At 47.2% G+C, this 140,936-nt stretch overlaps 5 protein-coding genes and 6 long non-coding RNA genes across 13 annotated transcripts; all 11 read right to left on the bottom strand.

Annotated features, from left to right (window-relative positions):
• Positions 1-26,100: 26,100 nt before the first annotated feature.
• Positions 26,101-34,544, bottom strand: LOC311428865 (ubiquitin carboxyl-terminal hydrolase 42-like; the record flags this gene model as incomplete). Its single annotated transcript, XM_084540107.1, has 13 exons — positions 34,317-34,544; positions 32,478-32,715; positions 31,532-31,732; positions 30,825-30,935; positions 30,563-30,665; positions 30,291-30,358; positions 30,064-30,134; positions 29,450-29,532; positions 28,442-28,553; positions 27,925-28,065; positions 27,630-27,730; positions 27,025-27,166; positions 26,101-26,817 (listed from the first exon to the last, which is right to left on the bottom strand). The coding sequence occupies exons 2-13, from the start codon at positions 32,704-32,706 to the stop codon at positions 26,101-26,103; spliced, it is 2,079 nt and encodes a 692-aa protein (XP_084396233.1). The 5' UTR covers positions 32,707-32,715; positions 34,317-34,544.
• An 8,692-nt stretch (positions 34,545-43,236) lies between these two features.
• Positions 43,237-47,094, bottom strand: LOC311428859. Of its 2 annotated transcripts, XR_014687927.1 has the most exons (6): positions 46,915-47,094; positions 45,563-45,693; positions 45,206-45,448; positions 43,900-44,059; positions 43,450-43,563; positions 43,237-43,353 (listed from the first exon to the last, which is right to left on the bottom strand). It is a non-coding gene; the product is annotated as an uncharacterized lncRNA (long non-coding RNA). The 2 variants fall into 2 exon arrangements; XR_014687926.1 differs by having other exon boundaries at positions 45,206-45,693.
• A 14,810-nt stretch (positions 47,095-61,904) lies between these two features.
• LOC311428858 lies at positions 61,905-63,682 on the bottom strand. Its single transcript, XR_014687925.1, has 3 exons — positions 63,462-63,682; positions 62,860-63,107; positions 61,905-62,003 (listed from the first exon to the last, which is right to left on the bottom strand). It is a non-coding gene; the product is annotated as an uncharacterized lncRNA (long non-coding RNA).
• Positions 63,683-64,303: 621 nt separating this feature from the next.
• On the bottom strand, positions 64,304-66,341 carry LOC311428864 (uncharacterized protein; the record flags this gene model as incomplete). Its single annotated transcript, XM_084540106.1, has 3 exons — positions 64,304-65,151; positions 65,224-65,329; positions 66,306-66,341. 3 exons carry the CDS (start codon positions 66,339-66,341, stop codon positions 64,304-64,306), a joined length of 990 nt encoding a protein of 329 aa, XP_084396232.1.
• Positions 66,342-66,371: 30 nt separating this feature from the next.
• Positions 66,372-75,292, bottom strand: LOC311428863 (ubiquitin carboxyl-terminal hydrolase 42-like; the record flags this gene model as incomplete). The annotated part of the gene is made up of 13 exons (XM_084540105.1): positions 75,081-75,292; positions 73,242-73,479; positions 72,281-72,481; positions 71,570-71,680; positions 71,308-71,410; positions 71,036-71,103; positions 70,809-70,879; positions 70,195-70,277; positions 69,187-69,298; positions 68,669-68,809; positions 68,374-68,474; positions 67,769-67,910; positions 66,372-67,088 (listed from the first exon to the last, which is right to left on the bottom strand). The coding sequence occupies exons 2-13, from the start codon at positions 73,468-73,470 to the stop codon at positions 66,372-66,374; spliced, it is 2,079 nt and encodes a 692-aa protein (XP_084396231.1). The 5' UTR covers positions 73,471-73,479; positions 75,081-75,292.
• An 8,688-nt stretch (positions 75,293-83,980) lies between these two features.
• Positions 83,981-86,439, bottom strand: LOC311428868. Of its 2 annotated transcripts, XR_014687930.1 has the most exons (5): positions 86,307-86,439; positions 85,950-86,192; positions 84,644-84,803; positions 84,194-84,307; positions 83,981-84,097 (listed from the first exon to the last, which is right to left on the bottom strand). It is a non-coding gene; the product is annotated as an uncharacterized lncRNA (long non-coding RNA). The 2 variants fall into 2 exon arrangements; XR_014687931.1 differs by having other exon boundaries at positions 85,950-86,433.
• Positions 86,440-92,772: 6,333 nt separating this feature from the next.
• Positions 92,773-136,055, bottom strand: LOC311428861. Its single transcript, XR_014687929.1, has 3 exons — positions 135,640-136,055; positions 134,962-135,116; positions 92,773-92,905 (listed from the first exon to the last, which is right to left on the bottom strand). It is a non-coding gene; the product is annotated as an uncharacterized lncRNA (long non-coding RNA).
• LOC311428857 lies at positions 102,649-104,943 on the bottom strand. Its single transcript, XR_014687924.1, has 3 exons — positions 104,733-104,943; positions 103,604-104,066; positions 102,649-102,747 (listed from the first exon to the last, which is right to left on the bottom strand). It is a non-coding gene; the product is annotated as an uncharacterized lncRNA (long non-coding RNA).
• Positions 105,575-107,613, bottom strand: LOC311428862 (uncharacterized protein; the record flags this gene model as incomplete). Its single annotated transcript, XM_084540104.1, has 3 exons — positions 105,575-106,423; positions 106,496-106,601; positions 107,578-107,613. 3 exons carry the CDS (start codon positions 107,611-107,613, stop codon positions 105,576-105,578), a joined length of 990 nt encoding a protein of 329 aa, XP_084396230.1. The 3' UTR covers position 105,575.
• LOC311428856 (ubiquitin carboxyl-terminal hydrolase 42-like) lies at positions 107,644-116,371 on the bottom strand (the record flags this gene model as incomplete). The annotated part of the gene is made up of 13 exons (XM_084540103.1): positions 116,332-116,371; positions 114,493-114,730; positions 113,545-113,745; positions 112,842-112,952; positions 112,580-112,682; positions 112,308-112,375; positions 112,081-112,151; positions 111,467-111,549; positions 110,459-110,570; positions 109,941-110,081; positions 109,646-109,746; positions 109,041-109,182; positions 107,644-108,360 (listed from the first exon to the last, which is right to left on the bottom strand). The coding sequence occupies exons 2-13, from the start codon at positions 114,719-114,721 to the stop codon at positions 107,644-107,646; spliced, it is 2,079 nt and encodes a 692-aa protein (XP_084396229.1). The 5' UTR covers positions 114,722-114,730; positions 116,332-116,371.
• On the bottom strand, positions 123,121-124,351 carry LOC311428869. Its single transcript, XR_014687932.1, has 2 exons — positions 124,214-124,351; positions 123,121-123,158 (listed from the first exon to the last, which is right to left on the bottom strand). It is a non-coding gene; the product is annotated as an uncharacterized lncRNA (long non-coding RNA).
• Positions 136,056-140,936: the final 4,881 nt, after the last annotated feature.

Genomic DNA, 140,936 nt, shown 5'->3' with positions numbered 1-140,936 from the left:
CATAGGAAGGGGAGAGTACTAATGAACAGGAGCATGCTCAGCTCAGCCACCACGAAGGAGGCTGCCCGCTCCTCAGCACCTCTAAGCAGCAGCACCTTCAAGTCTCCTCCTGCAGCAGCAGCACATCAGTGTCTCTTGTCCCACCAGCAGGACAGTGGCGTCTCCCATTGCACCATGCCGACCTCCACGCCTCGAGTGCCAGCACCAGTCCTCAATGCGAGCTGGACGCTCAGGGCACTTGCGGCCACCCACCTTTGTGAGCTCCAAGCTGACAGTGACTCTCTGCTGAGCTCCCATGGCTCTCAGGCGTCCCGCTGACAGAGCATTCGGCGCTAAGCTGACTGCCAGGAGAAAAGGCTGCCGTGAAATGGCTGCTCCACAATGCCAGGAGCAAGGTCTGCTGGGCTGGGGGTTCGCAGGGGAGCTCGGCCTTGGGCCTGGCAACCGTGCCTGGAAGCCAGGGACGGCCTTGGTGTGCAGCTGGACACCTGGGCCTGAGAAAGCAAGGGCTCTTTCCAGACACTTGGCACCATCGTCACCCAGTGGCTGTCTCAGGGGGACGAGAGAAATGCACAGCATCTCTTGCTGCCCTGCAGTGCTGCTGTCCTACGCCCTTGGGGGTCTGCGGGATAGAAAAAGGGATGGATTTTGACCCAAAACCCAGCTCCTTTATATCAAAAGGATCACGTCCTCCTGTCTTTCTTGTATTTGGCTATGACTTTAGGAATCCCTGCATTCCCTGCAGCTGTGTCCCCTGCCAGCTTCTTGTGTGCCCCAAGCATCCTCGCTTGCAGGGCAGTAGAAGATGCAGAAAAGGCCTTGCCTTAGTGGAAGCACTGCCCTGCAGGAGCTCCAACATCCCTCTCAGCAGCACGCTGTAGCCCCCAGACTCCCAAGAAACGGCACATTTCAGCTACTGGGAAGGAAATGAGCTCGCTCAAGGTGAGCTACCTGCTCAAGGCCCAGGTGTCTGTGAGGCGGTGTTGGCAAGGAGTCCTGTTGTGTGAGTCCGTTCTTTGTGGGTGCTCCGTCCCCACAAGGCTTGCTTTTCAAGGCCCAGGAGAGTCTTGTGGGCACTGGCCTGGGGTCCCAGGCTGAGCCAGCTGCTGGCTGGCAATCAGGGAGGCTCGCTCGGTGTCTTGGCTTGGGTTTGCGTGGCCAGGCTGTGGGAGCGGGGGGCTGCAGGGGTGTCCTCTGTGAGGAGAATGCAGCAGCTGCCCCATGGGAGCTCAGGGCCGCTTCCAGGAGGCTCCTTCCAGGAGGGACCCACCCGCTGCTGCCCAGAACGCAGAGCAAAAGGATGATGTTTGCGCCTGGGGGAGAGCCCATCTAAGAAAGGGAACAAAAGCTGCTGCCCAGCAGCGTCTGGCTCAGGGAGGAGTGAGAAAGCTCTGTGCAGCCCCCAAGGTCCGTGCAGCAGGAGGCAGGAGGTGCTCCAGGCTCCCAGCAGCAGTTCCCCTGCGGCCTGTGCAGGGAGAGGCCCCTGGTGGAGCAGGCTGTCCCCCTGCAGCCCATGGGTCCCCCGTGGAGCAGATCTCCACGCTGCAGCCCCCCTGTGGCTGGAGGAGCCCCCGGTGGAGCAGGTGGCTGTGGCCTGGAGGAGGCCGCGGCCTGTGGAGAGCCCCCGCAGGAGCAGGCCCCGGGCTGGACTGGAACAGGCTGTGCTGAGCCTGCTTTGCCCGTGACGCTCCTTGTGGAGTGATCTCCCTGTCCTTCTGGCAGCCCTTGAGCCCTTGCCAGCCTCTTTTCTCCCCTTGGCGTTGGAGGAGGGGCAGGGAGAGAGCGCTTGTGCTGGAGCTCAGCTGCCCAGCTGAGGAAAACCACCACGGCTCTGTCTTGCCGCTGCTGCAGCACGCTGGTAGCAGCCAGCACCGTCTGTTCTTCGAGCCTCAGCAAGCCCACAGCATCTTCCCAGAAGGGATCCCTTTCCTTCACGCCTCCAGAGGCTGAGGGCTTGTGCCCTGTTTTCAAGCGCTTTCTCAGTGCCCCCTTCCCCAGAGAAGGATCCCAGCTGCTTGGCTTCCCTGGCCTCTGCTGCCAGGCTCCCACAGCTGCTATCCCAGCAGCGCAGCAGCCAGCTGACAATGTGCTCGCCTGGAGGACAGCTGCAATCTTGTCCCATGGCTCGCAGCTCGCCCAGGGATGGGGATCACCTGCTTCCTGCTGCTTTTCTATCTAATCTCCTTTCCAACAGCCTCCTGTGCCCTGGGATGGCCCTACCTTGGGGTAGGCTGCCTCGCCTTCCTCTTGCTCCTTCCTCTTCTTGGGAGGACTTTCTGCCCTTCCGAAACGAGATGACTTCTGCATGCATTCCTTCCCCTTGTGTGTATTGGTGCCTGAGACAGCAGCGGTGTCGTCCCCGGAGCCAGCTGTAGGGCCTGTGCCAGGCTTGGAGGGGCTGCAGGGAACATGCCAGGGGCTGGAGGGGCTGCAGGGAACATGCCAGGGGCTCGAGGGGCCGCAGGGTGTGTGACAAGGCTTTGAGGGGCCTCAGGTCCTGCCGCAGTGGTTGAAGTCGATGCAGGGAACATCAGAGTTGTTGGAGGGGCTGCAGGTAAAATGCCAGGGCTTGCAGCAGCTGCAGGCTGCGTCACAGCTTTGCATCAGGTCAAGACGCATTTTCCTAGAACCATACATTTCCTCCTGAAGGGGCTGAAGAGCATGGAATGGTCTTCAAAATGCACAGAGCAGACCCCAGCAAATGTAGAGCTGCTGCTAGCAAGTAGGTAACTTTATTGTTCCTGTTGTTAATTTTGTTTCACAACAACAGATGCAAATATGTATCTTGAATGAGGGCAAAGGTGACCTTGGATCTGAAGCACACAGGCGTTCGCTAGTGTCCCCCCATCCGGAGTGAATCCAGAACGACTCGGAAGGAAAAATAAAATCCAAACCAGTGCGTTGTGATAAAGAGAGTTTAATAGGGTAGAAAAGGAATAAAAACCAACAAAATAATAAATAATGATACTTACAGTTTATAAGATATTAATATATAAAAATATTTAATGCTATTAAATACTTATAATTTTATAATAATAAAACAATGCCATACTGTACAACACAGTCAATAAAGTGGATTTAATTAAATAAATAAGAAAACCAATAAATTAAATGAAAATTTAAAAATTTAAATTTAATACAAATAAAACCCATTTGTCCCATTCCAATGAATTGCTATCCCCATCATCACTTCCCATCCCACTGATCATTTGCTATCCCAAAGACCTCCCAGTTCTTATCCCCTTGGCATGCCAGTGCAAGAAGAAGTGCTCTGCAGGCAGAGGCCTTGCTGAGTGACCACCTAAGGAGAGGAATTTAATCCAGAAGGCAGGAAAGAAGAGCAATGCCCCGAAAGAAGAAGCAAGTCTTGTCTCTCAGCCCTTTGGTGTCCCAAGCAGCAGTTGCCATGGCCAAGCTTTCCCAGCCCAGCTGCTGCCAGCATCTCCCCAGCTTGCCATTGCCACCTTCCTGGGTGAGGCGCGCGCGCATTTGCCATTGGCGCTGTTGCCATCCCTGTGAGTGGCAAGCCCATCCCCTAGCTCCAGCACGAGAGAGGGGAGAGGGCAAGCGAGAGGGGCAAGGGCTGAGGAGCGTGGCTGAAGCTGGAGCAGGTGCCTGCAGAGGTCTCTGTGCCTGCCTGGGTGCTGCGGGGGCCGTCGAGGAGAAGCCCGAGGTCGGTCACGGGTGGCTGTAATAGTAGGCTATGGCGTGGTCCTTCTGCCGCTGCACGAAGAATTGCACGGGGCCGATCTTGGTCTGGTGGGCCGCCCGCTGCCGCTCCTCCTGGGCCAGCTTCTTCAGGCGCTCCCGCTCGGGACGCTGCTGCGGCATGATGGGCACCGACTCCTCCTGCTCCTCCAGCGGCGTGGGCGCTGCGTCGCGGCCCGCCCAGGGCCCCACGCAGGGCACGTAGTCCACGCGGGGCTGCGCCGGACGCTGCAGCGTGCGCGGCTGCGTGGGCAGAGCCGGACGCTGCGCTTGGCCCCCTGCGGCTGGCAGGCCCCACACTCTGGGCGCCTGCTCTGGGGGAGCTCTCTGTGCTCCTGTGCTGCCTGGTGGTGCCAGCAGCGCCTGGGCCTTGTGGCCAGCTGGGGGCCGGGGGGCAGCGGGCACAGCGCTGGAGCCTGGCAGCGTCGGCCGGGCCCTGGGCATGCCGCTGGAGGTGGGCTGCGGCTGCACACAGGGCGGCTGGCGCACTGGCCCCAGCGCCTTGGCCCTGGCCCCCAGCGGCTGCAAAGTCTCGCTGGGGGTCTTTGTCCCCGGCTGCTGGCGCTGCAGCGTCTTGGCCCTGCTGGCTTGGGGCCGGAGCCTGTCCTGGGGCCGCACGGCACGGGCACGGGCACGGGCACGGGCACGGGCATGGGCACGGGGCTTCATGGGGAGGGGCTCCGGCAGCAGCCGCGCTCTGCAGAGAGGCGGCGCCGCTGCTCCTTGCCCCCCAGCAGCCCCCGGGCTTCGCGCTCTCTTGCTGGGCGCCCTGGTGCTGTCGCTCGCTGGCTGCTGCCTGCCGCTGCCCGCTTGGCTGCTGCTGCCAGGCAGCGCGCTGTGGCCAGCCGTCTTGCCCTGGCGCAGCGTCTTGGGGCCTTGGCCAGCCTGGCCCAGCAGCAGCGTCTTCTCCTTGCCGGGGGTCTTGTCCGTCGTGGGCCTCCTGTGCTGGGAGCTCTGCGCTGTGCTGGGGGTGCTGGTGGGCGCGGGGCGCTTGGCCCCCCACTTGGTGCCGGTGGGCGCAGGGGCAGGCGGGGGGCTCTGGAGGGGACTGCGAGGGGGACTGGGCAGGGCTCTCCTCAGGGCTGGGAGAAGTTGAGGCCTCTTGAGGGGAGCCAAGGGAGGCTGGGGCAGGGTTCTCTTGCGGGCAGGGATGAATTCCTGCTGGGGGGGCCTTTTGGGGAGAGGCTTGGGCAGGGGTCTCCTGCGGGCAGGGTCGGGGGGGCTCTGGAGGGGACTCAGGTGAGGCTTGGGCAGGGCTCTCCTGAGGGCAGTGAGGAAGTCAGGGTCAGGGGGGCTCTGGACAGGAGCCGAGGGAGGCTTGGGCAGGGGTCTCCTGCGGGCAGGGTCAGGGGGGCTCTGGAGGGGACTCAGGCGAGGCTTGGGCAAGGCTCTCCTGAGGGCAGTGAGGAAGTCAGGGTCGGGGGGGCTCTGGACGGGAGCCGAGGGAGGCTGGGGCAGGGTTCTCCTGCGGGCAGGGATGAATTCCTGCTGGGGGGGCCTTTTGGGCAGGGCTCTCCTGAGCTGGGGCCGGGCTGCAGGCTTGAGGGGGGAGCTGAGTGGCGGCACAGCAGCTGCAGGGGGCTGCAGCGCCCGCCCAGCCTGCACCTTGTCGGGGCGCAGCCCAGGGGTTGAGGGGACCTCACCCAGCGCTCTGGTGGCTGCCAGTCCCTGTGTGCTCAGCTCCTCGATGTCCTCGCAGAGGTCGGGCAGCTGCGAGAGGAAGCGGCTGAGGGCAGGACTGCTGGGCAAATCGGGGAAGGCGTCCTGGGGCTCCACGGCATCCAGGCAGCTGAGCTGCGCCTCCAAGCCGGAGCTGTCCAGATCGGCCGGGAGCTGGTCCTGCACGTGCTGCAGCTGCTGGCTGTCCCCTGCCAGCTGGGGAAAGGCCTCAGTGAAGGCATCGGGTCCCAGCTCCAGCAGCTCCAGGGGCTCCTCAGGCACCTCTGCAAGTGTCGCCGCTGAGGAAAAAGCAAGCCAATGCAATCCCCCAGGCATCCCCCGATGCCAGCTTTGCCATGGCTCCTGGGTGTGGGGCGCCCAGCGGCCGGCTGGGCCAGCCCCAAACTCACCGTCGGGCGTCGCCGTCTGGGTGCTGGCGGTCCTTGGAGCCTGGGCAGACTCGGGGGCAGTGGGGCCAAGCAGCGGGGGCCCCTGGTCCTCGCTGAGCCCCACGGCGTGCAAGCAGGGCTCCGGCAGCTGCCCCCGGCTGCTGCTCAGGGTGCGGGGCGCGGGGAGCGCCTGCGCCCACAGCGGAGGCCCCGGCACGAGGAGTGGGGGGGGGCCGGGGTGGGCAGGAGCCTGCAGCAGGCAGGTGCCTGCGGGGTGCAGGAGCTCCCCTTGGAGCACGGCCCTGGGCCCCAAGCAGAGGGGATCCTGGGGCACCAGCGTCTCCGTCAGCAGGGGCTGTCCCCACTGGGAGACACTGGGGGCACAGGGAGGAGCGGTGTGGGGGAGCTGCCCCACAGCAGGGAGCTGCCCCCCGGCGGGGAGCTGCCCAAGCTGCAGGTGGTGCCCCTGGGCTGGGAGGTGCCCCCCAGGTGGCAGCTGCACCCCGGCGGGGAGCTGCAGCACCTGCCCCTGGACCCCCGGCACCACGTGCCAGACGGTGGCCTGGGGCAGCGCGGAGGGGAGGGTGGGTACCTGCGGGGGCTGCAAGGGCAGCGCCGTCGCTCCGGGGAGGGAGGGCAGCAGCCAGGCAGCCACCGTTGGCGGCACGGCTGGGACGACGAAGGGGGAGTTTTGCGTCTGCGCAAGCCGCGGAAGCCGTCTGGGGAAACCCTCTGTGGGAAAAAGGCCGCTGGGCTGAGCTCTGGGGCGCTGGGCTCGCCAGCAGGGCCGCAGCCCCGGGAGGAGCGGGAGCCGGCTGCTGGACCTGCCATGGTGGCTGGAGAGTGGGGCGGTTGCTTGGGGAACCCGGGCAACGGGGGTTCCGTCCCAACGGCTCACCAGCCCCTCGCCGACATCTTGGGGAGGACTGCAGGCTTTGGACCCAAGCAGGCTGCCCAGCGCAAGACTTGGCCATCCCCAGCAGGCTTGCCCTCCCACGCAGCACTTGCCATGCCCACCACGCTTCCACACCGCCTCTTTTCCCTGGCATTTCCCATGCCAGGACCAGCTTTCATCCTCATGGTCATTTCCCATCCTGACAAGTTCACATGAGAACAGATTCCCAGACAAAAGATTTCCCATCAACACGAAGCGTTTCTTCATCCAAAGAGATCTCGTCCCAAAGAATTTCCCTCTCTTGGATGACTTTTCCAAGTATTTCCTTCCTCAGCGAATGTTACCCACCCCTTTCAAGACTTCCCATCCCAATGTTTTCCCATCCCAGGAGCGATTGCTCATCCCAATGCTTTTGCTTCCCAGTGCTTTCAAAGCCCGGGAACATTTCCCACCTCTCTCATTTCCTAGCCCAATGCCTTTCCACGCCAAGGAAACCTTCCCATCCCAGCAAGGATTTCTCGGCCCACTCAGCCTTCCCCATCCCAAGCGTTTCCCAGCTTCACCATCCAACACACAGCTTGGCCAGCCTACAGCTCTAGAGAGGGATTTGGACGATGCTGATAGACACAAGGTCACGGGGATTTGCTGTGCTGATGATTGCTCTTTATTACAGATCAACACAGATCCCCAGTCCCAAGGGTGCTAGGATGAATCTGGCAAATATGTAGATACGAGGCTCTTCCATTTCTTACCGGGAAAGAAAGAGATCTGTGCGTTTCTCTCTCTCCACCTTAGGAAAAACATAGGAAGGGGAGAGTACTAATGAACAGGAGCATGCTCAGCTCAGCCACCACGAAGGAGGCTGCCCGCTCCTCAGCACCTCTAAGCAGCAGCACCTTCAAGTCTCCTCCTGCAGCAGCAGCACATCAGTGTCTCTTGTCCCACCAGCAGGACAGTGGCGTCTCCCATTGCACCATGCCGACCTCCACGCCTCGAGTGCCAGCACCAGTCCTCAATGCGAGCTGGACGCTCAGGGCACTTGCGGCCACCCACCTTTGTGAGCTCCAAGCTGACAGTGACTCTCTGCTGAGCTCCCATGGCTCTCAGGCGTCCCGGTGACAGAGCATTCGGCGCTAAGCTGACTGCCAGGAGAAAAGGCTGCCGTGAAATGGCTGCTCCACAATGCCAGGAGCAAGGTCTGCTGGGCTGGGGGTTCGCAGGGGAGCTCGGCCTTGGGCCTGGCAACCGCGCCTGGAAGCCAGGGACGGCCTTGGTGTGCAGCTGGACACCTGGGCCTGAGAAAGCAAGGGCTCTTTCCAGACACTTGGCACCATCGTCACCCAGTGGCTGTCTCAGGGGGACGAGAGAAATGCACAGCATCTCTTGCTGCCCTGCAGTGCTGCTGTCCTACGCCCTTGGGGGTCTGCGGGATAGAAAAAGGGATGGATTTTGACCCAAAACCCAGCTCCTTTATATCAAAAGGATCACGTCCTCCTGTCTTTCTTGTATTTGGCTATGACTTTAGGAATCCCTGCATTCCCTGCAGCTGTGTCCCCTGCCAGCTTCTTGTGTGCCCCAAGCATCCTCGCTTGCAGGGCAGTAGAAGATGCAGAAAAGGCCTTGCCTTAGTGGAAGCACTGCCCTGCAGGAGCTCCAACATCCCTCTCAGCAGCACGCTGTAGCCCCCAGACTCCCAAGAAACGGCACATTTCAGCTACTGGGAAGGAAATGAGCTCGCTCAAGGTGAGCTACCTGCTCAAGGCCCAGGTGTCTGTGAGGCGGTGTTGGCAAGGAGTCCTGTTGTGTGAGTCCGTTCTTTGTGGGTGCTCCGTCCCCACAAGGCTTGCTTTTCAAGGCCCAGGAGAGTCTTGTGGGCACTGGCCTGGGGTCCCAGGCTGAGCCAGCTGCTGGCTGGCAATCAGGGAGGCTCGCTCGGTGTCTTGGCTTGGGTTTGCGTGGCCAGGCTGTGGGAGCGGGGGGCTGCAGGGGTGTCCTCTGTGAGGAGAATGCAGCAGCTGCCCCATGGGAGCTCAGGGCCGCTTCCAGGAGGCTCCTTCCAGGAGCGACCCACCCGCTGCTGCCCAGAACGCAGAGCAAAAGGATGATGTTTGCGCCTGGGGGAGAGCCCATCTAAGAAAGGGAACAAAAGCTGCTGCCCAGCAGCGTCTGGCTCAGGGAGGAGTGAGAAAGCTCTGTGCAGCCCCCAAGGTCCGTGCAGCAGGAGGCAGGAGGTGCTCCAGGCTCCCAGCAGCAGTTCCCCTGCGGCCTGTGCAGGGAGAGGCCCCTGGTGGAGCAGGCTGTCCCCCTGCAGCCCATGGGTCCCCCGTGGAGCAGATCTCCACGCTGCAGCCCCCCTGTGGCTGGAGGAGCCCCCGGTGGAGCAGGTGGCTGTGGCCTGGAGGAGGCCGCGGCCTGTGGAGAGCCCCCGCAGGAGCAGGCCCCGGGCTGGACTGGAACAGGCTGTGCTGAGCCTGCTTTGCCCGTGACGCTCCTTGTGGAGTGATCTCCCTGTCCTTCTGGCAGCCCTTGAGCCCTTGCCAGCCTCTTTTCTCCCCTTGGCGTTGGAGGAGGGGCAGGGAGAGAGTGCTTGTGCTGGAGCTCAGCTGCCCAGCTGAGGAAAACCACCACGGCTCTGTCTTGCCGCTGCTGCAGCACGCTGGTAGCAGCCAGCACCGTCTGTTCTTCGAGCCTCAGCAAGCCCACAGCATCTTCCCAGAAGGGATCCCTTTCCTTCACGCCTCACAGGCGCCGCCTCCAGAGGCTGAGGGCTTGTGCCCTGTTTGCAAGCGCTTTCTCAGTGCCCCCTTCCCCAGAGAAGGATCCCAGCTGCTTGGCTTCCCTGCCCTCTGCTGCCAGGCTCCCGCAGCTGCTATCCCAGCAGCGCAGCAGCCAGCTGACAATGTGCTCGCCTGGAGGACAGCTGCAATCTTGTCCCATGGCTTGCAGCTCGCCCAGGGATGGGGATCACCTGCTTCCTGCTGCTTTTCTATCTAATCTCCTTTCCAACAGCCTCCTGTGCCCTGGGATGGCCCTACCTTGGGGTAGGCTGCCTCGCCTTCCTCTTGCTCCTTCCTCTTCTTGGGAGGACTTTCTGCCCTTCCGAAACGAGATGACTTCTGCATGCATTCCTTCCCCTTGTGTGTATTGGTGCCTGAGACAGCAACGGGGTCGTCCCCGGAGCCAGCTGTAGGGCCTGTGCCAGGCTTGGAGGGTCTGCAGGGAACATGCCAGGGGCTGGAGGGGCTGCAGGGTGTGTGACAAGTCTTTGAGGGGCCTCAGGTCCTGCCGCAGTGGTTGAAGTCGATGCAGGGAACATCAGAGTTGTTGGAGGGGCTGCAGGTAAAATGCCAGGGCTTGCAGCAGCTGCAGGCTGCGTCACAGCTTTGCATCAGGTCAAGACGCATTTTCCTAGAACCATACATTTCCTCCTGAAGGGGCTGAAGAGCATGGAATGGTCTTCAAAATGCACAGAGCAGACCCCAGCAAATGTAGAGCTGCTGCTAGCAAGTAGGTAACTTTATTGTTCCTGTTGTTAATTTTGTTTCACAACAACAGATGCAAATATGTATCTTGAATGAGGGCAAAGGTGACCTTGGATCTGAAGCACACAGGCGTTCGCTAGTGTCCCCCCATCCGGAGTGAATCCAGAACGACTCGGAAGGAAAAATAAAGTCCAAACCAGTGCGTTGTGATAAAGAGAGTTTAATAGGGTAGAAAAGGAATAAAAACCAACAAAATAATAAATAATGATACTTACAGTTTATAAGATATTAATATATAAAAATATTTAATACTATTAAATACTTATAATTTTATAATAATAAAACAATGCCATACCGTACAACACAGTCAATAAAGTGGATTTAATTAAATAAATAAGAAAACCAATAAATTAAATGAAAATTAAAAAATTTAAATTTAATACAAATAAAACCCATTTGTCCCATTCCAATGAATTGCTATCCCCATCATCACTTCCCATCCCACTGATCATTTGCTATCCCAAAGACCTCCCAGTTCTTATCCCCTTGGCATGCCAGTGCAAGAAGAAGTGCTCTGCAGGCAGAGGCCTTGCTGAGTGACCACCTAAGGAGAGGAATTTAATCCAGAAGGCAGGAAAGAAGAGCAATGCCCCGAAAGAAGAAGCAAGTCTTGTCTCTCAGCCCTTTGGTGTCCCAAGCAGCAGTTGCCATGGCCAAGCTTTCCCAGCCCAGCTGCTGCCAGCATCTCCCCAGCTTGCCATTGCCACCTTCCTGGGTGAGGCGCGCGCGCATTTGCCATTGGCGCTGTTGCCATCCCTGTGAGTGGCAAGCCCATCCCCTAGCTCCAGCACGAGAGAGGGGAGAGGGCAAGCGAGAGGGGCAAGGGCTGAGGAGCGTGGCTGAAGCTGGAGCAGGTGCCTGCAGAGGTCTCTGTGCCTGCCTGGGTGCTGCGGGGGCCGTCGAGGAGAAGCCCGAGGTCGGTCACGGGTAGCTGGAGCCTGGCACTGTCGGCGGGGCGCTGGGCATGCTGCTGGGGCTGCTGGAGGTGGGCTGCGGCTGCACACAGGCCAGCTGGCACGCTGGCCCCAGCGCCTTGGCCCTGGCCCCCAGCGGCTGCAAAGTCTCGCTGGGGGTCTTTGTCCCCGGCTGCTGGCGCTGCAGCGTCCTGGCCCCGCTGGCCTGGGGACAGAGCCTGTCCTGGGGCCGCACGGCACGGGGCTCCCCACTCGGAGTCTCCGGCAGCAGCCGCGCTCTGCGGGGAGGTGGCGCCGCTGCTCCTTGCCCCCCTGCAGCCCCCGGGCTTCGCGCTCTCTTGCTGGGTGCCGTGGTGCTGTTGATCGCCAGCTGCTGCCCGCTGCTGCCTGCTTCCCTGCTGCTGCCAGCCACCGTGCTGCTGCCACCCGTCTTCCCCTGGCACGGTCTCTTGCGGCCTTGGCCAGCCTGGCCCAGCAGCGTCTTCCTCTCCTTGCCGGGGGGGTTCTCTGTCGTCGGCCTCCTGTGCTGGCAGCTCTGCGCTGTCCCGGGGGTGCTGCTGGGCGCAGGGCGCTTGGCCCCCCGCTTGGTGCCGGTGGACGCAGGGGCAGGCGGGGGGCTCTTGAGGGGACCCAGGGGGCGTTTGGGCAGGGGTCTCCTATGGTCAGTGCGGCCCTTGGGGTTGGGGCGTTTCTTGGGGGAACTCGGGGGGGATTTGGGCTGGGGTCTACTAAGGGCACTGGGGACCTTGGGGTTGGGGCGGGTCTTGAGGGAACGCTGGGGGGGTTGGGGCAGGGGTCTACTAAGGGCACTGAGGAGCTGGGTGTCAGGGAGGCTCCTGGGGGGACTCAGGGGTGGACTGGGTAGGGGGCTCCTAAGCGCACTGGGCAGGGGACTGGCTGCAGGGCTGAGCGGGGGGCTCACTGCTGGCACGACGGGGGACTGCAGCGACAGCCCACCCTCAAGCTTCTCGGGGCGCAGCCCAGGGGTTGAGGGGACCTCACCGAGGGCTCCTGTGGCTTCCAGTCCGTGCGTGCTCGGCTCCTCGATGTCCTCGCAGAGGTCGGGCAGCTGCGAGAGGAAGCGGCTGAGGGCAGGACTGCTGGGCAAATCGGGGAAGGCGTCCTGGGGCTCCACGGCATCGAGCCAGCTGAGCAGCTCCTCCATGCCGGGGATGGGGATGTCCAGGTCGGCCAGGAGCTCGTCCTGCATGTGCTGCAGCTGCTGGCTGTCCCCTGCCAGCTCTGGAAAGGCCTCGGCAAAGGCATCAGGGCCCAGCTCGGGCAGCTGCGGGGGCTCCTCAGGCACCTGCGGGGCTGTCGCCGCTGAGGACGAAGCAAGAAAATCCCCCAAGACGGGCGATGTCAGCTTTCCCATGGCCCCTGGGTGTGGGGCGCCCAGCGGCCGGCTGTGCCAGCCCCAAACTCACCGTCAGGCGTCGCCGTCTGGGTGCTGGCGGTCCTTGGAGCCTGGGCAGGCTTGGGGGCAGTGGGGCCGGGCAGCGGGGGCCCCTGGTCCTCGCTGAGCCCCACGGCGTGCAAGCAGGGCTCCGGCAGCTGCCCCCGGCTGCTGCTCAGGGTGCGGGGCGTGGGGAGCGCCTGCCCCCGCAGCGGAGGCCCCGGGACGAGGGGTGGCGGGGGGTTGCGCTGGGCGGGGGCCTGCAACAGGCAGGTGCCTGCGGGGTGCAGGAGCTCCCCATGGAGCACGGCCCTGGGCCCCAGCCCCAGCGCATGGTGGGGTACCAGTGTCCCCGTCACCATGGGCTGTCCCCACTGATGGACGGGGGCACAGGGAGGAGCGGTGTGGGGGAGCTGCCCCCCGGCGGGGAGCTGCACCAGCTGCAGCTGGTGCCCCATGGTTGGGAGCTGCACCAGCTGCAGGTTTTGCCCCACAGCGGGGAGCTGCACCAGCTGCAGCTGGTGCCCCACGGCGGGGAGCTGCCCCACAGCAGGGAGCTGCCCCCCGGCGGGGAGCTGCCCAAGCTGCAGGTGGTGCCCCTGGGCTGGGAGGTGCCCCCCAGGTGGCAGCTGCACCCCGGCGGGGAGCTGCAGCACCTGCCCCTGGACCCCCGGCACCACGTGCCAGACGGTGGCCTGGGGCAGCGCGGAGGGGAGGGTGGGTACCTGCGGGGGCTGCAAGGGCAGCGCCGTCGCTCCGGGGAGGGAGGGCAGCAGCCAGGCAGCCACCGTTGGCGGCACGGCTGGGACGACGAAGGGGGAGTTTTGCGTCTGCGCAAGCCGCGGAAGCCGTCTGGGGAAACCCTCTGTGGGAAAAAGGCCGCTGGGCTGAGCTCTGGGGCGCTGGGCTCGCCAGCAGGGCCGCAGCCCCGGGAGGAGCGGGAGCCGGCTGCTGGACCTGCCATGGTGGCTGGAGAGTGGGGCGGTTGCTTGGGGAACCCGGGCAACGGGGGTTCCGTCCCAGCGGCTCACCAGCCCCTCGCCGACATCTTGGGGAGGACTGCAGGCTTTGGACCCAAGCAGGCTGCCCAGCGCAAGACTTGGCCATGTTCATTAGAACATTACTAGCCTCTAAGCCTCATGGCATCACCTTCCATCTTGACTGCTGAACCTCCTTGCTCCCTACTATCTTCTTTGCCAAGATACAGCTGTCCACATTTACTTTTCCTACTTGGCTGGACTGAATTTAAGAAGATCTTGCATCTAAGAAAGGGAACAAAAGCTGCTGCCCAGCAGCGTCTGGCTCAGGGAGGAGTGAGAAAGCTCTGTGCAGCCCCCAAGGTCCGTGCAGCAGGAGGCAGGAGGTGCTCCAGGCTCCCAGCAGCAGTTCCCCTGCGGCCTGTGCAGGGAGAGGCCCCTGGTGGAGCAGGCTGTCCCCGTGCAGCCCATGGGTCCCCCGTGGAGCAGATCTCCACGCTGCAGCCCCCCTGTGGCTGGAGGAGCCCCCGGTGGAGCAGGTGGATCTGCCCTAGAGGAGGCTGCGACCTGTGGAGGACGCCCCAGAGGAGCAGGGTGTTCAAGGACAGGTTGGAGCTGGTGCTTAGGAACATGGTTTATTGGGTGACATTGGTAGTACAGTGATGACTAGACCGGACAAATGTGAAGGTCTCCTCTAACAATTGTGATTCTATGATACCTCCAGCACGTCCTCCTCCACCACTTCCTCCTCATCATCCACGGCCTTTTTCTTGTCCACTGCCTCCTCCTCATTCGCTGCCTCCTCCTTGTCTACCGCATCCTCCTCGTCCCCCGCCTGCTAATCCTATTTCTCATTTTCCTCCTCCTTCTCCTCCTTCCCTGCCTCTTGCACCTCCAACACCTCCTCCACCTCCACTGCCTCTTCCTCCTTCTCCTTCTCCAGCCCTACGGACTATTCCTCGTCCACAGCCTCCTCCACCTCGGCAGAAACTTCCTGGCCAACTTCCTCTGCATGCTCCTTGCTAAGGCATGCTGGTAGCAATGATGGTGAGCCCAGAGATGTCAGGAAAAGTTGCCACGAACCAGGTGTGCCAAGGCGGCTTCTCTGGGAGGCTCTGGTTGTGAGCGCTGCCCACCGCTCCTAATTCTAGTTCCATTTGTCACCCCACAGGACCGTGGCACCGTGGCCCTGTAAGGTAGCAGCTGGCGGCTCCTATCATCTTGATGACGCTCTGTGATGCGTTGCTTGTTGCCTGGGTAGCGATTGTTAGCTATTATGCAAATGGCTTGTCATCAATCAGGGGTGTGGCTGCTCCTCCCTATAAAAGGGCCAAAGGGGGGCAGTGGGAGCCAGAGTGCTGGAGAGGGGAGATGGGAGAAGATGGAAACAGAAAAGGAGGACGATGAGGAAGAGGCATAGGTGGAAAAGGGGGGGGGGGTAAGAGGGGAAGGGGGCAGTGGAGGAGGTGGCGGAGAAGATTGAGGAGGTGGCGGAGAAGATTGAGGAGGTGGCGGCATTTCTGGAAAAGGAGACGGATGAGTACGAAGCGGTGACAAAAGAGGAGGTGAGCAAGGACTAGGCAGAGGGACACGATGGAGGTGGAAGAGGAGAGAAGAAGGTGGAGGAGAAATAGTAGAATGTGAGAGAAGGAAGTGGCAGCAAAAAAAAAAAAACAAAAAGGAGGAGGTGGAGGAGGACTAGGAGGTGGTGGAGGAGGAGGCCAAAAAAAAACAAAAAACAAAAGAGAAGGAGTAGAAGGTGGAGGAGGAGAAGGAGGTGGAGGAGGAGGTGGTTGAGGAGGAGGAGGCGGAGGACTCCAAAACAAAACACCCTCTCTGGCGCTGAGCGTTGACCACCGCTCCTAATTCTAGTTCTGTTTGTAATCCCACAGGACCATGGCACCGTAGCCCTGTAAGGTAGCAGCTGGTGGCTCCTAGCAACTTGATGACGCTCTGTGATGCATTGCTTGTGGCCTGGTTGCCTGGGTAGCGATTGTTAGCTATTATGCAAATAGCCTGTCATCAACCGGGGATGTGGCTGCTCCTCCCTATAAATGGAGAGGAGGAGGAGGTAGTGGAGGAGGTGGTGGTGGAGGAGGAGGAGGAGGAGGAGGAGGAGGCGGTGGAGGAGGAGGAGGAGGAGGCGGTGGAGGAGGAGGAGGAGGAGGAGGCGGTGGAGGAGGAGGAGGAGGCGGTGGAGGAGGAGGAGGAGGAGGAGGCGGTGGAGGAGGAGGAGGAGGAGGCGGCGGAGGAGGAGGAGGAGGAGGAGGCGGCGGTGGAGGAGGAGGAGGAGGCGGCGGTGGAGGAGGAGGAGGAGGCGGCGGTGGAGGAGGAGGAGGAGGAGGCGGCGGTGGAGGAGGAGGAGGAGGAGGCGGTGGAGGAGGAGGAGGAGGAGGCGGTGGAGGAGGAGGAGGAGGCGGTGGAGGAGGAGGAGGAGGCGGTGGAGGAGGCGGTGGAGGAGGAGGAGGAGGCGGTGGAGGAGGAGGAGGAGGCGGTGGAGGAGGAGGAGGAGGCGGTGGAGGAGGAGGAGGAGGCGGTGGAGGAGGAGGAGGAGGCGGTGGAGGAGGAGGAGGAGGCGGTGGAGGAGGAGGAGGAGGCGGTGGAGGAGGAGGAGGAGGCGGTGGAGGAGGAGGAGGAGGCGGTGGAGGAGGAGGAGGAGGCGGTGGAGGAGGAGGAGGAGGCGGTGGAGGAGGAGGAGGAGGCGGTGGAGGAGGAGGAGGAGGCGGTGGAGGAGGAGGAGGAGGCGGTGGAGGAGGAGGAGGAGGCGGTGGAGGAGGAGGAGGAGGCGGTGGAGGAGGAGGAGGAGGCGGTGGAGGAGGAGGAGGAGGCGGTGGAGGAGGAGGAGGAGGCGGTGGAGGAGGAGGAGGCGGTGGAGGAGGAGGAGGAGGCGGTGGAGGAGGAGGAGGAGGCGGTGGAGGAGGAGGAGGAGGCGGTGGAGGAGGAGGAGGAGGCGGTGGAGGAGGAGGAGGAGGCGGTGGAGGAGGAGGAGGAGGCGGTGGAGGAGGAGGAGGAGGCGGTGGAGGAGGAGGAGGAGGCGGTGGAGGAGGAGGAGGAGGCGGTGGAGGAGGAGGAGGAGGCGGTGGAGGAGGAGGAGGAGGCGGTGGAGGAGGAGGAGGAGGCGGTGGAGGAGGAGGAGGAGGCGGTGGAGGAGGAGGAGGAGGCGGTGGAGGAGGCGGAGGACTCCAAAACAAAACACCCTCTCTGGTGCTGAGCGTTGACCACCGCTCCTAATTCTAGTTCTGTTTGTAATCCCACAGGACCATGGCACCGTAGCCCTGTAAGGTAGCAGCTGGCGGCTCCTAGCAACTTGATGACGCTCTCTGATGCATTGCTTGTGGCCTGGTTGCCTAGGTAGCGATTGTTAGCTATGATGCAAATAGCTTGTCATCAACCGGGGGTGTGGCTGCTCCTCCCTATAAATGGGGGGGAGGAGGAGGAGGAGGCGGCGGCGGTGGAGGAGGCGGCGGCGGTGGAGGAGGCGGCGGCGGTGGAGGAGGCGGCGGCGGTGGAGGAGGCGGCGGCGGTGGAGGAGGCGGCGGCGGTGGAGGAGGCGGCGGCGGTGGAGGAGGAGGAGGCGGTGGAGGAGGAGGAGGCGGTGGAGGAGGAGGAGGCGGTGGAGGAGGAGGAGGCGGTGGAGGAGGAGGAGGCGGTGGAGGAGGAGGAGGCGGTGGAGGAGGAGGAGGCGGTGGAGGAGGAGGAGGCGGTGGAGGAGGAGGAGGCGGTGGAGGAGGAGGAGGCGGTGGAGGAGGAGGAGGCGGTGGAGGAGGAGGAGGCGGTGGAGGAGGAGGAGGCGGTGGAGGAGGAGGAGGCGGTGGAGGAGGCGGTGGACGAGGAGGCAAAAAAAATCGAAAAAATAACAAAATAATAGTAGGAGGACGTTGCGGAAGGAAAGGTGTTTGAGGTTGAGGCCAAAAAAAAAGAATCCAAACAAAAGAAGCATAGGTGGAGGAGGTGGCGGAGGAGAAGGTTCTGGAGGAGGAGTCCAAAATAATAATAAATAAAAAAAATATATATATATATAGTAGTATGTGGTGGAGGAGGAGGAGGAAGTGGTGGAGGAGGAGTTGAAAAGGAGGAAGAGGCCAAAATGTAAAAGACAAAAAAAGAGGAGGAGGAGGACGTGGAGGAGGAGGAGGAGGTTGTGGAGAAGGAGGCCAAAAAAATCACAAATACAAAAAAAGTGTGTGAGGAGAAGGAGGTGGGAGAGGAGGAGGCCAAAAAATAAAAAACAGAAAAATCCTAGAAAATGAGGAGGAGGAGGATGTGTTGGAGGAAGTGATGGTGGAGGAGGAGGCCCCAAATAAAATATATGAAAATATTTTAATTTGAAAAATGGATGGATTTGGACCCCAAAGCAAGCTCCTTTCTCTCGGAAGCATCACGTCCTCCTGTCTTTCTTGTATTTGGCTATGACTTTAGGAATCCCTGCAATCCCTGCAGATGTGTCCCCTGCCAGCTTCTTGTGTGCCCCAAGCATCCTCGCTTGCAGGGCAGTAGAAGATGCAGAAAAGGCCTTGCCTTAGTGGAAGCACTGCCCTGAAGGAGCTCCAACATCCCTCTCAGCAGCACGCTGTAGTCCCCAAATGCCCCCGAAAGGGCACATTTCAGCTACTGGGAAGGAAATGAGCTCGCTATAGGTGAGCTACCCGCTCAAGGCCCAGGTGTCTGTGAGGCGGTGTTGGCAAGGAGTCCTGTTGTGTGAGTCCGTTCTTTGTGGGTGCTCCGTCCCCACAAGGCTTGCTTTTCAAGGCCCAGGAGAGTCTTGTGGGCACTGGCCTGGGGTCCCAGGCTGAGCCAGCTGCTGCCTGGCAATCAGGGAGGCTCGCTCGTCTTGGCTTGGGTTTGCGTGGCCAGGCTGTGGGAGCGGGGGGCTGCAGGGGTGTCCTCTGTGAGGAGAATGCAGCAGCTGCCCCATGGGAGCTCAGGGCCGCTGCCAGGAGGCTCCTTCCAGGAGGGACCCACCCGCTGCTGCCCAGAACGCAGAGCAAAAGGATGATGTTTGCGCCTGGGGGAGAGCCCATCTAAGAAAGGGAACAAAAGCTGCTGCCCAGCAGCGTCTGGCTCAGGGAGGAGTGAGAAAGCTCTGTGCAGCCCCCAAGGTCCGTGCAGCAGGAGGCAGGAGGTGCTCCAGGCTCCCAGCAGCAGTTCCCCTGCGGCCTGTGCAGGGAGAGGCCCCTGGTGGAGCAGGCTGTCCCCCTGCAGCCCATGGGTCCCCCGTGGAGCAGATCTCCACGCTGCAGCCCCCCTGTGGCTGGAGGAGCCCCCGGTGGAGCAGGCCCCGGGCTGGACTGGAACAGGCTGTGCTGAGCCTGCTTTGCCCGTGACGCTCCTTGTGGAGTGATCTCCCTGTCCTTCTGGCAGCCCTTGAGCCCTTGCCAGCCTCTTTTCTCCCCTTGGCGTTGGAGGAGGGGCAGGGAGAGAGCGCTTGTGCTGGAGCTCAGCTGGCCGGCTGAGGAAAACCACCACGGCTCTGTCTTGCCGCTGCTGCAGCACGCTGGTAGCAGCCAGCACCGTCTGTTCTTCGAGCCTCAGCAAGCCCACAGCATCTTCCCAGAAGGGATCCCTTTCCTTCACGCCTCCAGAGGCTGAGGGCTTGTGCCCTGTTTTCAAGCGCTTTCTCAGTGCCCCCTTCCCCAGAGAAGGATCCCAGCTGCTTGGCTTCCCTGGCCTCTGCTGCCAGGCTCCCACAGCTGCTATCCCAGCAGCGCAGCAGCCAGCTGACAATGTGCTCGCCTGGAGGACAGCTGCAATCTTGTCCCATGGCTCGCAGCTCGCCCAGGGATGGGGATCACCTGCTTCCTGCTGCTTTTCTCTCTGCTCTCCTTTCCAACAGCCTCCTGTGCCCTGGGATGGCCCTACCTTGGGGTAGGCTGCCTCGCCTTCCTCTTGCTCCTTCCTCTTCTTGGGAGGACTTTCTGCCCTTCCGAAACGAGATGACTTCTGCATGCATTCCTTCCCCTTGTGTGTATTGGTGCGTGAGACAGCAACGGGGTCGTCCCCGGAGCCAGCTGTAGGGCCTGTGCCAGGCTTGGAGGGGCTGCAGGGAACATGCCAGGGGCTGGAGGGGCTGCAGGGAACATGCCAGGGGCTCGAGGGGCCGCAGGGTGTGTGACAAGGCTTTGAGGGGCCTCAGGTCCTGCCGCAGTGGTTGAAGTCGATGCAGGGAACATCAGAGTTGTTGGAGGGGCTGCAGGTAAAATGCCAGGGCTTGCAGCAGCTGCAGGCTGCGTCACAGCTTTGCATCAGGTCAAGACGCATTTTCCTAGAACCATACATTTCCTCCTGAAGGGGCTGAAGAGCATGGAATGGTCTTCAAAATGCACAGAGCAGACCCCAGCAAATGTAGAGCTGCTGCTAGCAAGTAGGTAACTTTATTGTTCCTGTTGTTAATTTTGTTTCACAACAACAGATGCAAATATGTATCTTGAATGAGGGCAAAGGTGACCTTGGATCTGAAGCACACAGGCGTTCGCTAGTGTCCCCCCATCCGGAGTGAATCCAGAACGACTCGGAAGGAAAAATAAAGTCCAAACCAGTGCGTTGTGATAAAGAGAGTTTAATAGGGTAGAAAAGGAATAAAAACCAACAAAATAATAAATAATGATACTTACAGTTTATAAGATATTAATATATAAAAATATTTAATACTATTAAATACTTATAATTTTATAATAATAAAACAATGCCATACCGTACAACACAGTCAATAAAGTGGATTTAATTAAATAAATAAGAAAACCAATAAATTAAATGAAAATTAAAAAATTTAAATTTAATACAAATAAAACCCATTTGTCCCATTCCAATGAATTGCTATCCCCATCATCACTTCCCATCCCACTGATCATTTGCTATCCCAAAGACCTCCCAGTTCTTATCCCCTTGGCATGCCAGTGCAAGAAGAAGTGCTCTGCAGGCAGAGGCCTTGCTGAGTGACCACCTAAGGAGAGGAATTTAATCCAGAAGGCAGGAAAGAAGAGCAATGCCCCGAAAGAAGAAGCAAGTCTTGTCTCTCAGCCCTTTGGTGTCCCAAGCAGCAGTTGCCATGGCCAAGCTTTCCCAGCCCAGCTGCTGCCAGCATCTCCCCAGCTTGCCATTGCCACCTTCCTGGGTGAGGCGCGCGCGCATTTGCCATTGGCGCTGTTGCCATCCCTGTGAGTGGCAAGCCCATCCCCTAGCTCCAGCACGAGAGAGGGGAGAGGGCAAGCGAGAGGGGCAAGGGCTGAGGAGCGTGGCTGAAGCTGGAGCAGGTGCCTGCAGAGGTCTCTGTGCCTGCCTGGGTGCTGCGGGGGCCGTCGAGGAGAAGCCCGAGGTCGGTCACGGGTAGCTGGAGCCTGGCACTGTCGGCGGGGCGCTGGGCATGCTGCTGGGGCTGCTGGAGGTGGGCTGCGGCTGCACACAGGCCAGCTGGCACGCTGGCCCCAGCGCCTTGGCCCTGGCCCCCAGCGGCTGCAAAGTCTCGCTGGGGGTCTTTGTCCCCGGCTGCTGGCGCTGCAGCGTCCTGGCCCCGCTGGCCTGGGGACAGAGCCTGTCCTGGGGCCGCACGGCACGGGGCTCCCCACTCGGAGTCTCCGGCAGCAGCCGCGCTCTGCGGGGAGGTGGCGCCGCTGCTCCTTGCCCCCCTGCAGCCCCCGGGCTTCGCGCTCTCTTGCTGGGTGCCGTGGTGCTGTTGATCGCCAGCTGCTGCCCGCTGCTGCCTGCTTCCCTGCTGCTGCCAGCCACCGTGCTGCTGCCACCCGTCTTCCCCTGGCACGGTCTCTTGCGGCCTTGGCCAGCCTGGCCCAGCAGCGTCTTCCTCTCCTTGCCGGGGGGGTTCTCTGTCGTCGGCCTCCTGTGCTGGCAGCTCTGCGCTGTCCCGGGGGTGCTGCTGGGCGCAGGGCGCTTGGCCCCCCGCTTGGTGCCGGTGGACGCAGGGGCAGGCGGGGGGCTCTTGAGGGGACCCAGGGGGCGTTTGGGCAGGGGTCTCCTATGGTCAGTGCGGCCCTTGGGGTTGGGGCGTTTCTTGGGGGAACTCGGGGGGGATTTGGGCTGGGGTCTACTAAGGGCACTGGGGACCTTGGGGTTGGGGCGGGTCTTGAGGGAACGCTGGGGGGGTTGGGGCAGGGGTCTACTAAGGGCACTGAGGAGCTGGGTGTCAGGGAGGCTCCTGGGGGGACTCAGGGGTGGACTGGGTAGGGGGCTCCTAAGCGCACTGGGCAGGGGACTGGCTGCAGGGCTGAGCGGGGGGCTCACTGCTGGCACGACGGGGGACTGCAGCGACAGCCCACCCTCAAGCTTCTCGGGGCGCAGCCCAGGGGTTGAGGGGACCTCACCGAGGGCTCCTGTGGCTTCCAGTCCGTGCGTGCTCGGCTCCTCGATGTCCTCGCAGAGGTCGGGCAGCTGCGAGAGGAAGCGGCTGAGGGCAGGACTGCTGGGCAAATCGGGGAAGGCGTCCTGGGGCTCCACGGCATCGAGCCAGCTGAGCAGCTCCTCCATGCCGGGGATGGGGATGTCCAGGTCGGCCAGGAGCTCGTCCTGCATGTGCTGCAGCTGCTGGCTGTCCCCTGCCAGCTCTGGAAAGGCCTCGGCAAAGGCATCAGGGCCCAGCTCGGGCAGCTGCGGGGGCTCCTCAGGCACCTGCGGGGCTGTCGCCGCTGAGGACGAAGCAAGAAAATCCCCCAAGACGGGCGATGTCAGCTTTCCCATGGCCCCTGGGTGTGGGGCGCCCAGCGGCCGGCTGTGCCAGCCCCAAACTCACCGTCAGGCGTCGCCGTCTGGGTGCTGGCGGTCCTTGGAGCCTGGGCAGGCTTGGGGGCAGTGGGGCCGGGCAGCGGGGGCCCCTGGTCCTCGCTGAGCCCCACGGCGTGCAAGCAGGGCTCCGGCAGCTGCCCCCGGCTGCTGCTCAGGGTGCGGGGCGTGGGGAGCGCCTGCCCCCGCAGCGGAGGCCCCGGGACGAGGGGTGGCGGGGGGTTGCGCTGGGCGGGGGCCTGCAACAGGCAGGTGCCTGCGGGGTGCAGGAGCTCCCCATGGAGCACGGCCCTGGGCCCCAGCCCCAGCGCATGGTGGGGTACCAGTGTCCCCGTCACCATGGGCTGTCCCCACTGATGGACGGGGGCACAGGGAGGAGCGGTGTGGGGGAGCTGCCCCCCGGCGGGGAGCTGCACCAGCTGCAGCTGGTGCCCCATGCTTGGGAGCTGCACCAGCTGCAGGTTTTGCCCCACAGCGGGGAGCTGCACCAGCTGCAGCTGGTGCCCCACGGCGGGGAGCTGCCCCACAGCAGGGAGCTGCCCCCCGGCGGGGAGCTGCCCAAGCTGCAGGTGGTGCCCCTGGGCTGGGAGGTGCCCCCCAGGTGGCAGCTGCACCCCGGCGGGGAGCTGCAGCACCTGCCCCTGGACCCCCGGCACCACGTGCCAGACGGTGGCCTGGGGCAGCGTGGAGGGGAGGGTGGGTACCTGCGGGGGCTGCAAGGGCAGCGCCGTCGCTCCGGGGAGGGAGGGCAGCAGCCAGGCAGCCACCGTTGGCGGCACGGCTGGGACGACGAAGGGGGAGTTTTGCGTCTGCGCAAGCCGCGGAAGCCGTCTGGGGAAACCCTCTGTGGGAAAAAGGCTGCTGGGCTGAGCTCTGGGGCGCTGGGCTCGCCAGCAGGGCCGCAGCCCCGGGAGGAGCGGGAGCCGGCTGCTGGACCTGCCATGGTGGCTGGAGAGTGGGGCGGTTGCTTGGGGAACCCGGGCAACGGGGGTTCCGTCCCAACGGCTCACCAGCCCCTCGCCGACATCTTGGGGAGGACTGCCGGCTTTGGACCCAAGCAGGCTGCCCAGCGCAAGACTTGGCCATGTTCATTAGAACATTACTAGCCTCTAAGCCTCATGGCATCACCTTCCATCTTGACTGCTGAACCTCCTTGCTCCCTACTATCTTCTTTGCCAAGATACAGCTGTCCGTCCACATTTACTTTTCCTACTTGGCTGGACTGAATTTAAGAAGGGAGCTTGCAACTCTTCCTCTTGTTTGCCACTTCATCATCAAACCAAATGAAAACCATTTGCCTTTAACCTCTTTATTTCAGGCCTTCTTTCCTAGTGGCCATTCAAAACTGGGAAAAAAATAGTCTACCAAGTGGGGTTTTTTTTTGATTTGATAATAAATCTGCAGACTGTTAAGTCATCAAGCACTTCAAGACTGTTTGAAATAATCTCGAGATTAATATAAAAGGAATTCCTCACACACGCTGCGGCCGCTTACCTTTAGTATAGTCGTTGGATGCGATGGAGCAGTATTTCTTGCTTTCGCCTGCACTGGAAGTCTTCCCTTCCTTGTAAGGTTGTTTACTGCTCTCACTTCTGCATTATTCACATGAAGAGCCATCTGGAGGATGGGATTCTTCCTTCTCTTCACTGATCAACCTAACAATATGATCCCCAGCCAGCTGGTGCTATCTAAATAATTTGAAAACTACCAGAAAAAAAAAAAAAAAAAAAAAAAATAAGGAAGACATGAGAAGCACCCAGAAAAGAATTAGGATAAAAAATGCGGAGTATGCTGGAATCCTTGCTTACTTGGAATCCTTCTCTCCATCTTTATCCTTAGACTTCTTTTTCTTCCAGAACTTGTGATATTTTTGCATTTTTTTCACCACCTACAAGCTCCTTTTCTATCTTTCTGTCTTTCCTTTCTATTTCACTTTCACTACCTTCTGCACGGGTATATTTTCTTTTTCTGTTTCAGTTTTCTGGCGACAGTTCTCCAAATGAGCTGACACAGGTGGAAGCGCATGTCTTTCACGAGAATGTCTTCTGGAATGTTGCTGAGGTACCGAGCAACGATGCAAGTCTGCTCGGGGTGTGCTAAAGCGACGTACATCTTCCTCTCTCAAGAGGGAACCGTGAGGCCATCCGCTTTTGTAATGATAATGCTTATGTGACCTGCTGTAGTAAGTTGCAGTCAATCTGTCAAAGGCTGAATCGCCGTGAGAGAACTTTCTCTCTCTACTGTCTCCTGTCGCATGAGGTGAATAGTAATCCTTGTAATAGCCACATCTTTCCCATCTCCGTGCTTCGTCTCGATAGTATCTTTCTCTGCTCCAACTTCTTTCCCCTTTGGATCGGTAGTACCTATTGCTACCTTGTTCTGATCTTCCTCCGCTGCCAGATCTGTACTTTGAATATTTGACTGCTCTTCTGCCATTCTCAGGGCTGTTTCTTTCACGAGGGAAAGATCTGTACCTGCTTCCCTCCCAGTACTCCTGCTTGTGACTCTTTTGCTCAACAAATTCCACGCTCTGAGAACACCTCCTCTTGCTGGAAGGACCTTCTTTTTGACTCTCCTTCTCTTCACTAGGAGCATGTTCCCTCTTTCTTTGGTAATGCTCTTTCTCAGTGGTTTTAGTCTTGTCCTTTGTATCTTGGCGTCTATCTGCAATAGCTAAGGAAGAAAGATTGTTAGAGCTACATTCAGTGTCAGACTTGAGAGAGGAAGTTTGCCGCAATTTCTCACCAGGCTCACAAGACTCTTTGCCGGACAAAACATTTTCTTTTGAAATGAGGTCACGTTCTTTTGATCTTCTTGCTTTCTCCTTGTCTCCACCGTCATCACATTGGTACTGGGCGAGGTATTCATCATTCCCAGGAGATTTCGGAGGTTCCGCAACACTGCATAAAATAAAAACCCATTTCTCACTTCTGCTGAAGGACGTGAATATTAAGAGTAAAACCTTCCAACGTCGAGCAAACAAACAAAAACCTCCGGACTACAGGAACCCTCGCAAAGATATGCCATTTAGAAACCTCTCCTGTGATTAAGACACCTTCTTCAGCTCCCAGAGAAAGTGCTTTTTCCCCTCTTGCTTCTGAAGCCATTGCACTAAAAAAGCAAACGCATCTGTCTCCTTCCACCTGCTGCTCTGAGAAAAAAGGCATAGGGGCGAGCGGGGAACAGCCAGTGTTTCTCCAGACAGTGGAGAAAAATGGAAAAACATTCTATAAAGGAACACAAGTTCTCCTTGAGGCACCAACCTGCATCAGAGTGATATGCTCAGTGCTGATCATTAGTTCTGTTCGTGACACTGGACACACAGTATGGAATTGTACTAATTTAAATCCTTCCATTAAATACTATTAGTAGACAGATAAAACTGTAACGAACTTCCATAAAGTCTTGTCTTAATCAGACTGTGCTCATTTTACCTCATTTCCTCTGACAAGCTGTTCAGCTGGCTGGCTCTGAAGGACTCCGTGATGACTTCTCGATTGACTGAAGGCATAGCTCCAGGCATCTGCAATTAAAACGCACAAGTCAGCAGACAAAAAAATACTATTTGTAGTAGTACTGAGGACTAGTCTTGTCAGAATGTCTCCATTAAATGGTAAGCAAGACCGCTGTCAGTTGTATGCATTATCTACACTTCAAAGATAACCCCAACTCACCCCCCAAAATCTACTTTATGAAACTTAGGAATTTTTATCTCAGCTGAGCTTAAGTTGACAAGTTCTAATGTAAGCTCAGGTCTGCAAATTCTAAGGGGATAATACCACAAAGCCTTACGATCACATGTGTGCTGTGTTTTCTCAGTATTTCACCTGAATTAGGAACACAATAAACACTCCCGAATACATCGTAGGTGAGAAATTCTTGATGGAGCAAATCTATGTTTCAAGCGATCCATTTGTTTTAGAAAAGAACATCTCAGAAGGTTTAACAGGTTCAACTCGGCAAGTGGAATCATCAAGTTTCAGTCCGTTTTCTTTAGATTCATTAACTAACCTAATAGCACCATTTAGTGAATCTGTTTTTGGCAGCTCATGCTGGGATCTTCCTTTGTCAGCATTCTGACAGGAAGAATTGGAATGCTGCAATGTACGGACTACCTTTCCAACCAAAATTCCATTAGAGGACATTGCATTGCATTTCAAATTCCTTTGAAATAAGCCCTTTGACTCCTCCTCAGATTTTCCTGAAGATTCTGCACCATAAGGGACTGTGTTATCAGAGCTGAGTTTAGGATTTTCATTCACTGTTGGCTCCACAAAAATTTCATCAGAAACTTTTTTGTTTGTTTGCATTTGCTTCATTTGCATTACCGAATTTGTAATTGTGGATGAAGGAACAGCCTGGTAGAGATCTTCATCCTCCACAGCACTGCTAAGACAGTCAGGCTGTGACACAGTCTGACGAGCAGGCAATTTATTGTGAATACTGATGGTGATCTTCTGTTTTCTTGACGTATCAGTCATTGAAGGCCTGGTAATTGCCTGGTTTTGAACACAGGCCATTGGTGGTGCTGAAGATGGCCTTTTTAGGGTGACACCAGTGGTCTTTGTGTCCTCTTTTATGGATCCATTTCCATTTAAACGGCTTGAATTCTGTATTTAAAAAGAAGAAATTGCAAGATGGATTAACGCAAACACTGCATGTAACATTTTGAAACACAAAACTCTCCTACTGAGTGTTTCTACAAATGGTCTTAACACCTAAAAAGATGCTTAAAACCAAACAAAAAACCCCACACCAAACCCCAAACCCACTAGCAGTTTGGTGCCGTTATCTGCCCTCCCGCTTCCCTGAATTACCTTAATCATATGAGGAAGAAGTCGTGGTCCCAGAAATCCAGCCTGCTTACTATTAGCCCCCTGCTGACCAGGAGGGAATGAACAGGGATAAGATGGTGCTGGCAAGTAAAACGCACGTTCTCCAAGTGTCAAATCATAGCGCCTTCAGAAAAGAGCAGTGATCGTAGTTTAGTTTTTCTTTCAGCCTACTCTTGGATTAAATCCCATCCTATCATTTTAGAGGAACAGCTCATACGATATGGAAGCCTTCTCTACAGAAGGCTTCGCCAAGACTACAGACTGAAAAGTAGAGAACAGTCTTCCTACTAAGACTATCACTTGCAGAGCAATAATTCATTCTTACACCACAGATGACCTTCATTTCTCTCCTTCTCTAAAGTAGCCAGCTACAGATAACACATAGATAGCAATTTACACAAGTGCTGCAGTTTAAGGCCAAGCAACAAAAGATAATAAACGACACAGAGAATTTCAGGTTAGACAGAACTGAATTAGACAAATAATAATCTTCTCCCGGGATAGCAAGAAAAACACTTGCAAAACAGAAAAATATCAATAACAGGAAAGGAAATCTCTTCTGAACACATTTTAAGATTTGTTATTACCTGATATAAAAAAGTATGTAAGCTTGCTGACCAAGAACTCTTTTAATGTCAGTACGCACTACTTTAGCATCATTCATCTGATACCAAAGTCCATTACCAGCCTGCAAATAAAGACAACGATTTCTTTAGGTGAATTGCACGTTTTCCACTTGAAATCACGGGTAGGAACAAAATACACACATGTCAAATAAAAATATAATGAAATCTTTTTCCCTAGAAACAGTAGCTGCTAGTCATGCTTTAATTGGTTTGCCAGCACAACCTTTACCCTGTTAGAAATGCTGTTGACTTCTACCTTTACATAGCATATATAGTGTCCTGAGTGACAGCTGACACCGTGATGTACCAGCACCGCGTATAAGGCATAGAGCAGTGGTTCTCCCATTGACTGCGACATGTAGGCTCTCAGGTCCAAATACTCCGGATATTTCACCTCCTAAAGAGACATCAAGAAGATAGAAAAATTATCCCAGAGTACTTCATGGACTAGCCAGAGAAAAACACTTCCAAAAAACACAGACTAGAATTGATTTCTAGAATATATTTCTAGAATATATTTCTGATTCACTACAAATAAGTCTTCCCATAAACAACGGTTAAGACTAGAAGTTGCAGAGAACTGTTTCCTGATGAATCAGCCTTCTCAGAGGAAAGCATATGCTTCTTGTCAAGCGGGAACTTTATTGATATTAAGAGAAAGAATAAGCCATAGTCGTTAGTCTACAATTATTGTCTGAAAATATTAACAACTTTCAGCTTTGGGGGATGTCCCATTACACAATGATATAGTTGCATTACAGTGGTAAATATACCTTGTTGATCTTTCCACCTGTGAAATCTGCAAATCTTTTCAGTGATATTGTGAGAACCTTGGAAGAACGGTGTATGGTAAATCTCTTGGATGCAGGAACCATCTTTTTACACCTTAAAACCAAGCAGAGATAAGTGTTTGAAGGCATCTTCTTTTTTCGCCCCCAAAACAAACTCCTTTTAATGTCTCACGCATGCCTATGCTATTTGAATGATATTTACTTGCATAATAGGTTGGTCTTTTTTCTTTTCATAAACCCATGCACTGCGTGTCAGGTTTGTTAATACACAGAAGAAGGTCAATTTTCCCAACAACTCAGAGCATAGCGGGAACAGGAATCTCTCACAAAAGGGTATGACCAGGTTGGATGGCAAGGTACCATTTCTTGGTCTACAAAAGTGGCTATTTGAACTCCAATCCTGGAAACATTCTTTCAGCTTTCAAGGGGAATACAAATACTGAAAGCGGAACGAGAGAGCCTTGGTCCCCAGGGCTAGAAATTGCAAATAATCTCCAACATAGGTCGACTATCAACATCAAAAATACAACAGAAGCACATGGTCATTCTACAGGAGGGAGACATTTAACAGTAGGAAGTCTTCATGTACTGAGCTTGTCTGGAAAGACACTGAAACCATCTGCCATCCTTTGAAACAAAATAGTTCAGTTTGACACATTGCCCGCTCCAAGGTAGGACCTACGGTGTAAGCAGTGAAAATTAGCCACTAGCCCAGAGAACAACGGAAACTGGGCAGTTTACATCAAGAAAAGTACTGTCGAGAGCTAATAAATAGAAAGAACAAAAGTAGCTCTTTTTGAATTCTGATGGCAAAATACAAGCCAGAGAATTGCAAACCCATAGGGAATGCCTATGAACAAGACTTCCCCCCTCCAAGGAAACAAAAATCCAAGTCTTTTATAAACTTCCACAAAACTTGTAAGTAGATCCAAAGTTTAGAGGTAGTCCAACAGAGTCATGCAACATAGAAAACTGACGTCAAAATCTTACTCGCTACATTTATAGCAATTCTCTCCATCCAGCTCTTCAGGTTTCACAAAGAGTTCCAGAGCTCTGCTAACAGACGAAACCGCCTAGAGCAGCGAGAAAGAAGAGCGCAAAGTCACCGTAATTCAGAATTCCAGAGACATACTAGTAGTTTATAAGAGAATCTTACTAACATACTCAAGCGATCTACTAGGAGCACTGTGAAGAAGGAGGCAGAAAGAGCATGCTCAGCATTGACCTCACCTGGAAGGCATTTGACTTTGGAACAAATACTTTTCCAGTAGCCTAGACAGCATCTACAGTGTGCTTTGTCATCAATACTGGGGACAAATTCATCAGTCTAACAATTAGATGTATATTGAGGTAGAACAACAAAGAAGTATGACAGCATTATAATTTTTGCAGAAAGAGAATTCTTTCCCCTTAAACCCAATGCAAATGTGGAGACTATTTACATGGGTTCCACGGAAGGACAAAGTCCAATCCACTTCCTTAGCACCACCAAGCTCTTACGTTTTAACATTATATGTGGTTTGGTTTTTTAAGTTAAACAAGTTTAATTTAGAAAGTTATGCATGTACTTAAACATCATGAATTATATTTAGAAAACATCTTACCTTTATATCCAAAGTGATATCAAGAAATGCCTCATACGTATCCGAAACTGCTTTGCAATTCAAGCACTTCACTGGAAACAAAATATAAATGCTTAACATTATGTGAAGGAGACTAACTGTCCAAATTCAAGTTGTTGACAGATACTACTTTAGACAAACTACAGACTGCTTTACTACCGACAAAAGTCACAGATCAGTTCTAAGGACAGGAATATTTTTTCAAGTACCTCTCGATCTTAGAAATCCTCCAAATATTTGATGAATGATGGTGGTAGCTTGAGAAGATCTGTCCAATCTGGAAATAAATTATAATCAGACCTCAGAAGATTTAAGGCACAGAATTAACTCTTCAAAGAGTTTGATGAAAAACAAGGATGATGTAGACTTGCGTTGCTGATAGTAAATAAGGCACTAAAAGGTGCTAGAGATCATTTTTGAGAGTAAATAAAGGACTAGAAGGTGCTAGAGAATGTATGAAAGTGAACTTGTTTATGCTTACTCGGTGCTTCCGTTCAAGCACGCTTCCTGCATAGCATCAACAGTATAGCGCAAGAACTCGTGTGCGTCTTCTTGACTGCCAAAACGGAAATGTTGTCCTATTCCTAAATAAGAAGATGATAGTATTGACCTCATTTAAAAATGAAATCATTCTTGTATTTCTAAAATCTCTCTTCATTGGAGTGTTAAAACCACTTAGACACATCAAATAATTATTTGAAGATTACAAGCTATCGAAAAGAAACACATCTGAAGCCACTTACGACTGAGATTACTGATAACATGCGTAGGCTCGATGGCATCAACAGTGCAACGCAGGGCCTGGTTAATGTGAGTCTCCATCGTGCACATCATGCAAAAATCTTGTTCACGACCTGAAGAGTGAAAGAGCAAAGCATCCCAGTCCAGCGAAATATCCAGAACTACAAACATCTAAGTACAATTTAAACTATAGATACAATATCCACTCTCCTTGCTACATTCTATTCTCCCAAGATGCCAATGTCCCAACAGTCTTGTAACATTTCATTTCACACAACTTGACAGAAGAAAAATATCCACTAAGCCTGTATTCAAATGCATTTTGTGATGAGAAATCTAAAAGACTACTGCAAAGTCGCAGTTGTAAAGGCTGACAGGAATGTGAACTCCACAGGCTGCAAAATGTATTACTCTCTAAAATTACTACCAAATGCATTACTGTCCAATGCACTTCATTATTCCCATGAAGCAATAAATAATCCTTTAATAAACAAACAAACAAACAAACAAACAAACAAATAACTAAATAAATAAAACATGGTGCATTAATTGCACTCCATATGCTATTCGGAGCCCACTGCTAATACAGTGCTCAAAGCCAGCTGCTACAGGTAAAATCAGGCAAATAAGCTTATCTCACAGAATCACTGCTGTTCTTTCACCTTCAGAGCTATCCAACAGATTCAAAATACTGTTAGAAAGTACTCACATGACTGGCTGTGCTCAAGAGAAAGCATGTAATTGGCAAGTGGGGGTGTGTAGGTCAAACACTGTAGAGTAGCATTAAGAAAACATGTGTTGCCAAGATTGTACAGGCCAACTCCAACACTTTGTGTTTCTCGCCAATCCATACAAATCTTCTCAGGTGGAAAAAGAATGCTCTGTGGCGGAGCAATTCCATCATTAACGACTGCAAGAAAGTTAAATTTAAAAAGAGATCTTGTTTGTTTGTTTCGAAGAAAGGTATTTAAAAAAATACTATTCTGCAGGAGCACCTAGAGGAGCTAGCTACAATCCAAACCAGAAAAACTTATTGCAGACAGCTTTAATACCACCAAATTCAAATTGGCTGGTCAACACAATGTTTTGGGGAAAAAAAAAAAAAACAAAAACAACTTTAGTCAACCATTTTAATTTTTCTAAGGCAAGGCTAACTGCCATTCTGTTTGTAGCACCTAATGCCAAGTTCCTCTCCATCTATAATCTTTAACCTGATTAACTCAACTACTGTTTTTTTCCTTATTATAACTTAAACCACAAACTTAGACTTGAAATTATACGGTAAAAACGTAAAAACTAGGAACTAGGAATGACGGTACCCCTACAGATACCAGATCTTTTCCTGAGCAATGTTATCCTTCAAAAAACCTGTGAAAAATGGAAGCTGTGAATAGCAACAATCAAACACTTTTCTCTGCAAAACAGAAAAGACATGGAGGAATCTGTGCATTACAAAAAGCTCCCCGTATTTCTCTGTTGACTGTAAATATATCAAAATTAATTTCTGTAACATCAGTCACTTCAGTTGCCTTAGGGGATTCGCTTTTCAAGTCTTTCTTCACAGTAGTCCCCTTCTCTATCAGTGCAACAAGTAAGAACTGCATTTTCTACTTTTGCTTTGAAGACAATGGAGGCAGGATAGAACGCACACTTACTTAGATCTCTTGGGGCAAAAGCCTTAGATTTTTCAGATGATCTACAGTAAATAGCACCTCCACGTCCTTGGGCCACAGAGACTTGGCTTGAATCTTCTGCAGGCACTATCCGGCCCCAGTTGGCGGTGCGTGACATCAGTATTTTAGGACTTGGTTTCTTGGATTTGCCAGACCGCCTTGAAGAGGGCTTTTTAGGCTTTGAAGATTTGGGCTTCTTAGCTACGGTCATTGTTCACATCTGCGACAGAGACAGAAGTTCTGGTTGACGTAAGACTATCAAGAAGCACTCCAAGAAGAAAAGAGTAACAGAAGTCCTGTCACTTAATCTCAAAGAAACAGCCTTAAGAACTAAATCGCTGGTATGAATGATTTAAAAAGAATCCCCAAACTAAACACACAAAGTGAAAATTTCCATCTAAACTCTATCAGTATTACTTTTCGCTTCTGCAGAACTAGTGGCTGATGCCATTTCTTTCCCTTCCGTAGGATTTTAATCCATTACAACTCTGGAGTCTTTTTAATATAAAAATGTAGAAGACATTCTCTGAGGGGAATCAGTTATTTATTGATTTCCGGAGTTGCGCAATTATCTGTTAATTAGTACCTATGATCTAATAGATAATTGTTGCAATTATCTATTGCTGGCATTAGTAACGGAACACTATTACTTCACTGCCTGCGTTTTTCTGTTTCGTCTGCACAAAGGTACCCAGAACTCACTGCTACTTTTCTTCTGTCTTTCCAGGGCTCGCCCTCTACCTCACTGTCTACTGCACCAGTCATGAGGGGTTTGTTGTGATTCTATAATGAGCCTAGCTTTTAAATACACCTTTCATGGGCGTCACTTGGTGACGGCAAGTTAATCTGTGAGGGCTCCTCAGTCTACATCATGCGGTCGCTTTTTCCAGGTGAAAAAGCGGAGCTGTAAGTGGCAGTACACCAAAGCCCTGGCATGCTGAGATCCAAGAGGAGAGATGTTTGGCCCTCCTTTTCACTCCTGGGAACCATATACCTCAAAACCCACAGAGGATGGGCTATATCTCAGAGAAATCTTCGGAAAGGAGAGCATGAAGAGCATGTTTGCAAATTTATTTCTCCCTGGGCTTCTTCTGCTTCTCCAAGAAAGACGAGTTTGAATATAACTTTGGCAGCAGTACTTCTGGTGTTTTACTCCTACCACATTTAAAACTCCTACGACAAACTGAAAAGTTAGACTAAAAAGCAGCTCTTTCCGTTCTCCTTTCTAAAGTTGCACGCTTTCCTCATGCAAAACAACAGGGGAATGTAAGCTAGAAACGGAAATGCTGAATGTAAAACAAAACAAAACAAACCTCAGCCCTCCAGGACAAAAGCCAATAACTGCTACAAAGTCCTTTTTAAAATGCTGATTAGGTTTCAAGGTGATACCGCTTTAAATAAGCGTAGTTGTGTGTCCATAGGCAGAAGCTGAATAATGACAGGATGAACTTCTATACTTCATGTTTTGTTACTGTCTTACTGTAGCACACAGGGACTTGTTACCTTTAGGGAAACCACTAACCTCATGGAGGGTTTAAAACATAAGCTAGTTTGTTATACCAAAATGACGGAGAGAACAAAGCATAAAGTGCTTTCAGATTTCTAGCACGCCTTGATTGCTGTCCATTAAACTTCAGACACGTTAAACAAAACACAGTAAATAAGAAAACTCCTAGTCCCACAGCTGGCAAATTGTGTGCAGAGGTTGTAATTAGAACTTTTTTGCCTTGACGTTTTACATTTAAAATTGATTTTAAATCCATTCTATACACACTTTCCATTCCTGAAAAAACAATACGCAAACCTGACAAATGCATTTACATGAGAAATGAAGTCGTCCTTGTCCGATTGGAAGACTAAGGTGACAGCTCCTGGGCTCAGGGATAAGCTCCGATCTTCACCAGTGACAGCTCCTTTTTTAGGATTGAAAGGGAAAATGTTTCAGCAACACATTGGAAACATACTTAAGGGACAAGAAACAAAATCAAGACTGCAGTGAGAAGGAGAACAGAAAAACAATACTGGGGAAAATGGGAAGGGAAGGGAAGGGAAGGGAAGGGAAGGGAAGGGAAGGGAAGGGAAGGGAAGGGAAGGGAAGGGAAGGGAAGGGAAGGGAAGGGAAGGGAAGGGAAGGGAAGGGAAGGGAAGGGAAGGGAAGGGAAGGGAAGGGAAGGGAAGGGAAGGGAAGGGAAGGGAAGGGAAGGGAAGGGAAGGGAAGGGAAGGGAAGGGAAGGGAAGGGAAGACCTTGATCTTTATACTGACCAATGAGATAAGCCTTACACATTTTTAAGTTTATTTTTGACAACTGATTGAGGTGTTACCAGCTATTAAGTACGATTCAAGAGCAAATATTAACACTAGAAAGAAGAAATCCGATCCACCACCACTGTTTCAAAATACATCCATTTCTCATTTGGAGATGACGTCTCTCTGGCAAGGTAGTAGAAAAACTGTAAATACCGATAGAGCTTCCTCTCCCGATGTTCCATATACATACCGATGCTGTTCCTACACCTACGCTCTGAGCATAAATTTATGTTGACATGAGTGACAAGAGAGGGTGTTACTCCTCTCTTTGTTTGCCTTGAGAGACACACCTCTTGTCCATTGAAAAGTAAATTCAAGATTCCAGATCACTTAAGACAGTTGCTATCCCCCCATTCAGAGTTCTGCAGCAGCACTCTTCAGATGTGTTTAGCAGTCTCTTTAGAAAATGTTATCACTTAGGACCTGCTTCTCAGTAGGTCCACGTTTGGCCTCCGCTTAGCAGAGAGTCAATCCCAGCTTAAGCTTTCGTACAAGAGCCCCTTCACGAAACGGAGTTGAACCCTGACATAACTGAGTTGAACCTTTAACCTTGAAGCTTCCTTAAAGAAGAAAGCAGCACCCAGGCCAGGAAATAGAAATTAATCGTCACTTTACCCTGAAACGCAGTGGGCTATTCTGTGCTGGCAGGATTGCTGCCGGGCTGGCCGACGAGGCGGCGGGCAGCTCCCCGGGGCCACAGGGCCTGGCACAGGGAGCCGCCGGGGGTCTCCAAGGTCCGGGAACAGCGGCAACAGCGGCAACAGCAGGGACAGAGGGGACAGCAGCGACAGCAGCAGCCACCTCAGCCGGGGCCGTCTCCACAACCGCCACAACGGCCTCGGAACGCCGCCGAACTCGGAGCTCCAGCGTGACGCCTTGTGAACCTGGCCGCGCTGCTCATGGCTAAAACCAGAGCGTTTCCTCCGGCGTGTGTTTACTGTCGGTGCCGGATCGGCCCTCACCCCGAGCTCTCCCTGCCGGGAGGGCTTTGGGGTTGGGGTTTCCCTCCCGCCGCCGCCGCGGGCAGGCCCCGCGCGCAAGGGGTCCGCGCTGGGGAGCAGCATCTCACCCACGGCGAGAGACCGAGGGCAGGACATGAAAAAGCCCCGACACGAAAAAGCCACGACATGCGGCCGAGGCGGCGGGGAGACGGCTCTGAGGGAGCTGCCACTTCGCCCCGCCGTCCTCCCCTCCCGGGCCGCCCCGCCGAGCCCCGTGCGCCTCAGGCGCTGCGCTGAGGGGGTGGCTGGCTACTGAGACAGCTGCCCAGGGCACTGCTCATGGCACCGAGCCTGACGGAGGTCAACAAGTGTTGAACAATGCTCTCAGACATCGGGTCTCACTTTGGGGTGGTCCTGTGTGGAGCCACGAGTTGGACTTGGTGATTATTGGGAGTCCTTTCCACCTTGGGATGTTCTCTGATTCTAGGTCAGCAATCCAGTAGCTGATGAGAAGTGTGGAGTCATTCAAAGGGAAGAGAGAGCACAACACTTCTCGTTTGCAGAAGCGGCTATTTGGTAACCAAACCGATGATTCCTTTGCTTCTAGAGCAACTAACAGCAGGGATCCGCTTTACAATGGAGGGAAAAGAGTCGTTGGCATGTCATGTGAAGTAACCTTCAAATCCCAGAGGATGATTTTGTTGGAACTTTATTCAGCTGAAAACACGGAAGCCTTGCTTCTGCTTGTGTTAGTTACAGCTCCAGTTTACTTTGGTTGGGAGGGAAGGCATTCCAGGCTAATGTGCTGCACCTGTTCCTTCAGCTCATTGTCCATAAACGGAGGAGCAAATGAAATCAGTTTAATCTCCATTAAATGCAGCAGACAAAGCGGAGTAGAGGGCGATCTAGCACTTAATTTTTCCTGTAAACAGGAAACCCAGAACTCAACAACACTTTTCAAATCTTGTCCTGCAGTAAATGACCAGCTGAGTGAAGCTTGCATTTAGAGGATGTGCTCCTCCAGTAGACGGAAATAGCTTTTCCTCTTCACAAGTGCAACTGAGTGGTGGACTGGCAGCTACGTGGTTAACTAGTTGTGCCAAAGGGGTTGTGTTGAATGCACAGAAAAATATGCAGGTCCCAACAGTAAAGGGTTGTCTGTAGTCATGACACCGAGTACAGATGTTGTCTGCAGGTTCGTGCAGAGTGCACCGCGCCAATAAGCACCCAGAGTCGGAATGCACACGAAGGTCTTTTAATTATATAATTACTTATAGAACTCTGCAGAGTCAGGCACTTGGCCATCTTTCGCAAAGCAAGCAAACCTCTGACTCGAATCACCGTCATTTATACACAGGAAACTTGTGAAAACTCTCTCTTTGGCTCCTTTGGATTGGTTATTACAGCTCACCTAACTTATCTCCACTGAGCTTGTGCATTACAGAGGAATACCGGGGGGGAGGGGGAACAGGAGAGGGGGGACACACACCGAATCCCACATTAGCATAGATTAGCATTTTGACAGGTGTGATTTTTAATGTGCTAATGACCCTTAATGAGAAAAAGGTTACTATAGGTCAGTCTGGAGCTGGTGTTCTCCTTCCTGTTTTTTCCCTTTTAGCCCTTCTCTTCCTTGCTTCTGCTAGCTCAAGGCTACCTGTCTCTCTCCTTCTTTATTTTCTCAGCTAAAAGACTGCACAAGCTACACGCCTCCCTATTTGCTTCAACATTTCCTTGGTTTTGTTTTTGTTTTTTTCCCAGCTTTGGGACGACACAGGTGTGGTTTGATATTTGCCAGTATAGCTAAAACTCACGCCAGTCTGCTCACGCACAGTAAGTAGTAAGATTTAAGGACTGGTTTCATCGGCTTCTTCCATACTAACATCCTTCTTATGTTTTAGATATGCTGGAGTTAAATCAACACTAAGTTACTACTTGTGGAGTAATCGCCTTAAGCGACTAGGCATCATAAGCACACCTCCATCCCAAAAGCTACCCGCCTCCAAGGTGCAACCACCCCTCACTGAGCACGCCCTCGGAATTTCTCAGAGCCTGTACCTTTAAACGCAAGTGAGATCATTTCTACCAAGCACAACCAAGATATGCATGACTAGAGTCACTCAAGCTCCACCTTAAAGATAGAAAATAATACCAATTGCTTTAAGAGAAAGGGGATGTTAGGGAAGATACTATCAGGAAGGATTCCTTCTGACATCACTCGACAGGCTGAGCCTCTCACTCCCCCACCCCCACTCCATTGGGACGCCGTGGGGTAAGATCTGAACGCTTGCTTATACCAGGCGTCTCTGTGGAATCTTAGAAATCTCTAGAGTTTTGATGCTTTTTAATGTCTTAATACCTAGGCTGTGTACCTGTGCATTTCATGCATGCTAGCTTGCTTTTGCAGACAGTGAATTTATCACTGACAATCCAAAGAACCTGTGTACCTGTCGCCGTAACAAATTGCACTTAATTGCATTCTTCCTAGCTGTGAGAGTTCTCCTTGAATGCGACTAGAGCGAGGCCGTACTGCGTTGTTGGTGAATCCGTGACCGTGATAGTTCAGCACCCTGAATCCGACGGGACCCATGACGGTCAATCGGCTACACCCCTTAACGCGACACTACTAGACGAAGAAGATGACAGGGCTTGCATGCACTGCATTAGGCTTTGCATGTGAAAACACCCCCAAATAATTTCACGTACACTTAATGTTTTTAAAGGGAAAAAAACAGGAAGGTGTAGTCTCTCTGTAAGCTACAGCCCTACATAGTTAAGGCATCAGCATTCATTCCTTTGCTTGATAGCAAAGTATGAACATACAGAAGAGTTAAATATTTTCTTTGCATTCTTAAAGGCGATTTTTCAGACTTGGGCTTCAGTTGTTGGAGTTGAAGAGATCAGTAGACATCCTTACTTTTACATTAAGACCAAAATCTTTATCTAAGATTGTGTTATCGAACGCAACTAAACTCCCACCCCCACATGTTTTTTTTTGTAACTTCGCAATGATCTTGCTGCAGTCCCACTCTGATGGTCTTTCAATAACATGCAAACTGCCGTGGCAGATTCTGTTACAGTGCTTTTCTATTGACAGTGTGCCTAACACTCAAGGTAAAGCCCCTCATTTCGCAGTGGGGACATAAAGTGTTTCTTTGGACCCTGCTGCTTCTGTTAGTACTCATTTTTTCACAAACTTGTTGAACCTGAGCCGTGCCTACTGAGCCAACGAATGCTTTGATGACACAGTATTTTGTCAAAGCAGTTTTGCTTCTTGGAGCTACAGAAGCAGCTCTGGCTACGTGATAGCGAATTGTGCTGCATTGGCAAAACCAGACTTAGCTACAGACTTACAACACTTGCTAACTCGATCTATTTCAAATCTCATTTTAACTTTAAAGGACAATCAGTTTTGTGGCTCCTGTCTTACTAATTTGCCTTGTTTTGCATGGAAGGGCAGCCTGTGAATGTTTTGCTTTATTGCATGCTTCAAAAAAAGGCTGAGGAAGAGACTGGAGGAACCTTTTCTATTCTATGGACTTTCCCCCGAGAGCGTGGAATTGCAGGCTACTTGGATGAATGTTCCAATGTGAGTAAGGGAGCAGACCTCAGCCAAAGGAGGTGGAATCCTTGCTTAATAGTAAGTATCAGTGTGGGGACATCTTTGCTTAACGGGAGCCATTTAAACTCTTCATAGAAACAAAATAAGCTGGACATCTTATGCTTGGAAAGCAGTATGGTTACACAGCGGCTAACATAATGACTTGAGTCTTCTGCTCTGCAACTTCAGGTTTTGTTTTCAAGCAGTGCATACATCAGTTTAAGCTTTGGACAAGGAGATTTGCAATGCAAATAGTGATAAACCAGAATCAGCGGCGCTGACGAGTGTAATGGTGAAATGCAGCAAATCAAGTATTCCTGGAGAAATGTGAGATTACAAAACTAGTAAGCCATGAAGCACTTTTGTTGTTGTTGTTGGTTGTTTTTTAAATCAATTCTTATATGCTGAAATAGCACCTTCAAGAAAATCTGTTTATCTAGCCAGGTAACGGTGTCTCCCTGTAAACAGGAAGGAAATGCCAGGAGCAGCCATACCTCTTTGCTGTCAAAATAAAGAGCAAGTCGAGGCCAACATCATGCCATAGTGCAAAGGCTTGCTAAGAAAGATCATTCTAAGAGGTCTGCAAGAAAAGATGACTTACTTTGTCATAAGTTTGTCAAATAGAATGGACGAGTTAGTAGTCGAGTACCGACTGTGTCCGACTCTACAGCTGCGGCGCAGCTCCAAGTCCCTGTTTTCTCCGTGGACTCGTCTCACAGTTTTTGCACCAGCTCTACTCCTCAATGTTCTGGTGACTGAAACGCAGAAACAAAGTCTTTTGAAACAGTGAAGATGGGATTCTCCTTATTTCACCGTTGCTCTTGTAAAATGGAAACAGACAGACAAAAAAGGCACCCTGAAGTGGATTGAGTTTTCTTTACATTTCAGGTCAGAAGTTGGTGTCACAACCACTGCATTCCACTAATTTATCGCTCTGCACGTTTAAACTGTCTACTTAAAACTGGGACCTGTAGGGAAATTTTTAAAGAGACTGAAAGCTAGCCAGACAAAAACAAACGTGCAACTTTTGTTCCATGCAGGAGGGAAATCTACTCCACTTATTTCTGTCTTGGAAAAGTGAGAACAATCAACACCTTTCTCTAAGGTGTTTTCACTCCATTCATGTCAAACTGTATCTAACAGTGCTCAAAACAAACACTAGGACATTGCAAGCCTCTTCCTAAGAGGTGTATGTTTGATTACTCTGTTTATGCATGCAGCACTTCCATTTCCTGCATTAGGATCTAACAGCTCAAGGAGGGAAGAATCGTTTCAAGAGAAACACCCAAACACCACATAACTCAAACTCGTGCTTTTTAGAAAAAAGCCTGCCCATTGTTTGCCATACAGCACCCTTTGGCACAGGTTGGTTGCTTGCACTGTCATTAAAAGAGCCAAGAGGACAAGGGGAAGGGAAGAGCTACACCGCTGTGCTGCTAGGATCACAGCTAAGGTTTACTTTTGTGCTTGCCAGCTATAAAACTGAGTTTGAACTTACCAAGTATCGATTTACTTTGCACAATTAGAACAGTTTGCTTTGTGCCTACCAAGCTGCAATTCACACTGCTCCCTCCCCAAGGAATTCATAAAATCTCCTATTTGCACCTACCTCTCTTCACAGAAAAGTCACTGAGGAGTGAATTCAGCTGACTACAGAAGGCTTTGGGGCCAAATGAAAGCCATGGAGTGACCAAGTGCCATCCTCTTCAGTAACCTGCGCAAATAGGTATCCCGGGGACTTACAGCCACTTACCTGTGCTATATTCATTTTTTCGTTCCAATTTTGGCTTTCTCAACTGCCTACATTAAGAAAGAGGACACGGCAGAGAAGGGAGAAAAGACTTGTTGTATTAGACCCATCAAGGATGGGAAATTTCACCATGTTTACAAGCCAGTGCTCCATGGTATACAAAGAGAAGCCTGTAGGCCTCACGCAGGATCCACATCCCAAGTCTGTTGCGTGCCATATACACGTGGTTCTGTATGTACCCACATTTCCTAGCTTGCTCATGTTGAATTCTCAAAATTATGAGCAATAGCACCCAAGTGGAAAAGATACATGTCCTGGTTTCAGTTAGGACAGCGTTAGTTCTCCTCCTAGTAGCGGGTAGGTTGCTATGTTTTGGCTTAGAATGTGTGAAAGGATGTTTAGAAGAGTGCTGATACCACCCCGATGTTTCAATTGCTGCAGAGCAGTACTTACAACAAGCCAAGGACCTTTCGGTGTCTCACTGTCCTACTGGCGATCAGAATCGGCGCACAGCAACAGCTGCGAGGGGACAGACTCAGGATGGCCGACCCCAACTGGCCAAAGAATTCTATGCCTTATGGCAACACGCTGCACCATGGATAGGGCGGGGCAGCCGGGCTGCTAGGGGTTACGCTGGGCACTGGTCAGCGGGTAGTGAGCAACTGCATTGTACATCACTTGTTTTGTACACATTACTAGTAGCAGTACTATCATCATCACCATCATTATTATTATTTTCCTGTCTTAATAAACTGCCTTTATCTCAACTCGCGGGCTTCACTGTCCCGTTTCTCTCCCCCATCCCAGAGAGGGAGGTGGGAGGGTTGCAGAAGGGCTGTGTGGTGTTTAGCTGCCGGCCGGGTTAAACCACAACAACACCTCAAAGGGGTTGGGGAAAAAAACAGGTTTTTTTAGAAAAGCAGAAGACTTTCACTGAGAAGAGGGATTCTAGTTTTAAGGTACTGGTACGCCATCAGCATGCTCATAGGCCTCTGCTGATTTTAGCCGGAGGTTTATCAGGCCACAACTCACTGCACATGCTTTCTCTCTTGCTTTTCAATCTACAAATCGAACAGAGATTGAACATATAGAAATACAGTACCTTGAAAAGCATCTTCTCTTGACATTTCCCCTCAGTACCGCCATACTTTCTTCAAAGCTGGAGACTGAACACCGCAGGATGCTTTTGCTCATTGATCTTAAACGGTGTCCGTTGAAACATTCAATACTGGGAGAAGAATAATCCTAGGGAAAGAAGGAAACAAGAATATATTTATGTGAACCACGTAGACTCAGATAAAGAAATTCTGCCTCACGCAAGTTTAATTGACCCTCCTGACTTGGTAGTGGGGCAACTAATGGCAGGCAGACACTGAAACGCTGCTGTGCTCAAGAAAAACCGGGAGAGAAAAAAAAAAAAAAAGCTTTCAAAACTAAAGCTTCCCTTTCCCCACCGTTTTCTTGTGGATAACTTAAGCTTAATATCCTTGGCAAAAAGATATTGCAGCAAAACCTTTCACATAAACTTAGTGTTTCGTGAAAAACAACAACAACAAAAAAAAACTTTATATTCAATTGAATTTAAATTAAAAAAAATAAACTAATTAATTTAAATTAAAAAAAATTGAATTCAATTGACTGTTCAGAGGAACAGTCAAGCTTGACATTATACATCCTAGAATTAAAATCTAGTTTGAGTTTTTCTCCCATCTCCAGACCTTGCTAAAGATCCTTATTAGGAGCTCTGTCAACAAAAGTGTAAGGCTTGTTATATCAAAGCTTCGAACCCTTCTTACTGCCCTCGACCTTCTTCACATTGCTGCTCCTACAAGGGTGAGCACTATCATTTTTAGTACGGGAGGGAAGCTGTCATACCCTTGAGTGGGGGGTCGTTCTGTTTACAAAATGAAGTTCCAGTAAGAGTACATCAAATGAACCAACTTTCTTTGAACTTTAATTCATCGCTATATTGAATGAATGACCTCTGGATTTCTCTCTCCCATTTGGAAGTCAATTTGAAAACAAAATACCTCTGCCATAAAGAGCCAGGCATCAGAGACACCTGTTGCGCCTCAAGAACGGAGAAGGTATGAACGACAAGTGCAGCTGAATAAAATGCAACTTGCCATTAGAAATGGGTGTACTGGCATCTACAGGTGCCGCTGGCATCTCCTCATCTGGTTTCTCATCTTCAGTAGCAGGGTTCTGCTGTGGTGACTTGGAGTTGTCGCATGGAGCACACGCTGCAGAGGTGCGACCTTGCAAGAAAGAATAGATACCAAAGATCTTCGTCGTGCATTTTCAGTTACAAATGCAGAGACAAGTCTTCAAATCCTTAGCGTTAAAGCACGTACCTCTTTTCTCACGAGATTCTTTAATTTGTTCACAAAGTCGTCTAAACTCTGTATCCATTTCGTTCCTCACCATTGAATATGCAGTGTCTTGCAAAACATAGGCGCTGTGACTATCTGAAATTTTACACACTTTACCTGAATGTTGTCTACCAACCAATGAAACTGTTTTGATCACAGAAAAAAATTGCTTTCTTCATAGGTTTGTTCCAAAAGGTTCTCTCAGTGAATATTTTCAGCATAACAACATCGAAGTTAATTAAAACAAAAGCACTAGTTCCTTGGGAACACTTATATCACAATTCCATGCCCAAGTAGCAAAATGATAAAATATTTACAGTCTGGACGTCCAAAATCATCTAATCCATCCGAAGTCTATTGTCCGCACACAGCATTTATCCATCTATATGTTTGACAGATTTTTTAAACTAGGGCTAAAAAGCACATCCTCACCTGTAGATCTTTGATCCAGGTAGTACTCGAAGGCATTGTTACAGATTAGATCGATGTCCTTCAGCTAGTCTCCTGCAGTGAGGTACTGGCGCGAGTCAATTTGAGTCAGAACTGTTGAAAGATCCATCGGCTCTTTAATCCTTGTGGCATAGTCAGGTACCTGCAGATCAAATACAAGCATTCAGAGGTTTTCTTAACCTTGCACACTGTCTACCAAAATTATTCTGAAGACTTTAAATAAACGACTTCCTAAAAACTCTGAACATTTGCGATGCATCAGAAGATGCTGAAATTAACCAGTTTGCTTCTCAAAAATGGAAGGGCTTTTTCATTTTTCATTAGAGCGGCCACGAGAGGACAACAAGAAGTAGGGAGGTCAGAAGCACGTGCATGGTAGAGAAGAAACACTGAGGGTGGGAGATTCATTTCACTTTGCTTCAGAAAATCACAACAGTGAAAGCTGAGCAAGCCATCCGGCATTCTCTTTGTTGTCGACATTGAGGAAAAGGTGCATGAATTGCACCTGTGAAGTACCTATTGCAGGCATCTACTTTAGAATGAGATAACTGGGCCCTGAGGTGCTCATTTCTTCCCTCAGAGCAGAAGAGGAGCCTAATGACCAGTTCAGATGAGGACATATGTATCTGTCTAGATTTTTCACAGCTCAAGAACCTAGGAGAAAAGGGGAAGAAAAGCCAGTGGAGGCCCACATGAAGACGACTTTGCTGATCCCCAGGTATATTCAAGTTACACCTGTCTTTGAAATATACGCCCCTAGTTTAGGCTTATCTCATAAATTAAGGAGAAAAAGGCATCTAAGCAGCCAATTGGAGGAAAAAGAAAACACACTGCACTTATGGTTGATTCCTATTGAGGAGTTCCAGATGAAACAGAGAACAGGATCTCAAAACTTAGTTTTACAAACTGCTGCTCCTATTCCTGTTCCCACAGGAACTGACAGTCCAAGAAAGGGCTTCAGACTTCACTCAAGTAGTCCTGTAAATACTGTTTGTCATTATAAGGAAAGATCTCTGTGCTTTTCAGTGCTGTGACATGCCTACATATCAAAGCCTTTTCACGAGCAAACTGTGTTGGCATTTGGACTGGCTTTTTAGAATGAAACCAGGGCTTTCAGCAAATAATCCCATAAGAGACATTTGAGAGTCAGCAGAAGTAAAAGCACTGCCTCTGCTTCTTGCAAAATCCTAACAGTGCAGCCCTAAAAACAAAGTTGAACCTTCCCCAAAACGCTGAGAAGTACAAACACTGAGAAGTTACAGACACACACGGATCAGCACTACTTTACCTTCTGTGGGTCAACGGGCTTTGCAAATTCCCTGAAACGTCTGTCAGTGGCAAGTCTGTGAGTAACATCCCTCAAGAAAATTCTAAGGTCACGCAAGGTATCCTCCTCTTCCTCCTCCAGCATCCCTACTTTTGTGGGGATCACTCTTGTGGCTTCTGAGGCTCAGCTGGTGGTGCTACAGGCAATGTCTTCCAATGTCCAATCAACTTCAATTCATCAGGAAAAATTGGCCAATTTACAGTACTCAAATACAAGCATATGACAAATTACTGACAGAAAATGACCACCAAAGCAAAGCCCAAAGAGCTAGTAACTTCGATAGGAAAGTTTTAGATGTACTTCTCATATCCTCCTCACCTCTTTTCTTTACAGGAGGCTTAGCCACTTCATTTAGAATTAGGTCCTCAGAAAAAGGCTGCTCTCTCTGCCCTACCAGGCAACTCAATATTGCACACTTCTCCAAATTCCGTATTAAATCATTTTTGCATCTAAAGCAGAAGGAGGAGAGACATTTCAGATTTAAGGCCACAAAAAACTCATCTTCTATTCCAAAAAGACGAGTACCTTTTCAAATTAATTATAACCTGAAGAACACAAACTGAAAAAAGTTATCTTCCTGGCCTTAAAACGCTACATTTTCACAGGTTGGCACGGCAAATTCAAATATCACCTTTAAGAATCACCTGTAGAATTAAAGCTCGCTGAAGGGATTGTACGCTACACTGGTAAAGTAATGGCTTTCACCACATCCAACAGCGCCTCCTTTGTATTTACTTGCCTTGCTGCAGCCTTTACTTAGAACCTTTATGGCTATCGAGGGAAGAGACAGGCTTCAGCAGACAAGTGAGGGCTTTTTGCTGAGTTTTTATTTCTCTACCAAAAGGTGTCTGAAGTAGCTAGTACCTCTACGTCTTCCTCCATTTTCAAGTTCTAGTATTAAAAGGTAGGTGAGGAATTTCACTACTTATTTTAGAAGGAATTTACAGCCTGTACAAAAACTTCTGTGGGAACTCAAGCACTTTCAAAGCAGTTGATAATAAACACGTCTAGGTAAGACCCGTTCTCTTCCCCCAGTGACTGAGACCAAATCATCAGAATGAGAACAGTGTGGTCCTGTTTTGGGCACCTTCCCTTAATGTAAACTCTCAGAAGTCAATGAAGTTCTGCACCTACTTTTACTACAGTTTATTTAGGATTACAACTAGAATTCGATTCCAAAGTTACTTTAGCAGAAATTGGAACTCAGCTTTTCAGCTTGGAAAGCTTTGGCCTATATGAAGAAAGAAACTGATTTACTTATTTTTTTTTAATCAAAGTGTTTCAATTCTCTACTAAATTGCATTATTAGCAGTTTACCCAACGTAGCATGGAATGGCAGACTGTCAGAAGAAATCTCTTCAGTAAAAACATCCTCTTGTCATTTCAAGCACTTCATATTCTTGACTAAACCACTTTGTAGCCATCAGAATTATTGTATTAATTTATTATTTGCATGTGTGAGAAGGGGGTGAAAGTCACTTGCTTGACTCAGAAAAAACCTTAAGCAGATGCTTTCACAGTATTCTTTTTCTCTAAGCAAATTTTAAGTGATTTGTTAGGGTGCCTGAGTAATAACAGCATGCATTTAAGAAAGCACAGCATTTTGATGCTGAAAGCATTCATAAATTACAAGACACTGAAGAAATAGTAAGGAAAGTATTGACAAATACCTCTTCTGGGAGATCTGAGTGACGTACATCAGACGGAGCAAGCAGAAAAACTGGCAAAAATGCTGGAATGTTAAGTAGTAGAGTTAGAAAAGTAAGTTTCAAGACAGGTCCAGCGTTGTCCCACCATAAATGGATATCTGGGACATAAATTGTGCTTGGTGCTGTCTTCTGAGCATTTCGGATCAGCTAGTGAAAAGGAAAGCTTGCGTAAGAAAACTAAAACACGTACAAGAACCTGTTAATACATAGCTACATAGCCATCTGACTGCCCCGTGAAATGAAACTACGTGAACAGAGTGGCAAGCATCCTTTCACATAAGGAATTTCTCTGTGCACCCTTTCAGATTATCAGTATTCGGAGAACTCTAGTCAGAAGATGGGAAGGATATATTCAGGCAGTGGCTAGACACCGTAGCTATATGGCCACAGCCACAATCATCGCATAACAAAGAAAGGAAATGTCCCTCTTAAGGGACGCATCAGTATTCAGTCGTGTAACATGTCTGTCCTTACTTGTATGGCTCTCAAACGTTTCCACTAAAGGTAAAAATATTTTAAGGTAGTGATGCCAAACAAGAAAATGGATTTCCTGCCTAAAAGTAAAAACACCAAATCTGTTCATTTTTTCTAGTTAAAACCACATCACCGTGCAAATGAAGTGTTTTCTGAATGTTAATGCTTTTATTGCACATACTGCAACAGCACAAGTTGTGTATGTCCGTGCGAAAGCAAAATAAACAGAAGCCCCAAACCTCGGTTGCCTTACTAATATAATTTAGAAGAAGCCTACAAAAAGTAGCCGACATGCAGTCTGATACAGAGCCATCTACTGGGAGCACACAGTCTTAGGAGGCAATGAGAACTACTTTCTGGATCCCAGTGACATGAGCAGCATTTCTTTCCACAAAGAGATGTTCGTTAGCAACACTGCCCAGCTTCCTGAGCTGCTAGCAACAGCCTCACTGTAAAACTGGGTATGGAAAATGTGGACATGTACAACATCCAGATTGTTTGTGGTGCTGTCTAAAAGAAAAGGGGATTTTCAGACAGAAGCAAACATCCCAGCGCATTAAAACAAGGCCACCTCCATTACCAATTAATTTTGCTCACCTTACTTGCAACTCGATTGATCCTTTACATACAGTCAGTGAATCCGATGAGAAGAAAAAGAAAAAAAGGTACCTGTCCGCAGATTTCTTCTGGCGATGCAACGTTTGTAAGCAGAACAGAAAGGTCCAGGGTGTGAACGGGAAACTTCTCCAAAGCGTGCAACACCACGGGTGCCACGTAAGAAACCTGGCCGTACCCTTCTTTTCCTACTATTAGCAGACGGGGCTGGCATGATGTTGGTTCGCAGAAAGCACTCCTAGAACAAGAGTTAAGAAAACAAGCTTATAAATGAGGTGCTGAATAGACACACAGATGTTCCAAGTAATTTTCCTATAGACTTTCTTTTCCCTCCCCAAATAATCCAAATGGCAGCGGTACATTAAATACATGTAAGATTTCCAGTTAAGTTATTCACTCATTCCAATTGTTTCACCTTCTTCCCTTTGTTTCATCTTCTCCCCTTGTTTTTCCTATTCTTAACTAAACCAAGACTGCAAATTAATATCCCTGCAATCTTGCTTTACTACTAGGAAATAAATTGGTGAGGAGCATTTGTTTCCCCACTACAATCAGGCTGTACCTCTGCTGGCTTAAATCAAAGATGCTAGAGACTTAGCCTTGCTCTAAAGCACAGAAAATCTTCTGGACAGCACAGCAATAGAAACGGAGAAAAATAACTGATCCAGCTGTGACAACATGATCTAACTTTCCAACTGTGGGCTTGCATGACTTCCATACTAAAATATCACAAGATTAACACAACTTGGTGGCTTAACAAATAAAGACACCATTCAATTTTTTCTCAAGGTGTTTTAACAAGCCATTTCTCAGTTTTCTTTCTGCTACATAATTCACTACTGGTTTAACAATCCTGGAAAACAGAAGGGCAAAAGGTGGCAACACAAACCCACAAAGTTGGGGTATTTTTAGCTAAAAGGACAGACAGCACATTTATGTGGTCTTGAGTCTTTCAAAGAATGCCATGGATTAAGTCAACGTGTTCTGGTAGTCTACGGATCACTTTGGCTTACGAAGAGAAGCCTGGGCTTTTCAATTTGGTCATTCAGAGCAACTTCATTATAACTTTAGTCCCTCCACCCTTTCTTCTTGTGAATACCAAGCACCCCTTCAACACACAAACTTGATGTTACCCCTTCGTCTACCACCCCTCTCACTTTTAACAGCTGGAAATGTTTACAAAAACTCAGCAGACCTGAGAATTTAAACGTAACAGGGATCTATCTTTCTTTACCTGCTGAAACAGAGGCGTTTTTTCTCTGGTCCGTTAGGCATTCCATCTTTTAATTCATCTCCAGAAACCAAGGATGCATCGTCATCACTGTCAAACATATCATCTTGTAAAATAGGACTGAAATGCTCTGAAAGGCAAAAGAGGTTTGTTAACTTTCCTGAATAGCCTTTGTCTCTTTCTCTTCCATTAATACAGCTTCTAAATCAGTGCCAAAACCCTTTCTTCATTTGAGAGCACACACTGAAAGCTATTTCCTAGAGTTCAGCCCACCACAGATCTAAGGAGATGGCACAAGGCCCTACAAAGCTCTACTAAGTCCCACTGATGTGTACATATAAGGTATGCTACTCTTGGTGATTTTTTTCTCCCCCTTAGAATAAAGGAGATTACAAACACTTTCTGCAGTTGCTAAATAGCTAAAAAAGAAACAAACAAGACCATTTCTTTCTGGAGGAGGTTCCCACAATGAAAGCACGGGGATAAAGCATGTGATGGCCACAGAATTCCATTCATCTAGTAAATATCAATGCTAATTGATCTCACGTGTATAGTACGATCCACAAACATTTAAATTAGGAGACTGGTTAAAAATGATGATAGCTAAAACAATATTTAGCTTAGACCAGTTATACTTGTATCCTGGTCCTGACATTCTTCAGAAAGGAATTAGAAACATTGACCTAGAAATGCTTCCCCTCCAAAGATCTGAGTTTTGATTTTTTAAAGAAAAATAGGTGCCTTATACTTCAAACCTCAAGTCAACCTCTACAAATGCTAATTATCTTAGCTGCCCTCAGAAGCAGCATGCTTCAGTAGAGAACGCATCATCCTTTACTGTGTATTGATCATTCAGAGCTTCCATTTGGCATTTCAGTTTCGAATCCACAATAAAACCTATGCGTTATATTCCAGACTTGCCCAAAAACAAGACACGCACATGCAAATAATAAAATTCTACCACCATTATGTCTGAAAGCTATAAGTTGATTGCACAAACCACAAGTTTTTGCTTTAGCAGAATTATAAAGAAGTGGATGCTGTGGTTATACCTTGCTGTCGGTCCTCCTTTAGTGCAAGCTGTGCATGCGGGAAGATCTTCTGCACAACTTGTAAAATATTCTCTACTGATCTTTGAAAAAGTGGCTTGAAAATGGGTGAGAGTGCTTGTACGGGCGAAGTCTCGATCCTGTTTGAAGCTGGAACAACCTTCTTCATAGCCATGAAAAAGTCCTTCGCTTTTATTTTAATAGAATTAACATCTAGCTGCAATTTCTCCCTACTTGCATAAATCTGAGGATAGCATCGGCGTAGAGAGCACAGCGCAGCTTCAGTACAGAGGGATTTGATATCTGCACCACAGTATCCTAACAAACAAAAATCAAACGTTACATCAGTCAAGGCCCAGGTTTAAAACATGCAACATTTAAAGAATTTGTAAGGCCAAAACCAAACAGCTTAACAGGGAATTCAAAGTGCTACCGCTCTGCAGGGAAGTTTCATGTTGCTCACTGCCTGATATCCTGCGCTTATGCAGCTGAAGCAGACTCCTCATCAAAAACTATACTCTTGAGGAAGATGCCCCAGAATCATTTAACGTTCTTAGACAACAAGAGGAACGACAACAAAGAGTAAATAGATGAAAGCATCTCACTCTGATTGCTATGAAGGCGTGCCAGCTGCCTCGTTGACTAGTTGTGCAGCAAGGCACAAGAGCATGGGTACTGCCTGGTACAAGCTAAGGTTCTTTACAACTTGGTCACAAGCAAGAATCCGTTTCTGTTTCAGTCTTACCAATGCATTTCTCAGCTAGTTCATCAAGCAACATGTCCGGTGGCTGAGGGGTCCAGTCACGAGTATGAATCTTGACAATTTCTTTTCTAGCCTGGAAGCAAAATCATTGCATTTTAGCTTGTCCCAAGTTTTCCTTAAAAATACCAACAAGAAACAAACAAACCAAAAAGCAAACAAACAAACAACAAAAAACAAAACAGTCCTCCCTCAAAACCCCTCATCTATTAATACGCTTTTCTTACTTGCTCAACTTTCAAGTATTTTACAGTTATTTAATATACACTCTGCATTGTCAACCAGGAAATTGAATAGTTCTTATTTGTTATACTGAACTTTTTCTAGGAACCTACAGTGAAAGAAAAGGCATTTATAGCTTCAATAACAAGTTTCCAAACTACGAGACCTAAGGACCCAGAGGAAAATACTGTAATGAAAAATTTATCCAGAAACATTTCTTTGCTGTCCAAAAAACTTCTCTAAAACTTAGCAAGCTTTCATTGGGACAGTCTCATTACTTCATCACATTTGCTTTCCAGTCAGTAAATTCACAGAAAGCACTTCTGGCACAATGCTTCCAATTGCTACAATTACTATAAAGAAGAAAAGAATTATGACTCAAACTACTACCACCGAGCAGGGGCACAATCAAATGCAAACACGTCCCCTATTCATTCATAAGCGAAGGATTGAGACCAAAAACACAACTTCATGATGAAAACACCCAAGTGGACTAAATAATTAAGCAAACAGGTACACCTTGGGGAATGAAAGGTTTGATTATAGAACTAACTACTTGGTGGTATCATCCTGACCATATATATCCAGTACCAGATTTGCCCTCCATGGAACAACGCAGTGTCTCCACGTATCACTCTTTTGTTCAAGTTGTCAATTATTTTTTTCCTATAAAGTTGGACTTTGCCATGGTAGCACTTACATTGAATTTAAGTTCTCACCTCTTTATCTGGCAAGTTGAAGAGGAAGTGTCTGCCAAAGCGTCCTGGTCTTCGTAAAGCAGGATCTATAGAATCCAGTCTGTTAGTAGCTCCGATTACCACGATCTCCCCTCTGTTATCTATGCCATCCATAAGCGTCTGAAGAGTTGAAACAATGGAAATAATAGAAAAATATAAGTTTTACTTACTGGTTCAGTACATTTTGTTACATTCCACATGACTTTCTTGATGCCGGAATAACCTTCTTCCTAGTGGTCATTCAAAACTGGGAAAAAAATAGTCTACCAAGTCGGGGTTTTTTTGATTTGATAATAAATCTGCAGACTGTTAAGTCATCAAGCACTTCAAGACTGTTTGAAATAATCTCTACGTTAATATAAAAGGAGTACCGCACACTTCTGCTCAGGAAGAAAATCACGGAAAATGTCAACTTTGATTTTAGATGTTGAATTTGTTGCAGTGAGATCTTCCTCATCGCACGATTCTATTTGGATTTAAACCATATTATCTATGGAGAGACCAAGATTAGGACAAGAACAGCACAGAGTTCAGCATGAAGCCAATCAGGAGCTCAAGTTTGTATTCTTTGTATTCCACTTTATCCTTCTCTTGCTGGAAGGACCTGCTTTTTGAGTCTCCTTCTCTTCACTAGGAGCATGCTCCCTCTTGCTTTGGTAATGCTCTTTCTCAGTGGTTTTAGTCTTGTCCTCTGTATCTTGGCATCTCTCTGTAACAGCTGAGGAGGAAAGGTTTTTAGAGCTACATTCAGTGTCAGACTCGAGAGAGGAAGTATGCCGCAATTTCTCACCAGGCTCACAAGACTCTTTGCCGTACAAAACGCTTTCTTTTGAAATGAGGTCACGTTCTTTTGATCTTCTTGGTTTCTCCTTGTCTCCACCGTCATCACATTGGTACTATGCGAGGTATTCATCGTTCCCAGGAGATTTCGGAGGGTCCACGACACTGCACAAAATAAAATCACATTTCTCACCTCTGCTGAAGAACGTGAATATTAAGACTAAAACCTTCCAAAGGCAAACAAACAAACAAAAACGTCCGGACTACAGGAACCCTCGCAAAGATATGCCATTTAGAAACCTCTCCTGTGATTAGGACACCTTCTTCAGCTCCCAGAGAAAGTGCTTTTTCCCCTCTTGCTTCTGAAGCCATTGCACTAAAAAAGCAAACGCATCTGTCTCCCTCCACATGCTGCTCTGAATAAGAGCCAGAATATTCAAAACCACTCTATTTGTTCTCCCCACATAGCCGAAAAAACACCAGTTGAAACAGTTTTCTACCTCTCTCCACGAATTTACATTCACATATCCTATGACTGCAAAAATAGAAGGCAGGGCTCAGGGAACAGCAAATGTTGGAAATGAAAAAAAAGCAGCCTGTTTCTTCAGAGTCTTAAGCCTATGCTGCTAGGAAAACAAAACAAAACAAAACAAAACAAAACAAGAGGAGAGGAGAACAACAGCGGGAAATTCACCTATTCTCCAGGTGTTCAATTGCAAAGCCTCCTCTGGAGGATCAATAGCTGCGAATTCAGCGTGCTTAGGAGAAATCAGATCTACATCTGAATCATAACTATTTCAGTAGTATCACTAACTTCTGTTACTCTGAAGAAGCAGTCAGCACCATTTCTATGATAGCAAAGAGCTGGATAGAGTCTGTTATTCACATCAAGTAGTCAGGCAGGTTTCTTTAGGAAGGCTGGGTTTCACTAGAACATTACTAGCCTGTAAGCCTCATGGCATCACCTTCCATCTTGACTGCTGGACCTCCTTGCTCCCTACTATCTTCTTTGCCAAGATACAGCTGTCCACATTTACTTTTCCTACTTGGCTGGACTGAATTTAAGAAGATCTTGCATCTAAGAAAGGGAACAAAAGCTGCTGCCCAGCAGCGTCTGGCTCAGGGAGGAGTGAGAAAGCTCTGTGCAGCCCCCAAGGTCCGTGCAGCAGGAGGCAGGAGGTGCTCCAGGCTCCCAGCAGCAGTTCCCCTGCGGCCTGTGCAGGGAGAGGCCCCTGGTGGAGCAGGCTGTCCCCCTGCAGCCCATGGGTCCCCCGTGGAGCAGATCTCCACGCTGCAGCCCCCCTGTGGCTGGAGGAGCCCCCGGTGGAGCAGGTGGCTGTGGCCTGGAGGAGGCCGCGGCCTGTGGAGAGCCCCCGCAGGAGCAGGCCCCGGGCTGGACTGGAACAGGCTGTGCTGAGCCTGCTTTGCCCGTGACGCTCCTTGTGGAGTGATCTCCCTGTCCTTCTGGCAGCCCTTGAGCCCTTGCCAGCCTCTTTTCTCCCCTTGGCGTTGGAGGAGGGGCAGGGAGAGAGCGCTTGTGCTGGAGCTCAGCTGCCCAGCTGAGGAAAACCACCACGGCTCTGTCTTGCCGCTGCTGCAGCACGCTGGTAGCAGCCAGCACCGTCTGTTCTTCGAGCCTCAGCAAGCCCACAGCATCTTCCCCGAAGGGATCCCTTTCCTTCACGCCTGACAGGCGCCGCCTCCAGAGGCTGAGGGCTTGTGCCCTGTTTGCAAGCGCTTTCTCAGTGCCCCCTTCCCCAGAGAAGGATCCCAGCTGCTTGGCTTCCCTGCCCTCTGCTGCCAGGCTCCCACAGCTGCTATCCCAGCAGTGCAGCAGCCAGCTGACAATGTGCTCGCCTGGAGGACAGCTGCAATCTTGTCCCATGGCTCGCAGCTCACCCAGGGATGGGGATCACCTGCTTCCTGCTGCTTTTCTCTCTGCTCTCCTTTCCAACAGCCTCCTGTGCCCTGGGATGGCCCTACCTTGGGGTAGGCTGCCTCGCCTTCCTCTTGCTCCTTCCCCTTCTTGGGAGGACTTTCTGCCCTTCCGAAACGAGATGACTTCTGCATGCATTCCTTCCCCTTGTGTGTATTGGTGCCTGAGACAGCAACGGGGTCGTCCCCGGAGCCAGCTGTAGGGCCTGTGCCAGGCTTGGAGGTGCTGCAGGGAACATGCCAGGGGCTGGAGTGGCTGGATGTGAAGTACTATCAGTAAAGAATTTCTTCCTAACATATATCAGAAATCTAACTTTTCAGTGTAAAGCTATTAGTCCATGTCCTGTCACTCCAGGCCCTGATAAAGACCCCCTCCCCAGCTTTCCTATAGGTTGCCTTTAAGTACAGGAAGGCTCTCAGCCTGGCACACAGTAAAAGTGATGGCAGATCCTTCACTATATTATTTGAATTTCACGTAAATAGAACAGGCTATCAACTTACTTAGGAGAAGTAATACAATTTCAGAACTATTCAAAACCAAAGGCATTCCAAACTAAGTTTAAGTTCAGAGGAAATCCAAAGAAAAAAACTAATTTTGAAACTAATAATCAGAGACCATAATCTTTTTCAAATGATAGATTTTCCTCCTGTACTGGGTAATATTGGTCTGTGCTTAGAGATTCTCAACCAAGAGTGTTTTTTTTGTTTGTTTGTTTGTTTGTTTGTTTGTTTTTGTCATGTTTGCTATATGGCAGTCAGGAGTTTGAAATAAACAATAAAACAACAAAACCCCATGTTCATGCACTGTTAACAGAAGAACTGAAAAAGTTAAGTGGTTATATGATGTGTATGGCTATTCTTTTTTTTTTTTTCTCCAGTATAAATACACCTGACAGGGCAGCCCTGCCACACATTTAAGACATGAGGCAAAATTCTGCCACTTGTATTCACATTGAACTTAGGAGGAAGTGTTCAGAAGACAGAAGGAACAAGTTGCCTATTGTGTGGAAGGGAATTAAAGGACATCATTCTGCTCAGCCAGATGCCAGTTGAGAGAAAAATATGATGTCTCTGTGAAAATGCATTTCTTGAGTAAATATCAAGGAGAATTAGGAAATGTGTAAGTTGGGAGATACATCTGAAATGATGATTGCAGTTGGCTTATGAGGAACTTTGGACAGGAAATTGGTAGAAACTTCCCATTTTAAGAATAAAGTGCACCATAGATATGAAGTCAGCATTCACCTAAAGAGTAGAGGCCAACTCAAAGCCCCCACAACAAAGCAGTGGACAAACCAGAACACTAACATGTTGTGGTCTAGAGTCACACAGATATACATAAGTTTACTATACCTAAACATCTGAGGGGTTCCTTTGAGAGGCGGAGGGCTTGTGCCCCATTTCCATTTCCACTCTCAGTGTCCCCTGCCTCAGAGAAGGATCCCAGCTGCTTGGCTTCCCTGGCCTCTGATGCCAGGCTACCAGAGCAGGTATCCCAGCATCGCAGCAAACAGGTGACAATTTGAGTGCCACAGCAGTCCTCAATGCTAGCTGGACACTCAGGGCACTTGTGGCCACCCACCTTTGTGAGCTCCAAGGCTGACAGTGACTCTCTGCTGAGCTGCCACAACTCTCAGGCATCCCGGTGACAGAGCTTTCGGCGCTAAGCTGACTGCCAGGAGAAAAGGCTGCCGTGAAATGGCTGCTCCACAATGCCAGGAGCAAGGTCTGCTGGGTTGGGGGTTCGCAGGGGAGCTCAGCCTTGGGCCTGGCAACTGTGCCTGGAAGACAGGGATGGCCTTGGTGTGCAGCTGGACACCTGGGCCTGAGAAAGCAAGGTCTCTTTCCAGACACTTGGCACCATCGTCACCCAGTGGCTGTCTCAGGGGGATGAGAGAAATGCACAGAATCTCTTGCTTTCCTGAAAAAGGGATGCATTTTGACCTCAAAGTGAGCTCCTTTCTCTCGGAAGCATCACGTCCTCCTGTCTTTCTTGTATTTGGCTATGACTTTAGGAATCCCTGCAATCCCTGCAGCTGTGTCCCCTGCCAGCTTCTTGTGTGCCCCAAGCATCCTCGCTTGCAGGGCAGTAGAAGATGCAGAAAAGGCCTTGCCTTAGTGGAAGCACTGCCCTGCAGGAGCTCCAACATCCCTCTCAGCAGCACGCTGTAGCCCCCAAATGCCCTCGAAATGGCACATTTCAGCTACTGGGAAGGAAATGAGCTCGCTCAAGGTGAGCTACCCGCTCAAGGCCCAGGTGTCTGTGAGGCGGTGTTGGCAAGGAGTCCTGTTGTGTGAGTCCATTCTTTGTGGGTGCTCCGTCCCCACAAGGCTTGCTTTTCAAGGCCCAGGAGAGTCTTGTGGGCACTGGCCTGGGGTCCCAGGCTGAGCCAGCTGCTGCCTGGCAATCAGGGAGGCTCGCTCGGTGTCTTGGCTTGGGTTTGCGTGGCCAGGCTGTGGGAGCGGGGGGCTGCAAGGGGTGTCCTCTGTGAGGAGAATGCAGCAGCTGCCCCATGGGAGCTCAGGGCCGCTGCCAGGAGGCTCCTTCCAGGAGGGACCCACCCGCTGCTGCCCAGAACGCAGAGCAAAAGGATGATGTTTGCGCCTGGGGGAGAGCCCATCTAAGAAAGGGAACAAAAGCTGCTGCCCAGCAGCGTCTGGCTCAGGGAGGAGTGAGAAAGCTCTGTGCAGCCCCCAAGGTCCGTGCAGCAGGAGGTGCTCCAGGCTCCCAGCAGCAGTTCCCCTGCGGCCTGTGCAGGGAGAGGCCCCTGGTGGAGCAGGCTGTCCCCCTGCAGCCCATGGGTCCCCCGTGGAGCAGATCTCCACGCTGCAGCCCCCCTGTGGCTGGAGGAGCCCCCGGTGGAGCAGGTGGCTGTGGCCTGGAGGAGGCCGCGGCCTGTGGAGAGCCCCCGCAGGAGCAGGCCCCGGGCTGGACTGGAACAGGCTGTGCTGAGCCTGCTTTGCCCGTGACGCTCCTTGTGGAGTGATCTCCCTGTCCTTCTGGCAGCCCTTGAGCCCTTGCCAGCCTCTTTTCTCCCCTTGGCGTTGGAGGAGGGGCAGGGAGAGAGCGCTTGTGCTGGAGCTCAGCTGCCCAGCTGAGGAAAACCACCACGGCTCTGTCTTGCCGCTGCTGCAGCACGCTGGTAGCAGCCAGCACCGTCTGTTCTTCGAGCCTCAGCAAGCCCACAGCATCTTCCCAGAAGGGATCCCTTTCCTTCACGCCTCCAGAGGCTGAGGGCTTGTGCCCTGTTTTCAAGTGCTTTCTCAGTGCCCCCTTCCCCAGAGAAGGATCCCAGCTGCTTGGCTTCCCTGCCCTCTGCTGCCAGGCTCCCGCAGCTGCTATCCCAGCAGCGCAGCAGCCAGCTGACAATGTGCTCGCCTGGAGGACAGCTGCAATCTTGTCCCATGGCTCGCAGCTCGCCCAGGGATGGGGATCACCTGCTTCCTGCTGCTTTTCTATCTAATCTCCTTTCCAACAGCCTCCTGTGCCCTGGGATGGCCCTACCTTGGGGTAGGCTGCCTCGCCTTCCTCTTGCTCCTTCCCCTCCTTGGGAGGACTTTCTGCCCTTCCGAAACGAGATGACTTCTGCATGCATTCCTTCCCCTTGTGTGTATTGGTGCCTGAGACAGCAACGGGGTCGTCCCCGGAGCCAGCTGTAGGGCCTGTGCCAGGCTTGGAGGGGCTGCAGGGAACATGCCAGGGGCTGGAGGGGCTGCAGGGAACATGCCAGGGGCTCGAGGGGCTGCAGGGAACATGCCAGGGGCTCGAGGGGCCGCAGGGTGTGTGACAAGGCTTTGAGGGGCCTCAGGTCCTGCCGCAGTGGTTGAAGTCGATGCAGGGAACATCAGAGTTGTTGGAGGGGCTGCAGGTAAAATGCCAGGGCTTGCAGCAGCTGCAGGCTGCGTCACAGCTTTGCATCAGGTCAAGACGCATTTTCCTAGAACCATACATTTCCTCCTGAAGGGGCTGAAGAGCATGGAATGGTCTTCAAAATGCACAGAGCAGACCCCAGCAAATGTAGAGCTGCTGCTAGCAAGTAGGTAACTTTATTGTTCCTGTTGTTAATTTTGTTTCACAACAACAGATGCAAATATGTATCTTGAATGAGGGCAAAGGTGACCTTGGATCTGAAGCACACAGGCGTTCGCTAGTGTCCCCCCATCCGGAGTGAATCCAGAACGACTCGGAAGGAAAAATAAAATCCAAACCAGTGCGTTGTGATAAAGAGAGTTTAATAGGGTAGAAAAGGAATAAAAACCAACAAAATAATAAATAATGATACTTACAGTTTATAAGATATTAATATATAAAAATATTTAATGCTATTAAATACTTATAATTTTATAATAATAAAACAATGCCGTACTGTACAACACAGTCAATAAAGTGGATTTAATTAAATAAATAAGAAAACCAATAAATTAAATGAAAATTTAAAAATTTAAATTTAATACAAATAAAACCCATTTGTCCCATTCCAATGAATTGCTATCCCCATCATCACTTCCCATCCCACTGATCATTTGCTATCCCAAAGACCTCCCAGTTCTTATCCCCTTGGCATGCCAGTGCAAGAAGAAGTGCTCTGCAGGCAGAGGCCTTGCTGAGTGACCACCTAAGGAGAGGAATTTAATCCAGAAGGCAGGAAAGAAGAGCAATGCCCCGAAAGAAGAAGCAAGTCTTGTCTCTCAGCCCTTTGGTGTCCCAAGCAGCAGTTGCCATGGCCAAGCTTTCCCAGCCCAGCTGCTGCCAGCATCTCCCCAGCTTGCCATTGCCACCTTCCTGGGTGAGGCGCGCGCGCATTTGCCATTGGCGCTGTTGCCATCCCTGTGAGTGGCAAGCCCATCCCCTAGCTCCAGCACGAGAGAGGGGAGAGGGCAAGCGAGAGGGGCAAGGGCTGAGGAGCGTGGCTGAAGCTGGAGCAGGTGCCTGCAGAGGTCTCTGTGCCTGCCTGGGTGCTGCGGGGGCCGTCGAGGAGAAGCCCGAGGTCGGTCACGGGTAGCTGGAGCCTGGCACTGTCGGCGGGGCGCTGGGCATGCTGCTGGGGCTGCTGGAGGTGGGCTGCGGCTGCACACAGGCCAGCTGGCACGCTGGCCCCAGCGCCTTGGCCCTGGCCCCCAGCGGCTGCAAAGTCTCGCTGGGGGTCTTTGTCCCCGGCTGCTGGCGCTGCAGCGTCCTGGCCCCGCTGGCCTGGGGACAGAGCCTGTCCTGGGGCCGCACGGCACGGGGCTCCCCACTCGGAGTCTCCGGCAGCAGCCGCGCTCTGCGGGGAGGTGGCGCCGCTGCTCCTTGCCCCCCTGCAGCCCCCGGGCTTCGCGCTCTCTTGCTGGGTGCCGTGGTGCTGTTGATCGCCAGCTGCTGCCCGCTGCTGCCTGCTTCCCTGCTGCTGCCAGCCACCGTGCTGCTGCCACCCGTCTTCCCCTGGCACGGTCTCTTGCGGCCTTGGCCAGCCTGGCCCAGCAGCGTCTTCCTCTCCTTGCCGGGGGGGTTCTCTGTCGTCGGCCTCCTGTGCTGGCAGCTCTGCGCTGTCCCGGGGGTGCTGCTGGGCGCAGGGCGCTTGGCCCCCCGCTTGGTGCCGGTGGACGCAGGGGCAGGCGGGGGGCTCTTGAGGGGACCCAGGGGGCGTTTGGGCAGGGGTCTCCTATGGTCAGTGCGGCCCTTGGGGTTGGGGCGTTTCTTGGGGGAACTCGGGGGGGATTTGGGCTGGGGTCTACTAAGGGCACTGGGGACCTTGGGGTTGGGGCGGGTCTTGAGGGAACGCTGGGGGGGTTGGGGCAGGGGTCTACTAAGGGCACTGAGGAGCTGGGTGTCAGGGAGGCTCCTGGGGGGACTCAGGGGTGGACTGGGTAGGGGGCTCCTAAGCGCACTGGGCAGGGGACTGGCTGCAGGGCTGAGCGGGGGGCTCACTGCTGGCACGACGGGGGACTGCAGCGACAGCCCACCCTCAAGCTTCTCGGGGCGCAGCCCAGGGGTTGAGGGGACCTCACCGAGGGCTCCTGTGGCTTCCAGTCCCTGCGTGCTCGGCTCCTCGATGTCCTCGCAGAGGTCGGGCAGCTGCGAGAGGAAGCGGCTGAGGGCAGGACTGCTGGGCAAATCGGGGAAGGCGTCCTGGGGCTCCACGGCATCGAGCCAGCTGAGCAGCTCCTCCATGCCGGGGATGGGGATGTCCAGGTCGGCCAGGAGCTCGTCCTGCATGTGCTGCAGCTGCTGGCTGTCCCCTGCCAGCTCTGGAAAGGCCTCGGCAAAGGCATCAGGGCCCAGCTCGGGCAGCTGCGGGGGCTCCTCAGGCACCTGCGGGGCTGTCGCCGCTGAGGACGAAGCAAGAAAATCCCCCAAGACGGGCGATGTCAGCTTTCCCATGGCCCCTGGGTGTGGGGCGCCCAGCGGCCGGCTGTGCCAGCCCCAAACTCACCGTCAGGCGTCGCCGTCTGGGTGCTGGCGGTCCTTGGAGCCTGGGCAGGCTTGGGGGCAGTGGGGCCGGGCAGCGGGGGCCCCTGGTCCTCGCTGAGCCCCACGGCGTGCAAGCAGGGCTCCGGCAGCTGCCCCCGGCTGCTGCTCAGGGTGCGGGGCGTGGGGAGCGCCTGCCCCCGCAGCGGAGGCCCCGGGACGAGGGGTGGCGGGGGGTTGCGCTGGGCGGGGGCCTGCAACAGGCAGGTGCCTGCGGGGTGCAGGAGCTCCCCATGGAGCACGGCCCTGGGCCCCAGCCCCAGCGCATGGTGGGGTACCAGTGTCCCCGTCACCATGGGCTGTCCCCACTGATGGACGGGGGCACAGGGAGGAGCGGTGTGGGGGAGCTGCCCCCCGGCGGGGAGCTGCACCAGCTGCAGCTGGTGCCCCATGGTTGGGAGCTGCACCAGCTGCAGGTTTTGCCCCACAGCGGGGAGCTGCACCAGCTGCAGCTGGTGCCCCACGGCGGGGAGCTGCCCCACAGCAGGGAGCTGCCCCCCGGCGGGGAGCTGCCCAAGCTGCAGGTGGTGCCCCTGGGCTGGGAGGTGCCCCCCAGGTGGCAGCTGCACCCCGGCGGGGAGCTGCAGCACCTGCCCCTGGACCCCCGGCACCACGTGCCAGACGGTGGCCTGGGGCAGCGCGGAGGGGAGGGTGGGTACCTGCGGGGGCTGCAAGGGCAGCGCCGTCGCTCCGGGGAGGGAGGGCAGCAGCCAGGCAGCCACCGTTGGCGGCACGGCTGGGACGACGAAGGGGGAGTTTTGCGTCTGCGCAAGCCGCGGAAGCCGTCTGGGGAAACCCTCTGTGGGAAAAAGGCCGCTGGGCTGAGCTCTGGGGCGCTGGGCTCGCCAGCAGGGCCGCAGCCCCGGGAGGAGCGGGAGCCGGCTGCTGGACCTGCCATGGTGGCTGGAGAGTGGGGCGGTTGCTTGGGGAACCCGGGCAACGGGGGTTCCGTCCCAGCGGCTCACCAGCCCCTCGCCGACATCTGAACTGACTGGAGAAGGCGGCTTCCAAAGTCCTCCCATTAAACGGACTACATTTGAATTCTATGCTAAAATTGGTGAGCTGTACAGAATAGTAGGACCAAGCTACCTGCTTTGATAGCAAACGGTTGACCTTAGGTAAGTTACAGTCATATGAAGGTTTGACTGGACGGCATCCTTGGTTTACTAGTGATCAAAGCTGACCAAATCCTAGCCACAGAACAGAAGCGTTCACTAACTTGCTAGAGAGAGCACTTAGGAATGCAGGAATTTAACTGCTTTAATGCTGCTCTTTCTCTCACGTATCTGCAATTTCCTTAAATCACAAATTGTCACTAGCTATCCTTGTTCATTTATTCAAAGGAACATGATTCCGGTTTAAAAGGCACTCTAACAAGTCCTCCGTTGCTCCTAGTCTGTCCCTAGCTTCTTTAAGAGGTTCAATACAGTAGAAAATTAAAAATAATAAACCAGCAAATAATTAACGTGTGGAAGTGGTCTTTTTTCAGATTAGATTCCACCATTCAGAAAATCCTGCTTAAGAGACATTTTTTCTTTGCTTTGAAAGACTGACCTTCCCCAAAAGGAAACTAATTAGTATCTTCAGGCTTGACGAAATACTTGAATTCCTCAATTTAACAGAATTGCTTTGCACAGCCCTCCTATCCTGCTTACCTTGCAAGCAGTGTATCCAAGTGGGGCGGGTACTGCTGTATTTATCAACGAACATCTCTTTCACGTATATAGCCCAGGGATCCCCATGCCCCGCACTTGTGTAATGCATGCAAGACGTTGACTTTCTTCCTCTACTTTGGACTGGTTTAGAGAGAACGAGTTCGCCATCTGCTGGCCAGAGAATTCACTGAAGCCCGAAGAGCAGTAGAGCAGAGGCATTTTCTTCTGTGCTCTTCCTGATTTTTCAGCTAGAAGAGATACTTCCAGTCTAGTACAATCAGGATTCTTTTGACATTAGTATCGTAAAAAGTCCATTTTTGCAACACTGGAATTTGAAAGACCTCCGTTCAGTCCCTAATTTTGTTCTTGATAATGGGACAGATTGCATGAATGCAAAACCATTTGCCTTTAACCTCTTTATTTCAGGCCTTCTTTCCTAGTGGCCATTCAAAACTGGGAAAAAAATAGTCTACCAAGTGGGGTTTTTTTTTGATTTGATAATAAATCTGCAGACTGTTAAGTCATCAAGCACTTCAAGACTGTTTGAAATAATCTCGAGATTAATATAAAAGGAATTCCTCACACACGCTGCGGCCGCTTACCTTTAGTATAGTCGTTGGATGCGATGGAGCAGTATTTCTTGCTTTCGCCTGCACTGGAAGTCTTCCCTTCCTTGTAAGGTTGTTTACTGCTCTCACTTCTGCATTATTCACATGAAGAGCCATCTGGAGGATGGGATTCTTCCTTCTTCTCCCGCGTTATCTTCTGGAAACGAGGATCTAAGTGTTCCAAGGAGCCTTTTGCTTTCCTGGTGTTTCTCCTTTTTCTTCTTTTTCTTCTCCTTTTTCTTCTTTTTCTTACGCTTGCGATTGGCATTGTCAAAGCGGAGCGCACAGAAACACAAATCATGAAGTCTGAAAGAAACATGCAAGTTAAAAAGGGAAAAAAAGATGTGGCACTTGTTGCCTATATGAAACCTGATTTATTTTACCACAGGTGATGATTTGCAGCATGTCAGCTATTTTGTGGTGCTTTGTGCACACGCAACTTACTTTAGATGCAGCAAACTTAAGCCGTCAGATTGAAGGACCATAGGTCCTGGTTTGTACACAGATCATTAACAACGGCTAGCTCTGGAATACGTGCAAGCAGAAAAAATCTTTTAACCTAATCTGGAATGGTGTACGGATGTGATTCGAACTATGTGGTCCAAAGCTAGTGCTCTGACACAATTCAGCAAGAGCTTTCCTGTCTTCACTGATCAACCTAACAACATGATCCCCAGCCAGCTGGTGCTATCTAAAGAACTTAGAAACTACCAGAAAAAAAAAAAAAAAAAAAAAAAAAAAAAGACATGAGAAGCACCCAGAAACGAATTAGGATAAAAAATGCGGAGTATGCCGGAATCCTTGCTTACTTGGAATCCTTCTCTCCATGTTTATCCTTAGACTTCTTTTTCTTCCAGAACTTGTGATATTTTTGCATTTTTTTCACCACCTACAAGCTCCTTTTCTATCTTTCTGTCTTTCCTTTCTATTTCACTTTCACTACCTTCTGCACGGGTATATTTTCTTTTTCTGTTTCCTTCTGTTTCAGTTTTCTGGCGACAGTTCTCCAAATGAGCTGACACAGGTGGAAGCGCATGTCTTTCACGAGAATGTCTTCTGGAATGTTGCTGAGGTACCGAGCAACGATGCAAGTCTGCTCGGGGTGTGCTAAAGCGACGTACATCTTCCTCTCTCAAGAGGGAACCGTGAGGCCATCCGCTTTTGTAATGATAATGCTTATGTGACCTGCAGTAGTAAGTTGCAGTCGATCTGTCAAAGGCTGAATCGCTGTGAGAGAACTTTCTCTCTCTACTGTCTCCTGTCGCATGAGGTGAATAGTGATCCTTGTAATAGCCACATCTTTCCCATCTCCGTGCTTCGTCTCGATAGTATCTTTCTCTGCTCCAACTTCTTTCCCCTTTGGATCGGTAGTACCTATTGCTACCTTGTTCTGATCTTCCTCCGCTGCCAGATCTGTACTTTGAATATTTGACTGCTCTTCTGCCATTCTCAGGGCTGTTTCTTTCACGAGGGAAAGATCTGTACCTGCTTCCCTCCCAGTACTCCTGCTTGTGACTCTTTTGCTCAACAAATTCCACGCTCTGAGAACACCTCCTCTTGCTGGAAGGACCTGCTTTTTGACTCTCCTTCTCTTCACTAGGAGCATGTTCCCTCTTGCTTCGGTAATGCTCTTTCTCAGTGGTTTTAGTCTTGTCCTTTGTATCTTGGCGTCTATCTGCAATAGCTAAGGAAGAAAGATTGTTAGAGCTACATTCAGTGTCAGACTTGAGAGAGGAAGTTTGCCGCAATTTCTCACCAGGCTCAGAAGACTCTTTGCCGGACAAAACATTTTCTTTTGAAATGAGGTCACGTTCTTTTGATCTTCTTGGTTTCTCCTTGTCTCCACGGTCATCACATTGGTACTGGGCGAGGTATTCATCATTCCCAGGAGATTTCGGAGGTTCCGCAACACTGCATAAAATAAAAACCCATTTCTCACTTCTGCTGAAGGACGTGAATATTAAGAGTAAAACCTTCCAAAGGCAAACAAACAAACAAAAACCTCCGGACTACAGGAACGCTCGCAAAGATATGCCATTTAGAAACCTCTCCTGTGATTAGGACACCTTCTTCAGCTCCCAGAGAAAGTGCTTTTTCCCCTCTTGCTTCTGAAGCCATTGCACTAAAAAAGCAAACGCATCTGTCTCCTTCCACCTGCTGCTCTGAGAAAAAAGGCATAGGGGCGAGCGGGGAACAGCCAGTGTTTCTCCAGACAGTGGAGAAAAATGGAAAAACATTCTATAAAGGAACACAAGTTCTCCTTGAGGCACCAACCTGCATCAGAGTGATATGCTCAGTGCTGATCATTAGTTCTGTTCGTGACACTGGACACACAGTATGGAATTGTACTAATTTAAATCCTTCCATTAAATACTATTAGTAGACAGATAAAACTGTAACGAACTTCCATAAAGTCTTGTCTTAATCAGACTGTGCTCATTTTACCTCATTTCCTCTGACAAGCTGTTCAGCTGGCTGGCTCTGAAGGACTCCGTGATGACTTCTCGATTGACTGAAGGCATAGCTCCAGGCATCTGCAATTAAAACGCACAAGTCAGCAGACAAAAAAATACTATTTGTAGTAGTACTGAGGACTAGTCTTGTCAGAATGTCTCCATTAAATGGTAAGCAAGACCGCTGTCAGTTGTATGCATTATCTACACTTCAAAGATAACCCCAACTCACCCCCCAAAATCTACTTTATGAAACTTAGGAATTTTTATCTCAGCTGAGCTTAAGTTGACAAGTTCTAATGTAAGCTCAGGTCTGCAAATTCTAAGGGGATAATACCACAAAGCCTTACGATCACATGTGTGCTGTGTTTTCTCAGTATTTCACCTGAATTAGGAACACAATAAACACTCCCGAATACATCGTAGGTGAGAAATTCTCGATGGAGCAAATCTATGTTTCAAGCGATCCATTTGTTTTAGAAAAGAACATCTCAGAAGGTTTAACAGGTTCAACTCGGCAAGTGGAATCATCAAGTTTCAGTCCGTTTTCTTTAGATTCATTAACTAACCTAATAGCACCATTTAGTGAATCTGTTTTTGGCAGCTCATGCTGGGATCTTCCTTTGTCAGCATTCTGACAGGAAGAATTGGAATGCTGCAATGTACGGACTACCTTTCCAACCAAAATTCCATTAGAGGACATTGCATTGCATTTCAAATTCCTTTGAAATAAGCCCTTTGACTCCTCCTCAGATTTTCCTGAAGATTCTGCACCATAAGGGACTGTGTTATCAGAGCTGAGTTTAGGATTTTCATTCACTGTTGGCTCCACAAAAATTTCATCAGAAACTTTTTTGTTTGTTTGCATTTGCTTCATTTGCATTACCGAATTTGTAATTGTGGATGAAGGAACAGCCTGGTAGAGATCTTCATCCTCCACAGCACTGCTAAGAAAGTCAGGCTGTGACACAGTCTGACGAGCAGGCAATTTATTGTGAATACTGATGGTGATCTTCTGTTTTCTTGACGTATCAGTCATTGAAGGCCTGGTAATTGCCTGGTTTTGAACACAGGCCATTGGTGGTGCTGAAGATGGCCTTTTTAGGGTGACACCAGTGGTCTTTGTGTCCTCTTTTATGGATCCATTTCCATTTAAACGGCTTGAATTCTGTATTTAAAAAGAAGAAATTGCAAGATGGATTAACGCAAACACTGCATGTAACATTTTGAAACACAAAACTCTCCTACTGAGTGTTTCTACAAATGGTCTTAACACCTAAAAAGAAAAACACACTGCCCTTTAAGGATAAATGCAAGTCCAATAAGCGTATTCAATTCCTGCTTTTGGTTTACTGCAGATTGGTATCAAATTAACATCATCTTTGAAAAACAGCCAAGCAACTTAACATTACCTGCTGCTATTCCCAAATATATTTATTTTCCCCTTTAAACATACCCTGAAAAGCCTGAAGTAATCGTTCTGGTGCTCAGGAATAAGACATTTAGTTTTCCCTGTCTTAGCTAAAGTGACGAGGATAGGAAAAACAAGTCCTCTTTTAAATGATTTGAGGATTAGTACACTCTGCTTAAATAGTCAAAGAGCGTAGCTCTCTGTGCTTTAGAAAGCTGTCTTGGAGCTATAAAGTAATGGAGTCGCATGGCTGCACAATTTAGCAGTAACCACTGTTTGAATGACTCTGGCTGTAGCATGAGGGCTGTGAAGAAAGCTGCAGCGTGGGAAGGAAAACAAAACTAAGATGCCGAAAACCAAACAAAAAACCCCACACCAAACCCCAAACCCACTAGCAGTTTGGTGCCGTTATCTGCCCTCCCGCTTCCCTGAATTACCTTAATCATATGAGGAAGAAGTCGTGGTCCCAGAAATCCAGCCTGCTTACTATTAGCCCCCTGCTGACCAGGAGGGAATGAACAGGGATAAGATGGTGCTGGCAAGTAAAACGCACGTTCTCCAAGTGTCAAATCATAGCGCCTTCAGAAAAGAGCAGTGATCGTAGTTTAGTTTTTCTTTCAGCCTACTCTTGGATTAAATCCCATCCTATCATTTTAGAGGAACAGCTCATACGATATGGAAGCCTTCTCTACAGAAGGCTTCGCCAAGACTACAGACTGAAAAGTAGAGAACAGTCTTCCTACTAAGACTATCACTTGCAGAGCAATAATTCATTCTTACACCACAGATGACCTTCATTTCTCTCCTTCTCTAAAGTAGCCAGCTACAGATAACACATAGATAGCAATTTACACGAGTGCTGCAGTTTAAGGCCAAGCAACAAAAGATAATAAACGACACAGAGAATTTCAGGTTAGACAGAACTGAATTAGACAAATAATAATCTTCTCCCGGGATAGCAAGAAAAACACTTGCAAAACAGAAAAATATCAATAACAGGAAAGGAAATCTCTTCTGAACACAATTTAAGATTTGTTATTACCTGATATAAAAAAGTATGTAAGCTTGCTGACCAAGAACTCTTTTAATGTCAGTACGCACTACTTTAGCATCATTCATCTGATACCAAAGTCCATTACCAGCCTGCAAATAAAGACAATGATTTCTTTAGGTGAATTGCACGTTTTCCAATTGAAATCACGGATAGGAACAAAATACACACATGTCAAATAAAAATATAATGAAATCTTTTTCCCTAGAAACAGTAGCTGCTAGTCATGCTTTAATTGGTTTGCCAGCACAACCTTTACCCTGTTAGAAATGCTGTTGACTTCTACCTTTACATAGCATATATAGTGTCCTGAGTGACAGCTGACACCGTGATGTACCAGCACCGCGTATAAGGCATAGAGCAGTGGTTCTCCCATTGACTGCGACATGTAGGCTCTCAGGTCCAAATACTCCGGATATTTCACCTCCTAAAGAGACATCAAGAAGATAGAAAAATTATCCCAGAGTACTTCGTGGACTAGCCAGAGAAAAACACTTCCAAAAAACACAGACTAGAATTGATTTCTAGAATATATTTCTCGAATATATTTCTTGATTCACTACAAATAAGTCTTCCCATAAACAACGGTTAAGACTAGAAGTTGCAGAGAACTGTTTCCTGATGAATCAGCCTTCTCAGAGGAAAGCATATGCTTCTTGTCAAGCGGGAACTTTATTGATATTAAGAGAAAGAATAAGCCATAGTCGTTAGTCTACAATTATTGTCTGAAAATATTAACAACTTTCAGCTTTGGGGGATGTCCCATTACACAATGATATAGTTGCATTACAGTGGTAAATATACCTTGTTGATCTTTCCACCTGTGAAATCTGCAAATCTTTTCAGTGATATTGTGAGAACCTTGGAAGAACGGTGTATGGTAAATCTCTTGGATGCAGGAACCATCTTTTTACACCTTAAAACCAAGCAGAGATAAGTGTTTGAAGGCATCTTCTTTTTTCGCCCCCAAAACAAACTCCTTTTAATGTCTCACGCATGCCTATGCTATTTGAATGATATTTACTTGCATAATAGGTTGGTCTTTTTTCTTTTCATAAACCCATGCACTGCGTGTCAGGTTTGTTAATACACAGAAGAAGGTCAATTTTCCCAACAACTCAGAGCATAGCGGGAACAGGAATCTCTCACAAAAGGGTATGACCAGGTTGGATGGCAAGGTACCATTTCTTGGTCTACAAAAGTGGCTATTTGAACTCCAATCCTGGATACATTCTTTCAGCTTTCAAGGGAAATACAAATACTGAAAGCGGAACGAGAGAGCCTTGGTCCCCAGGGCTAGAAATTGCAAATAATCTCCAACATAGGTCGACTATCAACATCAAAAATACAACAGAAGCACATGGTCATTCTACAGGAGGGAGACATTTAACAGTAGGAAGTCTTCATGTACTGAGCTTGTCTGGAAAGACACTGAAACCATCTGCCATCCTTTGAAACAAAATAGTTCAGTTTGACACATTGCCCACTCCAAGGTAGGACCTACGGTGTAAGCAGTGAAAATTAGCCACTAGCCCAGAGAACAACGGAAACTGGGCAGTTTACATCAAGAAAAGTACTGTCGAGAGCTAATAAATAGAAAGAACAAAAGTAGCTCTTTTTGAATTCTGATGGCAAAATACAAGCCAGAGAATTGCAAACCCATAGGGAATGCCTATGAACAAGACTTCCCCCCTCCAAAGAAACAAAAATCCAAGTCTTTTATAAACTTCCACAAAACTTGTAAGTAGATCCAAAGTTTAGAGGTAGTCCAACAGAGTCATGCAACATAGAAAACTGACGTCAAAATCTTACTCGCTACATTTATAGCAATTCTCTCCATCCAGCTCTTCAGGTTTCACAAAGAGTTCCAGAGCTCTGCTAACAGACGAAACCGCCTAGAGCAGCGAGAAAGAAGAGCGTAAAGTCACCGTAATTCAGAATTCCAGAGACATACTAGTAGTTTATAAGAGAATCTTACTAACATACTCAAGCGATCTACTAGGAGCACTGTGAAGAAGGAGGCAGAAAGAGCATGCTCAGCATTGACCTCACCTGGAAGGCATTTGACTTTGGAACAAATACTTTTCCAGTAGCCTAGACAGCATCTACAGTGTGCTTTGTCATCAATACTGGGGACAAATTCATCAGTCTAACAATTAGATGTATATTGAGGTAGAACAACAAAGAAGTATGACAGCATTATAATTTTTGCAGAAAGAGAATTCTTTCCCCTTAAACCCAATGCAAATGTGGAGACTATTTACATGGGTTCCACGGAAGGACAAAGTCCAATCCACTTCCTTAGCACCACCAAGCTCTTACGTTTTAACATTATATGTGGTTTGGTTTTTTAAGTTAAACAAGTTTAATTTAGAAAGTTATGCATGTACTTAAACATCATGAATTATATTTAGAAAACATCTTACCTTTATATCCAAAGTGATATCAAGAAATGCCTCATACGTATCCGAAACTGCTTTGCAATTCAAGCACTTCACTGGAAACAAAATATAAATGCTTAACATTATGTGAAGGAGACTAACTGTCCAAATTCAAGTTGTTGACAGATACTACTTTAGACAAACTACAGACTGCTTTACTACCGACAAAAGACACAGATCAGTTCTAAGGACAGGAATATTTTTTCAAGTACCTCTCGATCTTAGAAATCCTCCAAATATTTGATGAATGATGGTGGTAGCTTGAGAAGATCTGTCCAATCTGGAAATAAATTATAATCAGACCTCAGAAGATTTAAGGCACAGAATTAACTCTTCAAAGAGTTTGATGAAAACCAAGGATGATGTAGACTTGCGTTGCTGATAGTAAATAAGGCACTAAAAGGTGCTAGAGATCATTTTTGAGAGTAAATAAAGGACTAGAAGGTGCTAGAGAATGTATGAAAGTGAACTTGTTTATGCTTACTCGGTGCTTCCGTTCAAGCACGCTTCCTGCATAGCATCAACAGTATAGCGCAAGAACTCGTGTGCGTCTTCTTGACTGCCAAAACGGAAATGTTGTCCTATTCCTAAATAAGAAGATGATAGTATTGACCTCATTTAAAAATGAAATCATTCTTGTATTTCTAAAATCTCTCTTCATTGGAGTGTTAAAACCACTTAGACACATCAAATAATTATTTGAAGATTACAAGCTATCGAAAAGAAACACATCTGAAGCCACTTACGACTGAGATTACTGATAACATGCGTAGGCTCGATGGCATCAACAGTGCAACGCAGGGCCTGGTTAATGTGAGTCTCCATCGTGCACATCATGCAAAAATCTTGTTCACGACCTGAAGAGTGAAAGAACAAAGCATCCCAGTCCAGCGAAATATCCAGAACTACAAACATCTAAGTACAATTTAAACTATAGATACAATATCCACTCTCCTTGCTACATTCTATTCTCCCAAGATGCCAATGTCCCAACAGTCTTGTAACATTTCATTTCACACAACTTGACAGAAGAAAAATATCCACTAAGCCTGTATTCAAATGCATGTTGTGATGAGAAATCTAAAAGACTACTGCAAAGTCGCAGTTGTAAAGGCTGACAGGAATGTGAACTCCACAGGCTGCAAAATGTATTACTCTCTAAAATTACTACCAAATGCATTACTGTCCAATGCACTTCATTATTCCCATGAAGCAATAAATAATCCTTTAATAAACAAACAAACAAACAAACAAACAAACAAATAACTAACTAAATAAATAAAACATGGTGCATTAATTGCACTCCATATGCTATTCGGAGCCCACTGCTAATACAGTGCTCAAAGCCAGCTGCTACAGGTAAAATCAGGCAAATAAGCTTATCTCACAGAATCACTGCTGTTCTTTCACCTTCAGAGCTATCCAACAGATTCAAAATACTGTTAGAAAGTACTCACATGACTGGCTGTGCTCAAGAGAAAGCATGTAATTGGCAAGTGGGGGTGTGTAGGTCAAACACTGTAGAGTAGCATTAAGAAAACATGTGTTGCCAAGATTGTACAGGCCAACTCCAACACTTTGTGTTTCTCGCCAATCCATACAAATCTTCTCAGGTGGAAAAAGAATGCTCTGTGGCGGAGCAATTCCATCATTAACGACTGCAAGAAAGTTAAATTTAAAAAGAGATCTTGTTTGTTTGTTTCGAAGAAAGGTATTTAAAAAAATACTATTCTGCAGGAGCACCTAGAGGAGCTAGCTACAATCCAAACCAGAAAAACTTATTGCAGACAGCTTTAATACCACCAAATTCAAATTGGCTGGTCAACACAATGTTTTGGGGAAAAAAAAAAAAAAAAAAAAAAAAAAAAAACAAAACAATTTTAGTCAACCATTTTAATTCTTCTAAGGCAAGGCTAACTGCCATTCTGTTTGTAGCACCTAACGCCAAGTTCCTCTCCATCTATAATCTTTAACCTGATTAACTCAACTACTGTTTTTTTCCTTATTATAACTTAAACCACAAACTTAGACTTGAAATTATACGGTAAAAACGTAAAAACTAGGAACTAGGAATGACGGTACCCCTACAGATACCAGATCTTTTCCTGAGCAATGTTATCCTTCAAAAAACCTGTGAAAAATGGAAGCTGTGAATAGCAACAATCAAACACTTTTCTCTGCAAAACAGAAAAGACATGGAGGAATCTGTGCATTACAAAAAGCTCCCCGTATTTCTCTGTTGACTGTAAATATATCAAAATTAATTTCTGTAACATCAGTCACTTCAGTTGCCTTAGGGGATTCACTTTTGAAGTCTTTCTTCACAGTAGTCCCCTTCTCTATCAGTGCAACAAGTAAGAACTGCATTTTCTACTTTTGCTTTGAAGACAATGGAGGCAGGATAGAACGCACACTTACTTAGATCTCTTGGGGCAAAAGCCTTAGATTTTTCAGATGATCTACAGTAAATAGCACCTCCACGTCCTTGGGCCACAGAGACTTGGCTTGAATCTTCTGCAGGCACTATCCGGCCCCAGTTGGCGGTGCGTGACATCAGTATTTTAGGACTTGGTTTCTTGGATTTGCCAGACCGCCTTGAAGAGGGCTTTTTAGGCTTTGAAGATTTGGGCTTCTTAGCTACGGTCATTGTTCACATCTGCGACAGAGACAGAAGTTCTGGTTGACGTAAGACTATCAAGAAGCACTCCAAGAAGAAAAGAGTAACAGAAGTCCTGTCACTTAATCTCAAAGAAACAGCCTTAAGAACTAAATCGCTGGTATGAATGATTTAAAAAGAATCCCCAAACTAAACACACAAAGTGAAAATTTCCATCTAAACTCTATCAGTATTACTTTTCGCTTCTGCAGAACTAGTGGCTGATGCCATTTCTTTCCCTTCCGTAGGATTTTAATCCATTACAACTCTGGAGTCTTTTTAATATAAAAATGTAGAAGACATTCTCTGAGGGGAATCAGTTATTTATTGATTTCCGGAGTTGCGCAATTATCTGTTAATTAGTACCTATGATCTAATAGATAATTGTTGCAATTATCTATTGCTGGCATTAGTAACGGAACACTATTACTTCACTGCCTGCGTTTTTCTGTTTCGTCTGCACAAAGGTACCCAGAACTCACTGCTACTTTTCTCCTGTCTTTCCAGGGCTCGCCCTCTACCTCACTGTCTACTGCACCAGTCATGAGGGGTTTGTTGTGATTCTATAATGAGCCTAGCTTTTAAATACACCTTTCATGGGCGTCACTTGGTGACGGCAAGTTAATCTGTGAGGGCTCCTCAGTCTACATCATGCGGTCGCTTTTTCCAGGTGAAAAAGCGGAGCTGTAAGTGGCAGTACACCAAAGCCCTGGCATGCTGAGATCCAAGAGGAGAGATGTTTGGCCCTCCTTTTCACTCCTGGGAACCATATACCTCAAAACCCACAGAGGATGGGCTATATCTCAGAGAAATCTTCGGAAAGGAGAGCATGAAGAGCATGTTTGCAAATTTATTTCTCCCTGGGCTTCTTCTGCTTCTCCAAGAAAGACGAGTTTGAATATAACTTTGGCAGCAGTACTTCTGGTGTTTTACTCCTACCACATTTAAAACTCCTACGACAAACTGAAAAGTTAGACTAAAAAGCAGCTCTTTCCGTTCTCCTTTCTAAAGTTGCACGCTTTCCTCATGCAAAACAACAGGGGAATGTAAGCTAGAAACGGAAATGCTGAATGTAAAACAAAACAAAACAAACCTCAGCCCTCCAGGACAAAAGCCAATAACTGCTACAAAGTCCTTTTTAAAATGCTGATTAGGTTTCAAGGTGATACCGCTTTAAATAAGCGTAGTTGTGTGTCCATAGGCAGAAGCTGAATAATGACAGGATGAACTTCTATACTTCATGTTTTGTTACTGTCTTACTGTAGCACACAGGGACTTGTTACCTTTAGGGAAACCACTAACCTCATGGAGGGTTTAAAACATAAGCTAGTTTGTTATACCAAAATGACGGAGAGAACAAAGCATAAAGTGCTTTCAGATTTCTAGCACGCCTTGATTGCTGTCCATTAAACTTCAGACACGTTAAACAAAACACAGTAAATAAGAAAACTCCTAGTCCCACAGCTGGCAAATTGTGTGCAGAGGTTGTAATTAGAACTTTTTTGCCTTGACGTTTTACATTTAAAATTGATTTTAAATCCATTCTATACACACTTTCCATTCCTGAAAAAACAATACGCAAACCTGACAAATGCATTTACATGAGAAATGAAGTCGTCCTTGTCCGATTGGAAGACTAAGGTGACAGCTCCTGGGCTCAGGGATAAGCTCCGATCTTCACCAGTGACAGCTCCTTTTTTAGGATTGAAAGGGAAAATGTTTCAGCAACACATTGGAAACATACTTAAGGGACAAGAAACAAAATCAAGACTGCAGTGAGAAGGAGAACAGAAAAACAATACTGGGGGGAAAATGAAAGGGAAGGGAAGGGAAGGGAAGGGAAGGGAAGGGAAGGGAAGGGAAGGGAAGGGAAGGGAAGGGAAGGGAAGGGAAGGGAAGGGAAGGGAAGGGAAGGGAAGGGAAGGGAAGGGAAGGGAAGGGAAGGGAAGGGAAGGGAAGGGAAGGGAAGGGAAGGGAAGGGAAGGGAAGGGAAGACCTTGATCTTTATACTGACCAATGAGATAAGCCTTACACATTTTTAAGTTTATTTTTGACAACTGATTGAGGTGTTACCAGCTATTAAGTACGATTCAAGAGCAAATATTAACACTAGAAAGAAGAAATCCGATCCACCACCACTGTTTCAAAATACATCCATTTCTCATTTGGAGATGACGTCTCTCTGGCAAGGTAGTAGAAAAACTGTAAATACCGATAGAGCTTCCTCTCCCGATGTTCCATATACATACCGATGCTGTTCCTACACCTACGCTCTGAGCATAAATTTATGTTGACATGAGTGACAAGAGAGGGTGTTACTCCTCTCTTTGTTTGCCTTGAGAGACACACCTCTTGTCCATTGAAAAGTAAATTCAAGATTCCAGATCACTTAAGACAGTTGCTATCCCCCCATTCAGAGTTCTGCAGCAGCACTCTTCAGATGTGTTTAGCAGTCTCTTTAGAAAATGTTATCACTTAGGACCTGCTTCTCAGTAGGTCCACGTTTGGCCTCCGCTTAGCAGAGAGTCAATCCCAGCTTAAGCTTTCGTACAAGAGCCCCTTCACGAAACGGAGTTGAACCCTGACATAACTGAGTTGAACCTTTAACCTTGAAGCTTCCTTAAAGAAGAAAGCAGCACCCAGGCCAGGAAATAGAAATTAATCGTCACTTTACCCTGAAACGCAGTGGGCTATTCTGTGCTGGCAGGATTGCTGCCGGGCTGGCCGACGAGGCGGCGGGCAGCTCCCCGGGGCCACAGGGCCTGGCACAGGGAGCCGCCGGGGGTCTCCAAGGTCCGGGAACAGCGGCAACAGCGGCAACAGCAGGGACAGAGGGGACAGCAGCGACAGCAGCAGCCACCTCAGCCGGGGCCGTCTCCACAACCGCCACAACGGCCTCGGAACGCCGCCGAACTCGGAGCTCCAGCGTGACGCCTTGTGAACCTGGCCGCGCTGCTCATGGCTAAAACCAGAGCGTTTCCTCCGGCGTGTGTTTACTGTCGGTGCCGGATCGGCCCTCACCCCGAGCTCTCCCTGCCGGGAGGGCTTTGGGGTTGGGGTTTCCCTCCCGCCGCCGCCGCGGGCAGGCCCCGCGCGCAAGGGGTCCGCGCTGGGGAGCAGCATCTCACCCACGGCGAGAGACCGAGGGCACGACATGAAAAAGCCCCGACACGAAAAAGCCACGACATGCGGCCGAGGCGGCGGGGAGACGGCTCTGAGGGAGCTGCCACTTTGCCCCGCCGTCCTCCCCTCCCGGGCCGCCCCGCCGAGCCCCGTGCGCCTCAGGTGCTGCGCTGAGGGGGTGGCTGGCTACTGAGACAGCTGCCCAGGGCACTGCTCATGGCACCGAGCCTGACGGAGGTCAACAAGTGTTGAACAATGCTCTCAGACATCGGGTCTCACTTTGGGGTGGTCCTGTGTGGAGCCACGAGTTGGACTTGGTGATTACTGGGAGTCCTTTCCACCTTGGGATGTTCTCTGATTCTAGGTCAGCAATCCAGTAGCTGATGAGAAGTGTGGAGTCATTCAAAGGGAAGAGAGAGCACAACACTTCTCGTTTGCAGAAGCGGCTATTTGGTAACCAAACCGATGATTCCTTTGCTTCTAGAGCAACTAACAGCAGGGATCCGCTTTACAATGGAGGGAAAAGAGTCGTTGGCATGTCATGTGAAGTAACCTTCAAATCCCAGAGGATGATTTTGTTGGAACTTTATTCAGCTGAAAACACGGAAGCCTTGCTTCTGCTTGTGTTAGTTACAGCTCCAGTTTACTTTGGTTGGGAGGGAAGGCATTCCAGGCTAATGTGCTGTACCTGTTCCTTCAGCTCATTGTCCATAAACGGAGGAGCAAACGAAATCAGTTTAATCTCCATAAAATGCAGCAGACAAAGCGGAGTAGAGGGCGATCTAGCACTTAATTTTTCCTGTAAGCAGGAAACCCAGAACTCAACAACACTTTTCAAATCTTGTCCTGCAGTAAATGACCAGCTGAGTGAAGCTTGCATTTAGAGGATGTGCTCCTACAGTAGACGGAAATAGCTTTTCCTCTTCACAAGTGCAACTGAGTGGTGGACTGGCAGCTACGTGGTTAACTAGTTGTGCCAAAGGGGTTGTGTTGAATGCACAGAAAAATATGCAGGAATAAATAAACAGCAGAGGGTTGTCTGTAGGCATGACACCGAGTACAGATGTTGTCTGCAGGTTCGTGCAGAGTGCACCGCACCAATAAGCACCCAGAGTCGGAATGCACACGAAGGTCTTTTAATTATATAATTACTTATAGAACTCTGCAGAGTCAGGCACTTGGCCATCTTTCGCAAAGCAAGCACACCTCTGACTCGAATCACCGTCATTTATACACAGGAAACTTGTGAAAACTCTCTCTTTGGCTCCTTTGGATTGGTTATTACAGCTCACCTAACTTATCTCCACTGAGCTTGTGTATTACAGAGGAATACCGGGGGGGAGGGGGAACAGGAGAGGGGGGACACACACCGAATCCCACATTAGCATAGATTAGCATTTTGACAGGTGTGATTTTTAATGTGCTAATGACCCTTAATGAGAAAAAGGTTACTATAGGTCAGTCTGGAGCTGGTGTTCTCCTTCCTGTTTTTTCCCTTTTAGCCCTTCTCTTCCTTGCTTCTGCTAGCTCAAGGCTACCTGTCTCTCTCCTTCTTTATTTTCTCAGCTAAAAGACTGCACAAGCTACACGCCTCCCTATTTGCTTCAACATTTCCTTGGTTTTGTTTTTGTTTTTTTCCCAGCTTTGGGACGACACAGGTGTGGTTTGATATTTGCCAGTATAGCTAAAACTCACGCCAGTCTGCTCACGCACAGTAAGTAGTAAGATTTAAGGACTGGTTTCATCGGCTTCTTCCATACTAACATCCTTCTTATGTTTTAGATATGCTGTAGTTAAATCAACACTAAGTTACTACTTGTGGAGTAATCGCCTTAAGCGACTAGGCATCATAAGCACACCTCCATCCCAAAAGCTACCCGCCTCCAAGGTGCAACCACCCCTCACTGAGCACGCCCTCGGAATTTCTCAGAGCCTGTACCTTTAAACGCAAGTGAGATCATTTCTACCAAGCACAACCAAGATATGCATGACTAGAGTCACTCAAGCTCCACCTTAAAGATAGAAAATAGTACCAATTGCTTTAAGAGAAAGGGGATGTTAGGGAAGATACTATCAGGAAGGATTCCTTCTGACATCACTCGACAGGCTGAGCCTCTCACTCCCCCACCCCCACTCCATTGGGACGCCGTGGGGTAAGATCTGAACGCTTGCTTATACCAGGCGTCTCTGTGGAATCTTAGAAATCTCTAGAGTTTTGATGCTTTTTAATGTCTTAATACCTAGGCTGTGTACCTGTGCATTTCATGCATGCTAGCTTGCTTTTGCAGACAGTGAATTTATCACTGACAATCCAAAGAACCTGTGTACCTGTCGCCGTAAGAAATTGCACTTAATTGCATTCTTCCTAGCTGTGAGAGTTCTCCTTGAATGCGACTAGAGCGAGGCCGTACTGCGTTGTTGGTGAATCCGTGACCGTGATAGTTCAGCACCCTGAATCCGACGGGACCCATGACGGTCAATCGGCTACACCCCTTAACGCGACACTACTAGACGAAGAAGATGACAGGGCTTGCATGCACTGCATTAGGCTTTGCATGTGAAAACACCCCCAAATAATTTCACGTACATTTAACGTTTTTAAAGGGAAAAAAACAGGAAGGTGTAGTCTCTCTGTAAGCTACAGCCCTACATAGTTAAGGCATCAGCATTCATTCCTTTGCTTGATAGCAAAGTATGAACATACAGAAGAGTTAAATATTTTCTTTGCATTCTTAAAGGCGATTTTTCAGACTTGGGCTTCAGTTGTTGGAGTTGAAGAGATCAGTAGACATCCTTACTTTTACGTTAAGACCAAAATCTTTATATAAGATTGTGTTATCGAACGCAACTAAACTCCCACCCCCACATGTTTTTTTTTGTAACTTCGCAATGATCTTGCTGCAGTCCCACTCTGATGGTCTTTCAATAACATGCAAACTGCCGTGGCAGATTCTGTTACAGTGCTTTTCTATTGACAGTGTGCCTAACACTCAAGGTAAAGCCCCTCATTTCGCAGTGGGGACATAAAGTGTTTCTTTGGACCCTGCTGCTTCTGTTAGTACTCATTTTTTCACAAACTTGTTGAACCTGAGCCGTGCCTACTGAGCCAACGAATGCTTTGATGACACAGTATTTTGTCAAAGCAGTTTTGCTTCTTGGAGCTACAGAAGCAGCTCTGGCTACGTGATAGCGAATTGTGCTGCACTGGCAAAACCAGACTTAGCTACAGACTTACAACACTTGCTAACTCGATCTATTTCAAATCTCATTTTAACTTTAAAGGACAATCAGTTTTGTGGCTCCTGTCTTACTAATTTGCCTTGTTTTGCATGGAAGGGCAGCCTGTGAATGTTTTGCTTTATTGCATGCTTCAAAAAAAGGCTGAGGAAGAGACTGGAGGAACCTTTTCTATTCTATGGACTTTCCCCCGAGAGTGTGGAATTGCAGGCTACTTGGATGAATGTTCCAATGTGAGTAAGGGAGCAGACCTCAGCCAAAGGAGGTGGAATCCTTGCTTAATAGTATCAGTGTGGGGACATCTTTGCTTAACGGGAGCCATTTAAACTCTTCATAGAAACAAAATAAGCTGGACATCTTATGCTTGGAAAGCAGTATGGTTACACAGCGGCTAACATAATGACTTGAGTCTTCTGCTCTGCAACTTCAGGTTTTGTTTTCAAGAAGTGCATACATCAGTTTAAGCTTTGGACAAGGAGATTTGCAATGCAAATAGTGATAAACCAGAATCGGCGGCGCTGACGAGTGTAATGGTGAAATGCAGCAAATCAAGTATTCCTGGAGAAATGTGAGATTACAAAACTAGCAAGCCATGAAGCACTTTTGTTGTTGTTGTTGTTTTTTAAATCAATTCTTATATGCTGAAATAGCACCTTCAAGAAAATCTGTTTATCTAGCCAGGTAACGCTGTCTCCCTGTAAACAGGAAGGAAATGCCAGGAGCAGCCATACCTCTTTGCTGTCAAAATAAAGAGCAAGTCGAGGCCAACATCATGCCATAGTGCAAAGGCTTGCTAAGAAAGATCATTCTACGAGGTCTGCAAGAAAAGATGACTTACTTTGTCATAAGTTTGTCAAATAGAATGGACGAGTTAGTAGTCGAGTACCGACTGTGTCCGACTCTACAGCTGCGGCGCAGCTCCAAGTCCCTGTTTTCTCCGTGGACTCGTCTCACAGTTTTTGCACCAGCTCTACTCCTCAATGTTCTGGTGACTGAAACGCAGAAACAAAGTCTTTTGAAACAGTGAAGATGGGATTCTCCTTATTTCACCGTTGCTCTTGTAAAATGGAAACAGACAGACAAAAAAGGCACCCTGAAGTGGATTGAGTTTTCTTTACATTTCAGGTCAGAAGTTGGTGTCACAACCACTGCATTCCACTAATTTATCGCTCTGCACGTTTAAACTGTCTACTTAAAACTGGGACCTGTAGGGAAATTTTTAAAGAGACTGAAAGCTAGCCAGACAAAAACAAACGTGCAACTTTTGTTCCATGCAGGAGGGAAATCTACTCCACTTATTTCTGTCTTGGAAAAGTGAGAACAATCAACACCTTTCTCTAAGGTGTTTTCACTCCATTCATGTCAAACTGTATCTAACAGTGCTCAAAACAAACACTAGGACATTGCAAGCCTCTTCCTAAGAGGTGTATGTTTGATTACTCTGTTTATGCATGCAGCACTTCCATTTCCTGCATTAGGATCTAACAGCTCAAGGAGGGAAGAATCGTTTCAAGAGAAACACCCAAACACCACATAACTCAAACTCGTGCTTTTTAGAAAAAAGCCTGCCCATTGTTTGCCATACAGCACCCTTTGGCACAGGTTGGTTGCTTGCACTGTCATTAAAAGAGCCAAGAGGACAAGGGGAAGGGAAGAGCTACACCGCTGTGCTGCTAGGATCACAGCTAAGGTTTACTTTTGTGCTTGCCAGCTATAAAACTGAGTTTGAACTTACCAAGTATCGATTTACTTTGCACAATTAGAACAGTTTGCTTTGTGCCTACCAAGCTGCAATTCACACTGCTCCCTCCCCAAGGAATTCATAAAATCTCCTATTTGCACCTACCTCTCTTCACAGAAAAGTCACTGAGGAGTGAATTCAGCTGACTACAGAAGGCTTTGGGGCCAAATGAAAGCCATGGAGTGACCAAGTGCCATCCTCTTCAGTAACCTGCGCAAATAGGTATCCCGGGGACTTACAGCCACTTACCTGTGCTATATTCTTTTTTTCGTTCCAATTTTGGCTTTCTCAACTGCCTACATTAAGAAAGAGGACACGGCAGAGAAGGGAGAAAAGACTTGTTGTATTAGACCCATCAAGGATGGGAAATTTCACCATGTTTACAAGCCAGTGCTCCATGGTATACAAAGAGAAGCCTGTAGGCCTCACGCAGGATCCACATCCCAAGTCTGTTGCGTGCCATATACACGCGGTTCTGTATGTACCCACATTTCCTAGCTTGCTCATGTTGAATTCTCAAAATTATGAGCAATAGCACCCAAGTGGAAAAGATACATGTCCTGGTTTCAGTTAGGACAGCGTTAGTTCTCCTCCTAGTAGCGGGTAGGTTGCTATGTTTTGGCTTAGAATGTGTGAAAGGATGTTTAGAAGATTGCTGATACCACCCCGATGTTTCAATTGCTGCAGAGCAGTACTTACAACAAGCCAAGGACCTTTCGGTGTCTCACTGTCCTACTGGCGATCAGAATCGGCGCACAGCAACAGCTGCGAGGGGACAGACTCAGGATGGCCGACCCCAACTGGCCAAAGAATTCTATGCCTTATGGCAACACGCTGCACCATGGATAGGGCGGGGCAGCCGGGCTGCTAGGGGTTACGCTGGGCACTGGTCAGCGGGTAGTGAGCAACTGCATTGTACATCACTTGTTTTGTACACATTACTAGTAGCAGTACTATCATCATCACCATCATTATTATTATTTTCCTGTCTTAATAAACTGCCTTTATCTCAACTCGCGGGCTTCACTGTCCCGTTTCTCTCCCCCATCCCAGAGAGGGAGGTGGGAGGGTTGCAGAAGGGCTCTGTGGTGTTTAGCTGCCGGCCGGGTTAAACCACAACAACACCTCAAAGGAGTTGGGGAAAAAAACAGGTTTTTTTAGAAAAGCAGAAGACTTTCACTGAGAAGAGGGATTCTAGTTTTAAGGTACTGGTACGCCATCAGCATGCTCATAGGCCTCTGCTGATTTTAGCCGGAGGTTTATCAGGCCACAACTCACTGCACATGCTTTCTCTCTTGCTTTTCAATCTACAAATCGAACAGAGATTGAACATATAGAAATACAGTACCTTGAAAAGCATCTTCTCTTGACATTTCCCCTCAGTACCGCCATACTTTCTTCAAAGCTGGAGACTGAACACCGCAGGATGCTTTTGCTCATTGATCTTAAACGGTGTCTGTTGAAACATTCAATACTGGGAGAAGAATAATCCTAGGGAAAGAAGGAAACAAGAATATATTTATGTGAACCACGTAGACTCAGATAAAGAAATTCTGCCTCACGCAAGTTTAATTGACCCTCCTGACTTGGTAGTGGGGCAACTAATGGCAGGCAGACACTGAAACGCTGCTGTGCTCAAGAAAAACCGGGAGAGAAAAAAAAAAAAGAAAAAAAAAAAAAAGCTTTCAAAACTAAAGCTTCCCTTTCCCCACCGTTTTCTTGTGGATAACTTAAGCTTAATATCCTTGGAAAAAAGATATTGCAGCAAAACCTTTCACATAAACTTAGTGTTTCGTGAAAAACTACAACAAAAACAAAAAACTTTATATTCAAATGAATTTAAATTAAAAAAAATAAACTAATTAATTTAAATTAAAAAAAAAAATAATTCAATTGACTGTTCAGAGGAACAGTCAAGCTTGACATTATACATCCTAGAATTAAAATCTAGTTTGAGTTTTTCTCCCATCTCCAGACCTTGCTAAAGATGCTTATTAGGAGCTCTGTCAAAAAAAGTGTAAGGCTTGTTATATCAAAGCTTCGAACCCTTCTTACTGCCCTCGACCTTCTTCACATTGCTGCTCCTACAAGGGTGAGCACTATCATTTTTAGTACGGGAGGGAAGCTGTGATATCCTTGAGTGGGGGGTCGTTCTGTTTACAAAATGAAGTTCCAGTAAGAGTACATCAAATGAACCAACTTTCTTTGAACTTTAATTCATCGCTATATTGAATGAATGACCTCTGGATTTCTCTCTCCCATTTGGAAGTCAATTTGAAAACAAACTACCTCTGCCATAAAGAGCCAGGCATCAGAGACACCTGTTGCGCCTCAAGAACAGAGAAGGTATGAACGACAAGAGCAGCTGAATAAAATGCAACTTGCCATTAGAAATGGGTGTACTGGCATCTACAGGTGCCGCTGGCATCTCCTCATCTGGTTTCTCATCTTCAGTAGCAGGGTTCTGCTGTGGTGACTTGGAGTTGTCGCATGGAGCACACGCTGCAGAGGTGCGACCTTGCAAGAAAGAATAGATACCAAAGATCTTCGTCGTGCATTTTCAGTTACAAATGCAGAGACAAGTCTTCAAATCCTTAGCGTTAAAGCACGTACCTCTTTTCTCACGAGATTCTTTAATTTGTTCACAAAGTCGTCTAAACTCTGTATCCATTTCGTTCCTCACCATTGAATATGCAGTGTCTTGCAAAACATAGGCGCTGTGACTATCTGAAATTTTACACACTTTACCTGAATGTTGTCTACCAACCAATGAAACTGTTTTGATCACAGAAAAAAATTGCTTTCTTCATAGGTTTGTTCCAAAAGGTTCTCTCAGTGAATATTTTCAGCATAACAACATCGAAGTTAATTAAAACAAAAGCACTAGTTCCTTGGGAACACTTATATCACAATTCCATGCCCAAGTAGCAAAATGATAAAATATTTACAGTCTGGACGTCCAAAATCATCTAATCCATCCGAAGTCTATTGTCCGCACACAGCATTTATCCATCTATATGTTTGACAGATTTTTTAAACTAGGGCTAAAAAGCACATCCTCACCTGTAGATCTTTGATCCAGGTAGTACTCGAAGGCATTGTTACAGATTAGATCGATGTCCTTCAGCTAGTCTCCTGCAGTGAGGTACTGGCGCGAGTCAATTTGAGTCAGAACTGTTGAAAGATCCATCGGCTCTTTAATCCTTGTGGCATAGTCAGGTACCTGCAGATCAAATACAAGCATTCAGAGGTTTTCTTAACCTTGCACACTGTCTACCAAAATTATTCTGAAGACTTTAAATAAACGACTTCCTAAAAACTCTGAACATTTGCGATGCATCAGAAGATGCTGAAATTAACCAGTTTGCTTCTCAAAAATGGAAGGGCTTTTTCATTTTTCATTAGAGCGGCCACGAGAGGACAACAAGAAGTAGGGAGGTCAGAAGCACGTGCATGGTAGAGAAGAAACACTGAGGGTGGGAGATTCATTTCACTTTGCTTCAGAAAATCACAACAGTGAAAGCTGAGCAAGCCATCCGGCATTCTCTTTGTTGTCGACATTGAGGAAAAGGTGCATGAATTGCACCTGTGAAGTACCTATTGCAGGCATCTACTTTAGAATGAGATAACTGGGCCCTGAGGTGCTCATTTCTTCCCTCAGAGCAGAAGAGGAGCCTAATGACCAGTTCAGATGAGGACATATGTATCTGTCTAGATTTTTCACAGCTCAAGAACCTAGGAGAAAAGGGGAAGAAAAGCCAGTGGAGGCCCACATGAAGACGACTTTGCTGATCCCCAGGTATATTCAAGTTACACCTGTCTTTGAAATATACGCCCCTAGTTTAGGCTTATCTCATAAATTAAGGAGAAAAAGGCATCTAAGCAGCCAATTGGAGGAAAAAGAAAACACACTGCACTTATGGTTGATTCCTATTGAGGAGTTCCAGATGAAACAGAGAACAGGATCTCAAAACTTAGTTTTACAAACTGCTGCTCCTATTCCTGTTCCCACAGGAACTGACAGTCCAAGAAAGGGCTTCAGACTTCACTCAAGTAGTCCTGTAAATACTGTTTGTCATTATAAGGAAAGATCTCTGTGCTTTTCAGTGCTGTGACATGCCTACATATCAAAGCCTTTTCACGAGCAAACTGTGTTGGCATTTGGACTGGCTTTTTAGAATGAAACCAGGGCTTTCAGCAAATAATCCCATAAGAGACATTTGAGAGTCAGCAGAAGTAAAAGCACTGCCTCTGCTTCTTGCAAAATCCTAACAGTGCAGCCCTAAAAACAAAGTTGAACCTTCCCCAAAACGCTGAGAAGTACAAACACTGAGAAGTTACAGACACACACGGATCAGCACTACTTTACCTTCTGTGGGTCAACGGGCTTTGCAAATTCCCTGAAACGTCTGTCAGTGGCAAGTCTGTGAGTAACATCCCTCAAGAAAATTCTAAGGTCACGCAAGGTATCCTCCTCTTCCTCCTCCAGCATCCCTACTTTTGTGGGGATCACTCTTGTGGCTTCTGAGGCTCAGCTGGTGGTGCTACAGGCAATGTCTTCCAATGTCCAATCAACTTCAATTCATCAGGAAAAATTGGCCAATTTACAGTACTCAAATACAAGCATATGACAAATTACTGACAGAAAATGACCACCAAAGCAAAGCCCAAAGAGCTAGTAACTTCGATAGGAAAGTTTTAGATGTACTTCTCATATCCTCCTCACCTCTTTTCTTTACAGGAGGCTTAGCCACTTCATTTAGAATTAGGTCCTCAGAAAAAGGCTGCTCTCTCTGCCCTACCAGGCAACTCAATATTGCACACTTCTCCAAATTCCGTATTAAATCATTTTTGCATCTAAAGCAGAAGGAGGAGAGACATTTCAGATTTAAGGCCACAAAAAACTCATCTTCTATTCCAAAAAGACGAGTACCTTTTCAAATTAATTATAACCTGAAGAACACAAACTGAAAAAAGTTATCTTCCTGGCCTTAAAACGCTACATTTTCACAGGTTGGCACGGCAAATTCAAATATCACCTTTAAGAATCACCTGTAGAATTAAAGCTCGCTGAAGGGATTGTACGCTACACTGGTAAAGTAATGGCTTTCACCACATCCAACAGCGCCTCCTTTGTATTTACTTGCCTTGCTGCAGCCTTTACTTAGAACCTTTATGGCTATCGAGGGAAGAGACAGGCTTCAGCAGACAAGTGAGGGCTTTTTGCTGAGTTTTTATTTCTCTACCAAAAGGTGTCTGAAGTAGCTAGTACCTCTACGTCTTCCTCCATTTTCAAGTTCTAGTATTAAAAGGTAGGTGAGGAATTTCACTACTTATTTTAGAAGGAATTTACAGCCTGTACAAAAACTTCTGTGGGAACTCAAGCACTTTCAAAGCAGTTGATAATAAACACGTCTAGGTAAGACCCGTTCTCTTCCCCCAGTGACTGAGACCAAATCATCAGAATGAGAACAGTGTGGTCCTGTTTTGGGCACCTTCCCTTAATGTAAACTCTCAGAAGTCAATGAAGTTCTGCACCTACTTTTACTACAGTTTATTTAGGATTACAACTAGAATTCGATTCCAAAGTTACTTTAGCAGAAATTGGAACTCAGCTTTTCAGCTTGGAAAGCTTTGGCCTATATGAAGAAAGAAACTGATTTATTTATTTTTTTTTAATCAAAGTGTTTCAATTCTCTACTAAATTGCATTATTAGCAGTTTACCCAACGTAGCATGGAATGGCAGACTGTCAGAAGAAATCTCTTCAGTAAAAACATCCTCTTGTCATTTCAAGCACTTCATATTCTTGACTAAACCACTTTGTAGCCATCAGAATTATTGTATTAATTTATTATTTGCATGTGTGAGAAGGGGGTGAAAGTCACTTGCTTGACTCAGAAAAAACCTTAAGCAGATGCTTTCACAGTATTCTTTTTCTCTAAGCAAATTTTAAGTGATTTGTTAGGGTGCCTGAGTAATAACAGCATGCATTTAAGAAAGCACAGCATTTTGATGCTGAAAGCATTCATAAATTACAAGACACTGAAGAAATAGTAAGGAAAGTATTGACAAATACCTCTTCTGGGAGATCTGAGTGACGTACATCAGACGGAGCAAGCAGAAAAACTGGCAAAAATGCTGGAATGTTAAGTAGTAGAGTTAGAAAAGTAAGTTTCAAGACAGGTCCAGCGTTGTCCCACCATAAATGGATATCTGGGACATAAATTGTGCTTGGTGCTGTCTTCTGAGCATTTCGGATCAGCTAGTGAAAAGGAAAGCTTGCGTAAGAAAACTAAAACACGTACAAGAACCTGTTAATACATAGCTACATAGCCATCTGACTGCCCCGTGAAATGAAACTACGTGAACAGAGTGGCAAGCATCCTTTCACATAAGGAATTTCTCTGTGCACCCTTTCAGATTATCAGTATTCGGAGAACTCTAGTCAGAAGATGGGAAGGATATATTCAGGCAGTGGCTAGACACCGTAGCTATATGGCCACAGCCACAATCATCGCATAACAAAGAAAGGAAATGTCCCTCTTAAGGGACGCATCAGTATTCAGTCGTGTAACATGTCTGTCCTTACTTGTATGGCTCTCAAACGTTTCCACTAAAGGTAAAAATATTTTAAGGTAGTGATGCCAAACAAGAAAATGGATTTCCTGCCTAAAAGTAAAAACACCAAATCTGTTCATTTTTTCTAGTTAAAACCACATCACCGTGCAAATGAAGTGTTTTCTGAATGTTAATGCTTTTATTGCACATACTGCAACAGCACAAGTTGTGTATGTCCGTGCGAAAGCAAAATAAACAGAAGCCCCAAACCTCGGTTGCCTTACTAATATAATTTAGAAGAAGCCTACAAAAAGTAGCCGACATGCAGTCTGATACAGAGCCATCTACTGGGAGCACACAGTCTTAGGAGGCAATGAGAACTACTTTCTGGATCCCAGTGACATGAGCAGCATTTCTTTCCACAAAGAGATGTTCGTTAGCAACACTGCCCAGCTTCCTGAGCTGCTAGCAACAGCCTCACTGTAAAACTGGGTATGGAAAATGTGGACATGTACAACATCCAGATTGTTTGTGGTGCTGTCTAAAAGAAAAGGGGATTTTCAGACAGAAGCAAACATCCCAGCGCATTAAAACAAGGCCACCTCCATTACCAATTAATTTTGCTCACCTTACTTGCAACTCGATTGATCCTTTACATACAGTCAGTGAATCCGATGAGAAGAAAAAGAAAAAAAGGTACCTGTCCGCAGATTTCTTCTGGCGATGCAACGTTTGTAAGCAGAACAGAAAGGTCCAGGGTGTGAACGGGAAACTTCTCCAAAGCGTGCAACACCACGGGTGCCACGTAAGAAACCTGGCCGTACCCTTCTTTTCCTACTATTAGCAGACGGGGCTGGCATGATGTTGGTTCGCAGAAAGCACTCCTAGAACAAGAGTTAAGAAAACAAGCTTATAAATGAGGTGCTGAATAGACACACAGATGTTCCAAGTAATTTTCCTATAGACTTTCTTTTCCCTCCCCAAATAATCCAAATGGCAGCGGTACATTAAATACATGTAAGATTTCCAGTTAAGTTATTCACTCATTCCAATTGTTTCACCTTCTTCCCTTTGTTTCATCTTCTCCCCTTGTTTTTCCTATTCTTAACTAAACCAAGACTGCAAATTAATATCCCTGCAATCTTGCTTTACTACTAGGAAATAAATTGGTGAGGAGCATTTGTTTCCCCACTACAATCAGGCTGTACCTCTGCTGGCTTAAATCAAAGATGCTAGAGACTTAGCCTTGCTCTAAAGCACAGAAAATCTTCTGGACAGCACAGCAATAGAAACGGAGAAAAATAACTGATCCAGCTGTGACAACATGATCTAACTTTCCAACTGTGGGCTTGCATGACTTCCATACTAAAATATCACAAGATTAACACAACTTGGTGGCTTAACAAATAAAGACACCATTCAATTTTTTCTCAAGGTGTTTTAACAAGCCATTTCTCAGTTTTCTTTCTGCTACATAATTCACTACTGGTTTAACAATCCTGGAAAACAGAAGGGCAAAAGGTGGCAACACAAACCCACAAAGTTGGGGTATTTTTAGCTAAAAGGACAGACAGCACATTTATGTGGTCTTGAGTCTTTCAAAGAATGCCATGGATTAAGTCAACGTGTTCTGGTAGTCTACGGATCACTTTGGCTTACGAAGAGAAGCCTGGGCTTTTCAATTTGGTCATTCAGAGCAACTTCATTATAACTTTAGTCCCTCCACCCTTTCTTCTTGTGAATACCAAGCACCCCTTCAACACACAAACTTGATGTTACCCCTTCGTCTACCACCCCTCTCACTTTTAACAGCTGGAAATGTTTACAAAAACTCAGCAGACCTGAGAATTTAAACGTAACAGGGATCTATCTTTCTTTACCTGCTGAAACAGAGGCGTTTTTTCTCTGGTCCGTTAGGCATTCCATCTTTTAATTCATCTCCAGAAACCAAGGATGCATCGTCATCACTGTCAAACATATCATCTTGTAAAATAGGACTGAAATGCTCTGAAAGGCAAAAGAGGTTTGTTAACTTTCCTGAATAGCCTTTGTCTCTTTCTCTTCCATTAATACAGCTTCTAAATCAGTGCCAAAACCCTTTCTTCATTTGAGAGCACACACTGAAAGCTATTTCCTAGAGTTCAGCCCACCACAGATCTAAGGAGATGGCACAAGGCCCTACAAAGCTCTACTAAGTCCCACTGATGTGTACATATAAGGTATGCTACTCTTGGTGATTTTTTTCTCCCCCTTAGAATAAAGGAGATTACAAACACTTTCTGCAGTTGCTAAATAGCTAAAAAAGAAACAAACAAGACCATTTCTTTCTGGAGGAGGTTCCCACAATGAAAGCACGGGGATAAAGCATGTGATGGCCACAGAATTCCATTCATCTAGTAAATATCAATGCTAATTGATCTCACGTGTATAGTACGATCCACAAACATTTAAATTAGGAGACTGGTTAAAAATGATGATAGCTAAAACAATATTTAGCTTAGACCAGTTATACTTGTATCCTGGTCCTGACATTCTTCAGAAAGGAATTAGAAACATTGACCTAGAAATGCTTCCCCTCCAAAGATCTGAGTTTTGATTTTTTAAAGAAAAATAGGTGCCTTATACTTCAAACCTCAAGTCAACCTCTACAAATGCTAATTATCTTAGCTGCCGTCAGAAGCAGCATGCTTCAGTAGAGAACGCATCATCCTTTACTGTGTATTGATCATTCAGAGCTTCCATTTGGCATTTCAGTTTCGAATCCACAATAAAACCTATGCGTTATATTCCAGACTTGCCCAAAAACAAGACACGCACATGCAAATAATAAAATTCTACCACCATTATGTCTGAAAGCTATAAGTTGATTGCACAAACCACAAGTTTTTGCTTTAGCAGAATTATAAAGAAGTGGATGCTGTGGTTATACCTTGCTGTCGGTCCTCCTTTAGTGCAAGCTGTGCATGCGGGAAGATCTTCTGCACAACTTGTAAAATATTCTCTACTGATCTTTGAAAAAGTGGCTTGAAAATGGGTGAGAGTGCTTGTACGGGCGAAGTCTCGATCCTGTTTGAAGCTGGAACAACCTTCTTCATAGCCATGAAAAAGTCCTTCGCTTTTATTTTAATAGAATTAACATCTAGCTGCAATTTCTCCCTACTTGCATAAATCTGAGGATAGCATCGGCGTAGAGAGCACAGCGCAGCTTCAGTACAGAGGGATTTGATATCTGCACCACAGTATCCTAACAAACAAAAATCAAACGTTACATCAGTCAAGGCCCAGGTTTAAAACATGCAACATTTAAAGAATTTGTAAGGCCAAAACCAAACAGCTTAACAGGGAATTCAAAGTGCTACCGCTCTGCAGGGAAGTTTCATGTTGCTCACTGCCTGATATCCTGCGCTTATGCAGCTGAAGCAGACTCCTCATCAAAAACTATACTCTTGAGGAAGATGCCCCAGAATCATTTAACGTTCTTAGACAACAAGAGGAACGACAACAAAGAGTAAATAGATGAAAGCATCTCACTCTGATTGCTATGAAGGCGTGCCAGCTGCCTCGTTGACTAGTTGTGCAGCAAGGCACAAGAGCATGGGTACTGCCTGGTACAAGCTAAGGTTCTTTACAACTTGGTCACAAGCAAGAATCCGTTTCTGTTTCAGTCTTACCAATGCATTTCTCAGCTAGTTCATCAAGCAACATGTCCGGTGGCTGAGGGGTCCAGTCACGAGTATGAATCTTGACAATTTCTTTTCTAGCCTGGAAGCAAAATCATTGCATTTTAGCTTGTCCCAAGTTTTCCTTAAAAATACCAACAAGAAACAAACAAACCAAAAAGCAAACAAACAAACAACAAAAAACAAAACAGTCCTCCCTCAAAACCCCTCATCTATTAATACGCTTTTCTTACTTGCTCAACTTTCAAGTATTTTACAGTTATTTAATATACACTCTGCATTGTCAACCAGGAAATTGAATAGTTCTTATTTGTTATACTGAACTTTTTCTAGGAACCTACAGTGAAAGAAAAGGCATTTATAGCTTCAATAACAAGTTTCCAAACTACGAGACCTAAGGACCCAGAGGAAAATACTGTAATGAAAAATTTATCCAGAAACATTTCTTTGCTGTCCAAAAAACTTCTCTAAAACTTAGCAAGCTTTCATTGGGACAGTCTCATTACTTCATCACATTTGCTTTCCAGTCAGTAAATTCACAGAAAGCACTTCTGGCACAATGCTTCCAATTGCTACAATTACTATAAAGAAGAAAAGAATTATGACTCAAACTACTACCACCGAGCAGGGGCACAATCAAATGCAAACACGTCCCCTATTCATTCATAAGCGAAGGATTGAGACCAAAAACACAACTTCATGATGAAAACACCCAAGTGGACTAAATAATTAAGCAAACAGGTACACCTTGGGGAATGAAAGGTTTGATTATAGAACTAACTACTTGGTGGTATCATCCTGACCATATATATCCAGTACCAGATTTGCCCTCCATGGAACAACGCAGTGTCTCCACGTATCACTCTTTTGTTCAAGTTGTCAATTATTTTTTTCCTATAAAGTTGGACTTTGCCATGGTAGCACTTACATTGAATTTAAGTTCTCACCTCTTTATCTGGCAAGTTGAAGAGGAAGTGTCTGCCAAAGCGTCCTGGTCTTCGTAAAGCAGGATCTATAGAATCCAGTCTGTTAGTAGCTCCGATTACCACGATCTCCCCTCTGTTATCTATGCCATCCATAAGCGTCTGAAGAGTTGAAACAATGGAAATAATAGAAAAATATAAGTTTTACTTACTGGTTCAGTACATTTTGTTACATTCCACATGACTTTCTTGATGCCGGAATAACCTTCTTCCTAGTGGTCATTCAAAACTGGGAAAAAAATAGTCTACCAAGTCGGGGTTTTTTTGATTTGATAATAAATCTGCAGACTGTTAAGTCATCAAGCACTTCAAGACTGTTTGAAATAATCTCTACGTTAATATAAAAGGAGTACCGCACACTTCTGCTCAGGAAGAAAATCACGGAAAATGTCAACTTTGATTTTAGATGTTGAATTTGTTGCAGTGAGATCTTCCTCATCGCACGATTCTATTTGGATTTAAACCATATTATCTATGGAGAGACCAAGATTAGGACAAGAACAGCACAGAGTTCAGCATGAAGCCAATCAGGAGCTCAAGTTTGTATTCTTTGTATTCCACTTTATCCTTCTCTTGCTGGAAGGACCTGCTTTTTGAGTCTCCTTCTCTTCACTAGGAGCATGCTCCCTCTTGCTTTGGTAATGCTCTTTCTCAGTGGTTTTAGTCTTGTCCTCTGTATCTTGGCATCTCTCTGTAACAGCTGAGGAGGAAAGGTTTTTAGAGCTACATTCAGTGTCAGACTCGAGAGAGGAAGTATGCCGCAATTTCTCACCAGGCTCACAAGACTCTTTGCCGTACAAAACGCTTTCTTTTGAAATGAGGTCACGTTCTTTTGATCTTCTTGGTTTCTCCTTGTCTCCACCGTCATCACATTGGTACTATGCGAGGTATTCATCGTTCCCAGGAGATTTCGGAGGGTCCACGACACTGCACAAAATAAAATCACATTTCTCACCTCTGCTGAAGAACGTGAATATTAAGACTAAAACCTTCCAAAGGCAAACAAACAAACAAAAACGTCCGGACTACAGGAACCCTCGCAAAGATATGCCATTTAGAAACCTCTCCTGTGATTAGGACACCTTCTTCAGCTCCCAGAGAAAGTGCTTTTTCCCCTCTTGCTTCTGAAGCCATTGCACTAAAAAAGCAAACGCATCTGTCTCCCTCCACATGCTGCTCTGAATAAGAGCCAGAATATTCAAAACCACTCTATTTGTTCTCCCCACATAGCCGAAAAAACACCAGTTGAAACAGTTTTCTACCTCTCTCCACGAATTTACATTCACATATCCTATGACTGCAAAAATAGAAGGCAGGGCTCAGGGAACAGCAAATGTTGGAAATGAAAAAAAAGCAGCCTGTTTCTTCAGAGTCTTAAGCCTATGCTGCTAGGAAAACAAAACAAAACAAAACAAAACAAAACAAGAGGAGAGGAGAACAACAGCGGGAAATTCACCTATTCTCCAGGTGTTCAATTGCAAAGCCTCCTCTGGAGGATCAATAGCTGCGAATTCAGCGTGCTTAGGAGAAATCAGATCTACATCTGAATCATAACTATTTCAGTAGTATCACTAACTTCTGTTACTCTGAAGAAGCAGTCAGCACCATTTCTATGATAGCAAAGAGCTGGATAGAGTCTGTTATTCACATCAAGTAGTCAGGCAGGTTTCTTTAGGAAGGCTGGGTTTCACTAGAACATTACTAGCCTGTAAGCCTCATGGCATCACCTTCCATCTTGACTGCTGGACCTCCTTGCTCCCTACTATCTTCTTTGCCAAGATACAGCTGTCCACATTTACTTTTCCTACTTGGCTGGACTGAATTTAAGAAGATCTTGCATCTAAGAAAGGGAACAAAAGCTGCTGCCCAGCAGCGTGTGGCTCAGGGAGGAGTGAGAAAGCTCTGTGCAGCCCCCAAGGTCCGTGCAGCAGGAGGCAGGAGGTGCTCCAGGCTCCCAGCAGCAGTTCCCCTGCGGCCTGTGCAGGGAGAGGCCCCTGGTGGAGCAGGCTGTCCCCCTGCAGCCCATGGGTCCCCCGTGGAGCAGATCTCCACGCTGCAGCCCCCCTGTGGCTGGAGGAGCCCCCGGTGGAGCAGGTGGCTGTGGCCTGGAGGAGGCCGCGGCCTGTGGAGAGCCCCCGCAGGAGCAGGCCCCGGGCTGGACTGGAACAGGCTGTGCTGAGCCTGCTTTGCCCGTGACGCTCCTTGTGGAGTGATCTCCCTGTCCTTCTGGCAGCCCTTGAGCCCTTGCCAGCCTCTTTTCTCCCCTTGGCGTTGGAGGAGGGGCAGGGAGAGAGCGCTTGTGCTGGAGCTCAGCTGCCCAGCTGAGGAAAACCACCACGGCTCTGTCTTGCCGCTGCTGCAGCACGCTGGTAGCAGCCAGCACCGTCTGTTCTTCGAGCCTCAGCAAGCCCACAGCATCTTCCCAGAAGGGATCCCTTTCCTTCACGCCTGACAGGCGCCGCCTCCAGAGGCTGAGGGCTTGTGCCCTGTTTGCAAGCGCTTTCTCAGTGCCCCCTTCCCCAGAGAAGGATCCCAGCTGCTTGGCTTCCCTGCCCTCTGCTGCCAGGCTCCCACAGCTGCTATCCCAGCAGTGCAGCAGCCAGCTGACAATGTGCTCGCCTGGAGGACAGCTGCAATCTTGTCCCATGGCTCGCAGCTCACCCAGGGATGGGGATCACCTGCTTCCTGCTGCTTTTCTCTCTGCTCTCCTTTCCAACAGCCTCCTGTGCCCTGGGATGGCCCTACCTTGGGGTAGGCTGCCTCGCCTTCCTCTTGCTCCTTCCCCTTCTTGGGAGGACTTTCTGCCCTTCCGAAACGAGATGACTTCTGCATGCATTCCTTCCCCTTGTGTGTATTGGTGCCTGAGACAGCAACGGGGTCGTCCCCGGAGCCAGCTGTAGGGCCTGTGCCAGGCTTGGAGGTGCTGCAGGGAACATGCCAGGGGCTGGAGTGGCTGGATGTGAAGTACTATCAGTAAAGAATTTCTTCCTAACATATATCAGAAATCTAACTTTTCAGTGTAAAGCTATTAGTCCATGTCCTGTCACTCCAGGCCCTGATAAAGACCCCCTCCCCAGCTTTCCTATAGGTTGCCTTTAAGTACAGGAAGGCTCTCAGCCTGGCACACAGTAAAAGTGATGGCAGATCCTTCACTATATTATTTGAATTTCACGTAAATAGAACAGGCTATCAACTTACTTAGGAGAAGTAATACAATTTCAGAACTATTCAAAACCAAAGGCATTCCAAACTAAGTTTAAGTTCAGAGGAAATCCAAAGAAAAAAACTAATTTTGAAACTAATAATCAGAGACCATAATCTTTTTCAAATGATAGATTTTCCTCCTGTACTGGGTAATATTGGTCTGTGCTTAGAGATTCTCAACCAAGAGTGTTTTTTTTGTTTGTTTGTTTGTTTGTTTGTTTGTTTTTGTCATGTTTGCTATATGGCAGTCAGGAGTTTGAAATAAACAATAAAACAACAAAACCCCATGTTCATGCACTGTTAACAGAAGAACTGAAAAAGTTAAGTGGTTATATGATGTGTATGGCTATTCTTTTTTTTTTTTTCTCCAGTATAAATACACCTGACAGGGCAGCCCTGCCACACATTTAAGACATGAGGCAAAATTCTGCCACTTGTATTCACATTGAACTTAGGAGGAAGTGTTCAGAAGACAGAAGGAACAAGTTGCCTATTGTGTGGAAGGGAATTAAAGGACATCATTCTGCTCAGCCAGATGCCAGTTGAGAGAAAAATATGATGTCTCTGTGAAAATGCATTTCTTGAGTAAATATCAAGGAGAATTAGGAAATGTGTAAGTTGGGAGATACATCTGAAATGATGATTGCAGTTGGCTTATGAGGAACTTTGGACAGGAAATTGGTAGAAACTTCCCATTTTAAGAATAAAGTGCACCATAGATATGAAGTCAGCATTCACCTAAAGAGTAGAGGCCAACTCAAAGCCCCCACAACAAAGCAGTGGACAAACCAGAACACTAACATGTTGTGGTCTAGAGTCACACAGATATACATAAGTTTACTATACCTAAACATCTGAGGGGTTCCTTTGAGAGGCGGAGGGCTTGTGCCCCATTTCCATTTCCACTCTCAGTGTCCCCTGCCTCAGAGAAGGATCCCAGCTGCTTGGCTTCCCTGGCCTCTGATGCCAGGCTACCAGAGCAGGTATCCCAGCATCGCAGCAAACAGGTGACAATTTGAGTGCCACAGCAGTCCTCAATGCTAGCTGGACACTCAGGGCACTTGTGGCCACCCACCTTTGTGAGCTCCAAGGCTGACAGTGACTCTCTGCTGAGCTGCCACAACTCTCAGGCATCCCGGTGACAGAGCTTTCGGCGCTAAGCTGACTGCCAGGAGAAAAGGCTGCCGTGAAATGGCTGCTCCACAATGCCAGGAGCAAGGTCTGCTGGGTTGGGGGTTCGCAGGGGAGCTCAGCCTTGGGCCTGGCAACTGTGCCTGGAAGACAGGGATGGCCTTGGTGTGCAGCTGGACACCTGGGCCTGAGAAAGCAAGGTCTCTTTCCAGACACTTGGCACCATCGTCACCCAGTGGCTGTCTCAGGGGGATGAGAGAAATGCACAGAATCTCTTGCTTTCCTGAAAAAGGGATGCATTTTGACCTCAAAGTGAGCTCCTTTCTCTCGGAAGCATCACGTCCTCCTGTCTTTCTTGTATTTGGCTATGACTTTAGGAATCCCTGCAATCCCTGCAGCTGTGTCCCCTGCCAGCTTCTTGTGTGCCCCAAGCATCCTCGCTTGCAGGGCAGTAGAAGATGCAGAAAAGGCCTTGCCTTAGTGGAAGCACTGCCCTGCAGGAGCTCCAACATCCCTCTCAGCAGCACGCTGTAGCCCCCAAATGCCCTCGAAATGGCACATTTCAGCTACTGGGAAGGAAATGAGCTCGCTCAAGGTGAGCTACCCGCTCAAGGCCCAGGTGTCTGTGAGGCGGTGTTGGCAAGGAGTCCTGTTGTGTGAGTCCATTCTTTGTGGGTGCTCCGTCCCCACAAGGCTTGCTTTTCAAGGCCCAGGAGAGTCTTGTGGGCACTGGCCTGGGGTCCCAGGCTGAGCCAGCTGCTGCCTGGCAATCAGGGAGGCTCGCTCGGTGTCTTGGCTTGGGTTTGCGTGGCCAGGCTGTGGGAGCGGGGGGCTGCAAGGGGTGTCCTCTGTGAGGAGAATGCAGCAGCTGCCCCATGGGAGCTCAGGGCCGCTGCCAGGAGGCTCCTTCCAGGAGGGACCCACCCGCTGCTGCCCAGAACGCAGAGCAAAAGGATGATGTTTGCGCCTGGGGGAGAGCCCATCTAAGAAAGGGAACAAAAGCTGCTGCCCAGCAGCGTCTGGCTCAGGGAGGAGTGAGAAAGCTCTGTGCAGCCCCCAAGGTCCGTGCAGCAGGAGGTGCTCCAGGCTCCCAGCAGCAGTTCCCCTGCGGCCTGTGCAGGGAGAGGCCCCTGGTGGAGCAGGCTGTCCCCCTGCAGCCCATGGGTCCCCCGTGGAGCAGATCTCCATGCTGCAGCCCCCCTGTGGCTGGAGGAGCCCCCGGTGGAGCAGGTGGCTGTGGCCTGGAGGAGGCCGCGGCCTGTGGAGAGCCCCCGCAGGAGCAGGCCCCGGGCTGGACTGGAACAGGCTGTGCTGAGCCTGCTTTGCCCGTGACGCTCCTTGTGGAGTGATCTCCCTGTCCTTCTGGCAGCCCTTGAGCCCTTGCCAGCCTCTTTTCTCCCCTTGGCGTTGGAGGAGGGGCAGGGAGAGAGCGCTTGTGCTGGAGCTCAGCTGCCCAGCTGAGGAAAACCACCACGGCTCTGTCTTGCCGCTGCTGCAGCACGCTGGTAGCAGCCAGCACCGTCTGTTCTTCGAGCCTCAGCAAGCCCACAGCATCTTCCCAGAAGGGATCCCTTTCCTTCACGCCTCCAGAGGCTGAGGGCTTGTGCCCTGTTTTCAAGTGCTTTCTCAGTGCCCCCTTCCCCAGAGAAGGATCCCAGCTGCTTGGCTTCCCTGCCCTCTGCTGCCAGGCTCCCGCAGCTGCTATCCCAGCAGCGCAGCAGCCAGCTGACAATGTGCTCGCCTGGAGGACAGCTGCAATCTTGTCCCATGGCTCGCAGCTCGCCCAGGGATGGGGATCACCTGCTTCCTGCTGCTTTTCTATCTAATCTCCTTTCCAACAGCCTCCTGTGCCCTGGGATGGCCCTACCTTGGGGTAGGCTGCCTCGCCTTCCTCTTGCTCCTTCCCCTCCTTGGGAGGACTTTCTGCCCTTCCGAAACGAGATGACTTCTGCATGCATTCCTTCCCCTTGTGTGTATTGGTGCCTGAGACAGCAACGGGGTCGTCCCCGGAGCCAGCTGTAGGGCCTGTGCCAGGCTTGGAGGGGCTGCAGGGAACATGCCAGGGGCTGGAGGGGCTGCAGGGAACATGCCAGGGGCTCGAGGGGCTGCAGGGAACATGCCAGGGGCTCGAGGGGCCGCAGGGTGTGTGACAAGGCTTTGAGGGGCCTCAGGTCCTGCCGCAGTGGTTGAAGTCGATGCAGGGAACATCAGAGTTGTTGGAGGGGCTGCAGGTAAAATGCCAGGGCTTGCAGCAGCTGCAGGCTGCGTCACAGCTTTGCATCAGGTCAAGACGCATTTTCCTAGAACCATACATTTCCTCCTGAAGGGGCTGAAGAGCATGGAATGGTCTTCAAAATGCACAGAGCAGACCCCAGCAAATGTAGAGCTGCTGCTAGCAAGTAGGTAACTTTATTGTTCCTGTTGTTAATTTTGTTTCACAACAACAGATGCAAATATGTATCTTGAATGAGGGCAAAGGTGACCTTGGATCTGAAGCACACAGGCGTTCGCTAGTGTCCCCCCATCCGGAGTGAATCCAGAACGACTCGGAAGGAAAAATAAAATCCAAACCAGTGCGTTGTGATAAAGAGAGTTTAATAGGGTAGAAAAGGAATAAAAACCAACAAAATAATAAATAATGATACTTACAGTTTATAAGATATTAATATATAAAAATATTTAATGCTATTAAATACTTATAATTTTATAATAATAAAACAATGCCATACTGTACAACACAGTCAATAAAGTGGATTTAATTAAATAAATAAGAAAACCAATAAATTAAATGAAAATTTTAAAATTTAAATTTAATACAAATAAAACCCATTTGTCCCATTCCAATGAATTGCTATCCCCATCATCACTTCCCATCCCACTGATCATTTGCTGTCCCCAAAACCTCCCAGTTCTTATCCCCTTGGCATGCCAGTGCAAGAAGAAGTGCTCTGCAGGCAGAGGCCTTGCTGAGTGACCACCTAAGGAGAGGAATTTAATCCAGAAGGCAGGAAAGAAGAGCAATGCCCCGAAAGAAGAAGCAAGTCTTGTCTCTCAGCCCTTTGGTGTCCCAAGCAGCAGTTGCCATGGCCAAGCTTTCCCAGCCCAGCTGCTGCCAGCATCTCCCCAGCTTGCCATTGCCACCTTCCTGGGTGAGGCGCGCGCGCAATTGCCATTGGCGCTGTTGCCATCCCTGTGAGTGGCAAGCCCATCCCCTAGCTCCAGCACGAGAGAGGGGAGAGGGCAAGCGAGAGGGGCAAGGGCTGAGGAGCGTGGCTGAAGCTGGAGCAGGTGCCTGCAGAGGTCTCTGTGCCTGCCTGGGTGCTGCGGGGGCCGTCGAGGAGAAGCCCGAGGTCGGTCACGGGTAGCTGGAGCCTGGCACTGTCGGCGGGGCGCTGGGCATGCTGCTGGGGCTGCTGGAGGTGGGCTGCGGCTGCACACAGGCCAGCTGGCACGCTGGCCCCAGCGCCTTGGCCCTGGCCCCCAGCGGCTGCAAAGTCTCGCTGGGGGTCTTTGTCCCCGGCTGCTGGCGCTGCAGCGTCCTGGCCCCGCTGGCCTGGGGACAGAGCCTGTCCTGGGGCCGCACGGCACGGGGCTCCCCACTCGGAGTCTCCGGCAGCAGCCGCGCTCTGCGGGGAGGTGGCGCCGCTGCTCCTTGCCCCCCTGCAGCCCCCGGGCTTCGCGCTCTCTTGCTGGGTGCCGTGGTGCTGTTGATCGCCAGCTGCTGCCCGCTGCTGCCTGCTTCCCTGCTGCTGCCAGCCACCGTGCTGCTGCCACCCGTCTTCCCCTGGCACGGTCTCTTGCGGCCTTGGCCAGCCTGGCCCAGCAGCGTCTTCCTCTCCTTGCCGGGGGGGTTCTCTGTCGTCGGCCTCCTGTGCTGGCAGCTCTGCGCTGTCCCGGGGGTGCTGCTGGGCGCAGGGCGCTTGGCCCCCCGCTTGGTGCCGGTGGACGCAGGGGCAGGCGGGGGGCTCTTGAGGGGACCCAGGGGGCGTTTGGGCAGGGGTCTCCTATGGTCAGTGCGGCCCTTGGGGTTGGGGCGTTTCTTGGGGGAACTCGGGGGGGATTTGGGCTGGGGTCTACTAAGGGCACTGGGGACCTTGGGGTTGGGGCGGGTCTTGAGGGAACGCTGGGGGGGTTGGGGCAGGGGTCTACTAAGGGCACTGAGGAGCTGGGTGTCAGGGAGGCTCCTGGGGGGACTCAGGGGTGGACTGGGTAGGGGGCTCCTAAGCGCACTGGGCAGGGGACTGGCTGCAGGGCTGAGCGGGGGGCTCACTGCTGGCACGACGGGGGACTGCAGCGACAGCCCACCCTCAAGCTTCTCGGGGCGCAGCCCAGGGGTTGAGGGGACCTCACCGAGGGCTCCTGTGGCTTCCAGTCCCTGCGTGCTCGGCTCCTCGATGTCCTCGCAGAGGTCGGGCAGCTGCGAGAGGAAGCGGCTGAGGGCAGGACTGCTGGGCAAATCGGGGAAGGCGTCCTGGGGCTCCACGGCATCGAGCCAGCTGAGCAGCTCCTCCATGCCGGGGATGGGGATGTCCAGGTCGGCCAGGAGCTCGTCCTGCATGTGCTGCAGCTGCTGGCTGTCCCCTGCCAGCTCTGGAAAGGCCTCGGCAAAGGCATCAGGGCCCAGCTCGGGCAGCTGCGGGGGCTCCTCAGGCACCTGCGGGGCTGTCGCCGCTGAGGACGAAGCAAGAAAATCCCCCAAGACGGGCGATGTCAGCTTTCCCATGGCCCCTGGGTGTGGGGCGCCCAGCGGCCGGCTGTGCCAGCCCCAAACTCACCGTCAGGCGTCGCCGTCTGGGTGCTGGCGGTCCTTGGAGCCTGGGCAGGCTTGGGGGCAGTGGGGCCGGGCAGCGGGGGCCCCTGGTCCTCGCTGAGCCCCACGGCGTGCAAGCAGGGCTCCGGCAGCTGCCCCCGGCTGCTGCTCAGGGTGCGGGGCGTGGGGAGCGCCTGCCCCCGCAGCGGAGGCCCCGGGACGAGGGGTGGCGGGGGGTTGCGCTGGGCGGGGGCCTGCAACAGGCAGGTGCCTGCGGGGTGCAGGAGCTCCCCATGGAGCACGGCCCTGGGCCCCAGCCCCAGCGCATGGTGGGGTACCAGTGTCCCCGTCACCATGGGCTGTCCCCACTGATGGACGGGGGCACAGGGAGGAGCGGTGTGGGGGAGCTGCCCCCCGGCGGGGAGCTGCACCAGCTGCAGCTGGTGCCCCATGGTTGGGAGCTGCACCAGCTGCAGGTTTTGCCCCACAGCGGGGAGCTGCACCAGCTGCAGCTGGTGCCCCACGGCGGGGAGCTGCCCCACAGCAGGGAGCTGCCCCCCGGCGGGGAGCTGCCCAAGCTGCAGGTGGTGCCCCTGGGCTGGGAGGTGCCCCCCAGGTGGCAGCTGCACCCCGGCGGGGAGCTGCAGCACCTGCCCCTGGACCCCCGGCACCACGTGCCAGACGGTGGCCTGGGGCAGCGCGGAGGGGAGGGTGGGTACCTGCGGGGGCTGCAAGGGCAGCGCCGTCGCTCCGGGGAGGGAGGGCAGCAGCCAGGCAGCCACCGTTGGCGGCACGGCTGGGACGACGAAGGGGGAGTTTTGCGTCTGCGCAAGCCGCGGAAGCCGTCTGGGGAAACCCTCTGTGGGAAAAAGGCCGCTGGGCTGAGCTCTGGGGCGCTGGGCTCGCCAGCAGGGCCGCAGCCCCGGGAGGAGCGGGAGCCGGCTGCTGGACCTGCCATGGTGGCTGGAGAGTGGGGCGGTTGCTTGGGGAACCCGGGCAACGGGGGTTCCGTCCCAGCGGCTCACCAGCCCCTCGCCGACATCTGAACTGACTGGAGAAGGCGGCTTCCAAAGTCCTCCCATTAAACGGACTACATTTGAATTCTATGCTAAAATTGGTGAGCTGTACAGAATAGTAGGACCAAGCTACCTGCTTTGATAGCAAACGGTTGACCTTAGGTAAGTTACAGTCATATGAAGGTTTGACTGGACGGCATCCTTGGTTTACTAGTGATCAAAGCTGACCAAATCCTAGCCACAGAACAGAAGCGTTCACTAACTTGCTAGAGAGAGCACTTAGGAATGCAGGAATTTAACTGCTTTAATGCTGCTCTTTCTCTCACGTATCTGCAATTTCCTTAAATCACAAATTGTCACTAGCTATCCTTGTTCATTTATTCAAAGGAACATGATTCCGGTTGAAAAGGCACTCTAACAAGTCCTCCGTTGCTCCTAGTCTGTCCCTAGCTTCTTTAAGAGGTTCAATACAGTAGAAAATTAAAAATAATAAACCAGCAAATAATTAACGTGTGGAAGTGGTCTTTTTTCAGATTAGATTCCACCATTCAGAAAATCCTGCTTAAGAGACATTTTTTCTTTGCTTTGAAAGACTGACCTTCCCCAAAAGGAAACTAATTAGTATCTTCAGGCTTGACGAAATACTTGAATTCCTCAATTTAACAGAATTGCTTTGCACAGCCCTCCTATCCTGCTTACCTTGCAAGCAGTGTATCCAAGTGGGGCGGGTACTGCTGTATTTATCAACGAACATCTCTTTCACGTATATAGCCCAGGGATCCCCATGCCCCGCACTTGTGTAATGCATGCAAGACGTTGACTTTCTTCCTCTACTTTGGACTGGTTTAGAGAGAACGAGTTCGCCATCTGCTGGCCAGAGAATTCACTGAAGCCCGAAGAGCAGTAGAGCAGAGGCATTTTCTTCTGTGCTCTTCCTGATTTTTCAGCTAGAAGAGATACTTCCAGTCTAGTACAATCAGGATTCTTTTGACATTAGTATCGTAAAAAGTCCATTTTTGCAACACTGGAATTTGAAAGACCTCCGTTCAGTCCCTAATTTTGTTCTTGATAATGGGACAGATTGCATGAATGTTGGCAAGAATGTGTGAACAACCAGCCTCCCCTCCATGTCGTATTTTAAGATGACAACTTCTGGTGCTCCCTGTCTCAGAAAAGAAAAATGCTTGGAAACAATTGCACTCGCTCTTAAGCTTGAAGAAACTTGTCAGTGCCAGAATCTACTGACTCTGGCAATTTACTTCATCATCCAAACTGGGCAAAAGATATGAAAACCTCTTCCGAGATTTTACTTCTCCAAACATTACGTAAAAGGCATTCAGCTGTACAGCAAGAAGCTGAAATAGCTGAAGGTAGTATGTTATTCACGTGAATTGTTCAGGCAGGTTTTTTTTAGGAAGGCTGTTATTCATTAGAACATTACTAGCCTCTAAGCCTCATGTCATCACCTTCCATCTTGACTGCTAAACCTCCTTGCTCCCTACTATCTTCTTTGCCAAGATACAGCTGTCCACATTTACTTTTCCTACTTGGCTGGACTGAATTTAAGAAGGGAGCTTGCAACTCTTCCTCTTGTTTGCCACTTCATCATCAAACCAAATGAAAACCATTTGCCTTTAACCTCTTTATTTCAGGCCTTCTTTCCTAGTGGCCATTCAAAACTGGGAAAAAATTAGTCTACCAAGTGGGGTTTTTTTTTGATTTGATAATAAATCTGCAGACTGTTAAGTCATCAAGCACTTCAAGACTGTTTGAAATAATCTCGAGATTAATATAAAAGGAATTCCTCACACACGCTGCGGCCGCTTACCTTTAGTATAGTCGTTGGATGCGATGGAGCAGTATTTCTTGCTTTCGCCTGCACTGGAAGTCTTCCCTTCCTTGTAAGGTTGTTTACTGCTCTCACTTCTGCATTATTCACATGAAGAGCCATCTGGAGGATGGGATTCTTCCTTCTTCTCCCGCGTTATCTTCTGGAAACGAGGATCTAAGTGTTCCAAGGAGCCTTTTGCTTTCCTGGTGTTTCTCCTTTTTCTTCTTTTTCTTCTCCTTTTTCTTCTTTTTCTTACGCTTGCGATTGGCATTGTCAAAGCGGAGCGCACAGAAACACAAATCATGAAGTCTGAAAGAAACATGCAAGTTAAAAAGGGAAAAAAAGATGTGGCACTTGTTGCCTATATGAAACCTGATTTATTTTACCACAGGTGATGATTTGCAGCATGTCAGCTATTTTGTGGTGCTTTGTGCACACGCAACTTACTTTAGATGCAGCAAACTTAAGCCGTCAGATTGAAGGACCATAGGTCCTGGTTTGTACACAGATCATTAACAACGGCTAGCTCTGGAATACGTGCAAGCAGAAAAAATCTTTTAACCTAATCTGGAATGGTGTACGGATGTGATTCGAACTATGTGGTCCAAAGCTAGTGCTCTGACACAATTCAGCAAGAGCTTTCCTGTCTTCACTGATCAACCTAACAACATGATCCCCAGCCAGCTGGTGCTATCTAAAGAACTTAGAAACTACCAGAAAAAAAAAAAAAAAAAAAAAAAAAAAAAAGACATGAGAAGCACCCAGAAACGAATTAGGATAAAAAATGCGGAGTATGCCGGAATCCTTGCTTACTTGGAATCCTTCTCTCCATGTTTATCCTTAGACTTCTTTTTCTTCCAGAACTTGTGATATTTTTGCATTTTTTTCACCACCTACAAGCTCCTTTTCTATCTTTCTGTCTTTCCTTTCTATTTCACTTTCACTACCTTCTGCACGGGTATATTTTCTTTTTCTGTTTCCTTCTGTTTCAGTTTTCTGGCGACAGTTCTCCAAATGAGCTGACACAGGTGGAAGCGCATGTCTTTCACGAGAATGTCTTCTGGAATGTTGCTGAGGTACCGAGCAACGATGCAAGTCTGCTCGGGGTGTGCTAAAGCGACGTACATCTTCCTCTCTCAAGAGGGAACCGTGAGGCCATCCGCTTTTGTAATGATAATGCTTATGTGACCTGCAGTAGTAAGTTGCAGTCGATCTGTCAAAGGCTGAATCGCTGTGAGAGAACTTTCTCTCTCTACTGTCTCCTGTCGCATGAGGTGAATAGTGATCCTTGTAATAGCCACATCTTTCCCATCTCCGTGCTTCGTCTCGATAGTATCTTTCTCTGCTCCAACTTCTTTCCCCTTTGGATCGGTAGTACCTATTGCTACCTTGTTCTGATCTTCCTCCGCTGCCAGATCTGTACTTTGAATATTTGACTGCTCTTCTGCCATTCTCAGGGCTGTTTCTTTCACGAGGGAAAGATCTGTACCTGCTTCCCTCCCAGTACTCCTGCTTGTGACTCTTTTGCTCAACAAATTCCACGCTCTGAGAACACCTCCTCTTGCTGGAAGGACCTGCTTTTTGACTCTCCTTCTCTTCACTAGGAGCATGTTCCCTCTTGCTTCGGTAATGCTCTTTCTCAGTGGTTTTAGTCTTGTCCTTTGTATCTTGGCGTCTATCTGCAATAGCTAAGGAAGAAAGATTGTTAGAGCTACATTCAGTGTCAGACTTGAGAGAGGAAGTTTGCCGCAATTTCTCACCAGGCTCAGAAGACTCTTTGCCGGACAAAACATTTTCTTTTGAAATGAGGTCACGTTCTTTTGATCTTCTTGGTTTCTCCTTGTCTCCACGGTCATCACATTGGTACTGGGCGAGGTATTCATCATTCCCAGGAGATTTCGGAGGTTCCGCAACACTGCATAAAATAAAAACCCATTTCTCACTTCTGCTGAAGGACGTGAATATTAAGAGTAAAACCTTCCAAAGGCAAACAAACAAACAAAAACCTCCGGACTACAGGAACGCTCGCAAAGATATGCCATTTAGAAACCTCTCCTGTGATTAGGACACCTTCTTCAGCTCCCAGAGAAAGTGCTTTTTCCCCTCTTGCTTCTGAAGCCATTGCACTAAAAAAGCAAACGCATCTGTCTCCTTCCACCTGCTGCTCTGAGAAAAAAGGCATAGGGGCGAGCGGGGAACAGCCAGTGTTTCTCCAGACAGTGGAGAAAAATGGAAAAACATTCTATAAAGGAACACAAGTTCTCCTTGAGGCACCAACCTGCATCAGAGTGATATGCTCAGTGCTGATCATTAGTTCTGTTCGTGACACTGGACACACAGTATGGAATTGTACTAATTTAAATCCTTCCATTAAATACTATTAGTAGACAGATAAAACTGTAACGAACTTCCATAAAGTCTTGTCTTAATCAGACTGTGCTCATTTTACCTCATTTCCTCTGACAAGCTGTTCAGCTGGCTGGCTCTGAAGGACTCCGTGATGACTTCTCGATTGACTGAAGGCATAGCTCCAGGCATCTGCAATTAAAACGCACAAGTCAGCAGACAAAAAAATACTATTTGTAGTAGTACTGAGGACTAGTCTTGTCAGAATGTCTCCATTAAATGGTAAGCAAGACCGCTGTCAGTTGTATGCATTATCTACACTTCAAAGATAACCCCAACTCACCCCCCAAAATCTACTTTATGAAACTTAGGAATTTTTATCTCAGCTGAGCTTAAGTTGACAAGTTCTAATGTAAGCTCAGGTCTGCAAATTCTAAGGGGATAATACCACAAAGCCTTACGATCACATGTGTGCTGTGTTTTCTCAGTATTTCACCTGAATTAGGAACACAATAAACACTCCCGAATACATCGTAGGTGAGAAATTCTCGATGGAGCAAATCTATGTTTCAAGCGATCCATTTGTTTTAGAAAAGAACATCTCAGAAGGTTTAACAGGTTCAACTCGGCAAGTGGAATCATCAAGTTTCAGTCCGTTTTCTTTAGATTCATTAACTAACCTAATAGCACCATTTAGTGAATCTGTTTTTGGCAGCTCATGCTGGGATCTTCCTTTGTCAGCATTCTGACAGGAAGAATTGGAATGCTGCAATGTACGGACTACCTTTCCAACCAAAATTCCATTAGAGGACATTGCATTGCATTTCAAATTCCTTTGAAATAAGCCCTTTGACTCCTCCTCAGATTTTCCTGAAGATTCTGCACCATAAGGGACTGTGTTATCAGAGCTGAGTTTAGGATTTTCATTCACTGTTGGCTCCACAAAAATTTCATCAGAAACTTTTTTGTTTGTTTGCATTTGCTTCATTTGCATTACCGAATTTGTAATTGTGGATGAAGGAACAGCCTGGTAGAGATCTTCATCCTCCACAGCACTGCTAAGACAGTCAGGCTGTGACACAGTCTGACGAGCAGGCAATTTATTGTGAATACTGATGGTGATCTTCTGTTTTCTTGACGTATCAGTCATTGAAGGCCTGGTAATTGCCTGGTTTTGAACACAGGCCATTGGTGGTGCTGAAGATGGCCTTTTTAGGGTGACACCAGTGGTCTTTGTGTCCTCTTTTATGGATCCATTTCCATTTAAACGGCTTGAATTCTGTATTTAAAAAGAAGAAATTGCAAGATGGATTAACGCAAACACTGCATGTAACATTTTGAAACACAAAACTCTCCTACTGAGTGTTTCTACAAATGGTCTTAACACCTAAAAAGAAAAACACACTGCCCTTTAAGGATAAATGCAAGTCCAATAAGCGTATTCAATTCCTGCTTTTGGTTTACTGCAGATTGGTATCAAATTAACATCATCTTTGAAAAACAGCCAAGCAACTTAACATTACCTGCTGCTATTCCCAAATATATTTATTTTCCCCTTTAAACATACCCTGAAAAGCCTGAAGTAATCGTTCTGGTGCTCAGGAATAAGACATTTAGTTTTCCCTGTCTTAGCTAAAGTGACGAGGATAGGAAAAACAAGTCCTCTTTTAAATGATTTGAGGATTAGTACACTCTGCTTAAATAGTCAAAGAGCGTAGCTCTCTGTGCTTTAGAAAGCTGTCTTGGAGCTATAAAGTAATGGAGTCGCATGGCTGCACAATTTAGCAGTAACCACTGTTTGAATGACTCTGGCTGTAGCATGAGGGCTGTGAAGAAAGCTGCAGCGTGGGAAGGAAAACAAAACTAAGATGCCGAAAACCAAACAAAAAACCCCACACCAAACCCCAAACCCACTAGCAGTTTGGTGCCGTTATCTGCCCTCCCGCTTCCCTGAATTACCTTAATCATATGAGGAAGAAGTCGTGGTCCCAGAAATCCAGCCTGCTTACTATTAGCCCCCTGCTGACCAGGAGGGAATGAACAGGGATAAGATGGTGCTGGCAAGTAAAACGCACGTTCTCCAAGTGTCAAATCATAGCGCCTTCAGAAAAGAGCAGTGATCGTAGTTTAGTTTTTCTTTCAGCCTACTCTTGGATTAAATCCCATCCTATCATTTTAGAGGAACAGCTCATATGATATGGAAGCCTTCTCTACAGAAGGCTTCGCCAAGACTACAGACTGAAAAGTAGAGAACAGTCTTCCTACTAAGACTATCACTTGCAGAGCAATAATTCATTCTTACACCACAGATGACCTTCATTTCTCTCCTTCTCTAAAGTAGCCAGCTACAGATAACACATAGATAGCAATTTACACAAGTGCTGCAGTTTAAGGCCAAGCAACAAAAGATAATAAACGACACAGAGAATTTCAGGTTAGACAGAACTGAATTAGACAAATAATAATCTTCTCCCGGGATAGCAAGAAAAACACTTGCAAAACAGAAAAATATCAATAACAGGAAAGTAAATCTCTTCTGAACACAATTTAAGATTTGTTATTACCTGATATAAAAAAGTATGTAAGCTTGCTGACCAAGAACTCTTTTAATGTCAGTATGCACTACTTTAGCATCATTCATCTGATACCAAAGTCCATTACCAGCCTGCAAATAAAGACAACGATTTCTTTAGGTGAATTGCACGTTTTCCAATTGAAATCACGGATAGGAAAAAAATACACACATGTCAAATAAAAATATAATGAAATCTTTTTCCCTAGAAACAGTAGCTGCTAGTCATGCTTTAATTGGTTTGCCAGCACAACCTTTACCCTGTTAGAAATGCTGTTGACTTCTACCTTTACATAGCATATATAGTGTCCTGAGTGACAGCTGACACCGTGATGTACCAGCACCGCGTATAAGGCATAGAGCAGTGGTTCTCCCATTGACTGCGACATGTAGGCTCTCAGGTCCAAATACTCCGGATATTTCACCTCCTAAAGAGACATCAAGAAGATAGAAAAATTATCCCAGAGTACTTCGTGGACTAGCCAGAGAAAAACACTTCCAAAAAACACAGACTAGAATTGATTTCTAGAATATATTTCTCGAATATATTTCTTGATTCACTACAAATAAGTCTTCCCATAAACAACGGTTAAGACTAGAAGTTGCAGAGAACTGTTTCCTGATGAATCAGCCTTCTCAGAGGAAAGCATATGCTTCTTGTCAAGCGGGAACTTTATTGATATTAAGAGAAAGAATAAGCCATAGTCATTAGTCTACAATTATTGTCTGAAAATATTAACAACTTTCAGCTTTGGGGGATGTCCCATTACACAATGATATAGTTGCATTACAGTGGTAAATATACCTTGTTGATCTTTCCACCTGTGAAATCTGCAAATCTTTTCAGTGATATTGTGAGAACCTTGGAAGAACGGTGTATGGTAAATCTCTTGGATGCAGGAACCATCTTTTTACACCTTAAAACCAAGCAGAGATAAGTGTTTGAAGGCATCTTCTTTTTTCGCCCCCAAAACAAACTCCTTTTAATGTCTCACGCATGCCTATGCTATTTGAATGATATTTACTTGCATAATAGGTTGGTCTTTTTTCTTTTCATAAACCCATGCACTGCGTGTCAGGTTTGTTAATACACAGAAGAAGGTCAATTTTCCCAACAACTCAGAGCATAGCGGGAACAGGAATCTCTCACAAAAGGGTATGACCAGGTTGGATGGCAAGGTACCATTTCTTGGTCTACAAAAGTGGCTATTTGAACTCCAATCCTGGATACATTCTTTCAGCTTTCAAGGGAAATACAAATACTGAAAGCGGAACGAGAGAGCCTTGGTCCCCAGGGCTAGAAATTGCAAATAATCTCCAACATAGGTCGACTATCAACATCAAAAATACAACAGAAGCACATGGTCATTCTACAGGAGGGAGACATTTAACAGTAGGAAGTCTTCATGTACTGAGCTTGTCTGGAAAGACACTGAAACCATCTGCCATCCTTTGAAACAAAATAGTTCAGTTTGACACATTGCCCACTCCAAGGTAGGACCTACGGTGTAAGCAGTGAAAATTAGCCACTAGCCCAGAGAACAACGGAAACTGGGCAGTTTACATCAAGAAAAGTACTGTCGAGAGCTAATAAATAGAAAGAACAAAAGTAGCTCTTTTTGAATTCTGATGGCAAAATACAAGCCAGAGAATTGCAAACCCATAGGGAATGCCTATGAACAAGACTTCCCCCCTCCAAAGAAACAAAAATCCAAGTCTTTTATAAACTTCCACAAAACTTGTAAGTAGATCCAAAGTTTAGAGGTAGTCCAACAGAGTCATGCAACATAGAAAACTGACGTCAAAATCTTACTCGCTACATTTATAGCAATTCTCTCCATCCAGCTCTTCAGGTTTCACAAAGAGTTCCAGAGCTCTGCTAACAGACGAAACCGCCTAGAGCAGCGAGAAAGAAGAGCGTAAAGTCACCGTAATTCAGAATTCCAGAGACATACTAGTAGTTTATAAGAGAATCTTACTAACATACTCAAGCGATCTACTAGGAGCACTGTGAAGAAGGAGGCAGAAAGAGCATGCTCAGCATTGACCTCACCTGGAAGGCATTTGACTTTGGAACAAATACTTTTCCAGTAGCCTAGACAGCATCTACAGTGTGCTTTGTCATCAATACTGGGGACAAATTCATCAGTCTAACAATTAGATGTATATTGAGGTAGAACAACAAAGAAGTATGACAGCATTATAATTTTTGCAGAAAGAGAATTCTTTCCCCTTAAACCCAATGCAAATGTGGAGACTATTTACATGGGTTCCACGGAAGGACAAAGTCCAATCCACTTCCTTAGCACCACCAAGCTCTTACGTTTTAACATTATATGTGGTTTGGTTTTTTAAGTTAAACAAGTTTAATTTAGAAAGTTATGCATGTACTTAAACATCATAAATTATATTTAGAAAACATCTTACCTTTATATCCAAAGTGATATCAAGAAATGCCTCATACGTATCCGAAACTGCTTTGCAATTCAAGCACTTCACTGGAAACAAAATATAAATGCTTAACATTATGTGAAGGAGACTAACTGTCCAAATTCAAGTTGTTGACAGATACTACTTTAGACAAACTACAGACTGCTTTACTACCGACAAAAGACACAGATCAGTTCTAAGGACAGGAATATTTTTTCAAGTACCTCTCGATCTTAGAAATCCTCCAAATATTTGATGAATGACGGTGGTAGCTTGAGAAGATCTGTCCAATCTGGAAATAAATTATAATCAGACCTCAGAAGATTTAAGGCACAGAATTAACTCTTCAAAGAGTTTGATGAAAACCAAGGATGATGTAGACTTGCGTTGCTGATAGTAAATAAGGCACTAAAAGGTGCTAGAGATCATTTTTGAGAGTAAATAAAGGACTAGAAGGTGCTAGAGAATGTATGAAAGTGAACTTGTTTATGCTTACTCGGTGCTTCCGTTCAAGCACGCTTCCTGCATAGCATCAACAGTATAGCGCAAGAACTCGTGTGCGTCTTCTTGACTGCCAAAACGGAAATGTTGTCCTATTCCTAAATAAGAAGATGATAGTATTGACCTCATTTAAAAATGAAATCATTCTTGTATTTCTAAAATCTCTCTTCATTGGAGTGTTAAAACCACTTAGACACATCAAATAATTATTTGAAGATTACAAGCTATCGAAAAGAAACACATCTGAAGCCACTTACGACTGAGATTACTGATAACATGCGTAGGCTCGATGGCATCAACAGTGCAACGCAGGGCCTGGTTAATGTGAGTCTCCATCGTGCACATCATGCAAAAATCTTGTTCACGACCTGAAGAGTGAAAGAACAAAGCATCCCAGTCCAGCGAAATATCCAGAACTACAAACATCTAAGTACAATTTAAACTATAGATACAATATCCACTCTCCTTGCTACATTCTATTCTCCCAAGATGCCAATGTCCCAACAGTCTTGTAACATTTCATTTCACACAACTTGACAGAAGAAAAATATCCACTAAGCCTGTATTCAAATGCATTTTGTGATGAGAAATCTAAAAGACTACTGCAAAGTCGCAGTTGTAAAGGCTGACAGGAATGTGAACTCCACAGGCTGCAAAATGTATTACTCTCTAAAATTACTACTAAATGCATTACTGTCCAATGCACTTCATTATTCCCATGAAGCAATAAATGATCCTTTAATAAACAAACAAACAAACAAACAAACAAATAACTAAATAAATAAAACATGGTGCATTAATTGCACTCCATATGCTATTCGGAGCCCACTGCTAATACAGTGCTCAAAGCCAGCTGCTACAGGTAAAATCAGGCAAATAAGCTTATCTCACAGAATCACTGCTGTTCTTTCACCTTCAGAGCTATCCAACAGATTCAAAATACTGTTAGAAAGTACTCACATGACTGGCTGTGCTCAAGAGAAAGCATGTAATTGGCAAGTGGGGGTGTGTAGGTCAAACACTGTAGAGTAGCATTAAGAAAACATGTGTTGCCAAGATTGTACAGGCCAACTCCAACACTTTGTGTTTCTCGCCAATCCATACAAATCTTCTCAGGTGGAAAAAGAATGCTCTGTGGCGGAGCAATTCCATCATTAACGACTGCAAGAAAGTTAAATTTAAAAAGAGATCTTGTTTGTTTGTTTCGAAGAAAGGTATTTAAAAAAATACTATTCTGCAGGAGCACCTAGAGGAGCTAGCTACAATCCAAACCAGAAAAACTTATTGCAGACAGCTTTAATACCACCAAATTCAAATTGGCTGGTCAACACAATGTTTTGGGGAAAAAAAAAACAAAAACAAAAACAACTTTAGTCAACCATTTTAATTTTTCTAAGGCAAGGCTAACTGCCATTCTGTTTGTAGCACCTAATGCCAAGTTCCTCTCCATCTATAATCTTTAACCTGATTAACTCAACTACTGTTTTTTTCCTTATTATAACTTAAACCACAAACTTAGACTTGAAATTATACGGTAAAAACGTAAAAACTAGGAACTAGGAATGACGGTACCCCTACAGATACCAGATCTTTTCCTGAGCAATGTTATCCTTCAAAAAACCTGTGAAAAATGGAAGCTGTGAATAGCAACAATCAAACACTTTTCTCTGCAAAACAGAAAAGACATGGAGGAATCTGTGCATTACAAAAAGCTCCCCGTATTTCTCTGTTGACTGTAAATATATCAAAATTAATTTCTGTAACATCAGTCACTTCAGTTGCCTTAGGGGATTCGCTTTTCAAGTCTTTCTTCACAGTAGTCCCCTTCTCTATCAGTGCAACAAGTAAGAACTGCATTTTCTACTTTTGCTTTGAAGACAATGGAGGCAGGATAGAACGCACACTTACTTAGATCTCTTGGGGCAAAAGCCTTAGATTTTTCAGATGATCTACAGTAAATAGCACCTCCACGTCCTTGGGCCACAGAGACTTGGCTTGAATCTTCTGCAGGCACTATCCGGCCCCAGTTGGCGGTGCGTGACATCAGTATTTTAGGACTTGGTTTCTTGGATTTGCCAGACCGCCTTGAAGAGGGCTTTTTAGGCTTTGAAGATTTGGGCTTCTTAGCTACGGTCATTGTTCACATCTGCGACAGAGACAGAAGTTCTGGTTGACGTAAGACTATCAAGAAGCACTCCAAGAAGAAAAGAGTAACAGAAGTCCTGTCACTTAATCTCAAAGAAACAGCCTTAAGAACTAAATCGCTGGTATGAATGATTTAAAAAGAATCCCCAAACTAAACACACAAAGTGAAAATTTCCATCTAAACTCTATCAGTATTACTTTTCGCTTCTGCAGAACTAGTGGCTGATGCCATTTCTTTCCCTTCCGTAGGATTTTAATCCATTACAACTCTGGAGTCTTTTTAATATAAAAATGTAGAAGACATTCTCTGAGGGGAATCAGTTATTTATTGATTTCCGGAGTTGCGCAATTATCTGTTAATTAGTACCTATGATCTAATAGATAATTGTTGCAATTATCTATTGCTGGCATTAGTAACGGAACACTATTACTTCACTGCCTGCATTTTTCTGTTTCGTCTCCACAAAGGTACCCAGAACTCACTGCTACTTTTCTCCTGTCTTTCCAGGGCTCGCCCTCTACCTCACTGTCTACTGCACCAGTCATGAGGGGTTTGTTGTGATTCTATAATGAGCCTAGCTTTTAAATACACCTTTTCTGGGCGTCACTTGGTGACGGCAAGTTAATCTGTGAGGGCTCCTCAGTCTACATCATGCGGTCGCTTTTTCCAGGTGAAAAAGCGGAGCTGTAAGTGGCAGTACACCAAAGCCCTGGCATGCTGAGATCCAAGAGGAGAGATGTTTGGCCCTCCTTTTCACTCCTGGGAACCATATACCTCAAAACCCACAGAGGATGGGCTATATCTCAGAGAAATCTTGGGAAAGGAGAGCATGAAGAGCATGTTTGCAAATTCATTTCTCCCTGGGCTTCTTCTGCTTCTCCAAGAAAGACGAGTTTGAATATAACTTTGGCAGCAGTACTTCTGGTGTTTTACTCCTACCACATTTAAAACTCCTACGACAAACTGAAAAGTTAGACTAAAAAGCAGCTCTTTCCGTTCTCCTTTCTAAAGTTGCACGCTTTCCTCATGCAAAACAACAGGGGAATGTAAGCTAGAAACGGAAATGCTGAATGTAAAACAAAACAAAACAAACCTCAGCCCTCCAGGACAAAAGCCAATAACTGCTACAAAGTCCTTTTTAAAATGCTGATTAGGTTTCAAGGTGATACCGCTTTAAATAAGCGTAGTTGTGTGTCCATAGGCAGAAGCTGAATAATGACAGGATGAACGTCTATACTTCATGTTTTGTTACTGTCTTACTGTAGCACACAGGGACTTGTTATCTTTAGGGAAACCACTAACCTCATGGAGGGTTTAAAACATAAGCTAGTTTGTTATACCAAAATGACGGAGAGAACAAAGCATAAAGTGCTTTCAGATTTCTAGCACGCCTTGATTGCTGTCCATTAAACTTCAGACACGTTAAACAAAACACAGTAAATAAGAAAACTCCTAGTCCCACAGCTGGCAAATTGTGTGCAGAGGTTGTAATTAGAACTTTTTTGCCTTGACGTTTTACATTTAAAATTGATTTTAAATCCATTCTATACACACTTTCCATTCCTGAAAAAACAATACGCAAACCTGACAAATGCATTTACATGAGAAATGAAGTCGTCCTTGTCCGATTGGAAGACTAAGATGACAGCTCCTGGGCTCAGGGATAAGCTCCGATCTTCACCAGTGACAGCTCCTTTTTTAGGATTGAAAGGGAAAATGTTTCAGCAACACATTGGAAACATACTTAAGGGACAAGAAACAAAATCAAGACTGCAGTGAGAAGGAGAACAGAAAAACAATACTGGGGGGAAAATGAAAGGGAAGGGAAGGGAAGGGAAGGGAAGGGAAGGGAAGGGAAGGGAAGGGAAGGGAAGGGAAGGGAAGGGAAGGGAAGGGAAGGGAAGGGAAGGGAAGGGAAGGGAAGGGAAGGGAAGGGAAGGGAAGGGAAGGGAAGGGAAGGGAAGGGAAGGGAAGGGAAGGGAAGGGAAGGGAAGGGAAGGGAAGGGAAGACCTTGATCTTTATACTGACCAATGAGATAAGCCTTACACATTTTTAAGTTTATTTTTGACAACTGATTGAGGTGTTACCAGCTATTAAGTACGATTCAAGAGCAAATATTAACACTAGAAAGAAGAAATCCGATCCACCACCACTGTTTCAAAATACATCCATTTCTCATTTGGAGATGACGTCTCTCTGGCAAGGTAGTAGAAAAACTGTAAATACCGATAGAGCTTCCTCTCCCGATGTTCCATATACATACCGATGCTGTTCCTACACCTACGCTCTGAGCATAAATTTATGTTGACATGAGTGACAAGAGAGGGTGTTACTCCTCTCTTTGTTTGCCTTGAGAGACACACCTCTTGTCCATTGAAAAGTAAATTCAAGATTCCAGATCACGTAAGACAGTTGCTATCCCCCCATTCAGAGTTCTGCAGCAGCACTCTTCAGATGTGTTTAGCAGTCTCTTTAGAAAATGTTATCACTTAGGACCTGCTTCTCAGTAGGTCCACGTTTGGCCTCCGCTTAGCAGAGAGTCAATCCCAGCTTAAGCTTTCGTACAAGAGCCCCTTCACGAAACGGAGTTGAACCCTGACATAACTGAGTTGAACCTTTAACCTTGAAGCTTCCTTAAAGAAGAAAGCAGCACCCAGGCCAGGAAATAGAAATTAATCGTCACTTTACCCTGAAACGCAGTGGGCTATTCTGTGCTGGCAGGATTGCTGCCGGGCTGGCCGACGAGGCGGCGGGCAGCTCCCCGGGGCCACAGGGCCTGGCACAGGGAGCCGCCGGGGGTCTCCAAGGTCCGGGAACAGCGGCAACAGCGGCAACAGCAGGGACAGAGGGGACAGCAGCGACAGCAGCAGCCACCTCAGCCGGGGCCGTCTCCACAACCGCCACAACGGCCTCGGAACGCCGCCGAACTCGGAGCTCCAGCGTGACGCCTTGTGAACCTGGCCGCGCTGCTCATGGCTAAAACCAGAGCGTTTCCTCCGGCGTGTGTTTACTGTCGGTGCCGGATCGGCCCTCACCCCGAGCTCTCCCTGCCGGGAGGGCTTTGGGGTTGGGGTTTCCCTCCCGCCGCCGCCGCGGGCAGGCCCCGCGCGCAAGGGGTCCGCGCTGGGGAGCAGCATCTCACCCACGGCGAGAGACCGAGGGCACGACATGAAAAAGCCCCGACACGAAAAAGCCACGACATGCGGCCGAGGCGGCGGGGAGACGGCTCTGAGGGAGCTGCCACTTTGCCCCGCCGTCCTCCCCTCCCGGGCCGCCCCGCCGAGCCCCGTGCGCCTCAGGTGCTGCGCTGAGGGGGTGGCTGGCTACTGAGACAGCTGCCCAGGGCACTGCTCATGGCACCGAGCCTGACGGAGGTCAACAAGTGTTGAACAATGCTCTCAGACATCGGGTCTCACTTTGGGGTGGTCCTGTGTGGAGCCACGAGTTGGACTTGGTGATTACTGGGAGTCCTTTCCACCTTGGGATGTTCTCTGATTCTAGGTCAGCAATCCAGTAGCTGATGAGAAGTGTGGAGTCATTCAAAGGGAAGAGAGAGCACAACACTTCTCGTTTGCAGAAGCGGCTATTTGGTAACCAAACCGATGATTCCTTTGCTTCTAGAGCAACTAACAGCAGGGATCCGCTTTACAATGGAGGGAAAAGAGTCGTTGGCATGTCATGTGAAGTAACCTTCAAATCCCAGAGGATGATTTTGTTGGAACTTTATTCAGCTGAAAACACGGAAGCCTTGCTTCTGCTTGTGTTAGTTACAGCTCCAGTTTACTTTGGTTGGGAGGGAAGGCATTCCAGGCTAATGTGCTGTACCTGTTCCTTCAGCTCATTGTCCATAAACGGAGGAGCAAACGAAATCAGTTTAATCTCCATAAAATGCAGCAGACAAAGCGGAGTAGAGGGCGATCTAGCACTTAATTTTTCCTGTAAGCAGGAAACCCAGAACTCAACAACACTTTTCAAATCTTGTCCTGCAGTAAATGACCAGCTGAGTGAAGCTTGCATTTAGAGGATGTGCTCCTCCAGTAGACGGAAATAGCTTTTCCTCTTCACAAGTGCAACTGAGTGGTGGACTGGCAGCTACGTGGTTAACTAGTTGTGCCAAAGGGGTTGTGTTGAATGCACAGAAAAATATGCAGGTCCCAACAGTAAAGGGTTGTCTGTAGGCATGACACTGAGTACAGATGTTGTCTGCAGGTTCGTGCAGAGTGCACCGCGCCAATAAGCACCCAGAGTCGGAATGCACACGAAGGTCTTTTAATTAGATAATTACTTATAGAACTCTGCAGAGTCAGGCACTTGGCCATCTTTCACAAAGCAAGCACACCTCTGACTCGAATCACCGTCATTTATACACAGGAAACTTGTGAAAACTCTCTCTTTGGCTCCTTTGGATTGGTTATTACAGCTCACCTAACTTATCTCCACTGAGCTTGTGCATTACAGAGGAATACCGGGGGGGAGGGGGAACAGGAGAGGGGGGACACACACCGAATCCCACATTAGCATAGATTAGCATTTTGACAGGTGTGATTTTTAATGTGCTAATGACCCTTAATGAGAAAAAGGTTACTATAGGTCAGTCTGGAGCTCGTGTTCTCCTTCCTGTTTTTTCCCTTTTAGCCCTTCTCTTCCTTGCTTCTGCTAGCTCAAGGCTACCTGTCTCTCTCCTTCTTTATTTTCTCAGCTAAAAGACTGCACAAGCTACATGCCTCCCTATTTGCTTCAACATTTCCTTGTTTTTTTTTTTTTTTTTTTTTTTTTTTCCCAGCTCTGGGACGACACAGGTGTGGTTTGATATTTGCCAGTATAGCTAAAACTCACGCCAGTCTGCTCACGCACAGTAAGTAGTAAGATTTAAGGACTGGTTTCATCGGCTTCTTCCATACTAACATCCTTCTTATGTTTTAGATATGCTGTAGTTAAATCAACACTAAGTTACTACTTGTGGAGTAATCGCCTTAAGCGACTAGGCATCATAAGCACACCTCCATCCCAAAAGCTACCCGCCTCCAAGGTGCAACCACCCCTCACTGAGCACGCCCTCGGAATTTCTCAGAGCCTGTACCTTTAAACGCAAGTGAGATCATTTCTACCAAGCACAACCAAGATATGCAGGACTAGAGTCACTCAAGCTCCACCTTAAAGATAGAAAATAATACCAATTGCTTTAAGAGAAAGGGGATGTTAGGGAAGATACTATCAGGAAGATTCCTTCTGACATCACTCGACAGGCTGAGCCTCTCACTCCCCCACCCCCACTCCATTGGGACGCCGTGGGGTAAGATCTGAACGCTTGCTTATACCAGGCGTCTCTGTGGAATCTTAGAAATCTCTAGAGTTTTGATGCTTTTTAATGTCTTAATACCTAGGCTGTGTACCTGTGCATTTCATGCATGCTAGCTTGCTTTTGCAGACAGTGAATTTATCACTGACAATCCAAAGAACCTGTGTACCTGTCGCCGTAAGAAATTGCACTTAATTGCATTCTTCCTAGCTGTGAGAGTTCTCCTTGAATGCGACTAGAGCGAGGCCGTACTGCGTTGTTGGTGAATCCGTGACCGTGATAGTTCAGCACCCTGAATCCGACGGGACCCATGACGGTCAATCGGCTACACCCCTTAACGCGACACTACTAGACGAAGAAGATGACAGGGCTTGCATGCACTGCATTAGGCTTTGCATGTGAAAACACCCCCAAATAATTTCACGCGCATTTAACGTTTTTAAAGGGAAAAAAACAGGAAGGTGTAGTCTCTCTGTAAGCTACAGCCCTACATAGTTAAGGCATCAGCATTCATTCCTTTGCTTGATAGCAAAGTATGAACATACAGAAGAGTTAAATATTTTCTTTGCATTCTTAAAGGCGATTTTTCAGACTTGGGCTTCAGTTGTTGGAGTTGAAGAAATCAGTAGACATCCTTACTTTTACGTTAAGACCAAAATCTTTATCTAAGATTGTGTTATCGAACGCAACTAAACTCCCACCCCCACATGGTTTTTTTGTAACTTCGCAATGATCTTGCTGCAGTCCCACTCTGATGGTCTTTCAGTAACATGCAAACTGCCGTGGCAGATTCTGTTACAGTGCTTTTCTATTGACAGTGTGCCTAACACTCAAGGTAAAGCCCCTCATTTCGCAGTGGGGACATAAAGTGTTTCTTTGGACCCTGCTGCTTCTGTTAGTACTCATTTTTTCACAAACTTCTTGAACCTGAGCCGTGCCTACTGAGCCAACGAATGCTTTGATGACACAGTATTTTGTCAAAGCAGTTTTGCTTCTTGGAGCTACAGAAGCAGCTCTGGCTACATGATAGCGAATTGTGCTGCATTGGCAAAACCAGACTTAGCTACAGACTTACAACACTTGCTAACTCGATCTATTTCAAATCTCATTTTAACTTTAAACGACAATCAGTTTTGTGGCTCCTGTCTTACTAATTTGCCTTGTTTTGCATGGAAGGGCAGCCTGTGAATGTTTTGCTTTATTGCATGCTTCAAAAAAAGGCTGAGGAAGAGACTGGAGGAACCTTTTCTATTCTATGGACTTTCCCCCGAGAGTGTGGAATTGCAGGCTACTTGGATGAATGTTCCAATGTGAGTAAGGGAGCAGACCTCAGCCAAAGGAGGTGGAATCCTTGCTTAATAGTAAGTATCAGTGTGGGGACATCTTTGCTTAACGGGAGCCATTTAAACTCTTCATAGAAACAAAATAAGCTGGACATCTTATGCTTGGAAAGCAGTATGGTTACACAGCGGCTAACATAATGACTTGAGTCTACTGCTCTGCAACTTCAGGTTTTGTTTTCAAGCAGTGCATACATCAGTTTAAGCTTTGGACAAGGAGATTTGCAATGCAAATAGTGATAAACCAGAATCAGCGGCGCTGACGAGTGTAATGGTGAAATGCAGCAAATCAAGTATTCCTGGAGAAATGTGAGATTACAAAACTAGCAAGCCATGAAGCACTTTTGTTGCTGTTGCTGTTGTTGTTGTTTTTTAAATCAATTCTTACATGCTGAAATAGCACCTTCAAGAAAAACTGTTTATCTAGCCAGGTAACGGTGTCTCCCTGTAAACAGGAAGGAAATGCCAGGAGCAGCCATACCTCTTTGCTGTCAGAATAAAGAGCAAGTCGAGGCCAACATCATGCCATAGTGCAAAGGCTTGCTAAGAAAGATCGTTCTAAGAGGTCTGGAAGAAAAGATGACTTACTTTGTCATAAGTTTGTCAAATAGAATGGACGAGTTAGTAGTCGAGTACCGACTGTGTCCGACTCTACAGCTGCGGCGCAGCTCCAAGTCCCTGTTTTCTCCGTGGACTCGTCTCACAGTTTTTGCACCAGCTCTACTCCTCAATGTTCTGGTGACTGAAACGCAGAAACAAAGTCTTTTGAAACAGTGAAGATGGGATTCTCCTTATTTCACCGTTGCTCTTGTAAAATGGAAACAGACAGACAAAAAAGGCACCCTGAAGTGGATTGAGTTTTCTTTACATTTCAGGTCAGAAGTTGGTGTCACAACCACTGCATTCCACTTCTTTATCGCTCTGCACGTTTAAACTGTCTACTTAAAACTGGGACCTGTAGGGAAATTTTTAAAGAGACTGAAAGCTAGCCAGACAAAAACAAACGTGCAACTTTTGTTCCATGCAGGAGGGAAATCTACTCCACTTATTTCTGTCTTGGAAAAGTGAGAACAATCAACACCTTTCTCTAAGGTGTTTTCACTCCATTCATGTCAAACTGTATCTAACGGTGCTCAAAACAAACACTAGGACATTGCAAGCCTCTTCCTAAGAGGTGTATGTTTGATTACTCTGTTTATGCATGCAGCACTTCCATTTCCTGCATTAGGATCTAACAGCTCAAGGAGGGAAGAATCGTTTCAAGAGAAACACCCAAACACCACATAACTCAAACTCGTGCTTTTTAGAAAAAAGCCTGCCCATTGTTTGCCATACAGCACCCTTTGGCACAGGTTGGTTGCTTGCACTGTCATTAAAAGAGCCAAGAGGACAAGGGGAAGGGAAGAGCTACACCGCTGTGCTGCTAGGATCACAGCTAAGGTTTACTTTTGTGCTTGCCAGCTATAAAACTGAGTTTGAACTTACCAAGTATCGATTTACTTTGCACAATTAGAACAGTTTGCTTTGTGCCTACCAAGCTGCAATTCACACTGCTCCCTCCCCAAGGAATTCATAAAATCTCCTATTTGCACCTACCTCTCTTCACAGAAAAGTCACTGAGGAGTGAATTCAGCTGACTACAGAAGGCTTTGGGGCCAAATGAAAGCCATGGAGTGACCAAGTGCCATCCTCTTCAGTAACCAGCGCAAATAGGTATCCCGGGGACTTACAGCCACTTACCTGTGCTATATTCTTTTTTTTCGTTCCAATTTTGGCTTTCTCAACTGCCTACATTAAGAAAGAGGACAGGGCAGAGAAGGGAGAAAAGACTTGTTGTATTAGACCCATCAAGGATGGGAAATTTCACCATGTTTACAAGCCAGTGCTCCATGGTATACAAAGAGAAGCCTGTAGGCCTCACGCAGGATCCACATCCCAAGTCTGTTGCGTGCCATATACACGTGGTTCTGTATGTACCCACATTTCCTAGCTTGCTCATGTTGAATTCTCAAAATTATGAGCAATAGCACCCAAGTGGAAAAGATACATGTCCTGGTTTCAGTTAGGACAGCGTTAGTTCTCCTCCTAGTAGCGGGTAGGTTGCTATGTTTTGGCTTAGAATGTGTGAAAGGATGTTTCGAAGAGTGCTGATACCACCCCGATGTTTCAATTGCTGCAGAGCAGTACTTACAACAAGCCAAGGACCTTTCGGTGTCTCACTGTCCTACTGGCGATCAGAATCGGCGCACAGCAACAGCTGCGAGGGGACAGACTCAGGATGGCCGACCCCAACTGGCCAAAGAATTCTATGCCTTATGGCAACACGCTGCACCATGGATAGGGCGGGGCAGCCGGGCTGCTAGGGGGTACGCTGGGCACTGGTCAGCGGGTAGTGAGCAACTGCATTGTACATCACTTGTTTTGTACACATTACTAGTAGCAGTACTATCATCATCATCATCATTATCATTATTATTTTCCTGTCTTAATAAACTGTCTTTATCTCAACTCGCGGGCTTCACTGTCCCGTTTCTCTCCCCCATCCCAGAGAGGGAGGTGGGAGGGTTGCAGAAGGGCTGTGTGGTGTTTAGCTGCCGGCCGGGTTAAACCACAACAACACCTCAAAGGAGTTGGGGAAAAAAACAGGTTTTTTTAGAAAAGCGGAAGACTTTCACTGAGAAGAGGGATGCTAGTTTTAAGGTACTGGTACGCCATCAGCATGCTCATAGGCCTCTGCTGATTTTAGCCGGAGGTTTATCAGGCCACAACTCACTGCACATGCTTTCTCTCTTGCTTTTCAATCTACAAATCGAACAGAGATTGAACATATAGAAATACAGTACCTTGAAAAGCATCTTCTCTTGACATTTCCCCTCAGTATCGCCATACTTTCTTCAAAGCTGGAGACTGAACACCGCAGGATGCTTTTGCTCATTGATCTTAAACGGTGTCCGTTGAAACATTCAATACTGGGAGAAGAATAATCCTAGGGAAAGAAGGAAACAAGAATATATTTATGTGAACCACGTAGATTCAGATAAAGAAATTCTGCCTCACGCAAGTTTAATTGACCCTCCTGACTTGGTAGTGGGGCAACTAATGGCAGGCAGACACTGAAACGCTGCTGTGCTCAAGAAAAACCTGGAGAGAAAAAAAAAAAAAGCTTTCAAAACTAAAGCTTCCCTTTCCCCACCGTTTTCTTGTGGATAACTTAAGCTTAATATCCTTGGCAAAAAGATATTGCAGCAAAACCTTTCACATAAAATTAGTGTTTCGTGAAAAACAACAACAACAAAAAAACCTTTAAATTCATTTGGAATTTTTTTCAATAAATTCAATTGGAATTTAAATTCAAAACTTTAAATTCAATTGAATTTAAATTAAAAAAACTAAACTAATTAATTTAAATTAAAAAAAATTAAATTCAATTGACTGTTCAGAGGAACAGTCAAGCTTGACATTCTACATCCTAGAATTAAAATCTAGTTTGAGTTTTTCTCCCATCTCCAGACCTTGCTAAAGATCCTTATTAGGAGCTCTGTCAACAAAAGTGTAAGGCTTGTTATATCAAAGCTTCGAACCCTTCTTACTGCCCTTGACCTTCTTCACATTGCTGCTCCTACAAGGGTGAGTACTATCATTTTTAGTACGGGAGGGAAGCTGTGATATCCTTGAGTGAGGGGTCGTTCTGTTTACAAAATGAAGTTCCAGTAAGAGTACATCAAATGAACCAACTTTCTTTGAACTTTAATTCATCACTATATTGAATGAATGACCTCTGGATTTCTCTCTCCCATTTGGAAGTCAATTTGAAAACAAAATACCTCTGCCATAAAGAGCCAGGCATCAGAGACACCTGTTGCGCCTCAAGAACAGAGAAGGTATGAACGACAAGAGCAGCTGAATAAAATGCAACTTGCCATTAGAAATGGGTGTACTGGCATCTACAGGTGCCGCTGGCATCTCCTCATCTGGTTTCTCGTCTTCAGTAGCAGGGTTCTGCTGTGGTGACTTGGAGTTGTCGCATGGAGCACACGCTGCAGAGGTGCGACCTTGCAAGAAAGAATAGATACCAAAGATCTTCGTCGTGCATTTTCAGTTACAAATGCAGAGACAAGTCTTCAAATCCTTAGCGTTAAAGCACGTACCTCTTTTCTCACGAGATTCTTTAATTTGTTCACAAAGTCGTCTAAACTCTGTATCCATTTCGTTCCTCACCATTGAATATGCAGTGCCTTCCAAAACATAGGCGCTGTGACGATCTGAAATTTTACAGACTTTACCTGAATGTTGTCTACCAACCAATGAAACTGTTTTGATCACAGAAGAAAATTGCTTTCTTCATAGGTTGGTTCCGAAAGGTTCTCTCAGTGAATATTTTCAGCATAACAACATCGAAGTTAATTAAAACAAAAGCACAAGTTCCTTGGGAACACTTATATCACAATTCCATGCCCAAGTAGCAAAATGATAAAATATTTACAATTTGGTAAGAGATGTTCTCTGTGGATGTCCAAAATCATCTAATCCATCCGAAGTCTATTGTGCGCACACAGCATTTATCCATCTATACGTTCGACAGATTTTTTAAACTAGGGCTAAAAAGCACATCCTCACCTGTAGATCTTTGATCCGGGTAGTACTCGAAGGCATTGTTACAGATTAGATCGATGTCCTTCAGCTAGTCTCCTGCAGCGAGGTACTGGCGCGAGTCAATTTGAGTCAGAACTGTTGAAAGATCCATCGGCTCTTTAATCCTTGTGGCATAGTCAGGTACCTGCAGATCAAATACAAGCATTCAGAGGTTTTCTTAACCTTGCACACTGTCTACCAAAATTATTCTGAAGACTTTAAATAAACGACTTCCTAAAAACTCTGAACATTTGCGATGCATCAGAAGATGCTGAAATTAACCAGTTTGCTTCTCAAAAATGGAAGGGCTTTTTCATTTTTCATTAGAGCGGCCATGAGAGGACAACAAGAAGTAGGGAGGTCAGAAGCACATGCATGGTAGAGAAGAAACACTGAGGGTGGGAGATTCATTTCACTTTGCTTCAGAAAATCACAACAGTGAAAGCTGAGCAAGCCATCCGGCATTCTCTTTGTTGTCGACATTGAGGAAAAGGTGCATGAATTGCACCTGTGAAGTACCTATTGCAGGCATCTACTTTAGAATGAGATAACTGGGCCCTGAGGTGCTCATTTCTTCCCTCAGAGCAGAAGAGGAGCCTAATGACCAGTTCAGATGAGGACATATGTATCTGTCTAGATTTTTCACAGCTCAAGAACCTAGGAGAAAAGGGGAAGAAAAGCCAGTGGAGGCCCACATGAAGACGACTTTGCTGATCCCCAGGTATATTCAAGTTACATCTGTCTTTGAAATATACGCCCCTAGTTTAGGCTTATCTCATAAATTAAGGAGAAAAAGGCATCTAAGCAGCCAATTGGAGGAAAAAGAAAACACACTGCACTTATGGTTGATTCCTATTGAGGAGTTCCAGATGAAACAGAGAACAGGATCTCAAAACTTAGTTTTACAAACTGCTGCTCCTATTCCTGTTCCCACAGGAACTGACAGTCCAAGAAAGGGCTTCAGACTTCACTCAAGTACTCCTGTAAATACTGTTTGTAATTATAAGGAAAGATCTCTGTGCTTCTCAGTGCTGTGACACGCCTACATATCAAAGCCTTTTCACGAGCAAACTGTGTTGGCATTTGGACTGGCTTTTTAGAATGAAACCAGGGCTTTCAGCGAATAATCCCATAAGACACATTTGAGAGTCAGCAGAAGTAAAAGCACTGCCTCTGCTTCTTGCAAAATCCTAACAGTGCAGCCCTAAAAACAAAGTTGAACCTTCCCCAAAACGCTGAGAAATACGAACACTGACAAGTTACAGACACACACGGATCAGCACTACTTTACCTTCTGTGGGTCAATGGGCTTTGCAAATTCCCTGAAACGTCTGTCAGTGGCAAGTCTGTGAGTAACGTCCCTCAAGAAAATTCAAAGGTCACGCAAGGTATCCTCCTCTTCCTCCTCCAGCATCCCTACTTCTTCCTCTTGTGGCTTCTGAGGCTCAGCTGGTGGTGCTACAGGCACAACTTCCAATGTCCAATCAACTTCAATTCATCAGGAAAAATTAGCCAATTTACAGTACTCAAATACAAGCATATGACAAATTACTGACAGAAAATGACCACCAAAGCAAAGCCCAAAGAGCTAGTAACTTCGATAGGAAAGTTTTAGATGTACTTCTCATATCCTCCTCACCTCTTTTCTTTACAGGAGGCTTAGCCACTTCATTTAGAATTAGGTCCTCAAAAAAAAGGCTGCTCTCTCTGCCCTACCAGGCAACTCAATATTGCACACTTCTCCAAATTCCGTATTAAATAATTTTTGCATCTAAAGCAGAAGGAGGAGAGACATTTCAGATTTAAGGCCACAAAAAACTCATCTTCGATTCCAAAAAGACGAGTACCTTTTCAAATTAAGAATAACCTGAAGAACACAAACTGAAAAAAGTTATCATCCTGGCCTTAAAACGCTACATTTTCACAGGCTGGCACGGCAAATTCAAATATCACCTTTAAGAATCACCTGTAGAATTAAAGCTCGCTGAAGGGATTGTACGCTACCCTGGTAAAGTAATGGCTTTCACCACATCCAACAGCGCCTCCTTTGTATTTACTTGCCTTGCTGCAGCCTTTACTTAGAACCTTTATGGCTATCGAGGGAAGAGACAGGCTTCAGCAGACAAGTGAGGGCTTTTTGCTGAGTTTTTATTTCTCTCCCAAAAGGTGTCTGAAGTAGCTAGTACCTCTACGTCTTCCTCCATTTTCAAGTTCTAGTATTAAAAGGTAGGTGAGGAATTTCACTACTTATTTTAGAAGGAATTTACAGCCTGTACAAAAACTTCTGTGGGAACTCAAGCACTTTCAAAGCAGTTGATAATAAACACGTCTAGGTAAGACCCGTTCTCTTCCCCCGATGACTGAGACCAAATCATCAGAATGACAACAGCGTGGTCCTGTTTTGGGCACCTTCCCTTAATGTAAACTCTCAGAAGTCAATGAAGTTCTGCACGTACTTTTACTACAGTTTATTTAGGAATACAACTAGAATTCAATTCCAAAGTTACTTTAGCAGAAATTGGAACTCAGCTTTCCAGCTTGGAAAGCTTTGGCCTCTATGAAGAAAGAAACTGATTTACTTATTTTTTTTTTAATCAAAGTGTTTCAATTCTCTACTAAATTGCATTATTAGCAGTTTACCCAACATAGCATGGAATGGCAGACTGTCAGAAGAAATCTCTTCAGTAAAAACATCCTCTTGTCATTTCAAGCACTGCATATTCTTGACTGAACCACTTTGTAGCCACCAGAATTATTGTATTAATTTATTCTTTGCATGTGTGAGAAGGGGGTGAAAGTCACTTGCTTGACTCAGAAAAACCCTTAAGCAGACGCTTTCACAGTATTCTTTTTCTCTAAGCAAATTTTAAGTGATTTGTTAGGGTGCCTGAGTAATAACAGCATGCATTTAAGAAAGCACAGCATTTTGATGCTGAAAGCATTCATAAATTACAAGACACCGAAGAAATAGTAAGGAAAGTATTGACAAATACCTCTTCTGGGAGATCTGAGTGACGTACATCAGACGGAGCAAGCAGCAAAACTGGCAAAAATGCTGGAATGTTAAGTAGTAGAGTTAGAAAAGTAAGTTTCAAGGCAGGTCCAGCGTTGTCCCACCATAAATGGATATCTGGGACATAAATTGTGCTTGGTGCTGTCTTCTGAGCATTTCGGATCAGCTAGTGAAAAGGAAAGCTTGCGTAAGAAAACTAAGACACGTACAAGAACCTCTTAATACATAGCTACATAGCCATCTGACTGCCCCGTGAAATGAAACTGCGTGAACAGAGTCGCAAGCATCCTTTCACATAAGGAATTTCTCTGTGCACCCTTTCAGATTGTCAGTATTCGGAGAACTCTAGTCAGAAGATGGGAAGGATATATTCAGGCAGTGGCTAGACACCGTAGCTATATGGCCACAGCCACAATCATCGCATAACAAAGAAAGGAAATGTCCCTCTTAAGGGACACATCAGTATTCAGTCGTGTAACATGTCTGTCCTTACTTGTATGGCTCTCAAACGTTTCCACTAAAGGTAAAAATATTTTAAGGTAGTGATGCCAAACAAGAAAATGGATTTCCTGCCTAAAAGTAAAAACACCAAATCTGTTCATTTTTTCTAGTTAAAACCACATCACCGTGCAAATGAAGTGTTTTCTGAATGTTAATGCTTTTAGTGCACATACTGCAACAGCACAAGTTGTGTATGTCCGTGCGAAAACAAAATAAACAGAAGCCCCAAACCTTGGTTGCCTTACTAATATAATTTAGAAGAAGCCTACAAAAAGTAGCCGACATGCAGTCTGATACAGAGCCATCTACTGGGAGCACACAGTCTTAGGAGGCAATGAGAACTACTTTCTGGATCCCAGTGACATGAGCAGCATTTCTTTCCACAAAGAGATGTTCGTTAGCAACACCGCCCAGCTTCCTGAGCTGCTAGCAACAGCCTCACTGTAAAATTGGGTATGGAAAATGTGGACATGTACAACATCCAGATTGTTCGTGGTGCTGTCTAAAAGAAAAGGGGATTTTCAGACAGAAGCAAACATCCCAGCACATTAAAACAAGGCCACCTCCATTACCAATGAATTTTGCTCACCTTACTTGCAACTCGATTGATCCTTTACATACAGTCAGTGAATCCGATGAGAAGAAAAAGAAAAAAAGGTACCTGTCCGCAGATTTCTTCTGGCGGTGCAACGTTTGTAAGCAGAACAGAAAGGTCCAGGGTGTGAACGGGAAACTTCTCCAAAACGTGCAACACCACGGGTGCCACGTAAGAAACCTGGCCGTACCCTTCTTTTCCTACTATTAGCAGACGGGGCTGGCATGATGTTGGTTCGCAGAAAGCACTCCTAGAACAAGAGTTAAGAAAACAAGCTTATAAATGAGGTGCTGAATAGACACACAGATGTTCCAAGTAATTTTCCTATAGACTTTCTTTTCCCTCCCCAAATAATCCAAATGGCAGCGGTACATTAAATACATGAAAGATTTCCAGTTAAGTTATTCACTCATTCCAATTGTTTCACCTTCTTCCCTTGTGTTTCCTATTCTTTACTAAACCAAGACTGCAAATTAATATCCCTGCAATCTTGCTTTACTTTATTATAAATTTATTATTTATTATATATTTATTATTTACTTTATTATAAATTTATTTTTATTTAAAAATAAATTGGTGAGGAGCATTTGTTTCCCCACTACAATCAGGCTGTACCTCTGCTGGCTTAAATCAAAGATGCTAGAGACTTAGCCTTGCTCTAAAGCACAGAAAATCTTCTGGACAGCACAGCAATAGAAACGGAGAAAAATAACTGATCCAGCTGTGACAACATGATCTAACTTTCCAACTGTGGGCTTGCATGACTTCCACACTAAAATATCACAAGATTAACACAACTTGGTGGCTTAACAAATAAAGACACCATTCAATTTTTTCTCAAGGTGTTTTAACAAGCCATTTCTCAGTTTTCTTTCTGCTACATAATTCACTACTGGTTTAACAATCCTGGAAAACAGAAGGGCAAAAGGTGGCAACACAAACCCACAAAGTTGGGGTATTTTTAGCTAAAAGGACAGACAGCACATTTATGTGGTCTTGAGTCTTTCAAAGAATGCCATGGATTAAGTCAACGTGTTCTGGTAGTCTACGGATCACTTTGGCTTACGAAGAGAAGCCTGGGCTTTTCAATTTGGTCATTCAGAGCAACTTCGTTACAACTTTAGTCCCTCCACCCTTTCTTCTTGTGAATACCAAGCACCCCTTCAACACACAAACTTGATGTTGCCCCTTCGTCTACCACCCCTCGCACTTTTAACAGCTGGAACTGTTCACAAAGACTCAGCAGACCTGAGAATTTAAACGTAACAGGGATCTATCTTTCTTTACCTGCTGAAACAGAGGCATTTTTTCTCTGGTCCGTTAGGCATTCCATCTTTTAATTCATCTCCAGAAACCAAGGATGCATCGTCATCACTGTCAAACATATCATCTTGTAAAATCGGATTGAAATGCTCTGAAAGGCAAAAGAGGTTTGTTAACTTTCCTGAATAGCCTTTGTCTCTTTCTCTTCCATTAATACAGCTTCTAAATCAGTGCCAAAACCCTTTCTTCATTTGAGAGCACACACTGAAATCTACTTCCTACAGTTCAGCCCACCACAGATCTAAGGAGATGGCACAAGGCCCTACAAAGCTCTACTAAGTCCCACTGATGTGTACGTGTAAGGTACGCTACTCTTGGTGATTTTTTTCTCCCCCTTAGAATAAAGGAGATTACGAACAATTTCTGCAGTTGCTAAATAGCTAAAAAAAAAAAAACAAAACAAACAAGACCATTTCTTTCTGGAGGAGGTTCCCACAATGAAAGCATGGGGATAAAGGATGTGATGGCCACAGAATTCCATTCATCTAGTAAATATCAATGCTAATTGATCTCACGTGTATAGTACGATCCACAAACATTTAAATTAGGAGACTGGTTAAAAATGATGATAGCTAAAACAATATTTAGCTTAGACCAGTTATACTTGTATCCTGGTCCTGACATTCTTCAGAAAGGAATTAGAAACATTGACCTAGAAATGCTTCCCCTCCAAAGATCTGAGTTTTGATTTTTAAAAGAAAAATAGGTGCCTTATACTTCAAACCTCAAGTCAACCTCTACAAATGCTAATTATCTTAGCTGCCCTCAGAAGCAGGATGCTTCAGTAGAGAACGCATCGTCCTTTACTGTGTATTGAGTCATTCAGAGCTTCCATTTGGCATTTCAGTTTCGAATCCACAATAAAACCTATGTGTTGTATTCCAGACTTGCCCAAAAAAAAAGACATGCACATGCAAATAATAAAATTCTACCACCATTATGTCTGAAAGCTATAAGTTGATTGCACAAACCACAAGTTTTTGCTTTAGCAGAATTATAAAGAAGTGGATGCTGTGGTTATACCTTGCTGTCGGTCCTCCTTTAGTGCAAGCTGTGCATGCGGGAAGATCTTCTGCACAACTTGTAAAATATTCTCTACTGATCTTTGAAAAAGTGGCTTGAAAATGGGTGATAGTGCTTGTACGGGTGAAGCCTTGATCCGGTTTGAAGCTGGAACAACCTTCTTCATAGCCATGAAAAAGTCCTTCGCTTTTATTTTAATAGAATTAACGTCTAGTAGCAACTTCTCCCTACTTGCATAAATCTGAGGATAGCATCGGCGTAGAGAGCACAGCGCAGCTTCAGTACAGAGGGATTTGATATCTGCACCACAGTATCCTAACAAACAAAAATCAAACGTTACATCAGTCAAGGCCCAGGTTTACAACATGCAACATTTAAAGAATTTGTAAGGCCAAAACCAAACAGCTTAACAGGGAATTCAAAGTGCTACCGCTCTGCAGGGATGTTTCATGTTGCTCACTGCCTGATATCCTGCACTTACGCAGCTGAAGCAGACTCCTCATCAAAAACTATACTCTTGAGGAAGATGCCCCAGAACCATTTAATGTTCTTAGACAACAAGAGGAACGACAACAAAGAGTAAATAGATGAAAGCATCTCACTCTGATTGCTATGAAGGCGTGCCAGCTGCCTCGTTGACTAGTTGTGCAACAAGGCACAAGAGCATGGGTACTGCCTGGTACAAGCTAAGGTTCTTTACAACTTGGTCACAAGCAAGAATCTGTTTTGGTTTCAGTCTTACCAATGCATTTCTCAGCTAGTTCATCAAGCAACAAATCCGGTGGCTGAGGGGTCCAGTCACGAGTATGAATCTTGACAATTTCTTTTCTAGCCTGGAAGCAAAATCACTGCATTTTAGCTTGTCCCAAGTTTTCCTTAAAAATACCAACAAGAAACAAACAAACCAAAAGGCAAACAAGTAAACAAAAAACAAAACAGTCCTCCCTCAAAACCCCTCATCTATTAATACGCTTTTCTTACTTGCTCAACTTTCAAGTATTTTACAGTTATTTAATATACACTCTGCATTGTCAACCAGGAAATTGAATAGTTCTTATTTGTTATACTGAACTTTTTCTAGGAACCTACAGTGAAAGAAAAGGCATTTATAGCTTCAATAACAAGTTTCCAAACTACGAGACCTAAGGACCCAGAGGAAAATACTGTAATGAAAAATTTATCCAGAAACATTTCTTTGCTGTCCAAAAAACTTCTCTAAAACTTAGCAAGCTTTCATTGGGACAGTCTCATTACTTCATCACATTTGCTTTCCAGTCAGTAAATTCACAGAAAGCACTTCTGGCACAATGCTTCCAATTGCTACAATTACTATAAAGAAGAAAAGAATTATGACTCAAACTACTACCACTGAGCAGGGGCACAATCAAATGCAAACACGTCCCCTATTCATTCATAAGCGAAGGATTGAGACCAAAAACACAACTTCATGATGAAAACACCCAAGTGGACTAAATAATTAAGCAAACAGGTACAACTTTGGGAATGAAAGGTTTGATTATAGAACTAACTACTTGGTGGTATCATCCTGACCATATATATCCAGTACCAGATTTGTCCTCCATGGAACAACGCAGTGTCTCCACGTATTACTCTTTTGTTCAAGTTGTCATTTTTTTTTTTTCCTATAAAGTTGGACTTTGCCATGGTAGCACTAACGTTGAATTTAAGTTCTCACCTCTTTATCTGGCAAGTTGAAGAGGAAGTGTCTGCCAAAGCGTCCTGGTCTTCGTAAAGCAGGATCTATAGAATCCAGTCTGTTAGTAGCTCCGATTACCACGATCTCCCCTCTGTTATCTATGCCGTCCAGAAGGGTCAGAAGAGTTGAAACAATGGAACTAATAGAAAAATATAAGTTTTACTTACTGGTTCAGTGCATTTTGTTACATTCCACATGACTTTCTTGATGCCGGAATAACCTTCTTCCTAGTGGTCATTCAAAACTGAGAAAAAAATAGTCTACCAAGTTGGGGTTTTTTTGATTTGATAATAAATCTGCAGACTGTTAAGTCATCAAGCACTTCAAGACTGTTTGAAATAATCTCTACGTTAATATAAAAGGAGTACCGCACACTTCTGCTCAGGAAGAAAATCATGGAAAATGTCAACTTTGATTTTAGATGTTGAATTTGTTGCAGTGAGATCTTCCTCATCGCACGATTCTATTTGGATTTAAACCATATTATCTATGGAGAGACCAAGATTAGGACAAGAACAGCACAGAGTTCAGCATGAAGCCAATCAGGAGCTCAAGTTTGTATTCTTTGTATTCCACTTTATCCTTCTCTTGCTGGAAGGACCTGCTTTTTGACTCTCCTTCTCTTCACTAGGAGCATACTCCCTCTTGCTTTGGTAATGCTCTTTCTCAGTGGTTTTAGTCTTGTCCTCTGTATCTTGGCATCTCTCTGTAACAGCTGAGGAGGAAAGGTTTTTAGAGCTACATTCAGTGTCAGACTTGAGAGAGGAAGTATGCAGCAATTTCTCACCAGGCTCACAAGACTCTTTGCCGTACAAAACGGTTTCTTTTGAAATGAGGTCACGTTCTTTTGATCTTCTTGCTTTCTCCTTGTCTCCACCGTCATCACATTGGTACTATGCGAGGTATTCATCGTTCCCAGGAGAGTTCGGAGGGTCCACGACACTGCACAAAATAAAATCACATTTCTCACTTCTGCTGAAGAACGTGAATATTAAGAGTAAAACCTTCCAACGTCAAACAAACAAACAAAAACCTCCGGACTACAGGAACCCTCGCAAAGATATGCCATTTAGAAACCTCTCCTGTGATTAGGACACCTTCTTCAGCTCCCAGAGAAAGTGCTTTTTCCCCTCTTGCTTCTGAAGCCATTGCACTAAAAAAGCAAACGCATCTGTCTCCCTCCACATGCTGCTCTGAATAAGAGCCTGAATATTCAAAGCCACTCGATTTGTTCTCCCCACATAGCCGAAAAAACACCAGTTGAAAGAGTTTTCTACTTCTCTCCACGAATTTACATTCACATATCCTATGACTGCAAAAATAGAAGGCGGGGCTCAGGAGGAACAGCCAGTGCTGGAAATGAAAAAAAGCAGCCTGTTTCTTCAGAGTCTTAAGCCTATGCTACTAGGAACAAAACAAAACAAAACAAAACAAGAGGAGAGGAGAACAACAGCGGGAAATTTACCTATTCTCCAGGTGTTCAATTGCAAAGCCTCCTCTGGAGGATCAACAGTTGTGAATTCAGTGTGCTTAGGAGAAATCAGATCTACATCTGAACCGCAACTATTTCAGTAGTATCACGAACTTCTGTTACTCTGAAGAAGCAGTCAGCACCGTTTCTATGTTAGGAAAGAGCTGAACAGAGTCTGTTATTCACATCAAGTAGTCAGGCAGGTTTCTTTAGGAAGGCTGGGTTTCACTAGAACATTACTAGCCTGTAAGCCTCATGGCATCACCTTCCATCTTGACTGCTGAACCTCCTTGATCCCTACTATCTTTGCCAAGATACAGCTGTCCACATTTACTTTTCCTACTAGGCTGGACTGAATTTAAGAAGATCTTGCATCTAAGAAAGGGAACAAAAGCTGCTGCCCAGCAGCGTCTGGCTCAGGGAGGAGTGAGAAAGCTCTGTGCAGCCCCCAAGGTCTTGTGTGCCCCAAGCATCCTTGCTTGCAGGGCAGTAGAAGATGCAGAAAAGGCCTTACCTTAGTGGAAGCACTGCCCTGCAGGAGCTCCAACATCCCTCTCAGCAGCACGCTGTAGTCCCCAAATGCCCCCGAAAGGGCACATTTCAGCTACTGGGAAGGAAACGAGCTCGCTCAAGGTGAGCTACCCGCTCAAGGCCCAGGTGTCTGTGAGGCGGTGTTGGCAAGGAGTCCTGTTGTGTGAGTCCGTTCTTTGTGGGTGCTCCGTCCCCACAAGACTTGCTTTTCAAGGCCCAGGAGAGTCTTGTGGGCACTGGCCTGGGGTCCCAGGCTGAGCCAGCTGCTGCCTGGCAATCAGGGAGGCTCGCTCGTCTTGGCTTGGGTTTGCGTGGCCAGGCTGTGGGAGCGGGGGGCTGCAGGGGTGTCCTCTGTGAGGAGAATGCAGCAGCTGCCCCATGGGAGCTCAGGGCCGCTGCCAGGAGGCTCCTTCCAGGAGGGACCCACCCGCTGCTGCCCAGAACGCAGAGCAAAAGGATGATGTTTGCGCCTGGGGGAGAGCCCATCTAAGAAAGGGAACAAAAGCTGCTGCCCAGCAGCGTCTGGCTCAGGGAGGAGTGAGAAAGCTCTGTGCAGCCCCCAAGGTCCGTGCAGCAGGAGGCAGGAGGTGCTCCAGGCTCCCAGCAGCAGTTCCCCTGCGGCCTGTGCAGGGAGAGGCCCCTGGTGGAGCAGGCTGTCCCCCTGCAGCCCATGGGTCCCCCGTGGAGCAGATCTTCACGCTGCAGCCCCCCTGCGGGTGGAGGAGCCCCCGGTGGAGCAGGTGGCTGTGGCCTGGAGGAGGCCGCGGCCTGTGGAGAGCCCCCTCAGGAGCAGGCCCCAGGCTGGACTGGAACAGGCTGTGCTGAGCCTGCTTTGCCCGTGACGCTCCTTGTGGAGTGATCTCCCTGTCCTTCTGGCAGCCCTTGAGCCCTTGCCAGCCTCTTTTCTCCCCTTGGCGTTGGAGGAGGGGCAGGGAGAGAGCGCTTGTGCTGGAGCTCAGCTGGCCGGCTGAGGAAAACCACCACGGCTCTGTCTTGCCGCTGCTGCAGCACGCTGGTAGCAGCCAGCACCGTCTGTTCTTCGAGCCTCAGCAAGCCCACAGCATCTTCCCAGAAGGGATCCCTTTCCTTCACGCCTGACAGGCGCCGCCTCCAGAGGCTGAGGGCTTGTGCCCCGTTTGCAAGCGCTTTCTCAGTGCCCCCTTCCCCAGAGAAGGATCCCAGCTGCTTGGCTTCCCTGCCCTCTGCTGCCAGGCTCCCACAGCTGCTATCCCAGCAGTGCAGCAGCCAGCTGACAATGTGCTCGCCTGGAGGACAGCTGCAATCTTGTCCCATGGCTCGCAGCTCGCCCAGGGATGGGGATCACCTGCTTCCTGCTGCTTTTCTATCTAATCTCCTTTCCAACAGCCTCCTGTGCCCTGGGATGGCCCTACCTTGGGGTAGGCTGCCTCGCCTTCCTCTTGCTCCTTCCCCTTCTTGGGAGGACTTTCTGCCCTTCCGAAATGAGATGACTTCTGCATGCATTCCTTCCCCTTGTGTGTATTGGTGCCTGAGACAGCAACGGGGTCGTCCCCGGGGCCAGCTGTAGGGCCTGTGCCAGGCTTGGAGGGGCTGCAGGGAACATGCCAGGGGCTGGAGTGGCTGGATGTGAAGTACTATCAGTAAAGAATTTCTTCCTAACATATATTAGAAATCTAACTTTTCAGTGTAAAGCTATTACTCCATGTCCTGTCACTCCAGGCCCTGATAAAGACCCCCTCCCCAGCTTTCCTATAGGTTGCCTTTAAGTACAGGAAGGCTCTCAGCCTGGCTGAGTGATGGCAGATCCTTCACAATATTATTTGAATTTCACGTAAATAGAACAGACTATCAACTTACTTAGGAGAAGTAATACAATTTCAGAACTATTCAAAACCAAAGGCATTCCAAACTAAGTTTAAGTTCAGAGGAAATCCAAAGAAAAAAACTAATTTTGAAACTAATAATCAGAGACCATAATCTTCTTCAAATGATAGATTTTCCTCCTGTACTGGGTAATTTTGATCTGTCTTTAATGATCATCCAGACATGGCTTTGACACCGAGTATCTTGCTTTGCCTCTGCATTAAGTCTTCTTCTCATGTGAGGTAAATGTCCTGCTCTTATGGGATGGGCCTAGGAGACATACGCGCTGTGTCTCATGATGCTTGGATATCATCTTAATTCTGGGTGAAGATGAAAGGTCTCACTGCTTCCTGAACAGGGAAGTGGATGTCTGCAGTTAAGAACCCTCTGTCTAATCTAGAAACATGAAGGAAGGAGTTTGCTGGATTGCAAGTGACAGTGAAGAAAGCCACAGGTGACATATCAAACTGATTAAAATGTTATTTAGCTCAGGGCATGGCTAATGATGTGGAGCTGGAATAGTTTGATGACTGTAATTACACTCACTATCACTGTGACTTGTTTATAGGATGGTAATGCCTAAAGGTCCCACTGGAGCCTGAAACAAGGTTGTGCTGGGTGCTGCACGTGCATATCTCAGTAGCGCTTTGATAGCTAGTGATACAAACAGACAAAACAGAGATTGAAAGGAGAAACGGGGGGACAGAGATAAGAAGATCTTCCTGCAGGTCATTTAGGGTATGAGCCAGGACTTCAGTGCATCCAGCTCTCTAGTGCTCTGCTGGCCCAGTGAGATGAATGGAAAACATTGCAGCCTTGGAAAAATAGTGCTTCTTCTAATTCTTTGGCCAGTTTTGATGATTTAGGACTGCTCTATTTATTTATTTATTTATTTTACTTTCCCCATTTGTGCTGGAGAAGGTGAACTTTTTAAATACCTATTCTGAATTCAAATATCATTTTCATTGTTATGTTTCTGTTTTGTTGGCACTATTCGTAATGACTTCTACCCTTCAGTGGAAGCAAAAGCTTATCATACCATAAAAGTGGAAAGGTCACAGAAAACTTCAGAGCTTTTGAAGAAAGCTGAGGAAAATCCATTCCCTGTTCTAGGCAGAGGGAGTGGCTGATTTCCAGACAGGTAAATGGGCAGGATAAGGCCACTTCATGTCCGCTGATGGCCAGTTGTATGGACCGCGAAGATAATGGACTAGCAGCACAAGAGACAGTGCCAATAATCTAATCCAATACAATCTATTTCAAGTGGTAGAGACCTGATACTCTACGACAATGTGAGGAAGACCAAACTGTCAGGCAAACTTTGAGATGATCATGTTCAGGATCTAAAACTCTTAAGACAAGTGTCAACACAGGAAGGGTGAAATAAAGGCATGAATGCCATACAAGTACTGATAAACCTCAGGAAGTCTGGAAACCAGGGCAGATGGATGGAATAAGATGGTGCTTTGTGTTAGCAAGAAGCAGAGGTTAGGGAAATGTTATGGGTCAGCAATAGAGTGGTTTTGTGCAAATCGCTGCTAAAGAAAGACAGCCTTGCTAGCCTGCTCTTTGCTCTTAGCTCCAGTCTACAGTTATCAGACACATAAACAATAATGGGAATTACGGGAGACTTCAACTTCCCAGCAAAAGACTGAAAGATGATTACCACTTATTCTCATACAGATATACTATGTGATGGATTTCTTCACAAAAGTGAAAAAATATAAGACCATTTTAGACTTGGCTCCTGTACGGGTTTAAATGTAGTAAGATTTGAATAAAGTCTGATCATGAGCTGACTTTTCTCATTTTACATTTCAAGACAGACAACACCAGGCTTAGAACGAAGGTTTTGAGGCTTAGAAATGCAAACTTTGAAATCTAAGGAAATGAATCATTGAGTCTGACTAAGCATCTCTGGGACTGGAGTGCAGAGAAGGCAGAGTTAAAATTCAAAATTCAGATGGGAAAAAAGCAATGAGAAAAGGTACATTTCAGAGGTTAAAAACTGCAAAAATAAAGTACGAATGACCCAAAACCTCCTTCACATAGGAAATTAAACAATAATAGTAAATGATACTTAAGCCACAGAAACCAGGGGGAACAAAGAGAACAAATTAGGACAGTTGCATACTCGAGGCAAAAATAGATCAAAAGTTAATGATGTCTCAAATGCTGCAAATCTTATTTCCTGCATCTAACAGCAACAACAATGTGATATTAAGGGCAGTGACAGGATTCCCATTGCAAATGAGGGTAGGGCACTAGGCACAACATCATCTGAGGTGAAATAAAAATCTACAGTGATTCAAGTGAAAAATGACAAGCTGATATCTACCTAGCCTATTAACAGCATTGGCACACAGAACAACAAGTCATGTAGGAAAAATACATCACAACTGTGCAAATCAGGGATAGTCCCCAGAATGGGAGAGTAACAAATATACTTCTGTCCAGGAGAATGTAAAGAGTGATCCAGACAAGTGCAGGCCTGTTAGTTTGACATCAACGCTGAGCAAAGTTTTGTAGCAAGAAGAGATAAGACTAGGAAAGTAGCGGGTAATGTGGAATTTACAAGATAATTTATTAAAGCTAATTTGTTTCCAGAGAATTTAGTAGCTTGCCTTTGTAGGACCAGTGCTCCCCTACACAGGGGATGAACTACATCTATTTCACTTTCTGTGAGCTTCTGATACCTTATCTATGGATGTGGGCTTTGGGGCTACAAGTGAATCAAGGGAGTTTGCAATTGTTCACACTGTTCGAAGAGGGAATTACCAGCAAAGGAGAGGTTCCCTGTAGTGATTCTCAGAGACAGTTCTGAAACTGCAGCTGCTAAGGAGGCAAAGACTCATGGAGAAATGTAGGCTGGAAGGGACCTCTGAAAACCCAACCTCCTATTCAGAGCAGAGATGACT

The sequence above is a fragment of the Aythya ferina genome (assembly GCF_964211825.1).
Source record: "Aythya ferina genome assembly, contig: HAP1_SCAFFOLD_167, whole genome shotgun sequence".
NCBI lineage: Eukaryota > Metazoa > Chordata > Aves > Anseriformes > Anatidae > Aythya > Aythya ferina.
This window is presented reverse-complemented; position numbering and strand designations above follow the sequence as displayed.